We start from the raw sequence: 120,984 nt of genomic DNA on the forward strand, positions 1-120,984 counted from the left end.
CCCCCGAGCCCCCGGCCCGGCACCGGGCCCCCCCGAGCACCGCCGGCCGAGCCCCCGGCCCGGCACCGCATGTCCGATTTTCCCGGACATGTCCGGCTTTTTGGGATTTCCCCCCGGACGGGGATTTGGAGCCCAAAAAGCCGGACATGTCCGGGAAAATCCGGACGTATGGTAACCCTACATAAGCCAACCTCTAACTGAGGTTACAAAGAAACTTCCACTATGGGCAGGTTGTTCTGTAGTTGCCTTCTTGAGGTTTCTTGCACTTTCCTCTGCAGCATCTGGTACTGGTCACTGTCAGAGGCAGTATACATGGACCCTCAGGTCTGATCCAATCTGGAAATGTCTATGTACCTAATTATATGTTTTTTCAGTACATGAGCAGTTCTCTGCTGTGTTTGCAGCCCCAACATATTAACTCAAACTTTGTAGCCTTTGGTTAGGGGATGAGATCCAGAAAGTCAAAATAATTAGATGTGAAACAGACCAGTCTATTCTCATGCCCAAGCTGAGTGAAATGCAAAAAACAAATGGCAAAAATAAGGAAAATGATCTTGATTATTGAAAACTGCTCCACTTTATAGTGTTAGGAACTTTGTTTAAAAAAAAAAAAAACTTTTAACTAATGACTCAGGATCTCATTCCAGTCCCCCATTAGGGATGACAGGGCCATGTGCTGTAGCTCTAGGCTAGATGCAGTGAGATTGTCATAGAGAGCAGAGGGCTGGTAACAGAGAAAAAACCAAATCTACTCTCCTCCCTGGTTAGTGGGTAGTTCTCTGGGAAAATAGGCACCAAGGAATCAATATTGGGTTCATTAGGGCTCAATCCAAAGAGATCTCGTCCAAGATGCTTGTTGAGTTAATTTTGAAGCCTAAAGCAGGTCTGCTCCGGACTTTGCTGGTTTCCCCCCTCCACTCAGTTTCCAGGCTCCATTGATAGGAGATTGAAGGTGCCCTTTCCTCCTATGCTGTACCTCAGATGCAGGATCCATTTTGCTGAGTGATTCAGACTCAGCTGGGTCTAAGTGCTCTTTTGGGAAACTGAACTTACTTGAATTGTTCTTTGGGTCTGTGACTTCTTTGAGGTTTTGTTTAAAATAACATTAACTAAGGGAGGGTAAGGAAGAAAGTTGACAGTTGAGATTTCTTTCATAACTCTGGTCTGAGTAAATGGACACACTTGATCATTCAGTTCCTCTCTCTCTGCTTCCCTTACTGCTCTGTGCCTCTCTCTCAGCTTCTTTCATTAGCAGCATTCCTCCCTTTGGAGGAGGGGAAGTGCGAGAGAGACTGACAGAAGGAGAGAGCTTCAGGGAGCTGCAGAACTCAATTCTGTGCTGGGAACAGCCACACACCAGTCTCCCTACAGCTCGTTTGGCTGCAGAACCATCGCTGTTGTGTCACGCTCTGAACATTCTAACCCAGCGATTCTCACTCTCTGATCCACGCATCCCTGGCCATTGGTGCTGTGACGTGCTGCTGTCTCTTTCTTGTTTCATCTGTTTTTTAAAAGTAACTAGGGTCACTTGTTCTTCTTTTAAAGAGAAAAGGAGATCTTGGCCACATGCAAGCAAAAGGAAACAAGGAACAGTCAGCATAGCTTCTCCATTAGGTATTTTCACAGCCCTGACTGAGTCTACTGGCTGGGTGGCCACTAAACTGCGTTAGTTGTCACCATCCTTTGGATCCCACGTGCTATCAAGCCAGCTGACTCTGGGCAGCATCCAGTCACTGGTTCTACCTCTGCATCTCCAAGGCCTGCTCCTGGGTGCAGAACTCGCTACCTGGCTCCTTTCCTTGGGATGTGGCCTTAGTCCCTGAAACCAGTGATGATCCTCCCAAATCTCCTCAGTCATTTTGTTCACTCTCCCACACTCCATCCCTGTGGGTGCTCTGATTTACAGTTTAATTCTTTGGGAACAGTAATGGGGCTTACAAATGCTATACTGAGCATAGACAGAGAGAAAGGAGAGTCTTTCCCGTTTACAAGCAAGCAGCTTGATCACAGCCCCATGCAGCTGCCAGTCATGGAGGCAGGCACCCACAGCTGCAGCCAATAGAGGAAACAAGGCCTGCTAGAAAGGGGAGAGTAGAGAGAAAGAAAGGGAGGCAGAAAGGCTTGAGATAGCAAAGGGGTGTGACAGCCCTGCACCAGGCTGCCTCCAGGAAAACAGACAGGAGATTGCAAGCTCATAAAGCGAAGGACTAACAGGCTTAATTGGAGGTGAGAGTTCAGGAACTGGGCTGACTGAGAACAAACTAAGGAAGGTCAGTCAGGAGCAGCTGAGGCCCCTCCAGAGACCAACCAAGAAGTGGTGACTGGGACACGTGGCAGGTAAAATAAGGAACATAAGCTCTGCAAAGGAACTATACTCGTCAATAGGGTTACCATTTTTTAAAATAACAAAAAGAGGACACTCCAAGGGGCCCCGCGCCTGCTCCAACTCCACCCCCTTCCCCACCCCGGCCCCACCCCAACTCCGCCCCCTGCCCTGAATGCTTCACCCCCCTGCTCCTCCCCTTCCCTGCTTCCCGCGAATCAGATGTTCGCGGGAAGCCTGAAACAGGGAGGCAGGCAGCAGGTAAGCTGGGGCAGGGGGGCGCGAGGAGGCGCGGCCCAGTCCGGCCCCCTGGCCGAGCGGCTCGGGCCCGGCTCAGCTCGGGCCCTGGGGCACCAGCCCCAGTTCCAGCCGAGCGCGCCAGCCCCGGTCCGCCCCGGCGGTTCCAGCTCGGCTCGGGCCCCGGGGCACCGGCACCGGCCAAGCGGCTCCAGCCCCAGCGGCTCCGGCCTGGCTCAGCTCGGCTTGGGCCCTGGGGCGCTGGCCCTGGCCCACCCTGGTCCCGGCAGCTCCAGCTCAGCTCGGGACACAAGCACCGGTGCCGGCCGAGCGGCTCCGGCCCCGGCAGCTCCAGCTCGGATCGGGCCCCGGGGCACGGGCACCGGCCCCAGCCGAGTGGCTTCGGCCCCGGGGCACTGGCCGAGTGGCTCCGGCCCCGGCGACTACAGCTCGGATCGGGCACTGGCCCGGCCGCCGGCCCCAGTGCGGATCCAAGCCCCATGACCCCTTCCTATTTTCCCTGACGTGTCCGGCTTTTTGGAATTTTCCCCCGGACGGGGATTTGATGACCAAAAAGCCGGACATGTCCGGGAAAATCCGGACGTATGGTAACGCTACTTGTCAACAGCGCAGAGTTGCAGATGAAGGCAAAACAATAAATGCCTGAACATAATTTTAAATCTTCCCTGCTCTCTTGCCATTCCTGAGAGTCATTGGGAAGGTTGGTCAGTGTCTTTATGGGGGAAGCAGAGCCCCTCCATTCCTCCTGCTGTGTCTTCTGTTTCTTATGGTGGACTAGCTGTTTTGCTTGCTCACAGAGCTTGTTGTTGTTAAAAGCAGGCTCCCTCTGACACTATTTCTGTGTCTCTGTTTCCACTGAGGGTTTTCCATGCTCCAATCCCCCTGTGGGATTAGTGGGAAAAGAGTCATTAAAATAGGGTTACCATATTTCAGCAAGCACAAAAGAAGACGGGAGGAGACCCGCCCCTGTCCTGCCTTAGCCCCACCTCTGCCCCTTCCACTCCCTCCCACTTCCCGCCCTCCTCAGAACCTCCTACCCTCCCCCTGCTCCTTGTCCCCTGACTACCGTTCCTGGGACCCCTGCTCCTAATTGCCCTCCAGAACCCCACCCCCTACCTAAGCCTCCCTGTTCCTTGTCCCCTAACTGCCCCCTCCTGAGACCCCCCCCACCCTAACTGCCCCCCTACCTGTACCCTGACTGCCCAAAACCTTATCCACACCCCCCCAAACTCCCGACACCCCCCGCTCCCTGTCTCTTGACTGCTCTCTCCAGAACCTCCCTGCCCCTTCTCCGACCCCCTGGCCCCCTTACCCTGCCACTCAGACCAGCGTGCCGGGGAGGAGGAGCAGGGGGAGGAGCTCCAGACTGCCGGTGCAACTGCTGGCTGGTGATTTGCGAATGCAGGGAGGGAGGAAGTGATCTCAGCTGAAGGGGAGAGGAGGAGGGGCTCTCTCTGGCTGTCGGAGTCCCATGTAAGTGGCACCATCCGGCCGGCTGCCCTGTCAGCCGCGCGCGCTCTGCATGGAGGGGAGAGGGGGGAGTTCAGACATTTACAGATTCCCCCTGGACGCTATTTTTAACTCTAAAAGCCGGACATGTCCGGGGGAATCTGGACGAATGGTAACCCTACATTAAAAGTCAATGGGTCTGTCAGTAGCAATCGGGGTAAAACAGTGCACTTTTGATGGCTCTGTTTCAGCTGCCCAGACACAGTCATTCCTGCTACAAAATGGGGTTCTAATCCACGCTGATGGTTACAAGTACAAATAGTGTTCATAAAACCAAATGGAATTCATAACTGGCCACGGCCATATCCCCTAAACTGCCACATGGATCACTACTGTTTAGCCACAGAAGAATCAGGGATATGTCTCAGTTTACAGAAAACCGGAAATGAGAACTCCGAGACCTGTGAACTGACTCATAATTCCCTATGAGGTGTTAACTCCAAGACATGCTACACTGGGACACTTCCTAACACCATGCCAGTCATGGACTCTGTGTACAGCAGGCCTGGCTCAGCCAAGCAGATGCACCCCAGATGCTGGGGTATAGACTGGGGCTCCCCTGCTGCCACCCCATCCTCTTTGTGGAGAGGGGGGATCTCTGCTGCTGCTCCTTGAGGTGGAACTGGGAGCCCCATGCTGTTGTTGCTACGTCTGTGGGAGGAGAGGGGGCCCTCACACTGTGGGTACACACATGGGGCAAGGCTATAGTGGAACTACCATTGACCCGATGTCATGGGTGCACTTAGGGCCCCCAATAACTTTAATTCAGAGGCAAAAAGTTCATGAGGCTGCTTCCATTTGGCAAAGAAGTTGGCCTGATCTTGCCTCTATTTAATTCTTTCGTGCAAGAGGGGATTTCAGTGAAGAATTTTCATTTCATAAGCCACTGGGCTTATTTCTAGCTAGAGTGCTCCTCTGTGAACTTCTGTGTGATATCTGCTACCATCCAGTGTCTGTATAGAGCAGGGGTCAGCGACCTTTGGCATGCGGCTCACCAGAGTAAGCACCCTGGCGGGCCAGGCCGGTTTGTTTACCTGCCGCATCCGCAGGTTCGGCCGATCAAAGCTCCCACTGGCTCCGGTTCACCGCTGCAGGCCAATGGGGGCTGCGGGAAGTGACGCAGGCTAGCCGTGGCTTCTCGCAGCCCACATTGGCCTGGAGTGGCAAACTGTGGCTAGTGGGAGCCACGATTGGCCAAACTGTGGACGCAGCAGGTAAACAAACTGGTCCGGCCTGCCAGGGTGCTTACCTTGGCGAGCCGCATGCCAAAGGTTGCCGACCCCGGTATAGAGTCTTTTCAGCTTACTCCTTTGTCATTTGCAAATGGGGACGTCTGGAACGCTGACAGAAAAAAAGACTAGGGACATGCTGAAAAGCTGTGTGTTCTAGAAGGCTATTTACTGGCTTCTTCTCCGTCTATTACTTGCATAAATCAAGGATCAGACATAGCACCGTCAAGAGCCTATGGGTGCAACCTTATGACCTTGGGCTGTATTAATATTTCTCTTCCCCCTCCCCTCTCCCATTACCCATACACCACACCACCAGGAACTGTATAACACAGTTCACGATGTAACACACACATGGCCTAGGCACCTAGAGTTGTCCATGCTGTGTAACACATTCACACCACAGAGTTCTTAGTCCTGGGATTGTGTAAAACACACATACTTACGGCCTGGCATTCCAGGGCTGTTGCAGAGATTTCCTGCCTGGACATTCCATTCTCCCTCAATGTGATCCTTCTATTGGGTTTGGTTCCAGGTTTCAGCGCCTAGTGTGATGGGTTGGACCCCCCTTTTCGGATGCCACCTGATGTACTGGGGTTTCACTGAGCCCCTCCTGTTCCACAAGCCTGGATTCCCTCTCCCTGTTTTGCTGAATTAGGCTCTCTGGCCTCTTGAAGCACACACACACACAGGTAGGGCCACACCCAGCTGCAGACACAGACTGAAGTCAGCTCTGTGTGAGAGGATTCGCCCAGCACTCACGTGCACACCCCCTTTGGGGAATAAACCCAAAATTATACTGTCTTGCACTGTATAGAAAGATTTGCCCAGCGTAAGCTCATAAAAATTCACCCTGTCCCTCAACGTGAAGAGGGATATGCACAACTTCTTGCCCACCCGCTCCCAAGTTAGAAATTGCACAAACTGGATTTAATTAAATCTTGCATAAAATAAATTTTAACTAAAAAAGGCAGATTTTAAGTGATCATAAGGGACAGCAAACAGAACAAAGCAGATTACTGAGCAAATAAAACAAAACACAGATACTAAGCCTAAGGTCTTTAAGAGACTGGTTTCAAGAAGTAATTTCTCACCCTAAATGTTATTTCAGGCAAGTTGCAGAGTTTCTATAGCTTAGAGTTCCCGTTATTTCTTCTTACAGACTGGACCTCTGTCTCAGTCTGGTCTCACCCCTGCCTTTCCACTCAGGTTGGTTCCTTTGTCCCTTCAGGTACTTTCAGCAGTCTTTCTTCTTGGGTAGGCAATGGAGGAGAGTCCAGATTAATCCCCTCCCCAGCCTTAAAAAGAATTTACCTGAAGAGGGAAACCTTTGTTTGATTCCCCATCTCCCTATAAAGGAAAAATACCAGCAGTGTCCAAGGTGGTATATTGTATCAGGTGATCTTATCACCTGTCTTAGTAGTGTCACAGCTACCTCAGGAAAGGAGAGAGATTAGTGTGGAAACAGGGTTAAAGGATTTCAATATAGGCCTCTCAGTTGTAAGAAACAGAGCAATTGTTATGCTAAGTCTTAGCTGATATCGCGGAATCTGTAGAAGCAGGGCTCACGTCAGAAGCAGGTGGGAAGACAGCAGAGTAGAGTCAGCGTGACCCAGCCTTGAGATAGCGATGTTTTGAGAACAGAAGTGAGAAAATATAGGAATGGGCAGGACATAACCTAAACAAACTGCAGATGTTTTTAATTAATGCATGCCATTAAAATGTATAACTGCTTGTGTGATATTGCTTGTACTTTGAAGAAACTGAGGCAGAGATGCTCTCTGTCAGCTGTATTCTTCCCTTGCAATTGCATGTCCTGAATTAAGCTGTCTTTGATTTTGTTGCTTCCAACCTGAGAGTGGAGTTCGTTTCTTCCACATTAGTATCTTCACATTGTTTCTTCCTAATGGCCCATCAAGGCTGTAATGGCTGGTTGTCTGGTGTGTCTCCCCCATCCCCTCCCCCCCCCCCCACACACACAGTTGTAATTGTTACATAGTCAATATTCCTAACTTTAGATACAACAATGATACATGCATACAATTTGGATAATCTCATTCAGTAAATCATATCATTTCCAATGATACCTTACAAGACCCATCTTGCATAAAATATATCTTAGGCCATATTCATATCATAACCATATTTCTATGAATAATATGGAGTGTAACGTCACACCTAGGTGAAGATGTGACCCTGAAATGTAACTATATGCTTTCTTTTACAGGTAATCTATCAGAAGGTCAAAGGATCTTTTAATACACAGCATAGCTACCTACAGCAAGTTATATGGAATCAAAATCCTGGAACCACTCAGGAGAAAGTGCATTTCAGTGACACAAGGTTGAATGCATCATCCATTGCTGTCCATGGGATGAAATGGGAAAATGAGGCATTATAACAGGGCCTCATCCATTCCTTTCTTCATGACACGTTGGAAAAAGAAATATGCATCTCTGTACAAAGTAAGTTTTAAACCTGCCTTGTATTATTTTTATTTATTTGTTTGTTTGTTTATATTACTGAAAACCTAGTCATGGACCAGGACCTCATTGTGCCCCAAGGAGTAAACTAACATATGGTACAGTGTCTTCTGATAGAAGAAACCAGGCACCTGAGAGTTTCGTTACTGTGAATAGCTTATATGAGAAATTACTGCTATTAATTCACATTGTGGTAATGCCTCGGAGGTCCCAATGAGTCCTAGACCCATGTTGTGCTAGGCACTGTATAAAAGGCCCAAAGAACCTGTAAGCTAAGATATAAATATTTGAAACAATCTTTACACAAATACTCATTTTAGATGTGGGCTGTCACCGAAATAGTTGACAATGGTGCCCGTTAAGAAACTCATCCCAGTTAGTCAAAATATCGAACATTGGGAATATGTAAATAAACTTGAAAATATTGAGTATGTATGAAGAATATATCGGGGCCCAGCAAGGAAATAAAATAGAAATTTGATCAAGATACATGTCTGCTTGGTTTATCTTTCCCTTCCCCCACCCAATCCAATCAACCTTCACTTGACAAGGTTCTTAAAGTAGGTGTGACTTACCATTATACTAGATACAAAACTTACCTATGTTGATGATAATGACATAGAGTCTACCCTCTCATGCGGAAAAAATTGTAAGAGGCCATGGTGAGGAACAAAGGTTGGTGCGGTTTCCCTTATTGGAGTTCCCCCAAATTAATTTGCTGGGGAAACAGGGTTTGCCCACCCATGGAGACCCTGTGCCTTCCTGCTGCCTTCAGGTCCTCTGCTACTTGTTGAAAATGTTCTAGTGCAACCTTGCTGACAGGGTCTCCTTTGCCAAAAACTGCTCCTGGAGTCCTTCTGGACAGGGTGGATTTGATTTAAATCAAATTGATTTAAATTGCTAGTCAGGACGACTCGATTTAATCATGGATTTCTACGTAAAAGTGCATTCTTGTTGGTTGTTATAACCCTAATACATATTCTTCACAACTCCGAGATAAATGTAGGTTTCATTTTTAGAAGGTACACACTATACATTTTTTAAAGTGATTTATTTTGAAAACTTTTCAGATTAGTTTTACAGCTATATCAGAAAATGAATGATTATTTGGTTATTTCATTTACCAAAGGTAATTGAAGCAGATATTTAGGAAGTCATTGGGAGGTGAACTATCTCCAATTCAAAAAAAATTCAACAGGTTAATCATTAATATTTGGAGGATTTTTTTTTTTTGCCATGCTGTATTAGGAGGAAAACATCACCAGACAGACATTTAAGTTGTTTTAGTTAACTAAAACAACGTTATGTATTCTATTTTTTTTCTTCAACAGCAAACATATAATATTTTAACAAAACAAACATGAATTTTTGAATTTAGTTAAACATTCAAGTTTTTTAAAATTGTTTAACTAAAATAGTTAAATGAAATATTAATAAAAAAAAAGACTGTCAGCCAGGTCAACATGAGAAACTTAAAATATTGGCTTCTGCAGCTAACTCAGTCGTCTTCACCTTCATTTTCCTGTTTGTTCATAATCTGGAAAAGAAAAACAAGCTTTCCTGCTTTTTCAGGTCCCAAACAATTTCTCTATTTGGAATGAATTAGTCCAAAGGAAGAAAATATTCTTTCTACACCAACAGAAGAAGCTACTGCTGTTAAAATTGAGGTTATCACTTCAACAGTTGAATCTAAGTGCTTAAGTGACGTCCACCAGTTCACTGGTGTGACTTTCTTTAAAACGTCATCAGCAAACATATATTTCTTGAATGGTTCTTATTCCCAAACTGGGTCTCTTTTACAGCCTGCTACCATTATAGGTTTTCCTTTTTAGTGAGAGAATGGTATGGTAGATCTCAAATCAATGAAGGTTACACTCAGAAAGACCTCAAGACTTCTGGAATATGCTGCTCAAACAGTTTCACTTTTGTTTCTACTGCCTGTCCCTCCCTTCTCACATTTATCTCCAGACTTCTTTTTTCTCTTTGGCCAGATCTATTCCACCCCCAACAATCTTCTATTCATTGAACTTTTTGAAACTTTGCACTTTTAGAGAGAGGTAAGGGATTGACTCTGTGTACACAAATTTGCAGCGGGACAATAGGGTTGAGGTCTGTTATTTCTCACCTCTATATATTATTTATTTATTTATTTAAAAACATTTTTGCTATTAGCAAGCATATTATCTCTGGACACACAAATCCACAGTTTGAGAACCGCAAATCTAAGCATCTATGATGATATCTTCTAGACTGAGCACTGAGTCCCATTGCGTAGCTAGAAAGATTAACCTTAAGAATCTATACAGAAGCCCCTGAAACACCATAAAATTGGGTCCCTAATCCATGAACTATTGAAACTCATTTACAAAACTTTTCTTAAACATTACATGAATATATTGTCTCATACTATAGAATTGGAATTTATAATCCCTATTCCATGATGACATACATTGTAGCTCAGATATCTATCTTTAGATAGGTTTTTTCCTCAAAAAGCATTTTATCAAAAAAATCTGATTTAAATAAAAACTTTTTTTATTATTATTTTTTAAATCCTTGATTTTTATCCACCCTGCTGCTGGAGGGATACTCCTAAGCGTGAAGGGACTCCTCTCACTTGGTGTATATATCCCAGGTTGTATAAACTTCTGAGCAGATTTCCCCCCATGGGGCTGATAGGTGGAATGAAATCATAGAAGCGTAGGAATGGAAGGACCTCAATAGGTCATCTAGTCCATTGGTTCTCAACCAAGGGTACTCATACCCGGGGGTACACAGAGATCTTCCAGGAGGTACATCAACTCATCTAGATATTTTCCTAGTTTTACAACAGGCTACATAAGCACTAATGAAGTCAGTACAAAGTAAAATTTCACATAGTGACTTGTATATAGAGCAATATAAACTATACACTGAAATGTTTGTCGCCGTCATCATGTTCCTATTACACCTCTGGCATTTAGGGCAGTGACGAAGCTCCTCCACTCCTGTCTGTTTCTGGCAAGTCTTTCAATGGTTCCCCAGCTGTGCCCCAGGTTTTTCAGCTCAGTTTCCACAGCTCTTCGCCATGTTGTTTTCGGGCAGCCTCGTTTTGGCTTGCCTTTAGATGTCCATCTTATTGCTACTCTGGTGATGGAATCCATCCAAAGCATATGATTGATCCATCTCCAATGCCTCCTGGCAACGATGGTGCTCAGATCCTCTTGGGTGCACTGTGTCAATAGAACTTGGTTTGAGATTGTTCTGGGCCAAAAGATACAACCAGCTTTGGAAAAATCCTCCGTATGGAATGAAGACAGTTTGGACATGTCATACTTTCTCATTCCGCAGCATTCTAGATCTATAAAGTAGTGTTGAAAGTACACAGTTCTGATAAATCTTGAGTTTGATTTTGGTGTCGTATTTTGATGATTTCCAGACTGTATTTAAGCTCCTGAAGGTGTTCCTGGCTTTATTGATTTTGTTCCGGATGTCCTGGCTTGTTCCACCATCCTGGCTGATGGTGCTGCCCAAGTATGTGAATGTTTCTACATTGGTGAGAACATAATCCTCTATCCATACTGGTGCTGGTGAGGCAATATTAAAGGTCATGATATCAGTCTTATTGTGGTTGATTTTCAGTCCAGTTTGCTGTCTGAATGCGTTGAGTCGAGTTGGTTTTTTCTTGTATTTGTTACACTTGGATATGTGATAGGAAAGCGACATCATCTGCAAAGTCCAGGGATGAGAAGAGTGTCCATTTAATGCCTCTTGGCATGTCTTCTGTTGTATACTGTATTACCCAGTCGAAGGCAATGTTGAAGAGGATTGCAGACATGACACACCCCTGACGTACTCCTGTTTTGACTTCAAAACTGAGTTCACTGTGATCGACACTGCTTGTAAAGTTGAAATGGAATCTTTTGATGATGTTGATTATACGGAAAGGAATTCCATATTCCTGCAGCATGCGCCATATGCTGGTCCTCTGAATGCTATCAAAAGCCTTCTCAAAGTCTATGAAATTTATGTAGCGTTTCCGTTGCCACTCTAAGTCCTGTTCTATTATGTTTCGTAGAGTGAAGATCTGGTCTGTGCATCCATGCCCTTTCCGAAAACCAGCTTGCTCTTTTATGAGAACGCTATATATGCCTCTTACTATGATCTTACACCATACTTTGCTTGGCACAGATAAAAGTGTGATACCACATCAGTTATTACAATCACTGAGAGTTCCTTTCTTTGGCATCCTGACTATAACCCCATTGGTCCACTCGTCTGGCACTTTTTCCCTTTCCCAGACTGCCGTAAATAGAGGGGCCAGGATAGATGCTGCTAATTTAGGATTTCCCTTGAACAATTCTGCATTCAAGTTATCCTTGCCAGGAGCTTTCCCATTTTTTAAGGATTTGATGGTTTGAATGATCTCTTCCTTAGTTGGGGTGTCTGTGTTGATATCAAGATCTTATGCCTCCTGGATGTTTGCTTCCTCTTTAGGTGGCTCCCTGTTCAACAATTTTTGAAATGGTCTGTCCAGCACATTTCTTGTTCTTTTTCGGTTGTTAGTAGGAGTCCTTGTTTGTTCCTGATGACAGTGTTTGTTGATGTCTGCCATTTACCACTGATAAGCCGTGTCATTTTGTAGACGGTTCCTTGTTCACCATAAGCAGCTGCATCCTCTGCTTGTGATGCCAGATTATCAATATAATGCTGTTTGTCCACTCTCACAAGGCATTTGACCTCCTGGTGTGACTTGCTACACTGCTTGTGGTATTTGTCCTTTAGCTTCTGGGATTTTGTGTCTAAAACTTTTTTCTTCTGGGCTCGTCTGGTTTCTATGGTGTTCCAGGTGTTGGGTGTAATCCACTTCTTCCTTCCTTTTCTGCCTGTAGCCTACACAGGCTTCACTGCTCTGTTTGTAAATTGCTGTTACGTTGTCCCACTTCTTGTTGATCTCCTCATCTGCATTCCGCTCCTCTTCATCAAGGTCTGCAAGTGCTTGAAACCCGTTCTTTAACTGCAAAACAAAGGCTTTCTGTATTTCAAGGGACTTTAGCTTGTCAATATCATAACATATATGTCCCTTGTTTGGTGAACTCACACTTCTGTTTTAGCTTGATGGAGGCTGTCATAAGGTGGTAGTCACTTCCACCATCTGCACCCCTTCTCACTTTCACATCTGTCAGTGAGCGTCGCCATTTGCCATTGATCATGATATGGTAAATCTGGTTCTTAGCTCTGCCATTTAGAGAACACCATGTCAGCTTGTGAATTTCATGATGTTCCAGTAGGGTTCCATCAATGACTAGGTCATTCATATTACAGAAATCAACAAGCCTCTCTCTGTTTTCATTCATGGTGCCACACCAATGTCTTCCTATTGCTCTGTCGTTGTTTGTGTTGCCCTTAATGACCTTGGCATTCAGGTCGCCCATGACGATAGTTAGGTTGTGGCATGGTACTCTCTCTCTAACTCTGCCTGTAGTGTAAGGTAGAATTTGTCCTTTACTACTTCATCACTATTTGTCGGAGCATAGCACTGAATCAGGGTGATATTATGATGTTTCCCTTTCAGTCGGGCTCTCATAAGTCTGCTGCTGATGGATTTCCATTCAAGCAGGGAATGCTCCACTCCCTTCTTCAAAAGGATGGCAACATCCTCATGGTGTTGTCCATCATCACGTCCAGAAAACAACAACGTTTCTCCAGAGGCTGTTGTTAATCTTCCTGATCCCATCCATCTAGTCTCGCTGACACCCAGGACGTGTAAGCTGTAGCGTCTCATCTCTGCTGTGACCTGAGCTAGCTTTCCTGTTTTGTACATTGTCCGTATGTTCCAAAAAACAAGTTTGGTTTTTGTCTTGGTGTTGAGCACTTTAGTCTTCATGCCAGTGGCTTCCTTTCGGCTTTCACCACTGGCAGTCATACGAGTCATTGACTCCTGATGGCCATCATACACAGTAATGGTCGATTTCTCTGTTGCTGTTTCCGTAAAATATGTTGTTTTTTATGGGACAGGGTTGTTAGCCCCATGCCTAACCCCCAACCTGGAGAACCAGGGTGCAAGGCATCCCCAGCTATTCTGGGGCCCTACGCAGACCTCCGTGGGGAGGGCAGGGGCTGGCCCCAGGCCTCTGCGCAGGGATGGGGTGGGGCTGGCTTGGGAGGATGGGGGGAAACCGACCCCCAGCACTCACCAGCGGCGTGGCTGGGGCCAGGTTGCTGCACTTCTCAGCGCCGGTGAGTGCAGGCCTGGCCCTGCTACAGTCCTCAGGAGAGTGGGGGGGGGGGGGGGGCGGGGGGGGGCCGGGGGCGGGAGAAGGGGGGGGGGGGGAGAGCAGGGGTGGGGGCCATGGGGAAGATGCGGGGTTAGGGGCTGGAGCAATATGCAGCTACGCTGGGCACCCAGAAATTTTTGTGCCTCAAATTTCCTGGTGCCCTACGCAGCTGCGTACTTTGCATATGGGTAGGGATGGGTTCTGCCAGGGTGTCTGCTTTGTCTGGCCCCTCCCCCACAGACCAATCTGGCACGGTTGAACCTACCAGGAGCAAAAAGCCCCCACCGACACAAACTCCGGGGATCATTAGAACACGCAAGCTGTCCCGCCACGACAAGGCACTGACACCAGAGGACAGAGAAATGTAAGTACAATATTTATATTCCCATAGATTTATTTTATAATTATATGGTAACAATGAGAAAGTAAACATTTTTTTTTTTGGAAATAGTTTGCAGTGACACTTCTGTATTTTTATGTCTGATTTTATAAGCAAGTAGTTTTGAAGTGAGGTGAAACTTGGGGTATGCAAGACAAATCAGACTCCTGAAAGGGGTACAGTAGTCTGGACAGGTTGAGAGCCACTGATCTAGTACAGTCCTCAGCACTGAGGCAGGACTAAGTATTATCTAGACATGTGTGCCAAAGGTGGCACGCGAGCTTATTTTCAGTGGCACTAACACTGCCTGGGTCCTGGCCACCGGTCCTGGGGGCTTCTCTGATGGCCTGGGGTACCGGCCCCCTGCCAGCAGGGGTTCTGTACACCGGCCCCGCTCAGACCGCTACCGGCCCTGGGTCCTGGCCACCGGTCTGAGGACTCTGCTGCCAGCCTGGGGTCCCGGCTGCCGGCCTGGGCCTCTGCAGCTGCCCCCAGCTGTGGCCCACTGGCCCCAGCGTGGGCAGTGAGGGGGTGCAGACAGGGGCAAGAGGGGGTGCTGAGCTTAAAAATTGTTCCAGCACCACTGTACTGGGATATTTTAAGTCCTGACTTGCTGCTTACATCACTATCACGCCACGTGGAACAGCACACTGTGTTTGACGTTGAGATTAGAATGTACATGCAAGAACTGGAATCAGAATTTTCTGACAGATTTCAAGATTTCCAGTGACTTGGCCCAATGCTTTCTTTTCTAATTAAACCTGAAAAGTTCAACGAAAGCGACTTGGATTTGTCTGTATTTCTGTGGCTGGGTGTTGAAGATTTTGAAATGCAGCTCATTCAGTTAAAAAGCTCAGAATTATGGGCATCAAAGTTTGGAGATCTGCGGAGTGCACGAGAGAGATCATGGGGCCTCTATTCTGACCTATTGGACATCACTGCCAGTGAAATTTAAGTGTTCGAAGAAAATTGTGTTTGCAATGGTTTCAGCAATTGGATCCACATACCTGTGTGAACAGGTATCTTCACACATTAAATCTGTCCTCTGTCCCTCTCAGAGCCGGTTAACAACTGATCATTCAGAAGCCTGTGTGCAGCTTAAAATATCCAAATATGTGTCAGATATTGCAAAACTCAGCAAGGAAAATCAAGGGAAAGGATCACACTAAACTGATAAGATCTGCATTTTAATTTAATTTTAAATCAAATTTCTTAAACATATTAAAAACCTTATTGACTTTACATACAACAATAGTTTAGTTATATCGGGGTCGGCAACGTTCGACACGCAGCTCGCCAGGGTAAGCACCCTAGCGGGCCGGGCCAGTTTATTTACCTGCTGACGTGGCAGGTTCGGCCGATCGCGACCCCCACCGGCCGTGGTTCGCCATCCCTGGCCAATAGGGGCGGTGGGAAGCCGCGGCCAGCACATCCCTCGGCCCGCGCCGCTTCCCGACGCCCCCATTGGATCGGGATGGCGAACCGCGGCCAGTGGGGGCGATGGCCGAACCTGCCACGTCAGCAGGTAAATAAACTGGCCCGGCCCGCTAGGGTGCTTACCCTGGCGAGCTGCGTGCCGAACATTGCCAACCCCTGAGTTATATATTATAGACTTCTAGAAAGAGACCTTCTAAAACCATATTACTGGCACGCAAAACCTTAAATTAGAGTGAATAAATGAAGACTCTGCACACCACTTCTGAAAGGTTGCCAACCCCTGATCTAGACCATCCCTGACAGGCGTTTGTCTAACCTCTTCCTAAAAATCTCAAATGACAGAGATTCCACAACCTCAATAGATAATATGTTCCAGTGCTTAACTATCCTTACAGTTAGGAAGTTTTCCTAATGTCCACCCTAAATCTACCTAGCTCAAATTTAAGCCCATTACTTCTTTTTCTGTCCTTAATGGATAAGGTGAACAATTTATTACTCTCCTCTTTACGACAACCTTTTACGTACTTGAAGACTGTATCATGTCCCCCATCAGTCTTCTCTTCTCCAGACTAAACAAATCAATTTTTCTTTCAATTTTTGCTAGTCATAGCAGTAGCGTAGCTGGGGGGGGAGCAGAGCAGCGGCCACTCCCCCACTGAGCACAAGTGGCACCTTGTCAATTTCTTGATGCCTTTTTAATTTTTACTCATCCAGAGGGAACAGGGGGAGCGATCAAAAAAAAAAAAAAGGTGCCACCTGCTGCGGCACTTTTACTCACCCGGCGGCGCTCCGGGTCTTCAGCGGCACTTCGGCGGCGGGTCCTTCAGTGCCGCCGAAGACACCCAGAGTGAGTGGCCGCCGAAGACCTGGAGTGCTGCTGGGTGAGTAAAAGTGCCACCAGGTGAGTAAAAGCGTCGCAACGGGTGGTGCCTTTTTTTGATCGCTCCCCCTGTTCCCTCCACCTGGCTACACCACTGAGTCACAGGTCATGTTTTCTAGACCTTTAATCATTTTTTGTGTTGCTCTCCTCTGGACTTTCTTCAGTTTGTCCACATCTTTTGTAAAGAGCAATGCCGAGAACAGGACAGCGCTTGAAAAGAAATTAGTGTCTCAAATGCTTTACCTTTGTCAGCCACAGTCAATCGCTCCTTTTAGCTAGCAGCATTTCAGTTATTTGGTTTATAGTTGATTTGCTCTCCTCACTTTCTGTGGTCCGACAGGAAATCTGTGTAGGCTGCATTCAAAGTATTGATGGGTTTTGAGATGAGAATATAAAATATTAATTTCCCATGGATTTCTGTTGGCTCTGTAGGCCACTATCTTTTCCCCATAAGCCCAGCTGAGTCACTTCAGGATCTGTAAATCTTCATCTCTCTGATCATCTCCCTTTGTTCTCTCTCTGAGACCAAATTCCAATTTAAAGGGGTTAGCTTAATAGCAAAATGTAAATTCAAGAGCTGGCCAGCAGAATTTCCCTCCTGTGAAAAATTTCACCATTTTGAAAAAAATAGTTTGCCCCAAATTGGACAAAAGGTTTAAATATATATATATATATATATATATATATATATATATACAAGGGAGAACTGGAATGGGCCTTTTCAGGTTGTTCCCAGGGCTTCCCAAGCAGCTTCCTCCCCTGACTTGCTCACAACTTCCCATGATCCCTGGCAAGTGGCTCACCAACCTGTCAGCTCCCAACTTTCTGGGCAACTGCCCTTCCAGACTGCCTGAGTCTTCCCTGTCATCTTCACAACAGATCATGTTCTGCACTGATACAGCCCAGAGATCATTTCTCTAATATTCCAGGACCTCAGGGGACATTTCAGATTTTTTGGGAGGGGGGGGGGCAACTTTAACTGTGATTCCAGAAGCTACTTAGGCACCTGAAAACTCTAGGTTTTTTGGCATATAACTTAGAAATTAGCTGACAGAAGCACTGTATCTAATTCTTCTATAAAGAAAAAAAATATATATATACAAACACCAGTTAAAGCCATATTTTAATTTTATATGTAAATTTTAGAACAACCAGGAGATAATACAGCAGGATATTCCCAATTCCAAGCCTTGAAGGAACATAAGAACAGCCATACTGGTTCAGATCAAAGGTCCATCTAACCCAGTATCCTGTCTTCTGACCGTAGCCAATGCCAAGTGCTTCAGAGAGATTGAACAGAACAGGTAATCATCAAGTGATCCACCTCCCTGTTGTCCACTCCCAGCTTCTGGCAAACAGAGGCTAGTAGGGACACTGTCACACTCAGACCATTGGGTTGTATCCCTGCCCATCCTGGCTAATAGCCATTGATGAACCTATCCTCTGTGAACTTATCTAGTTCTTTTTTAATGCTATTATAGTTTTGTTCTTCACAACATCCCCTGGCAATGAGTTCCACTGTGAAGAAGTACTTCCTTTTGTTTGTTTTAGACCTGCTACCTATTAATTTCTTCCCCTAGTTATTGTGTTATGTGAAGAAGTAAATAACATTTCCTTATTCACTTTCTCCATGCCAGCCAATATTTGATAGACTTCGATCAAATCCCCCCTTAGTCACCTCTCCAAGCTGAACAGTCTGTCTTTTTAATCTCTCCTCATATGGAAGCTGTTCCATACCCTTAATCATTCTTGTTGCCCATCTCTGTACCTTTTCCAATTCCAATATTATTATTTTTTTTAGTTGGGGTGGCCAGATCTACACACAGTATTCAAGATGTGGGCGTACCATGGATTTATATAGCGGCATTATGATTTTCTGTCTTATCTATCCCTTTCCTAATGGTTCCTAACGTTCTGTCAGCTTTTTGACTGCTGCTTCACATTAAGCAGATGTTTTCAGAGAACTATCCACAGTGACTCCAAGATCTCTTTCTTAAGTGATAACAGTTAATTTAGACCCCATCATTTTGTATGTATAGCTGGGATTATATTTTCCAATATACATTACTTTGCATTTAATTTCCTATATCAGTTTGAGCCTTAATGCAAGAACTAATAACTTTTACTGGTAAATAAAATTCATGCAGAATATTTGCTCACTATCATTGTCCTTCCCAAATCACACCAATCACTTTCAAACACCCACATATAAATTAAAATAAAAAAGTATTACTGTGACCAGGGTCCCAATGGGGAGCCAGCTGTGGTCACTCAATTAGGGTGAACTGCAAAGACTGGGGCAGACAATCCCCATAAAGCTGGTGGATATTCCAATGCTTAGATGTACCAAGCCAGCATAAAACAGCTTCTTTATTACTTTATTGGTTACTCGGAAGTCCAAATAATACTGTTTCCTTAAAGTGATCCAGTCTTAGGCCTCCATCTAGGTACCCACGTCAAATATGATGAAAATTTCTGTAAATCTTATTTCATCACATAAAAGAATAGGTTCTACCAATCCCAAAGGATCGGACACATTACCTCCCAGGTTTATGAATGTTTCAGATCTTACCCAAATACATGCTACAGCCAATTCTTATTTAATAAATTTTAGTTTAGTTTAAAAACAAAAGAGAGACTATGGTTAGAAGATCATTATACACACAGACATGAGTTCAATTCATTGAGGTTCAGATTCATAACAGAGATGCTGAGCTTTGTAGTTGCAAAAAGTTCCTTTAGAATTCAGTTCATAGGTCACAGTCCAATGTCCAAATCTCATATTCAGGGCGCACCAGCATAACTGGGACCTCAGGCTTGCGACTCAAACTTCCCCTGATGAAGTCTAAGCAGATCTGAGATGACAGAATCAGGACCCAAGGATTTTTTATACAATTTCATGTCATCTTTGACAAGTTGGGATTTCCTCAGGGAACAAAAGGTAATTAGGATGACTTTGAAGGAGGTCCATCACTGGTACTTAGTTATACGAATTAACAGAAGGCCATTTGCTTGTTCCACCACCATTCAGAGTACATTTCAAAGAGAGATGAATACCAAGATGTCCTGTGTCTACAATTCATTTAAATGATTTGGACCTCTGAATGATCAGAATACAGAATAGACAGGGACTGTTGATTACATTGTTGAACCTACTCATACATATGTAAATACACAAACATTATCTCCCCACATGTCTTTTGAGGTTATTTATTTTGCAGGATGTGTAACCCTTTCTAGCCATGCATCACAATTATATTTTGGAAAATATAAGCAAGCAAGTATAGGCCATCTTAATTTGTATAATCCATTAAAAAGTTACGAAGTCTTAAAGTAGTTGAGTTCCCCCTCAGACGTTCTTCTAAAACATGGACTAACTAACAAACTAGAGAAGGAATTTGTTTTCGCACTAGCTTTAAAAAAAGGAAAGACCAAATGCTTTTAAAGTAATAATTGGAAAGAAAATATTACAATAAATTGGCCAACATGGGTTTCCTATCATCTCTAAGACACCTGAAGGTGTATTTCCAGTAGATAAAAATGTTTTTTTTTTTCCTATGGCAATGTGTTTTCTTTTCCTATTAAGTTACTCGGTAATTAGAAATGAAGTCTTAAACATTATAATCTATTTATATAGTGCATTTGATATTTCTTCAGCACAAATGAAAACACGCTCCAGTTCAAGGTACTAAAGGTATAAAGATTCAAAAGATAAAAATTAATTTAAAAATGGAACTTGTATTTACAAATGACTAATCTAAAAGCCTGTTTTAGCCTCTGGAAACTGGAAGGGAGGAAAAGTGTGTTGGGTCACTACAAAAACTAATTTCCCCCTACTGTTACTCACACCTTCTTGTCAACTGTTTGAAATGGGCCACCCTGATCACATTGGCCTCATTACCAGTACAAAAGCGATTTCTCCTAGCTTGGTATTCTACTGTTGAGAATATCCCACCTCCACTTTAATTGAATTGTCTTGTTAGCACTGACCCCCCACTTGGTAAGGCAACTCCCATCTTTTCATGTACTGTGTGTATATACCTGCCTACTGAATTTTCCACTCCATGCAGCTGATGAAGTGGGTTTTAGTCCACGAAAGCTTATGCCCAAATACATTTGTTAGTCTCAAATATTAAGGACGTTAGTAAAGAGACCTGTTCTAAGGTTGTAACAACCTGGTAGGATGAAGAGCACTCCAGGAATTATGTGTTTGTTTTTTAAAAAGGCCCAGGCCAAGGGTACATTGACTAGATCAAGAAAGAAAACATGTTTATTTTCTGATTGAAAAGTTATTCTCCAACAGCAGAGATATGTACAATAACTTCCTCTGATTTCCATCAGGAGCAACTGAAATGTATAAAGGAAACACTGACTGTTACACTGAAAGTAAAACTGATCAGCTTTGTGAGAGAGACTTAAGGAGATCAGCAGTCCTCAGGTTTCTTCTCTCCACAAAGGCGAGCCAGAAACTGCTCTCATCCTGTCAGCTGGGTAAGGAGGAGTTATTTACTCACATGGAGTGCTTTGAGTGCACCTCTGTTCCCCGCAGAGGCGGATTTACAGTAAAACACAGGGTGCCCTGGCATGGGGCCCCTCAACGACGGGGGACCCAGGGCCAGGCAGCTGCGGGGGCAGAAGCTTGGTCCTGCCGGCTCCTGCTGCAGGCTCTGCCCCCACCGGCATCCAAGCTCCCCACTCCCTCGCCTCATCCCCCGAGTGTTACGTATTCCTGCCCCTCCCGCTCCCTCCCAGTGCTGCCCCCACGACCGAACAGCTGTTTGCCGGCACTTAACTTGCTCCAGGAGGGAGGGGGAGGAGCAGGGCCCCAGCGCACTCAGGGGAGGAGGTGGAGAAGAGGCGGGGGTGGAGCCTTGAGAAAGAGGGTGGAATCGGGGTAGGACAGAGCAAAGGCAGGGCCCCTGCACTCCCCCTACACATACCCCCCCTGCTGTGAGCCTCTCAGGGCAGGGGGCTGGGGTGGAGCAGGGAGCACCCCCACAATCCCAGTCCACACCCCCTGCCCTGACTCCTGCACCCCCTTCACACACCCTCAGCCCCCTGTCCTCCCTGACTCCTGCACCCCCCCCCACACACAGCCCCCCTACACCCCATGCCCTGACTCCTGCATGCACACACACATCCCCACCCTGAGCACCAAACGGGAGCTCCTGCACACCCTTCCCACATTCCCACCTGCACCCCTTACACCAAACGGGAGCTGCCCCAGGTAAGCGCTCCACACCCCAACCCTGAGCCCCTCCTGCATCCTAACTCCCTCCCAGACTCTGCACCCCCAGCCCTGAGCCCTCTCGCGTACCCTAAACCCCAGCCAGACCCTGCACCCTCAGCCCTAAGCCCCCTCCTACACCCTAAGTCCTGGTCAGACCCCGCACCCCAACATTTTTTTACATTTTTTTTTTATAAAGCGCTCTTATCCAATAGTTAGTTAATGGTACAAACAATATTTGGAAAGATCGTTAAGTGGTCCGCCGAGACCCTCAGCGATTTTCAAGTGATCTGTGGAAAAATAAGTTAGACTACAAAAACAATCAAGGTACCTCACTTTATTTTCATTTACTTCCTATTACTTATAGGAGGAGAATGAAGGGAAAAAAAGAAAGAAAAACGGGGGTGGGGGGAGATAAGAGAGACTGTTCTTTTTCTTAGCTGGGTCCCAAGGAGGGGCCCCCAAAATGAAGCTGAGCACAGAACCCCACTAACTCTAAATCCGCCACTGGTTCCCTGGCCTGCTAGCACTGCTTCTGGCTGGGAGGGCTGGCAGGGGGGTTTTTAATGGGGCACAGGCTCTCAGCTGCCCAGCTGGTGGGGGCATTGGGACCCTCACTAGACTCACTCTGCAGACAGCAATGCAGACAGCTCTCTCTCTCCTTCTCCCAGCCACAGAGCAGCAGCCCACACAGCTGGAAAACTTACATTTCTCACAGCCTGGAGCCCAGAGGAAGGCGCGGAGGGAGGGGGAAGCGGGGGAGATCTGTTGTTCCAGCTCCGTAGGGACAGTCCTGTCGGCCTTCGAGGTCCTCCTGCGAGACCGTGGAGCAGCAGTTAATTTTCTTGTGTACACTCTCGGCTGGCAGAGACTCACGCTGTGGACCTGGAAGTTTCGTTTCCAAAGCCCTGTTCTTCCCAAGGAGGAGGAAAACCAAGGAGCAGTAAACAGGTATAGATTCTCCTCAAAGAAGGGCTAATCTGCGCCTGGTATTTCCTCAAAGAGCACTAATAATATTATAGTCTGCACATGTCCTTTTGCATCTGTGGCTTGGGTGGAGAGGGGAGGGGAAGCCGGTGACTGATGTGTATGAAAAACATAAGGTTAAAAAGGTGTTTGACAACTGTTTAAAAACAGCCTATGGTGGTCTAAGCATCCTGGATGAAAACCAGTCTAGCTAGCAGGATATAGATATGAAACGGAGCAACTCATACAGTTTTTAGAGGTAGACAATATAAAGTATCTGTGTAATTTTATTTGTATCAGACATTAAATGGAAGCATCTGATTCTTGCAGGGTAAGGTCTGGTGAGTTGTTAGCACCCTTCAGAGTATTCATTTGAGCAACCTATCTGGCACTCTTAGAACAGCTACCTAGATAGTCCTTTAAAACGGCTCTCTTTGCTTTTGATTTGTTGTAAATGTAACACAGCGCACATCCAATTTATGAGAACTGCGTGGTAATACTAGTATAGATTTTTTTTTCTTAATTAACAGAAGGCCAGCTCCTCAGCTGATATATTTTGACATTTACTCTATTGAAGTCAAGGGTGTTACACCCACTTATACCAGCTGTGGGTCTGTCCCATTTTTTTCCTCTGGGGGTTGATTAAAGGTGGTCGATTTGATTGCATCATATTTAGCTCACAAAGAGAAAATACCAGGGGTACTTAGCCTAAGGGAGAAAGCAATAACAAGAACCAAAGGCTGGATGCTGAAGCCAGACACATTCAAATAAAGCACAGGTTTTAAACCAGGTTTTTAACCACTGGAACAAGCTACCAAGGGCAGTGGTAGATTCTTTGTCTTCAAATCAAGACCAGATACGTTACTACAAGATAAGTTTGAGCCAAACACAAGTTATTGGGTTCAATACAGGGGTAACTGGCAGAAATTTACTAGCCTGTGATATACAGGCAGTCAGACTAGAGCAGGGGTAGGCAACCTATGGCACGCGTGCCGAAGGCAGCACATGAGCTGATTTTCAGTGGCACTCACACTGCCTGGGTCCTGGCCACCGGTCCGGGGGACTCTGCATTTTAATTTAATTTTAAATGAAGCTTCTTAAACATTTTAAAAACCTTATTTACTTTACATACAACAATAGTTTAGTTTTATATTATAGACTTCTAGAAAGAGACCTTCTAAAAGCATTAAAATGTATGACTGGCACGCGAAACCTTAAATTAGAGTGAATAAATGAAGACTCGGCACGCCGCTTCTGAAAGGTTGCTGACCCCGTGGACTAGAATGATGTGATGGTCCCTTCTGGCCTTAAACTCTTTAAATCTATAATTGATTATTAAAATAAATAAATAAATATAAAAAAATCCCACAAATAACACAACTGGCTGTGCATTTTTTTTAATAATGATCTTTCAAAGAACAATAGATTTTATTTTAACTTCAGTTAATGACACACCAATTTGCATGCTTCTGAAAATTGGTGGGATTGAAATCAGTTACAATTGTAATTTGTACATGTTGTGATAATTCCATCTGTCCATCAGAATTTGTTACTAGAAGAGGTAGGGGGATGGGAAGAAGCTGTTGTAAGCCAATATATGTATCCATATCTAGCAAGTATATATTTGTATAATGATCTTTTATTTAATGGTGACCTAAATGGGGAAAGGAAAAGCATTTGCTGCTTTTTGATGTAAAGAAGACATGGAGAATGAGAGAGTGGATGCGGGCTAGGGAAAGCTGAGCTTCTGTTTGCTTTATTTTTTAATTTTGGAAGTGTCGGGAATAGAAAGTCTGGCTTTGCTGCAAGACTTGTCAGAGGTCTCAGAATCATTTCAGTGGGAGGTAATCAGTCTAGAACAAATAAGTTCAGAGAAGTGTTTCTCAGTTCGTCAGGTTAAATGGATGTTTTCAAGAAAAAACAACAAACAAGAATTTTAAACGTACTGAATGATTTAATAGAAATGTTTATGATCAGATTTCTTCCTCTCTGTACTTGTGAAGTCATAATTATGCCAATTTCTCAGTTGCCATAGTGTCTTCTAGGACACAAGACCAGAAGTTTCTAATATAGAAAGCTATACAGCAGGGAAAAAAGCCACCCAAACTTGTTTTTGAGAAGAATAGGAAATCACCAACGTCAATTTTATATATCAAACAAGGTTAAATCCATTTTTTTACACTTTTCATGTCCTCTATTAAACAAGGACCCAAATTATGTAGAGCAGTGGTTTGCAACCTTTTTTCATTTGCAGATCCCAAAAATTTTTTGAATGGAGGTGCAGACTCCTTTGGAAAACTTAGACATAGTTTACGGAACTCCAGGGGTCCACGGACCACCAGGTTGAAAACCACTGTTCTATGGTAAGGACATTCTTTCACAGACCCGTTACAAACAGTCTGTGGACCCCCCAGGGTCCCTGGACCACAGGTTGAAAACCACGGAAGTAGAGAGATCATAAGCTACTAGCAGGAGTCCTAGGGTGGGCCAAAAACAGGACATACCAGGCACTGGAACACAGCGGGGAGCAGCAGTAAGATTTAGAGATTGGAGTACTAGAACCACAGCACTATCCCCCAGCTGCATGGAGCAAGAGCTCTAGGGATGACTTCCTCCCAGGGTAACGTCCAAAAGCACCCCCACTTCCAATCTGTTGGGAGGACCAGGAATTGTGCTTCACTCATCTCAGCTGCCTGCTGACATCAGCAGAACCTTTATTCCTGAGTGAACTGGAGTAACCATCACTAACCCTGTGCATTTCCTCTCTGTATCAAACGGCACATAGTGACTAGTTCCTGTGCAAATACATAAGCAGGAGACAGCGCTAGAAATTTCTTTACCCCACACTACCCCCATTCCTCTTGCAGAGGAGCAGAGACCAGTCACAACCGCAACCCCTACAATCCCATGATTAACACCATTAGTAACATTACCAGCCACAGAAAAGACGGCATGACATTAAAACACAATCACTAGTACTTTATTCTGACCACAACTTTATTGGCATGCTTACATGTCTATGTGACATCATATATCTAAGGCTCTTATCTCTGTCGTACAGAAATACTCACACAATATGCAATTCTTCCTCTAGCCATTACCCTCAACACGGTTGGATGTGCACTCTTTCAAATATCCATCAGTTGATTATGGCTGAATTATGGTCGGATTATGATCCACTAGTTGAATGTGGATGGTATTTGCTGTTTGGCAAATTCCTTATTCAGTTGTGTCATTGCTGGTAGATTCTAGTTTTATGGTTTTATTCCATGTGATGGAAAACCTTGGTCTAAGTTCAACCCTGGTATAACTGTTCTTCTCCATAGAGTTACATCAGGGATGAATTTAGCCCATTTGAAGCATAAAGACAGATTGTTCAAATCTGTATCCATCTGACTTAGCTGTGTTTATTTTAAAACTTGTATTTATTTTATATTGTGAGCTACAGCCTATGGCTAAAAGGCTATATTAATTAACCAGTTACTGATAGATTGTTCATTACTGTGTGTGGCTGTGCGCTACCATTTCCTCTAAAGATTTATTTGGGAAATGGAAAGAAGTTCTGTTTTTAAATTGCAGTCGCCTCCCCAAGAACAGAAGTGATAACAGGACACAGGAAATAACTTACAATTAACTCTGTTTTCCAGTGCTTTCCTTGAATCTTGCTGAAAGCTCATAACTCTGAGTATTTACTTTCTTCACAGAAATTGTTCTCAGAAACAGTCAGTCGGTTTGGCTGATGTTGGTAATCCTTGTTGCACACTAGGAATATTGAAAAAGCAGTTTGGTTACTCTTGATTTCAGTTTAAATAACTAAAAGACACCTAACCTGGGCTCTAGGCACCATAACATACCACTTCATACAATTAAATCTCAGCAGCACTTGTACAGGAAGCCAGCCAGCCTACTAGCCACACACACAAAAACTTCTTTTCTGCCCCTTCATCATTCTAGGAAGTGTACCTTCAGCCCTCTTCATGTCTGGTGAAAGAAATATCTTTTGGAATGCTTGGAAGGTTACCAAATTTCAATCTATTTTGGGCAGAGGAATGAAGCAAGTTCCAGAATCCTAGCACCCTCATAGAGAATGTCCTGCTAGCTGGCACCTCCATTTTTTAGTGAAGGGAATCCAGTTCGAGTGCCGTTGCGGCATAGGAGCTGATTTTTTTTTATTTTTCTCCACTGCCCTGAGGCCCCATCCCCACTCTGCCCCCTCCCATGAAACCCCACCCTCACTCCGCCTTTTCCCACCCCTCTTCTGCCCTCCACTTGCTGCTCTCTATGCTCCCCCAAGCCCCTCCAGGCACCAAACAGCTGATTGGCAGCCCCACCAAACAACTGATCTGTGATGCTGGTGCAGTGCTGCTGAACATCTGTGGTTGGTGAGTGCTGAGTACCCACTGTTTTTTTTTTTTCAGTGGGTGCTTCAGCCCCGGAGCACCCATAGGTTGGCACCTATGCCCTGCGAGAGAACGGATGTGGCAGTATGATTCAGGGTGCAAGAGGTGATCCTTCAGCTAGTCCAGGTCCAGGCCATTTAGGTCTTTGGTGGTCATAACCAACACCTTAAATTCCACCCAGAAACCAACAGGCAGCCAATGCAGATCCCAGAGACCTGGTGACATATGTTCTCAGTGAAATAACTGCCTTAATAAAAAAGCAGCGACATTCTGCACCAGCTTCAGCATCTGAATGGTTTTAAGGTGTAGCCCCACAGAGTGCTTAGCACCAGTCTAATCTTGAGGTAACAAAAGCATGGGTACAGTGGTACGGCCCACATCCATTGGGAAAGGTTGCAACTGTCTAGCCAGATGCAGATGATAAAAATCTGACTGAATTATTACTGTAATATAATCATAACACAGAAGTTGGAAGTGTCTAAAATCACCCCCAAGTTGTGAATCTCACTAGCTAGGGCTGGTCAAAAATTTTATATCAACAGTGATTTTCACTGGAAAATTGCGATTTTGACAAAATAAAATTGTTTCACAAAAAGTGGTTGTTTCCTGTGGAAAACTTCCATTTTTTTATGAAATATTGAACACATGAAAACAAAAATGTTCCAATTTAAAGTTGCACCACCATGCTTTATGGGAGTGCTGATTTGGGTGCTTTATGCTTCTCTCTTTTCTATTGCCAGGGCTATCAGGATGCACCTTGATCAACTATGTTGTACCCTCTCCCTTCACCAAGAGGTAGCAAGTGGTGCATCATGGAAAATGTAGTCCAACCACAGAGGCCAGCCCCTAGAAGAGAACAGGAGCATAAGTCACCCAAACTACAATTCCTATAAGGCACTGCAATGCTATTTTTTTCAATAGAAATGTTTGTTTCAGCTGAAATACTTCATTTTTTAGTATTTTGCCAAAATGTTGAAATTTTTCCCAAGGGCTGGGCTGGGGGGGAAAGCTATTTTCTCACCAGCTCTTCTGGTAACTACTACTAGTTATTCCTAGCAGCTAACTGGAGTGCTATTACCTCCACCATTTCCTCTGATTCCCCTAACTGAGCAGCCTCACTTCAGTATTGTTTGGGTTGAGCTTCAGCCAGCTCACTCTCATATATACCCCAGTCTCATTTAGACACTGGCTGAAGTACCGAGTTGCATCATCTGGGTCTGACGAGGTGGAGTCATAGAGCTGGGTGCTTTCAGTATACTGAAAACACTGTACCCCATGCCTTCTTGCTGACCTCCTTAACACCCCCCTATACATTTCGAACAGGGGGGATGATGGAATGGCACCATGCGACACCCCATTTCTGACTCTCCGAGAAGAGGAATGATTGCCCACATCTATCCATTGTGAACTCTGAGAGAAAAGAACAAAGACATTGAAGAGCAACCCCTTCCACTCCTGTTGGGGCCACTAGGTGAGTTGTCAACCCTTGTGATCAATCAGGCAGCTGATGTATCTAATAATACTAGTGTGGACACCTGATCTTCATCCATTGCTAGGAAGAGATCATCCACCAGCACAGTCTCTGTGCCAAAGCAAGGTCCACATCAGATTGACAAGAGTCAAAGAGATCTAGGGCATCTAGTTACTGAGAGGTTTTTTTTTCCCACAACCTTCTCCACAATCTACCCAAAAAGAGGTGATACGATCCTGATAGATGATTGGCAAGATAGTCAACATCAAATTATGACTTCTTGAGCAAAGGTTGCACTTATGTTTCCTTCAAAGCAATCAACTCCCTGCCCCCTCTCTCTGAGAGGCATTGACAATCTCCACAAGCAACAGATCCAGCGTTTCTCCACTGGTCTTCACCAGCCAGGAAGCACATGGATCTAAAACACAGGTTGTGGGATAAAGCTCTTTCAACATTTCAGTCAGTACCTCAGTGTTACGTTCCCCTGGTGTTATCTGGACCAGTGATCTGCTAGGTCACTCCAATCCTTGACTCTGGGAGCCAGCCTTACCCTGCTCTGCTGTGAGAACCCCCACTCCTGGGCTGTTCACGCACAGCCTCTAGCATGTAAGCTGCTTGGATTGTGCAACTGAATGACACTAGCCAATATCTCCAGTGCCAGACACAACCCTAGGAACCTCCATCTTGCGGTGTCCAGTTATGCCCGCTGGACGCTGCAAGCTTATATGAGTTTGTCAATTTAACAAAGAAATTGATATATACCAGGCTTGTTATCCCAAGGGGAGTCTCTGACATGCTTCAAACCAAATGAACTGCTTTGGGTGGAATAAACAAATAAATGTATTAACCTACAAAAGATAGAGTTTAAGTGATTATAAGTCAAAGCACCACAAGTCAGATTTGGTCAAATGAAATAAAAGCAAAACATATTCTAAGCTAATCTTAACACTTTTAGTGCCCTTACAAACTTAGGTGCTTCTCACCACAGACTGGCTGGTTGCCCTTCAGCCAGGTTCTCCCCTTTGATCAGCGCTTAAGTCCGTTGGTGGTGGTGTCTGTACATGGAGGTGGAAGAGAGAGGAAGAGCATCACAAACATCTTTCCCTTTTATCATGTCCTTTCTTCCCTCTTGGCTTTGTCCCCACACTTCCAGGCCAGGTGAGCATTACTTCATCGTAGACCCTAACTGACCAAGGGAAGGGGGGTGACTCACTCGAGAGTCCAACAGATCCTTTGTTGCTGCCTAGGCCAGTGTCCTTTGTTCCTGTGAGGTGGGGATGGTTTGTCCCATACGTGCCCTGATAAGGTGTGAACTGTGCCCCTCTGTTCCTGGAGAGTTTTGCCTGGGCTTGTTTTAAGCCATGAGGACACATTTTCAGCCTCATAACTATATGCATGAAATTACAACCTATAACATTACTATAACAACAATGCTCAGTGCATCATGAGCCTTCCGAAGACACCCGACATGACAAACTTTGCATTGGATACAACACAATCAGATTATAAGGATAAACATGGGGGTGCAGGGTGTTCCCCCGAGATACAGAGTGTCACACTTAGTGAGCATTACCAGCTGAAGATCTAGCAAACAAGACTAGGACTTTATTCCCTCGAGACCTTGCTTGGTCACCATGGAAACAGAGAGCCCATCTCTAAGTTGACCAATCTTGTCCATATAATAACAAATAGTTTTCTCACAGTAAGAGGAACCCAGCTAGCTACTAAGATGAGACCATTAGAATTTATCAGACATTCTGTCGTCCAAAACAAATGTGCTGTCTGAGATTTTGAAGATGCTATGTTGGAGGAAAATACAAAGGATTTTGTTTTCTTTCTCTTCTGAATGTGGCAGATTATTTGTCAACCGAAGTGATCTGTGAGAAACAAGACAGTGAAGAGCGTGCCTAGGGATGGAGGATAAAAAGTATTATAGGATATGTCAATACTCTAATAAGGGGTCCCAGAGCCCAAACTCCAGCCCAAGCCCAGATCTCTACACTGCAATTTTATAGCCCCACAACCCTAGCCCTGTGAGTCTGAGTCAGGTGACACAAGCCAGCCACAGGTGTTTTATTGCAGTGTAGACATACCCTTAATGTTCTACTAAACCACCCAGGCAGTGGTCTGTCTGTGGAATAAAATTCTCACTCAGAGTGTTCTGGAATATTTCTGGCTACATTAATTTCTGAGGGCAGACCTGCCTGATCCGTCAAAGGCCATGGTCCTCTTGGCACCCAGGAAACCCTAAACTGCCTTAGAAGATTTAAAATCTGCATGCAGATTGAAGTCACTGAGAACAACTGAATCAAATGCCACCATAGTGAGGAATGTTATTACTAAGTGACTTGGCAGTGCATCAAGGCAAGCTGAATTTAACCAGGAACTAGATGTTTTACATCATCTCCTTACAAATGCATCATTGACTATATGCATTACATGATTTATTAAATAGAATGCATGTGTTTGGAGAGTACCCTGATGGGCAGGTATTATTATTATTTATTATTAACAATAATAAGAAATAGTGGCTTATGGGTTTTTTTGTTGTTAAGCCCTAAGGGCTGATTGCATGGCAGCAGGACTCTGGGTTCAAGGAGAGATTTTTTTCAGTGATCAGGTGTCCTGGGAAACAGCTATTTTCTTAGGTACCTTTCCTCTCATTCTCTGTCTGTCTGTCAGTCTTTATCTTTTTCCTACTATCTCACTGGAGGGCACTTCTTATTTTTACTATGTCTCTTGTGTTTCCATGGACAATGCAAGAATTTTGTTTTTCTCCTGAGTAATGCTCCACTTCTTATTGTTCTTGTCACATCTGTTTCCTTCTCTGCTCCTGAAACGCAAACCCTTGCCTTGGGTGAGGTCACTCTCCAGAAAAGTGTTTTTCTTTATCGTTGTCAAGTGTTCCCCACCCCACATTAATTTAATGTCCCTTTGTGAGCCAAGGAGGCTGAGAGGGGGTAGCTGTCACAGTGACAGTAAATGAATTAGAAGCTGTGTGCATAAGATGAAAGGCCCAGGACACAGTAGTATTTTGTTGGGATTCAGAGATGGAATGTTACTAATGAGGATGTCGTAATAAAATGTCTTCTGTTTATGTTGAATGCCTTTTCTTGGGAGCTTGGTGGTGGCATAGCAGGTCCACATAGCAAGAAGAAGGTGAAAAACTTTCACAGTACATATGCCGTCTGGTGAAACTACTACATAAGGCACTGGTAAAGAAGGGAATGATCAGGTGAGGATGGAGCAAGTACTGAAGGGTGCTTTGTCCTGGCAACCTGATAGCCCTGAAGCTGCAGCTTTCTGATTCACTTTGGAATCCCCCCTCCTTCTCCAGACTGGTACGGGATATCAGGGAAGAGGAGGATCAACTGGCTGCTCGGGAAGCTGGCCGCATACCTGCAGCTTCTGTATGCACTCTTACCGCTGTGGCTCCTCATGATGAAATAGCTGACCTAAAGAAGGGCCTGCTGTGTCTAACTGAGCAAGTTAATCAGCTACTCCAGCTGAATACTCTAGTGGAAAACCTGACAGATTCCGTCAGTTACAAAGGAGGGATGCCCTTCTGAGAACCAATGATGCAGTGGCTGATATTACCACCCGTCGTTCAAGAGGCTATGTGGAAACTACTTGTAGAAGTGACTTCTTCTGCTACAAGTGTGGGGAGAATGGTCACACAAAACAAGACTGTGAAGCGGAAGAAGATTTACAGAAAGTCGCCCGCAAGCTTATCCAAGCCAGAAAGAATTCGGAAAACTTCAGAGAAGCCCAGTGAAGGAGTGAACTGGGGCATCAAGGAAGGTACGCTCCACTAGGTGTCACCAACAGATTGCTAGTAGCTGAAGGGATTTGCCCCTAGGACTGGTCAGTCCAGCTCCCATTGTCCCTGTTCAAGTAGAAGGCATTTATGCTCATGCCCCTCTGGACACTGGTTCGCCGGTCACCATGCTATATAAAATATTTTGCGACACCCACCTTCGTCACTTGCCTATCCAGCCCTGAGATAATTTGGAAATCTGGTGGTTGAGTAATCAAAAATACCCATATGAGGGATACTTGTCCATTCAAATTGAATTCCCACAGTCCATTCTGGGAGTTCCCGAGAAGCTGGACACTTTAGTCCTAGTATGCCCAGACCCCTGTGTCAAGAGTAATGTCTCAATCTTGGTTGGAACCAACACCAGTCTGCTCCGGTGATTTTTCAAAGTATGCAAGGAAACCATGGGGGAACAATACATCAATACCTTCCCTATCACCCTAACATACGTGAAGCCTATAAATGCTTCCAAGGAGAATCTCTTTGTTTCTGATGAGGATGCCAATAGGTACGGCAGTGTGTGGTACTCACAGAAAAGAACTGTCCACATACCACCCGGTGGCACCCCTCAAGTGACTAAGATCCCTAAGTTTCCTGTTCAGCCTACAGGTCAGTTGTTGTTATTGGAAACACCAGAGGTAATGTCTCTACCTGGAGGATTTGTGGTCAGGCCTGAGGTGCAAGCGGCTACGGTAGTGTCTACTAGAAGGATCACAGTTACTGTTAGAAATGTATCTGTTCACAAAGTGATCATTCGGCGTGGGACAGTGATTGCCCAGTTGTTCCCAGTTGATGTACTACCTCAGATGCATATTGTAGCAGTCAAGAGCAACACTTATGACTTGACACCTGATTGTTTTGATTTTGGAGATTCCCCTATCCGTCTAACTGACTCTCAACCTTTTCGAGAATGATCCCGTTGCCTGGCCCCAGCTGATGTGGAAGTTGTTCAGAAACACTTACGTGATTTGATGGCCACTGGAATAATTTCTTAGTCACGAAGCCCGTATGCCTCTCCAATTGTTGTAGTGAGGAAGAAGAATGGATCTGACAGAATGTGTGTAGCTTATAGAACTCTAAATAAGCTCACTGTACCAGACCAATTTTCAATGCCAAGGATTGAGGATGTCCTTAACTGCTTAGATGGAAGTAAATGGTTTACTGTATTAGATCTTCTCAGTGGATATTCTCAAATACCTGTGAATAAGGTGGATAAAGAGGGAACTGCTTTTATGTGTCCACTTGGATGTTACCAATTTGAGAGGATGCCCCCACAGCATTTGTGGGGCTCCTGCTACCTTTCAAAGATTAATGGTGTGAACAGTTGGAGACATGAATCTCCTGGAGGTCCCTGTCTACTTGGATGACCTAATTGTTTTCCATGTATATAGGTGCTGGGTGCACAAACATGATTTACACGAGAAAATGCCTATTTTACATACAGTGCATGTGCAAAGGTTTTTGTGGCGCAATTGGCGGGTAGTATCGAACCAGGGATCTCTGGAGCTTAGTGCATGAGCCTCTACCACATGAGCTGTTAGCTAAGGCTGTAGAGCGGACTTACTAATTGCTCTCTCTTTAAGTGGTCTCAGTGCCACTAGATGGGACAGAACATCACACCCAGAAGGTGTGTGAGTTACACATCCTTAGAGCTTGTTTGAAATTCTAGCTCTAAATGTGGAACTTTGGGGGTGGGCGGGAGGAAAGAGATTTAACTTCAGGTAACTTTCCAGCTCCTACACCACAATCACATTTGGTAGTGTAATGGAGCCTTTAGAATGGACTTTCTCTGCAGTTTGCAAATGTGTTCCTGTCACATCCAAGAGCGGTCTTGTCATGGCTCCAAAAATGGGAGCATTATCATTGGAAATATATCTACTGTTAAGCCCATAACTTCATGTATCAAATTTCTCTTGCATCTCCAGATGAAAGAACAGCTCAGTTCTCAGATGACTTACCAAGGTCTGATGTTGAGTGTGGTCTTTATCATGCTCTGCAGGACAGAAGGTAAGGCCAATGGAATTTCCTCTCAGATTTCTACAAGGAGTGTGGGGGCTGGTCTCTGATTCCTGAGGCTCCATCAGTGAAGTGAAGTGACACCTCGCTGGGTCCTCTAAGACAGAGATTCTTAAACTGGGGGACACGGAATGTATTCTGGGAGCTGGCTGCCTTCAGAGCTGGGCTGCCGGAGAGCAGTGGCTGCTGGTCGGGCACCCAGCTCTGAAGGCAGCAACGCCAACGCTAGCAGCACAGAAGTAAGCATGCCATGGCATGGTATTTCCAACCCAAGATGGAATGGCTCTTCTCCAAAAAAAAACAAACAAACAGGTGCAGCCATCACACCAGTAACAACAGTGTGATGCCAGTAAGCAGTATCTCACTTAAAATTTGCATTACTATATACTTAAATGGCTCTGTTTGAATCAATGCCTTAATGTTTTTACTATTTAGTGAGAGTTGCATGTGGATTTTTTTTATCAGTATGTGTACTTGTGTGGCAGGGGTGGGGCATAAACTACTACAGACAGAAGGAAGGGGGACACAAGCAAATAACTTTGTGAACCACTGGTCTCAGAAACCAGTTAATCTAAGTCTCCCTCTTTTTCTGTGTGCATAGATAATTTAATGGATTCTTTCTCCATCTGATTCTGTGGGAATGGCTTTGGGTCTCTCTTGCTATCCAGTCTTCCTCGCTATCCAGTCTTCCTCTAACCTCTTATTAGAAAAAAAAATCTGTTGGGAGAACAGAAGCCGTATGTGGATTTAATCAAGTGGAGGTAGGTGTTTAGAGGGGTTGGTAAGGAGGTGCAGTAAGTGGCTTTCCCTTTTTGATGGTCTAATAAAGATGGAGGCCAAGGACCTCAGCTGGTGTAAACCAACAATGCTCCATTGAGGTCAATAGAATAGCCCCATTTTACACCTGCCAGTTATCTGGCCCAGAAAGTCAGCAAGAGATTTCTAAGCATGAGCGAAGGTGATATTTGTCTATTTCATATATTGTTTTATATCACTACAGCAGACACAGTGACACAGAAAAACGTGGTGAAGGTGGGTGGCAACGGGACCTTGAGCTGCTTCCTGAAGGAGTCACATGACGTTCTGCAAGTTACATGGCAGAAGAAAAATACTGGAGTGAATGAAAATTTGGCCACATACAGTGTATCTAAAGGAGTAAATATTGTTGAAAAATATCGAGGTCGATTAAATTTCACACGCCTGTCACTAAATGATACGACCATTACCCTCTGGAGAGTTAGAATCCAGGATGACGGATGTTACGCATGCATCTTTAATACCTTTCCCACAGGAGCCATCGTACAAGACTCCTGCTTGACTGTCTATGGTGAGGTTCTCTGTGGGGCAAAATCTCTAAAGGGAAGGGAAGGTGTTTTCTATCAGCAGCATTAGCTCGCAGCATTCACTGGTCAGTTGCATCAAGGACTCCAGCACTGGGAACTTCCCAACAGCAGTACCAGGTCTGTATTAGCTGGAACTGCGTTAGAAGAATACCCTAGCTATCACTGCTAGAGGGACTCCAGCAATGTGAGCTGCCTCTCTGCAGGCCCATGTTACTGCATGTGGAGACTCTCACTGTGAGCATTCTTACTTTAAGAACAGAGCGTCCTCTGAGTGCCAGCTAAAACTCATGGAGGGAGAACTTCCTCCCTGCAGGGTCTTCCCAGACATGGCTAGGACTCGGGCTGCGTGAGCCTCCTCACTGCACATCACTATTGGTAGCAGCTAGGAGAACATTGTCAAGCGGCCACATGATTTATCTCTTGGTAGAAACCCTCAATTCTGGGGTCATAAAAGAAGTTAACGCCTCCATGATAGTTCCCTTCAATATAAGGGAACAAGGGAATAGGGAATGAATCATTGCAAGGGCCTGGGGTGGGGGACTTGTTTGTATTCCTTCCCTCAGGTTGCCTCAGAATGCAATGAGGTACATTGGTTTCGATGCTATTCCATTTGGTCAAAAGCTCCTTGTGTTTATGTGTTTCAGAGCAGCTGAGAGGATCTCTCCATTATGTCGTCTCTGAAGGTAACCTGACAGCCACTTGTTCTGCTAATGCCTGGCCTCGTCCTGTGATCTCCTGGATTGTGCCAAAAGCTGAGAGTGAAAAGACAGAAGAGGTGGTCACGCACCCCAATGGAACAGTGTCCGTCATCAGCAAACTCTATGTCAACAGTTCTACAAGCCTGGCAGGCCAATTGCTGATCTGCAGAGTACGGCACATGGAGGAAGACAGAGATTACAGCGTGAAAGTGAAAGAGGGTCAGTGAGTGATATATACGACCAGTGTTAATGTCCTCTTGGCTGCAAGATTTTGTACTAGCATATCTTCAGCCCCATTTTTGGATGGGGGAGATAACGAGAAACAGACTTCCAAGAAAGAGGAGAGGAAAGTGTTTGTGTTGTGGGGAGGGAGAAAGAGAGAGGATCCTATTCTGAGTTCAGCACTGCATTGGGGTTTGGTGCAGGGGACAGCAGTCTATCACTATGTGCTCTGAGGATTGGGAGTGGGGTCGGAATTAGAGACGTCTGTATGCTTTCTGGGACAAGGCCCCATGGTTCCTGTGGCAAACCCATGCCTCGGGCTGAAAATTCTATGTAGGGTTTTTATTGACTTAAATATGAGAATGAATAATTCAGTCAGTATGATATCACTTGTTGTTTATTTTAATAATGAATTCAGTTAAGTGCTCTCTGCCCTAAAATTTTCAGTGTAACACCAACTTTTTTTTTTTTACTATCAACACAACAATGTAAAAGTTATCAGTAGAGACTGGTGTTTTGGGTAGCCGGGAGGGGGACACTTGAGGCTCAATTTTTATAGGTATTTTTAGATTTATCACTTTACTATTTAAGCACATCACAATGCTAATTAATTTGTCCTGCCACCATCCTGATGACGTAGATAAATATTATTAGCCCAGTTGTTAGAGAGAGGATACGGAAGCATTAAAAAATTAAGGGCTGAATACTCAAAAGGAGCGAGGCTCCTTCCATTGATTAATTTCCACTGATTTAAATAGAAATTAGGAGCCTGATTCCTTTTGAGCACTCGTCTTCAGTTACTTGTCCAGATCACACAAGAATCCTGTAACAGAAATAGTAATGAAACCCACATGGCCCGAATTACAGTATATTTGGTGCCTTGACTGTTAGACAATCATTCCGGTTTTATAGCACCTGGGAAGGCATGCAAGGCAGTTTGGGACTGTGGATCGAATCCATTAGGCTGTATGATTTTTAATGATCTTTTTAGCACAAATGGTTAACAAACAGGACTGGTCAAAATTTTCCACCAAAAATTGGATTTTTAATATTTTTATTGAAAAAATGAAAATTTTAATTTCATCTGGAATTGAACCATTGGTTTCTGTTTTTGAAAAGTGGTGAAAATTTCAGTTTTGAAAAGAAAACAATGTTAGTTTGGTTTTTTAATTGTTTTTGTTGAAAAATCAAAAAGGTTCTTGAAATCGAACTGTTTTTGTAAAATGTGTCAATTTGGACAAACCTGCAATTTTTCAAAGAAAAACAATTTCCGATGAAAAAATTCAACCAGCTCTTATTGACACTACGGACATTTTTGGCTTGATCCAATTCTCATTTAAGTCAGTGAGAGTCTTTCCATTAACTTAGATGAGAATTGGATCAAGCCCTTAAATTGTCGTCATTGGGGTTCTGGTGCTAATTCCACCTTGAGATGAAGGAAAGCAGTTTACATGTCTTTGAACTATTGTTTAAGCCTGCTTGCAAGCATCATTACATGCACTCAATTCATATTTTGAAGGTTAATTTAATCTTTGCAACTACAATAGAAATTTTAAATAAGAAATGCATGTTTCTTTTATAAATGAAAACTTGGAATCTGGAATACAGTTTGCAGTAAGGGGGACTTGTTGGGTAGGATTCTTCAAAAAATATTGTGGCTTCTGAATACACAAGGCCCTGCTTATTTATCTACCAATCATCATGACAGAGATGGAGAGACAGTAAGTTTTCTTTGCTGAGAATGATTCTGGTTACACCTTGTTAGCTTGACGAAATGTTTTCTGATTTCCCAGAGGATGTGGAAACAGAATAGGGGGGAAATAAGTGGTGAAGATGGGCACCACAGGTATTTTGACAAGTGTGTTGTCAAAGATAAATTTACTCAGCCAATTTCTGCTCTGAAGAACTCTAGTGATGACCTAAATAGAAATTGGAAAGAGCTCACCATCGCCCGGTTCCCTATTACGCCCTCTACACTTTCTCAGGTTATGTCTACACTACGAAATTAGGTCGAATTTATAGAAGCAGGTTTTATAGAAATCGTTTTTATACAGTCGATTGTGTGTGTCCCCACATAAAATGCTCTAAGTGCATTAAGTCGGCGGACCGCGTCCACAGTACCGAGGCTAGCGTCGACTTCCGGAGAGTTGCACTGTGGGTAGCTATCCCACAGTTCCTGCAGTCTCCGCCGCCTGCTGGAATTCTGGGTTGAGATCCCAATGCCTGATGATGCAAAAACAGTGTCGTGGGGGGTTCTGGGTACATGTCATCAGGCCCCTCCCCCTCTATCAGAGCAACGGCAGACAATCGATTTGTGCCTTTTTACCTGGGTTACCTGTACAGACGACGTACCACGGCAAGCATGGAGCCCACTCAGCTCAGCTCACCATCACCATATGTCATCTGGGTGCCAGCAGACATGGTATTGCATTGCTACACAGCAGCAGCTCCTTGCCTTTTGGCAGCAGATACTGTATTACGACTGGTATCCATCATCGTCATACTCCTCAGTGAGTTCGGTCAGAGGCGCCTGGGCTGACATGTTCTGTCTCCTGGAGACTCAGTCTTGCCGGCAGTCCTATTGCACCATCTTGACGATGATGGCTAGCAGTCGTAATGCACCATTTTCTGCCAAGCACCCAGAAGATGTCGATGGCTATCAGTCATGCTGCACTGTCTGCTGCCAGCTTAAGATGTAAAAGATAGATGGACCAGATTTGTTCTGTATTAATTTGCTTCCCGCTCCCTCCGTGAAATCAACGGCCTGCTAAACCCAGGGTTTTGAGTTCAATCTTTGGGGGGAGCATTCTGTGTGACAGTTGTTTGTGTTTCTCCCTGATGCACAGCCACCTTTGCTGATTTTAATTCCCTGTAAGCCATGTCACCACTCGCCCCTCCCTCCCTCCGTCAGACAATAGTTTTGTGCCTTTTTTCAGCCCAGTCGCCATAGCACTAAGATCATGGAGCCCGCTCAGATCACCGTGGCAATTATGAGCACTATGAACACCACGCGCATTGTCCTGGAGTATTTGCAGAGCCAGAACATGCCAAAGCAAAAACAGGCGAGGAGGCGATTGCAGCACGGTGACGAGAGTGATGAAGAAATTGACATGGACATAGACCTCTCCCGAAGTACGGGCCCCAGCAATGTGCAAATCATGGTGTTACTGGGGCAGATTCATGCCATGGAATGCCGATTCTGGGCCCAGGAAACAAGCACAGACTGGTGGGACCATATCGTGTTGTGGGTGTGGGACGATTCCCAGTGGCTGCGAAACTTTAGCATGTGTAAGGGCACTTTCATGGAACTTTATGACTTGCTTTCCCCTGCCCTGAAGCACCAGAATACCAGGATGAGAGCAGCCCTCACAGTTGAGAAGCGAGTGGCGATAGCCCTGTGGAAGCTTGCAATGCCAGACAGCTACCGGTCAGTCGGGAATCAATTTGGAGTGGGCAAATCTACTGTGGGGGCTGCTGTGATCCAAGTAGCCAACGCAATCAAAAACCTGCTGATATCAAGGGTAGTGACTCTGGGAAACGTGCAGGTCATAGTGGATGGCTTTGCTGCAATGGGATTCCCTAACTGTGGTGGGGCGATAGACGGAACCCATATCCCTATCTTCTCACCGGAGCACCAAGCCACCGAGTACATAAACCGAAAAGGGTACTTTTCAATGCTGCTGCAAGCCCTGGTGGATCACAAGGGACGTTTCACTAACATCAACGTGGGATGGCCGGGAAAGGTACATGATGCTCGCGTCTTCAGGAACTCTGGTCTGTTTCAAAAGCTGGAGGAAGGGACTTTCTTCCTGGATCAGAAAATAACTGTTGGGGATGTTGAAATGCCTATAGTTATCCTTGGGGACCCAGCCTACCCCTTAATGCCATGGCTCATGAAGCCATACACAGGCAGCCTGGACAGGAGTCAGGAGCTGTTCAACTACAGGGTGAGCAAGTGCAGAATGGTGGTAGAATGTGCATTTGGCCGTTTAAAAGGTCGCTGGCGATCGTTACTGACTCGCTCAGACCTCAGCCAAACCAATCTCCCCATTGTTATTTCTGCTTGCTTTGTGCTCCACAATCTCTGTGAAAGTAAGGGGGAGACCTTTATGGCGAGGTGGGAGGCTGAGGCAAATCGCCTGGCTGCTGATTACACGCAGCCAGAGACCAGGGCAGTTAGAAGAGTACAGCAGGGCGCGGTGCACATCAGAGAAGCTTTGAAAACCAGTTTTGTGACTGGCCAGGCTACGGTGTGAAAGTTCTACTAGTTTCTCCTTGATGAACCCGTCCCCCCTGCCCCCCGGTTCACTCTACTTCCCTGTAAGCTAACCACCCTACCCTCCCCCCTTCGAGCACCGCTTGCAGAGGCAATAAAGTCATCGTTACTTCACATTCATGCATTCTTTATTAATTCATCACACAACTAGGGGGATAACTGCCAAGGTAGCCGGGAGGGGTGGGGGAGGAGGGAAGGACAAGGACACACTGCAGTTTAAAACTTTAACTCTTATTGGAGGCCAGCCTTCTGATGCTTGGGCAATCATCTGGGGTGGAGTGGCTGGGTGGCCGGAGGCCCTCCCCCCACTGAGTTCTTGGGCATCTGGGTGAAGAGGCTATAGAACTTGGGGAGGAGGGCTGTTGGTTACACAGGGGCTGTAGAGGCGGTCTCTGCTTCTGCTGCCTTTCCTGCAGCTCAACCATACACTGGAGCATATCAGTTTGATGCTCCAGCAGCCGGAGCATTGACTCTTGCCTTCTGTCAGCAAGCTGATGCCACGTATCCTCTTCAGCCCGCCACTTGCTCTCTTCAGCCCGTGATTCAGCCCGCCACCTCTCCTCTTTCATATTGTGCTTTTCTGCACTCTGACATTGACTGCCTCCATGCATTCTGCTGTGCTCTGTCAGCGTGGGAGGACATCTGGCGCTCCGAGAACATATCATCCCGAGTCTGCCGTTTTCTCCTTCTAATCTTCACTAGCCTCTGCGAAGGAGAAACATTTGCAGCTGGTGGAGGAGAAGGGAGAGGTGGTTAAAAAAGACACATTTTAGAGAACAACGGGTACACTCTTTCACGTTAAATTTTGCTGTTCACATTACACAGCACATGTGCTTTTGTTACAAGGTCGCGTTTTTCCTCTTATATTGAGGGCCTGCCGGTTTGGTGTGAGAGATCACTCACGCAGTGCCAGGCAACAGAATTCGGCTTGCAGGCAGCCATGGTAAGCCACAGTCTTTTGGATTTTTTAACCTTCGTAACATGTGGGAATGGTTTCAAACAGCAGCGCCCTCATTTCCCATACCAAGCACCCGTTGGGTTGGCCATTTAAAATGGGTTTGCAATGTAAAAGGAGGGGCTGCAGTTTCCGGGTTAACATGCAGCACAAACCCAACTAACCCCCTTCCCCCCCCACACACCCAATTCTCTGGGATGATCACTTCACCCCTCCCCACCACCGCGTGGCTAACAGCGGGGAATATTTCTGTTCAGCCAAGCAGAAACGGGCACCTCTGAATGTCCCCTTAATAAAATCACCCGATTTCAACCAGGTGACCGTGAATGATATCACTCTCCTGAGGATAACAAAGAGAAATAAGGAATGGATGTTGTCTGCATGCCAGCAAACACCGGGACCATACACTGCCATGCTTTGTTATGCAATGATTCCAGACTATGTGCTACTGGCCTGGCATGGTAAAGTGTCCTACCATGGCGGACGGGATAAGGCAGCCCTCCCCAGAAACCTTTTGCAAAGGCTTTGGGAGTACATCAAGGAGAGCTTTCTGGAGATGTCCCTGGAGGATTTCCGCTCCATCCCCATACACGTTAACAGACTTTTCCAATAGCTGTACTCGCCGCAATTGCCCGGACAAATTAATCATTAAACATGCTTGCTTTTAAACCATGTGTAATATTTACAAAGGTACACTCAACAGAGGTCCCTTGTGAGCCCTCAGGGTCTGGGAGCACGCCTTGGGTGAGTTCGGGGGTTACTGGTTCCAGGTCCAGGGTGATAAACATATCCTGGCTGTTGGGGAAACTGGTTTCTCCGCTTCCTTGCTGTGAGCTATCTTCATTGTCGTCTTCATCATCTTCCTCGTACCCCGAACCCGCTTCACTGTTGCGTGATTCTCCATTGATGGAGTCAAAGCACAGGGTTGGGGTAGTGGTGGCTGCACCCCCTAGCAGGGTAGGCTTTAGGCCAATTCCACCAATTCCCCCGAATTGGGCCCCGCACCTAATAGGGCCCCATGCCCAGTGGCAGGGCTGCCCAGAGTGGGGGGAAAGTGGCAGAGAATCCCTTCCCTGGCTAGAGGCGCCTTTTTAATCTTTACTCACCCGGCGGCGCTCCGGGTCTTTGGCGGCACTTTGGCGGTGGGTCTTTCAGTGCCGCCGAAGACCCGGAGCGAGTGAAGGACCCGCCACCAAAGACTAGGATCATGGCCCGGGGAGTACAAGCCCCACTTGTTTTTTTTTTTTTTTTTTTTTTTAGTCATCCCTGTCGGGGCCCCGTCGAAACTGTTCGAATCGGGCCCTGCACTTCCTAAAGCCGGCCCTGCCCCCTAGCATGGCATGCAGCTCCATGTAGAAGTGGCCTGTCTGCGGCTCTGCCCCGGACCTTCCGTTTGCCTCTCTGGCTTTGTGGTAGGCTTGCCTTAGCTCCTTAATTTTCATGCGGCACTGCTGTGCGTCCCTGTTATGGCCCCTGTCCTTCATGGCCTTTGAGACTTTTTCTAATATTTTGCCATTTTGTTTACTGCTACAGAGTTCAGCTAGCACTGATTCATCTCCCCGTATGGCAAGCAGATCCCGTACCTCCCGTTCGGTCCATGCTGGAGCTCTTTTGCGATCCTGGGACTCCATCATGGTTACCTGTGCTGATGAGCTCTGCCTGGTCACAGATGCTCTCCACGCTGGGCAAACAGGAAATTAAATTCAAAAGTTCGCAGGGCTTTTCCTGTCTACCTGGTCAGTGCATCTGAGTTGAGAGTGCTGTCCAGAGCGGTCACAATGAAGCACTCTGGGATAGCTCCTGGAGGCCAATACCGTCAAATTCCATCCACACTACCCCAAATCCAACCCAGAAAGGCCGGTTTCAGTGCTAATCCCCTCGTCGGAGGTGGAGTAAAGAAACCGGTTTAAAAGGCCCTTTAAGTAGAAAAAAAGGCTTCGTCATGTGGATGTGTCCAGGCTTCATTCGATTTAACGCTGCTAAATTCGACCTAAACTCATAGTGTAGACCAGGCCTCATGTATCTGAAGTTCCTTTGTTTGATTTTATTTCCCACAGGCAGGTGGTTTTCAGTTCCTTGGTTGCTGACCTCAGTGACCCTACTCGTAGTGTTCGTTGGGTTGGTTCTGACTGTGGTGTGCTGCAGAAGACGCAGGAAAAAGCAAAGCGGTGAGTCACTCTTTCAAGTGGAAACCAATAGCTGATTGATTGTGTGGATTCCATACAGGTGGTATTAAGCACTTGTAAAATGGCAGTTGCACAGGAGAAATTTTGCCTGCTGAGGTGTATGTGGTAGTACCATATGAGACAGGTACATTTGCTAGTGTTATTTCCAAGTTTATTAGAGGTTGCTTCAGTTTCTTATAATTTTGGAAGCTATTTGTCTGAGATTCTTTTGGAGAGGATAATACACTACTGCATATCATTTCAGTTAACTCCAGATTAGCAGTTAGGTTAAAGTCACAGCAAAGCATAATGTCTAATCTCACTTTCAGAGTTATGACTGCGCAGATCAGGTACCCTTCCCGTCTCTATTGGCTTTACAGGGTTTCACACAGGAGTCCAATCAAAGTCTCCTCAGGGAGGATTTTCAGGAAGGAAACAGCTGACTTTTTCACCCATTTGTAAACAATGACCCCACTCACAGACCCCATCAGAAGAAGGGATCTCACCTGATCACAGTGCTTTTTTGCATTTTAAAGAGACAGCAGTAGGATAGGATGGAAGAGTTACTGAGTGTCTTTGTAGGTGGATTAAGGAGGAGCTGGCCTACAAGGCTGCTCCCTAAAGCTGATACAGAGAGAAATGGACCATCCCAGTTACCTCATGCATGTGATAACCTGACAAGGGATTGGTAGCAGGTCAACAGGCCTTAATTAACTCTAGTCCAGGTAAGCAAATAGCACAGAAGAGGCAGGGAGGGTGGGGAAGGGAGAGGTAGAACCTTTTAAGGGAGAGAGCTGTGCATGGAGGGAGCATCACACTGAGCTCTCGGAATCATGGGGAGAAATTCTTAGGACTTGGTTGTAGAAGAGGTCAGACTAGTTGATGATAATTATGTTTCTGGCCTTAAAACCCATTAATTTGTTAATGCACTTCCAAACTTTTCCATGCTTTCAAACCAAACACACATGCTGAATATTCAGAGGCTTGTTTTGCACTGATATTTTGACTTATCATCATGAAGAACTTTCCTGGAACCAAGACTCCATAATATTTACTTTGAGTGATTCTATAATTGCTGCTGGTACATTGGCTGCATAAATCACAACCATCTGGATGAGTACTTCACTGAGGAGAAAGTTTTCAAAAATGAAACCAGTTGGATTTTAACTACTGATCAGATTCCCTAATATAGTCTTTTCACTGATGCAGAACACACACAATCTTGTTATGGTCCCATAAAGAATGAAAAGCAAAGAAACTCCCCTACCCAATTTAAACTGTATCATTCTCTAAATCCCAGCCCTTTGCAACAAGATGGACAAGAGGGAGTCTTGGTGAGAGATGATTCTGGCGTCCATTGTTCTGTTCAGGTTTTGTACATTATCTCTCGTGCAAAGAATTCACAAGCAAAATCTATTTCTGTTTGATAAGTGCAGGCAAGTGCTATGTTGTGGTGGCTATGGGCATTCCCTCCTAAGGTTAAATTCCCTCTGCTTCACACTCTAATCAATTAATTTAATCTCCCAAATAAACACAATAATACTTCAAAGGAAAATTCAATTTTTCTTCTCCCCCTCTGCCAGTAAAACATGGACAGACTTTGCCAGGGGAAACATTTTTAAATGCTGCTTTTGTAAAACTTTTATTGAAAATCTCACTTTCTTGGAATCTCTCTGGCTAAAGACCCGTAGTCACCACAAACTTCTCATGCCCTGGTGTTATCATAACGTCACAAACAGGACATTTTTCAGATTAAACACAGGAGTTATTCCATTGTTAGTCATAATCTAATTTAAATCTGCAAAGAAAAGCCAGGAGAACTGCCAAGTTTCTGGCTGCTCTGCTCACGTTACACTCCCACTCCAGACCAGGGCGAGACCGAACATTCCCTTCTTCCTTGGGTAACACAGAAACTTTACCACTTCTGGGTGTTACAGGGAATGGAGGGCGGACGTGATGCTGGGTGTGGCAGACAAGAGGTTAGGGAGATTGTGATGTGGAGAAGGAGGGCCAGAGAGGAGCGGTGCTCTGGTGAATCCCATGGCTCATCAGAGAGGATTTAAACTACTTTCGACGTCTCCGACTCAAATAATATTTCCAACACCCCTCTGAACAACATACTAACCCACAGAATCCTTCCTACCAGCACTACAAAAAGAAGGATTCTGCTTGGACTCATCCTGAAGGTTGAAACAACAGACTGGACTTCTACATAGATTGCTTCCATCGATGTGCACGGGCTGAAATTGTAGAAAAGCAGCATCACTTGCCCCATGACCTCAGCCGTGCTGAACATAATGCCATCAAAAGCCTCAGGAACAACTCTTACATCATAATCAAAAAGGCTGACAAAGGAGGTGCTGTCATCATCATGAATAAGTTGGCATATGACACAAGAGGCTGCTAGGCAGCTCCCCAACTCCACATTCTACAGGCCATTATCCTCTGATCCCAGTGAGGATTACCAAAAGAAACTACACCATCTGCTCCAGAAACTCCCTGAAAAAGCACAGGAACAGATCTGTACAGACACATGCCTAGAGCCCCAACCAGGGGTATTCTATTTGCTACCCAAGATCCATAAACCTGGAAATCCTGGATGCCCCATCATCTCGGGCATTGGCACCCTAACAGTAGGATTGTCTGGCTATGTGGATTCTCTCCTCACCAGCACTCCCAGCTATCTTCGAGACACCACTGACTTCTTGAGGATGCTACAGTCCATCAGTGAACTTCCAGAAAACACCATCCTGGCCACTATGGATGTAGAAGCCCTGTACACCAACATTCCACACAAAGATGGACTACAAGCTATCAGGAACAGTATCCCCAATAATGTCACGGCAAACCTGGTGGCTGAACTTTGTGACTTTGTCCTCACTATTTCACATTTGGGGACAATATATACGTTCAAGTCAGCAGCACTGCTATGGGTATCTGCATGGCCCCACAGAATGCCAACATTTTTATGGCTGACTTAGAACAACGCTTCCTTAGCTCTCGCCCCTTAACATTCCTACTCTGCTTTCGCTACATTGATGACATCTTCATCATCTGGACCCATGGAAAAGAAGTCCTTGAGGAATTCCACCATGATTTCAGCAATTTCCATATTACCATCAACTTCAGCCTGGACCAATCCACACAAGCGGTCAATTTCCTGGACACTACTGTGCTAATAAGCGATGGTCACATAAACACCACCCTATACCAGAAACCTAATGACCGCTTGTCAAGGTTCCTTCCCCATTCTGAACTTTAGGGTACAGAGGTGGAGACCTGCATGAAAACCTCTAAACTGAATTACCAGCTTAGATCTGGTTTTGCTGCCACCACTCCCAAATATTAACTCCCTTCCCTGGGTAGTCTTGAGAGACTTCTCCACCAATTTCCTGGTGAACACCGATCCAGACCCTTGGATCTTAAAACAAGGAGAAATTAACCATTCCCCCTCCTTTCCCCCACCAATTCCTAGTGAGTCCAGATCCAATCCCCTTGGATCTTAAAACAAGGACAAATCAATCAGGTTCTTAAAAAGAAGGCTTTTAATTAAAGAAAGAAAGAGGTTAAAAATCATCTCTGTAAAATCAGGATGGAAAATAACTTTACAGGGTAATCAGATTCAAAGAGCCCAGAGGAACCCCCTCTAGCCTTAAGTTCAAAGTTACAGCAAACAGAGGTAAACCCTATAGCAAAAAGGAACATTTACAAGTTGAGAAAACAAAGATAAACCTAACACACCTTGCCTGGCTGTTACTTACAAGTTTGAAATATGAGAGACTTGTTCAGAAAGATTTGGAGAGCATGGATTGATGTCCGGTCCCTCTTAGTTCCAAGAGCAAACAACCCCCAAAACAAAGAGCACAAACAAAAGCCTTCCCCCCACCAAGTTTTGAAAGTATCTTGTCCCCTTATTGGTCCTTTGGGTCAGGTGTCAGCCAGGTTACCTGAGCTTCTTAACCCTTTACAGGTAAAAGGATTTTGATGTCTCTGGCCAGGAGGGATTTTATAGTATTGTATACAGGAGGGCTGTTACCCTTCCCTTTATAGTTATGACACCGCTATACTTACCACGTGCCTCCAGCATCCATCCAGGACACACCACACGATCCATTGTCTACAGCCAAGCTCTAAAATACAACCGCATTTGCTCCAATCCCTCAGACACAGACAAACACCTACAAGATCTCTATCAAGTATTCTTAAAACTATAATACCCACCTGCTGAAGTGAAAAAACAGATTGACAGAGCCAGAAGAGGACCCAGAAGTCACCTACTACAGGACAGGCCCAACAAAGAAAATAACAGAACGCCACTAGCCATTACCTTCAGCCCCCAACTGAAACCTCTCCTGCGCATCATCAGAGATCTACAACCTATCCTGAAAGACAATCTCTCACTCTCACAGATCTTGGGAGACAGACCAGTCCTCACTTACCGACAGCCCCCCAACCTGAAGCAAATACTCACCAGCAACCACACACCACAAAACAAAAACACTAACCCAGGAACCTATCCTTGCAACAAAGCCCGATGCCAACTCTGTCCACATATCTATTCAAGTGACACCATCATAGGACCTAATCACATCAGCCACGCCATCAGGGGCTCATTCATCTGCACATCTACCAATGTGATATGTGCCAGCAATGCCCCTCTGCCATGTACATTGGCCAAACCGGACAGTCTCTACACAAAAGAATAAATGGACTCAAATCTGACATCAGGAATTTTGATTCAAAAACCAGTAGGAAAACACTTCAACCTCTCTGGTCACACAGTAACAGACTTAAAGGTGGCAATTTTGCAACAGAAAAGCTTCAAAAACACTCCAATGAGAAACTGCTGAACTGGAATTCATTTGCAAACTAGATACCATTAACTTGGGCTTGAATAGAGACTGGGAGTGGCTGGGTCATTACACCTATTTAATCTATTTCCCCATGTTAAGTATCCTCACACCTTCTTGTCAACTGTCCGAAATGGGTCATCTTGATTATCACTACAAAAGTTTTTTTTTTCTCCTGCTGATAATAGCTCATCTTAATTAATTAGCCTCTTAGGGTATGTCTACACTACAAAATTAGGTCAATTTAACAGAAGTCAATTTTTTTAGAAATCGATTTGATAGTTGATTGTGTGTGTCCCCACTAAGCGCATTAAGTCGGCGGTGTGCGTCCAAAGTACCGAGGCTAGCGTCAATTTTGGAGTGTTGCACTGTGGTAGCTATCCCACAGTTCCCGCAGTCTCCGCCGCCCATTGGAATTCTGGATTGAGCTCCCAATGCCTGATGGGGCAAAAACATTGTCATGGGTGGTTTTGGGTACATGTTGTCAGGCCCCCCTCCCTTTCCCTCTCCCTCCGTGAAAGCAACGGCAAAAAATTGTTTCTTGCCTTTTTTCCTGGGTTACCCATGCAGACGACATACCACAGCAAGCATGGAGCCCGCTCAGCTCACTGTCACCGTATGTCTCCTGGGTGCTGCTGGCAGACACAGTACTGCAGTGCTACACAGCAGCATCCCCTTGCCTTGCCTTGTGGATGGCAGACGGTACAATACAACTGCTAGCCATTGTTGTCGTCCCGTGGGTGCTCCTGGCCAACCTCGATTAGGTTGGTCGGGGGCGCCTGGGCAGACATAGGTGCTCCTGGCTGGCCTCGGTGAGGTCGGTCGGGGGTGCCTGGACAAAAATGGGAATGACTCCAGATCATTCTCTTCTTTAAGTTTTGTCTAATGCAGATTCAGTCCTGCCTGAAATATCATGCCAGCTGGAGGCTTCTGCCTCGGGCTGCTCTCCCAGTCGGCAGCACCGTGCGGTCACGCCTACCCCTTGCTCTCATGGCTCATGAAGCCTGGACAGTAGTAAGGAGCAGTTCAACTATAGACTGAGCAAGTGCATAATGGTGGTAGAATGTGCCTTTGGACATTTAAAAGCTCGCTGGCTAACTCACTCGGTTAAACCTCAGCAAAACCAATATTCCCATCATTATTACTGCTTGCTGAGTGCTCCAGAATATCTGTGAGAGTAAGGGGGAGATGTTTATGGTGGGGAGGGAGGTTGAGGCAAATCGCCTGGCCCCTGATTATGCACAGCCAGACACCAGGGCGGTTAGAAGAACACAGCTGGGCGCGCTGTACATCAGAGAAGCTTTGAAAACCAGTTTCATGACTGGCCAGGCTACGGTGTGAAAGTTTTACTTGTTTCTCCTTGATGAAAACCCGCCCCCTTGGTTCATTCTACTTCCCTGTAAGCCAACCGCCCTTCCCTCCCCCTTTTGATCTCCGCTTGCAGAGGCAATAAAGTCATTGTTGTTTCAAATTCATGCCTCTTTATTAATTCGTCACACAAATGGGGGGATAACTGCCAACGTAGCTTGGGAGGGGTGGGAGAAGAGGGAAGCACAGGGGTGGGGTAGTTGTAGAGGTACCCCCTAGAATGGCATGCAGCTCATCATAGAAGCGGCATGTCTGGGGCTCTGACCCGGAGCGGCCGTTTGCCTCTCTGGTTCTTTGGTAGGCTTCACGCGGCACTGCTGCGGGTCCCTGTTATAACCTCTGTCCTTCATGCCCTTGGAGATTTTTTCAAATATTCTGGCATTTTGTCTTTTGGAATGGAGTTTGGATAGCACAGATTCATTTCCCCATACAGCGATCAGATGTAGTACCTCCCAGTCGGTCCATGCTGGAGCTCTTTTGCAATTCTGGGACTCCATGGTCATCTGTGCTGATCAGCTCGCCACGCTGGCCAAACAGGAAATGAAATTCAAAAGTTTGCGGGGCTTTTCCTGTCTACCTGGCCAGTGCATCTAAGTTGAGAGTGCTGTCCAGAGGGGTCACAATGGAGCACTTTGGGATAGCTCCCAGAGGCAAATACCGTCAAATTGCGTCCACACTACCCCAAATTCGACCCAGCAGGGTTGATTTCAGCGCTAATCCCCTCGTCAGGGAGGAGTACAGAAATCGATTTTAAGAGCCCTTTAAGTCGACAAAAATGGCTTTGTTGTGTGTACGGGTGCAGGGTTAAATCGATCTAACACTGCTAAATTCAACCTAAACTCATAGTGTAGACCAGGTCTTAGAATTGGTATGGCAACTTCCACCTTTTCATGTTCTCTGTATGTATGTATATATATCTTCTTACTATATGTTCCATTCTATGCATCTAATGAAGTGGGCTGTAGCCCATGAAAGCTTATGCTCAAATAAATTTGTTAGTCTCTAAAGTGCAACAAGTACTCCTGTTCTTTTTGAGGATACAGACTAACACGGCTGCTACTCTGAAACCTTAAACTAAGGCAGAGCACAGAGTTTGTCAGAGCACAGATCCTATTTAACCTTGCTTTTCTCCCCTTTTCACGTGTGCAGGAGGGGCAGTGGTTGGCAGGAGAAGAGGTAGGCTCCAGAACTGGGAGACCAGGCCTCCCCACTGAACAGCTGTGCGCAACCCCACTGCCTCGCCTAATTTCCCAGGCCTAATACTTGGTCAAGCTGCCTGGTTTCAAGGTCTCATTGTTTCCATCCCTCCCCCCCCCGCCCCCATACACACTTGCTCCTCTCAACCCATACCTTATATGTAGTCATTTTTATTAGCTCCTGAATATTTTAAATTACAGAAAGGCATGCATTCCTTATGTTGCTATAAAATGTAAGAGCCCAGTCCCAGTTTGTAATGTAGCTAATTCTAACAACATCTGAATCAGTGCAAAAGTGTATAGTTAATTAATATAAATGAATTTATAAACTAATAGAAGAGAAGATGTAGTTTCTGAAAAGATTTGATGGGCAAGCTGTAGAATTGGGAAGTTGACTTTTTCCCAGGAAAAAAAAAAAATCTTCCTGGCAAGGAAAGAGAAATATCCTCCTCCACGCAAACAACACTAAGCAGCCAAAATATTTTTCCTTCTTGAAAAAAAGATTTGATGAAACAAACATAAGATTATATTTTTTCCAATAAAAATATATCAGAATGAATCTTTAGGTCAAAATATCCCAATTGCATAAATTAGTGCAACTCCTCTGAAACTAGCAGAGTTGTGTCCTCTTACAACAGTGGTGAAGTGGATGGTGAAAAACGCACCCAGAGAGAGGCTGAGAGCAGAATGCAATTGCTTTTGAATAGTCCGAGATTTGGGTATATGGACAACTTGCACTTGTCTCTGGAGACACTGCTTGAAATGCAAAGGCCTGCAAGTGAGCTTTGCAAATATGGCTTCTGAAATAGTTATCAGCTGGAGCTTAGTGCTCTCCTGAGGTGAATATCACTCTCTTCACCCAAATGTTTGCTCAACTCTGTGAAAATTTGGTTTGACAGACCTCCCTTTCACACTCACCATGTTTGCACCACTGTGTTGTTATGTTGTGTCCTGACAGAAATAACACAGAATACTTTTTATGCTGCTAGCCCAGAAAAGGCTTGTGTGTGCCAGAAGCTCACTGTTGGAGTTTGGGGTAAAAGAGTGGAAGACAGAGAAGCATAGAGTCACATACTCCAGTGTTTGTCGGCAACTTCATCCCAATAACATTAACCAATCAAAGTACATTTTGATGGTTTCAAATGTATACATTTCCTCCCATTTCTAAAATCTGTCAGCTCATTGTTATGCCAGTATGTGACGTTATAGAAGTCTGGAAGGACCCTTTACCTCAGTTCTTTTAACTTACTCAGTCCAGTCTAGGCCAGTCTATTAATTTCTCACTTTTCTTTACATACAAACAATTTTATATAACACGTTGAATTGTACTTTTGTTAGTTCGGAAAAGTTAGAGTAAAGTCCTCTGCACAACAGTACTTTGTCTAAAGTCATTGTAAATCATCCTGTAGTATTCGTTGCTGTGAGGGACAAAGTGAGGAAACATGTGTTTCCCATCCTTTTAATAAACATCAGATTCGTTGAAGGCCTCACTGTTTAGTTTATGCTGCAAAATAATCTCCAAAACTCGCTCACTCTAATCACTCTTTTTCACTTTCCAGCATTTGGTTTTCTACTTGTTTTTATCTATTTACTGATAACTGCTGAGAGACTCTTTCTCTTGTGTATGATTTTTTTCCCCTGAGAGTTATTTGGTAGACAATTTTCTTAAATTAATTCCCATTTGAGTTGGAGGTCAGTCACACAAGATGGTATACAATAGGTCTGCATTGTATTGGTTGCTTTTTGCTTACCCCAAATTGATAAAAATGCAGATGTAATCAGAAAAATAGTTAATAACAGCACATTGTCACTCCCCAGGCCAGCTCCCTGAGTGTCATGAAGTCACATCTACTAACTCAATTGGCGCAAAGCCAGTTTGCACTGCCATGAGCCCTGCAGAGCCAATACTGCAGAGGGCGCATGAGCAGGATTCTGTTTAGCCTCTTCTATCATCAAGAGACATGTCAGCTAAGTCCTGATTGCAGAATCTGTATTGCTACTGATGGTGGGACAGGCAGAAATGGCTAGGGTGACCAGAGAGCAAGTGTGAAAAATCAGGACAGGGGATGGGGGGGTAATAGGAGCCTATATAAGAAAAAGACCCAAAAATCGGGACTGTCCCTATAAAATCGGGACATCTGATCACCCTAGAAATGGCACTGGGAGATTTTTTTGAAATCTCAGGCTGTTTGCAGCACAGGCCATTTGGGAGGGTGGGTGATGGGGGAATCATTGCTCTGTTTAGTTAAGAGAGCAAGTTTGAGCTCATATAATGTCAAGAAGAACTATGGAACCACCCACAGTAATCTTTTATGTTCAGACTATAATCATATTTCAAAGTGAATGCAGTTTTGTAAGGAGCCCTCCCCTTCAGATTTCACTCCAGCCTTTCCCCTCATTTCTTCTTCGTTTACTCCCACCAAAAACTGTTACCTCTGGACTTGGTGTTGCAGACACTGATGTTCTCTTGGCTGCCTTTGCAATCTGTTAATGCTTCTACAAGTGCTGGCCAGAGCAGGTTAGTAAGGAGAGACACAACATCCTGCGTGGGCAGTTTATATTGCCAGACCCTGCTGGAACAGAGAACAAATTGTACATATGTCACTTTGATCCCACTTGCTTGGAAGAGAAACAAGGAGCTAAGAGACCACAGGTTAGGCCAGAAAAAGCTAGTGTCTCATCAGTACCCTCAGGTAGAGCTGACTGGAGGACAATTCTGTTTCACAGCAACTTGCAAGGTTTTAAAATTTGTTTTTGTTTCACATGGACAAAGCATTTCAAATGTTTTTTTTAGTGAAAACAGAAGTGTGTGTGTGTGTGTGTGTGTGTGTGTCTACCTACCTATTTTCCTATCTAGGATTGAAACCTGAGCTCCCCAAGTGTCTTTCCATTTGTCCTGGAGGACAGGGCACTGACCTGGGATACCGGAGAACCAAGTTCAAGTTACTCTGTCTCATTCAGATGAGAATTTTCCATTGCAGTTCACTCTGAACCAGGCAGAGCGGGACTTAAAGCGGGATCTACACATCCCAGGCCAGTGCCCTAGCTTCCAGGCTGCAGAGTGCCAAAGAGGTTGTGTGCATGTCTCTCAAAATATCTTCCCAACAAAACTTCATTGAACCAGATGTGTCTCTGCAAAATGTTTCAGCTTCAATGAAATAGCATTGTCATGAGGCACACTCTCCACCAGAGCTCCCCCTTGGGTTAGGATGCAGGCAGCATTGTAGGAACTCTTGCCGTTCTAGTGCTACGTTTGTCAGCCAACCTGGTTCCGCAGACCATCTGCACAGGCCACACTTAAAGTTCAGTCCCGTTCCAGGGTATCTAAGTCCTGCTGTTACCTGGCTGACCACTTCAAAGTCCCTTTACCCAGCTCCCCTTGGGTGTGCAGCGAAGTTCTTCTAAAATCAAACAGAACTTAACAGAATCACACTTGTCTTCTGCAGAACAGCAGATCCCAGAACTTAGCCCTGGGCCTTTCAGTAGAGCTCGGAACTACAAACAAAATTAAACACTACAGTAGTATCTTTCATCCCTCTCCAGGCTTTCCACCCCTCTTGGGCTCCTCTTCAGCTCCCAGTTTCTATTATAGAGCACCAGCCCCAGGACTGCCTCCCTCATTCCAGTGGCTCCACACAGGAGTTAGTGCCACTCCTGGGGCTCAGCTCTCCAGCCACAACCCAGCTCAACTGCTCTTCTCCACAGCCAGCCCCTAACTTTGTCTTTGTCTTGTGTTTTGATGCAGCAGCCTCATCATGTGAAGTTATGACTGCCACTTTTCTTTATTCATTTTTAGCCATTTTAAAAAAAATATCCTTTCACTCAGTCTAATATCCTTAAGGAAACACAGCAAGGCTGCTTTTCTGTTCGTTGTTCCATTTACCTGACATTTTCCCTAGTCTCTTTAGAGAAAAAGGATTTGATTCCGAGCCAGCTCTTTTTTTTTTGATAAAGAACCTTTCTTTCCATAGACTATTGTCCACAATGCCGTAGAGGATTATCAACCGTTTCACTGGTTTTGCATGCTTTACCTAACCCATCTTTATGTCTTTTTAATAAGTTTAATGTATCATTTAAGGCACAAAGACCTGCTAACACTCTCAAAATAACTACTTCACTTTTTTCTATGATGAATGTGGAGTATAGTATTATCTTTGATTTTTGAGCATACATCATTCTTCATCCTTTTGTTTCCTTAGTCCATAGCTCTTGCCATTCCTTTGCAAGCTCCTTCATGACTGTTCTTGTACATTCTTGTCTACTTAATGGTATCTTAATATCTACCTCCTCATTTTTCAAGCTTGTTTTGCTGCTCTGTCAGCCCTCTCAAATCCAGATATTCCAATATGTGCCATGCAACTGTTACACAGATACCTCTTTGCATCATTTCTGATGTTAGGAACATTATTTCACTTATTATGTCATGTCTGCTTTCCAAAGTCCCTGTTCTGATTGTCATAATGCCTGACAAGGAATAAGATAAAATTAAACCTGCAACTGGTTGCACACCTCTTATGCAGATTAGTGCCAACATTATTCCCATTAGTTCAGCCATCAAAACGGTCACATATTTGATAACCTTTTAGATTTCTGGATTCCAAGACTGGGAACATAGAAGGCTGTTCCCACTCTCTGTTCTATTATCTTTTGATCCATCTGTATGGACTTGGCAAATCTGGCCACATGTTTCATAAAGTCAGAAATTTCATTACCCATAACGTGTGATGGTTTTTCTTCCCTCAGTTTTTTCATACAATTCCAAAACCACTAATGGGGGGATAACTTTCTAGCTGTAATTTGATTTCCCATGACTAAAAATTTTTAGTTCTCTCAATTTTTCTTTTTTTTACATATCTCCTGATAGTCTGAAGAAATCGGTGGCAATCCATATAATTTTGTCTACTAAGCTCCCAGCAATTCTCATAAATCTGTTGTGCACTTCTGTTTTCATGGTTCCTTTTTACCTTTGTCCAAAAGCTTAGAGCTAATAGTTCCATCCTTAGATTTATAGGTGCGTCTCCAGTGGGTATCTGCAGTGGTGGGTCTCATTGCACAACATGCCAATCACAGAGCTTGGGCCCGGAACAGTTCAAAGTTTCTGAGCCCAGGTCTACACTAGCGGGGGGGGGGGAGGGGTCAACCTAAGATATGCAACTTCAGCTACGCAAATAGCATAGCTGAAGTCGGCATATCTTAGGTCAACTTACCTGGCTGTGAGGACGGCAGTGAGTCAACTGCTGCCGCTCCCCTGTCGACTCCACTTCTGCCTCTCAAAAGCTGGAGTTCCCCGATCACACTCCCCATTGACTCCAGATAGATTTTATTACGTCTACACTAGACACGATAAATCGACCCCTGATAAATCAATCACTACCCACCAATCCTCATTTGCCTTTTCCTTGGCTACTTTGTGTTATAGGATCTAAGCATAAAACATAGACATGTGCAAAAAGGAAAACACCTATTTCCGTCTGCACACTTTCTGGGAGGTCATTTATCATAATGGAATACAAAATAGAGCTAATAATAGTCTCTTGTAGAGTTCCATTTGGAAGCTTGTAGATTTTTTATAAAGCTGTCCCCACTTTGACTTGTATAGTTCTGTCACTTAAAAAGGCCTGTATCCACCAATTTTTTTCTCTTTTTATTTCAATTTTGGCTATTTTATAGGAGGCCTTTTAGCCATAGCATGTCATATGCTTTTTCAGTGTCCGAGAAGACTGTTATCCTAAAGTTCTTAGTCCTTATGCTTATTTTCATCCTTCATTTCTAATCTTACTATATGGTCAACTGCACATCTTCCTTTACTGAAACCTCTTTGTACCTCAGTTATAATATCATTTTTCTCCAAGTATACCACTCATCTTACATGTATATTTTTTTTCCATGATTTTCCCCACACATGATGGCTATAGGCTTCAGGTGTTGTATGTACCTCACCTGGTTTCCTAATTGGTATTACCAATGCTTGTTTCCATTCTATTGGCAGCAATTCTTTTTCCATATATTATTATAGAATGCAATAGAATCTTTAGACTCCCTTCTGACAAGTGTTGGAGCATTTCATTACTTTATCTTATCTCTACTGGGAACTGTATTTTTTTCCTTTTTCTAATTGCTGCAATACTGCATACTAAAATTTTTGTTTAACACATCATCAGTATATTCTCTCCAGCCATTTAATTGTTCACAGTTTTCCTCCTTTTTTTCTTATGAAACTTATTGCTTTGATTCATATCACTACTGACCTTTTGGAATTTTTTGGCTAAAATGTCTGCCTTTCCTAGGCTGGAGACCTCAGTTTCGTTGTTTACAATAAGACCAAGTATACATTTACTTTTACTTCAAATCCCATTCATTCATAGAATTTCTGAAAGCGTTAAATCTTTATTCCATTTCCCACAGAAATTTCTCCAACTTTCTTTTTTTTTTGTCTTTTTGATAATCCTTTGTGCCACCACCTTACATCTTTTGTATTAATTACGTCTTCACTATTCATTGTGTGTTTTGCTTGATGCCTTATGTATTTACTTGACTGATAATTTGCAATCCTCATTCCACCAGGGCACCAGATTTCTAAGTCTAGGGCAGGGGTAATCAATTATTTTTTGTCAACATCCAAATTTCTTGGTCCAGACTCCAGAGAAAATAATATAGAAATAACAACACTGATAAAAAGGAAATAAAAAGATTCCGTGGTCCATTCAAAAGTGTCTGGTGGTCCGGATTTGGCCCCCAGTCTGACTATTGACTACCCCAGGTCTAGGGCAATTTGATGTTTTGTAGATGGACGGATCAGCTGCTGCTGTAATTCCTTTTATTACATTGTTATAGAATTATCCTAGGTTGTCACCTGTACAGTTACTACATAAATATTTATCACATTTACTCTAGGAAAGGTCCTGGTCAGCTTTTAGAAAATTCCAGCTAGGACTCTTTGGTAATTTCAATATTTTCTCAGCCTTGGCACTCAGTAAGTGTAGGGAAGTGATCACTTCCCATTATCTTCTCTCTAAATTTCTGAGCTGCATTTACTAGCTATATAATTTGACCTTTTCCGTCAGAAAACTGTTCCATTGACAATTTTTCATCATCTTTTGTACTATCCTGTCACTGAGAGTGGTCAGTGCTGGATTCTCCAGAGAGAGGTGTTAAAAATCCATATTGTAACATTGGGGAGGCGGGGAGAAATCCTCTTGACTCAAGCTGCTGATCAGTTTATGTCCTGAAATGACATGAAACTTTATAGCCCTTGTAATTTTTATCCTATCTGTGCTACTCACAGAAAGAGAAATTGAGCAAGATGTTTCAAATTGTCATAAGTAACATAGCCTGAGGTTTTCCAGCTCTCTTATTCTGCAGATCATTCCTCTTCTAATACTACAGGTGTGTATTTATCAAAAAGTTGAATGCTGTGGTCCACCAGCCAAGGCTCCACAATTTGAGAACTGCAGCTTTTGAACGATATTCAGTGCTCATACATATTCTCTCTCATGTACAGACAAAAATCAAAAGCAAGTTACTGAGACATACAGATGGTCAGAAAATGGAGGGTTCTTTCAATGGAAAATTTAGAGTTTTCAGTGAAAACTGAAATGTTCTGGCCAAAGAACAAAATATTTAATTTGCCAACCTCAAGTCTCATAGAAATTGTAGTTCAGGTGTTTCATGCTCCCGTTCTCTCTACAGGCTTGGTTCCCTGACTGGACTACATTTCCCATTAGGCACCACAGTCTCCCCTCTTAGTAAAGGGAGGCAGTGCTTCATGCAGTTGCATGGCTCCAATGCATCATGGGAAATGAAGGCCAGTTCGGGAGCCTGGCCCATCCAAGAGAACAGAAGCAGGAGGGAACCAAACTGCAACTCACATAATGCATCACACTGGCATTTCAGAACTGATTTTTTTTTCAGATTTTAGACCTCCAATTTTTCTACTAAAAAAATCCCCAACATTTTCAGCAGAAAGCAGACACTTTTTTGCAAAAAAAATCATTTAATTGAAAACTCAATTTTCCATCACAGAACAGTTTTGCTGGAAAATTTTCCACCAACCCTATTGAGATTATTGTATAGCCAGGCTTGGTTCTAAAGTAGCAGGTAGTGATGTGATTACTTTTATTTTGCATGTCTAGTTAACCATTTAAACCTCACTGAATGGAACACACTGTCTTGATTAACTTCTTACTCATGTAAATGTCTAGTACTTATTTTCAGAATTACTCCTCTGTTGTCTCAAAGCTGTTTTGCAGCATTGTGATTAAAAGTGGTGAGGATTTAGTGTTTTAGGCTAGGGTTACCACATTTCAATCCTGTAAAAAGAGGACACTCCAGAGGACACTCCGCCCCCCGCCCCAACTCCATCCCTTCTCTGCCCTGGCCCCGCCCCAACTCCACCCCCCAGGGTGACCAGAGCGCCCCCCCCCCAAAAAAAAACAGTGGCAGAGGGAGGCCCGGGAGACGCAGGGGGAGCGCGGGGCAGGGGTGCGTGAGTCTGGCCTGGCCCCGAGCGCAGGCAGAACTCGGGCGCAGTACCTGGATGGGGGGCCGCCCCCAGGGCCAGACAGCGGCTGTTCCTTCCCCCCCACCTGGGCAGCCAGACTCGGGAGCAGCCGCTGCTGCAGCTCCCACTGCCGCGGGGGGAGAAAGCAGCCAAGCACATGGCGCTCGGCAGCTGTGGCTCTGGCGCCCGAGCCTGAACCCCCCGAGCCCGGGCCTGCTGCGGGGACCCAGCAGCGCGCACGCTGTGCCCAGCCCCTGGCCAGTCGCATCTGGGCTGCTGCCCAGCTGGTGCTATCCCGTGGGCGGCCCCGGGGCGAGGCATTGGCAGCCCCGTTTGTTCCCCTGTGGGACGCGAGCCGGACAGGAGGGGGGCTGGGGCCTGCTGCCCCCACTCCGGGGCCGCCCACAGGATTGCACCAGCTGGGTCCCCGCAGCAGGCCCGGGCTCAGGGGGTTCACGCCCCGGGCGCCAGAGCCGCAGCCGCCGAGCGCCACATGCTTGGCTGCTTCCCCCCGCAGCAGTGGGAGCTGCAGCAGCGGCTGCTCCCAAGTCCAGCTGCCCGAGTGGGGAGAACAAACAACCACCGCCTGGCCCCGGAAAGTTGGAGCCCGGGGAGGAGGCGGTTCCCTTACCATGCCTCCCTATTTTCCCGGACATGTCCTGCTTTTTGTAAATTCCTCCCGGACAGGGATTTGAGCACCAAAAAGCTGGACCTGTCTGGGAAAATCCGGACGTATGGTAACTCTATTTTAGGCAGAAATGGATTGTGAAATCTGTGCAGAACTGTCTGATGTGACACTACTGCTGGTACGTAGTAATTGCCCTGACTGGAAGGTTTAGCCTGGGTTTCTAGTTTGAGAATGACCCAGCATGTCTGATCTGACACTGAAAATTCACCTGAAAGGAGAACCCACTGTATTAAGTCAATGTTCAGTTGTAAACTTTTGAAATACAATGATAACGTTTTGTTCAGAGTTATGAATATTTCAGAGTTACAAACAACATCCATTCCTGAGGTGTTCATAACTTTGAAGTTCTACTGTATTTTCCAAGGTGGCAGAATATCCCAGTCAGAATGTCTCATTGCCACTAGAGTCCTGACCCTGGAGTCTTGTTTTAGAATTGCCGTTGTATAGTCTGGTGTGGCTTTCTTGTAAAGGGGAGAGTATTTTGGTTGTGGACAGATGAATATTCTGCAATTCCAGAAATGCATTTTGCCACAGTCAGTTGTTTTGGCTCCATGTGGAAAATAATCTTACAAACAACAAAGAAAGCCATGACAACAATCCTCACAGTGACCTATGGTGTAATTAAGTTAGTCAAATCCCCCCCGCCCTGTCCAAAGATAAACATTGCACAACACAAAAGTAAGAGTATTTGTGGACTGTTCTTGGTTTAATAATACACTATACCCATACTGCTCTCTACTTGTACTTAGAGTTATTTTTAAAAGAAGAATTACGAATGTAGGATTACTCATGCATCTGCCAGTATCAGCTAGTAGCCCTCGGTTTGTCTGTCTGCATCATACAAGGAAAGGTTTGCAGCCATTCTTTCAGTGCATTCATTCATAATTTTATATGGCTTCTCTCCCATGGAATTGTTCCCTCTGTTCACTCAGTTTTTCATGGTATAACATCTCTGTCCTGCATAGCACTACCTCTTCATTCCTATTTTCTTTTTCCTTTCAGCGCTGATAGGTACTCCAGAGAACTAGTAGCTGTTGAGGTTATACCTTAAAGGGGAGAGCATGTGAGTAGTGTTAGCTGTGCTGTAGGGCTTCTGGAAAGTGGGGGTGGGAAGGAAAGTAGCAGAAGCAGTGTGGGAGGCAGGAGACAGGGCTGTGTGAAGAACTGAATATTCAGTTTGGGTGCAGGTCCAAAAGCTACAAAAAATAGTTTCAGGTGTATCTGAAACAAAATGTTTCAATTTTTCAAGAGTTTTTAAAAAAACTTTTAAATGCTTTAAAAGTAAGAGAAATTCTGAAATGGAGAAATTGAAAGGTTGAAATTGAAAGGTTTGCCAAAATCAACCCAAATTGATGAATTGTTTCAGTCCATCTAAAAAAAGGTTTTGCATGGGAAAAAAAAACACCATCCAGCTCTAGCCAGGAGAGCAACAGCAATGTGGAAAATCCAGGTTTGTTGGGGTATCCCAGAGCGGCAGGGGAAAGTGACGGGGTAGGTAGTCCCAAAACCCTGGATAGGTCTAGCAGCAAGACAAGATAGCACAGTAGCCAATAGTCAAAGGTTACGTAATGTATCCGCCCATGGTTTCAGGTTAACATTTAATTAGTATTTTAATAAAATGTATTAGTATAAAATATATATATATTGAATTCTGATTTGGGGTCCATAGGAATGAAGTGGCTCCTCTGATTGTCCAACTGGTACATACCTAGGGGTTAAAGCTAAGAAACAGTGAAAGTATATGGCAATAAAGATTGTCTTTCAAGTTGCTCATTTTAAGGCAGGCATTGGTCCCTGGGAAAGGGAGGTGGGAGAAGGCCATATCTTATGCTGACATGCTTGAACCTTTCATAAACTCAAGGTTGGCGTGTGGGAAGAACATTTCCCTACAGAAGAAACAAACACAACAGAAACAGGGCTTCTTTGTTCTGTTTTTGCAACTTTGAATAAGACACAATTATTGCTCCAACATCTGGCAATTTTGCTGACCAGGCTTATCTTAGCAAAAGCAAGGTTATCTTTTGTTTATTCTGCTTTCTCTTAGCTAATCACGATTTGCTAGAACTCTGGTCTCTTGACCAAACTCTGGACTTTTGGGGCCTGTAAAAGAGCTGACACAATCCATATACCAGGATGTTATATAAGTAGCACATGGATTTTGACTCTTCACCTGCCCAGCAATTAATCCTGTGCCCCAGCCCCCTCCAAAAGTTCAGTCCGCACCCAGCCCACATTCCCCATCAGTTCATCCCAGCCTCACTTCAGTCCCACCTAGGGTTCTTGACCCTACTTCTTCCAGATGTAGGCCAACAGCAGAGGGGTTCCCTCTCCCCTTTCCAGGGTGAGGGGCGCAGCTCCAGTGGCGCTTCACCCCCCTCTACCTCTTCCCAGGCTGGAGGTGGCAGGGGGAGGGCAAGGAGCACGGGCACAGTTCTGTCTGTGTTGCTCACAGGAGGGGAGGAGGGAGTGAAGCCTCGCTGAGCTAATGGGCTCTTTGCATCCTCTCCCCTCCTGTGAGAATGGTGAGTGGAGTGGAGAGACTTTGCCGGATTCTGGCAGGGCAAAAATTTGTAAGGTGCCTGCACGTTGATTTAACCATCTATGTAAGCCATCCTTCAGAAATTAAGAATCTGAATATTCTTTCTATATTTCGATTCTTAATTACTCCATTTTTTTCATTGTTAGAAAATGTGTTTCTTATTTATCAGGTAACTTTTTACCCATGATTTCTATCAAGCTGCTTTTGGATGGAAATTGGAATTGAATTAAAAATGCACAAATCAGTCAGCATTTAAAAATTGTTTTAATTAGTTAAATAAAACTATTTTAAGTGTGTAGATTACATAAGAAAAAAAGTGAAACTAAAAGTGTTTCTGCAGATCTTTTGTGCACAACAGATTGAAACTACTAACAACTGGAAATAAGTAAATTACCAGAGTTCACTCCCTTCTAAAGACTGAAAATAATATAAAAACTTAATGCAGTACATGGCATGTTGTGCCATATTTATACAACTGGCATTCAAAAATTTGTTAAAGATGTCTTGCCCTCTAAATTAATTCTGTATATAAAACAAAATCTTGGACTCGGTCCTCACGGTATATAAGGAGGGCTCATTGGTTCAGCATATATCTTTTTTAAATTATTTTAGTAGATTCTAGTATGTTTCAGCCTTGAAAGGTGTGGCTTGCCTGTTATGGGCTGGAGGGCCTGGGGTGAGCACACTCTGATTACTGAATGAGCCACAGCTGAGAAATCATGTGATTTCCCCATAAAAAGCTGTTGGGGGTAGGGTGGATCAGGAAACTGCAGGAAGTGAAAGGGTCTGCAGGAAATGCCTGACATCAGGGGAGTTGGGAGCCTTCTGTGGGAAACCCTGATTGGGTCTGGGCTTGGAGGCTAGAACCGGAAGGCTGAGCAGGGCGGGGAGAACAGATTGGGACAGAAGAAGAGCTCTGGTGGTGATAGAACATGCCACAGCTAAGTATAAACTTTTCTGTTCGGTTGATGAATGTCATTTGGGGACTCTGATTGTTGTGAACTGTTTCAATTAAAGCGGGCATGGTTGGTGGTAACTCAGAGAAACCCATGTGCTGCTTTTAAGGGGCCTCAAAGAGAGGAGAAACGGGGTGTTGCAGAATGACCTCCAGCCATGAGGAGGCACTCAGGAGGCAGCTGGCCTTGTTACAGGCCTTAACATAGCCTATCATAAATTCAAATTTAATTTTAAACATATTTTGTTTTCAAAAAGAAAACTCCGATTTAAATTTTAGAAATATGTTTTTTGTTTTATTTTATTTTATTTTTATTCTAATTTTTATTCATGCTCCTGGAGAGCCATCAGTTGGTAACTACCACTGGTAACTACTCACTACTGATCTGAGGTGGATTTGATTCACTGATCTATTGTACAGGTGAAATGCTCCATCAAGTTAAACCAGCAACCCTACCATCACCACCGTTATGAATCTCCAGGAACAGGGCCGGTGCAACCACTAGGCGAACTAGGCAGCCGCCTAGGGCACCAAGTGGTTGGGGACGCCAAAAAGCACACTCAGGGGAGGCGGTGGAGTGGAGGTGAGCTGGGGCAGAGGAACGCGGGGAGGGCTGCCCCGCCTGCAGCAAGTAACGGCGGGGGGAGGGCGATGTGCAGGTCACCTCCGCTCCACCTTCTCCCCTAAGCACGCCGCCCCTGCTCTAATTCTCCTCCCCTCCCAGGCTTGCCGCACCAAACAGCTGATTGGCGCCGCAAGCCTGGAAGGCGGGAGAAGTGGAGCGGCGCCGGCGTGCTCAGGGTAGAAGGCGGAGCGGAGGTGAGCTGGGGCGGGGAAGGCTGCCCGGGCAGAGGGGGCGCCATAGGGTGGAGCAGGGAGCTGCCGTGGGGGGGCTCCCCGGGCGGAGAGGGGGTGGGGAGCTGCCGCAGGGGGGGCGCCCCGCCCCCACTCCCCTGAAGATTGCAGCCAGGCCGGACCCTGCACTCACCGCATGGTAAGTGATCCGGCCCCAGCCTGCTTCGCTCCCCTGGNGTGAAAGTCTGGGGCCCCACACAGCCCCCCCCACGGAGGCCTGGGGGCTGCGTAGGGCTCCAAAATAGTTAGGGCAGCCCTGGCTCCCCAGGCCAGAAGGGGGTGCAAGCTGGAGTTTCTCCTAGGGTGTGAAATATCCTTGCACCGGCCCTGTCCAGGAAAGGACTGTGTTCCATCGGGACAGCTTGTGCCAAAAGAGAAATAACTGGCACAAAGTATGCTGTAGTCATTAACTTTTGAATAATCTCTGTTGAACTTCTTTCAGAAACAGATTCTCAAGGCACATTCTCTAGTTAGAAAACAAAAAAACAAAGCTTCCAAAAGGCTTTCAGTTTAAGAATCCTCTTCCTTGGGGGAAAATAGTAAACCTGGCATTGAGGAGACTGATGTCAGAAGTATACTGAAGCCCAAACAGGGGAACCTGATAACAGATAAGCAATTGCTGCATAGGGACCTACCTGCCAAGCATGAATAGATGTAGTTGTAACTGCTTAAGGTGCTCTGTCTGCCTTTAGTGGCTGGACCACATAGAGGTTTGAGTCTGTACAGTCTTTGAGCTAACAGACCGGAGCTCCTGTTGTTAGGTCAATAGGTCCTGGGTTAAAACCCTAAAGATTACATGTTACATAATTATATATTTACTGTCAGTTGTGAAATTCATTCACAAGATGTCTCTCTGTGCTACAGAGATTTCCAGATGAAGAATGCTTCCTGGTAAGCAAGGGAAATAAAGGTGGAACTCAAGCTACAGGGTAGCCTGTCTGTGTATAAGAAATCCAACACTCAATATAACGTGACATGGGGAACCTTTAGTTACAGCTGCTGCTGTATTTTAAGCAGTTGGTCAGTCCACTTTTCTTGTTTTCAACAATCAACAAGATTTTCTTCCTTTTTTTTTTTCTAGAATCTAAAGCATCTTAACCCATCTACTGGATCATTCCTTGGCAAACCTGATTCAGCATTAGGCGCAGTGACCTGGCGTGGCCTGAAAGTAACATCAATAAAAGGGAAGTGTGATCCAACCTAGACTCTGTAGCTGGAAGATAGGAAGTAAAACAGTGACACCAGATTCAGACATGTAAGGGATAGACCTAATGTCATCTATCTCAGTCCCACTGGACAGCAACTATCCACCTGCTTCTTTCCTCCTATCTAGCTGATAAGGTTCTTCTTCACAGGGCCGGCTCCAGGCACCAGCTTCTCAAGCAGGTGCTTGGGGCGGCACGTCCAGGTATTCGGCGGCAATTCAGCGGATGGTCCCTCACTCCGCCTGGGAGTGAAGGACCTCCCGCCGAATTGCCGCTGCAGATCGCGATCACGGCTTTTTTTAGATCGCGATCTCGGCTTTTTTGTTTTGTTTTGGCTGCTTGGGGCGGCCAAAACCCTGGAGCCGGCCCTGCTTCTTCAGCAGTGAATGACTGATGGATCTGGATCATCTGTCCAGGGAATTCATTCACAAGACTTGTTGCTTCCCTTCCTTACATTCCTCCTCTTGCTGTTGATCTTCAACATGGCTCCAGCCACACTGCATTTACCTGGCACTACTGGTGAAAGAGCTATAGGATTTCAAGACAGGCCGTTAACCAGACAGAGCAGTAGTGGCAATGCTAATGAATAAAAGCTAATAGCTTAAGGATTAAAAAAGCCAGAATAAATTATTTTTAAAGGTTGAAAATGAGGAGAGGAAAGGAGGAGTTAAAATAAAATCCAAAAATAGGAATACTGGCATTCCTCATTGCTCCTTTTCCATTCCATTTTCACCCATCATACCTCTTGTGTTTTCTGAAGTAACAAATTCCAGCTAGTGCCCCAGCTAACTCCCTGCTCGATTGCCAGAATGTTTGGACTAGTCCGCACAATGCCCTCCCTGAACTTTTACGTGACATTGGACTAGCTCTCTCTACTCTGCATTTGATAACTTATTTATACAGAATAACCAAATGCTTTTGCACAGGGCAGCAATTATCCTCCACCTAGAGATAACATCCTACTTCTCAATGTTACATCAGATGGTACACTCTGACCTGCCTAATTGGTGTGCTTGTGTGACTTCAACAGCATTTATGTAAAAGTTTGCATAAAATAGATTTACCATGTGTGATAAATGCAGGGCAGAGCCACCCCAAGCAGCCAGCCAGTAGCTATAAAATCCCTCTTAGTAGCTGTTCTCTAATTGCTTTACCTGTAAAGGGTTAAAAAGTCTCACTGCTATGCATAGGTAAAAAGAAGTGAGTGAACACCTGGCCAAAAGAGCCAATGAGAAGGCTAGAACTATTTAAAATTGAAAAATGACTCCTCTTTTGTCTGTCTGTTGTTGTTCTCCCAGGGAGAGGCAGACAGGACAGAGCTATGATTTAAGAAGCTTGGGCCAGGTATGAAAAAATCATCAGTATCATACCTAGAAACTACTCATTTAAAATCCCAGATATGCAAGTAGATTAGGAAATGTCTAGGAAGACGCAATTAGGTTTATCCATTTTATTTCTTTATGGCTTGTGGATTCCTCTGTGCTAACCCCAAGTGCTTTTGTTTTGCCTATAACTCTTAAGCAGGACCGCAAGAAAACTATTCTTGGTGCTTAATCCTTGTAGTTGCTCTTTTAAATTCTAGCAATAGTCTGAGTTCCCAGATGTATTTTCTTCCCTTGTTTTAAAATAAAATTTACCTTTTATAAGAATAGAATTGGATTTTTGTGTCTTAAGAGGTTAGTGCACAGGTTGTTTAATTAGCTGATGGCAACAGCTGATTTCCTTTTTTTTTCTTTCTCAGCTCTTCCCCGGAGTGGCGGGGGTGGGGGGGTGAAAGGACTTGAGGAAGGAATTCCCAAGTGCACCTGGGCTCTCAAAGGGATTCTACACTTGGATGGTGGCAGTATCTACCAATCCAAGGTCAGAGAAAAGCTGTGACCTTGGGAGTTTAATACAAGCCTGGAGTGGCCAGTATTAGTTTTTAGAATCCTTGTGGGCCCCCACCTTCTGCACTCGAAGTGCCAGAGTGGGGAATCAGCCTTGACACCATGTCATGTTCTTATATAAGGGCAGCACGCACCATCACTACAAGCTGAGATCAAGCATTCATTCCAATACCCTTTTTTTTTTTCAATTGTCTTAACTTTTTCACACATTCCATATGATCTTAAAGTTTCTAGTGTTGGTCTCAGCCCAATCTTTGTTTCTTCTTAGTTCAAACAATCACTTTGGTCATTCTTGAGTTGTACAAATGAGAAAAATACACTTCTGCTCATAATTTATTATCAGAAATTTTGTGCTGGGGCTAACTCAGACAGCTGAAGCTAGAAACCATGGATGTGGCTTGTTTTGTAAGCCTAGCTGAGTCTTAAAAATCTAAGCAACGCTGGAAGAAAAATTGACTTCATCTAAAGTTATAGCTATTTAAAGTTGACCACCTCATGCATCATCAACATTAGGATTTTTCTGACTTTAATGCATTTGGGGATTTTTTTTTAAGGTTATCCTGGTTTGGCATGTTCCAGACTGGTCACTTTAATTTGGTTAAGGATGGGTGGGTTTAGCAGGGGCTTGGTTAAAGAAAACCAGCATATCCTAAACTTTTCTCTCTAAAGAGGTCAAGTTAAAGAAAAGGTCAAGCTCTGGAGAAACTGAGCAGCTCAAAATGTTTTATCTGAAGATATCTGTGGTGCTTTTTTGTTGTTCTTGCTTTGGGTTTTGTGCATGTGTGTGCACATGGTGGCCCTAATCCATCAAAATTCTTAAGCATATACTTAATTTTAAGCATGCAAATAATCCCACTGAACCTATAGCAATAATCACAGGCCAACGGCAGCTGTCACCCATGACAGGCATGGCTTCCTGTTCCTATAGAAACAGTAGCCCTTTGTAGTCTATTGAGAGGATGTTAGAGAGACAAGGTGGGTGAGATAATATCTTTTATTGAATCACCTTCTGTTGGTGAAAGAGACAAGCTTTTGAGCATATACACAGCTCTTCTTCAGGTCCTGAAGATCTTTGTATATGCTTGAAAGCTTCTCTCTCCACCCGACCTACAGAAGTTGGTCCCATAAAAGGTATTACCTCACCCACCTTGTCTCTCTAATATCCTGTCCCAACATGGTTATAACCACATAATAGGTATCACTAATGCATCTGCTAGCACTGTGTACGCTTTCTAATCCATTACCCTGCAGCTGGGCTCCTCTGACTCCGTGGACAGTTCTCATGCATTATTGCGGGAATTAAGTGGCTGAGCTGACCCTCTGTTTACTGTCATTCCTATGCATGTTTCACTATGAATGAATATTGCAGCTGCTACTTCTCTTCTGTCATTTCTAAGACATCTAAATCTCCTGTGGATATAAGGTTTAAGCCTTGTATCCCATCTAGAGCACTGTTCAAACCTTCCTGTGAGGCATTTGGCTATTCTAGTCCATTAGCTTTTGTTCTAGCATCAGTCATGTTCCACGTTATTTAACTTTTTGTAAGACATGCTGGGTTACAGTTTTATGTAAATGCTATATGCATAGTTATTAAGGCAACAGGGAACATTTAGCAGCTGAGTTTCTTGAGACTAAAGTAACTTTCAGATTCAAAGTTCAAATCCATTCCTGTGAGGAAAGACAGATTTCTTCAATTTCCCAGAACTGCAACTGTTTCAATACCCCAGTGTGATACAAGCATTTGTATGTGTATTAATGTGTATTCATCTATGTGTTTGTAAGGACATTAGAGATAGTTGCTGACAGTTACTGTTGTGCTAGGGACTTTGTTATTGCTACTTAATGCTTCTCTTATCTGAAGCTACCTCTCTTACTAATGCATTGACTCTATTATTTATCATTGTGTTCTAACTATGCTGAAAAAAGACCCAAATAAAGCTATTTTGAAAATTAAAGGCTCCGTGCATTTGTTCTCTGAGTAGACTGCACATCACTTTATACTGTGATTCCATTTCCTCCATCTGAGCAAAGCAGAATCAAGCCAAGCAAGTTGGTACCTGGCCAAGAGACACCCAAAGCTGCTGCAGGGAGTTGTGTTAATGACTCAGTAGGTGGTACTTTTCCACAAGTTAGCACATTGCTAAATGACCCAAAGCCCCAGCATGGTTTTAAGGTGTTGCTGGAGGTACAGTCCTTTGGATGACTTGTAAAACTATGGTTATTTGTACAGCCATAATGGCTACTGACTTTCATTTAAAAAGAGATTAAGTTTAGATTCTGGCACCCGCCACATAAATATGCTGCTGCACCAAACTGCTGTGAGCTGACCCCCATTCAATTCCTAGTTCAAAAGGATAGAAGGCAGTTTTGGGAGAGGGAAAAATCCAACTCTGAGAAGATGTTTCCGTGATGATGAAAATTCAGATATAGGGTAGAATACTGTCATTTTTCCTTTAAAAAACTATGTGGAGATGGTGGGATTTTGTCCTGGGCCCTATCTGAAAATATTAATGAAGGGGGGAAATTGTTTCCTTGTCTGAGCCCTGTGCTGACAGAGTATGGAGAGTTAGTAGAGAGGGACAGAGGGTGACTCCTGGAGAATTCTGAGCTTACAGCACCCCAACCCACTTACTGACCTTTCAAAAAACTCCCACAGCTGTTAATGGCTTCAGCAAAATGTCCCTGTGGTGCTGACAGCTAGTTAGCTTAGGGCATGACCTCAAAGAAATGTTAATTCACTGTGTGGGGGTAACAAAGGTACATAAATAGGTTAGCAGACACAAGCCCATTCACTTGTGTTGATAAAAATCAAGAATAGATTGTAATTGTATTTACCTACATTCTGTTAATTTGGTTACCCTGATATACATTTAACCTGTAGTTGCTAAATCCTTTTCATGTCTTGTAACTCCATATTACTTTTGCATTATGTATGCAACTATACTCAATTGTCATTACATCAAAAGGCCTGCATTTAGATGAAGTTTACTAGAAGGACAATGAGGAGTCTGGTGGCACCTTAAAGACAGATTTATTTGGGCATAAGCTTTCGTGGGTAAAAAAAACCCACTTCTTCAGATGCATCTGAAGAAGTGGGGTATTTTACTCATGAAAGCATATGCCCAAATAAATCTGTTTGTCTTTAAGGTGCCACCAGACTCCTTGTTGTTTTTGTGGATACAGACTAACACGGCTACCCCTCTGATACTTAAAAGGATAATAGTATCGTCTTAGGCCTTGTCTACACTACAGAGTTTTGTCACCACAAATTATGCTGACATACAGCTACCACTTTAATTAAGCCGCTGTTGCATGTCCACACTATGCTCCTTGTATCAGCAGAGCACATCCACACTAGCAGCTCTTGCATAAACATAGGGAGCAGTGCACTGTGGGTAGCTATCCCACTGTGCAACTGGCTGCAGGGTGCTTTGGGAAGGGTTTGCGATGCCTCATGGGGCAGGCACAACATCACATGATGCAGGTTTCTCAATTTCATCATTCCATGGGCATCCTACTAGATTGCCAGCTGCTTTTTAACGGAAGTGAGGGGGGTGTAAGGGGAGTAGTGTGTGTGACAGGGAGTGTGTGGGGGGGAGGGAGACAGTGTGTGTGAGAGAGAGTGTGCGTTTGAAGAAAGTGAGTGTGTCAACATGCTGTCTCTTTAGAATTGCCAACCCCCCTGGTTTTGCTGGGAGTCTCCCAGAATCAGGCTCTATCTCCCAGAGGCTACTGAAGCCAACCAGGGAGATTTTAGGTGCTGAAAGTCCGGCATGCAGCAGGGCTAAAGCAGGCTCCCTGCCTGCCCCTGCGCTCCTCCCAGAAGCAACTGCCACATCCCTGCGGCCCCTGGGTGGGTGGGGGTGGCAGGGGTCTCCGCGCACTGCCCTCACCCCGAGCACCGATTCCACAGCTCCCATTCGCCGGGAACTGTGGCCAATGGGAGCTGCAGGGGTGATCCCTGCAGGTAAGGGCAGTGTGCAGTGCCTCCTAGCCCCCCTTCAGGGCTGCAAGGATGTGCTGGCCACTTCTGGGAGCGGCGCACGGAGCCCCCTGGCTCTGCTTACCTCGGCTGGCTCCCGGTCAGCAGCACAGCGTGGCTAAGGCAGGCTCCACTCCTGCAACTCCTATTGGCCACAGTTCCTGGCCAAGGGGAGCTTCAGAGTCGGCGTTCGAGCCTCCATGGCTGCCCAGGTGCCTAGGGGCTGCAGAGACCTGAAGACCACTTCCGGGAGTGGCCCAGGACCAGGGTAAGCAGGCAGCCTGTCTTAGCCCCGCTGCGCCGCCGACTGGGAGCCACCCAATGTAAGCACTGCCTGGCCGGATCCCGCACCCCGAACTCTCTGATCCATCCCTGAGCTCCCTCCTGCACCCAAACTCCCTTTCAGAGCCTGCACCCCTGCCCTAGGCTCAACCCTGAGCCCCCTCCTGGAGCCTGCACCCTGACCTCTGCCCAGGCTCAGCCCTGGGCCCCCTCCTGGAGCCTGCACCCCGCAACCCCCTCCCATACCCAACCCCCTACCCTAGCCCAAAGCCCCCTCCAACACCCAAACTCCCTCCCAGAGCCTGCACCCCACACTACCTCCTACACCCCAACTCCCTGCCCCATCCCGGTGAAAGTGAGTGAGGGTGGGGGAGAGTGAGCAATGGAGGGAGGGGGGAATGGAGTAAGTGGGGCGGGGCCTTGTGGAAGTGGCAGGGCCTTGGAGAAGGGGCGGAGAAAGGGTGTTTAGGTTTGTGTGATTAGACAGTTGGCAACCCTATGTCTCTTTACGTTCAGACAGGAGACTGAAGCAACCAATCCTGGGGGAGGGGAACACTGCCCCCCGCGGGCCCCCCCCCCCGGTCATCAGCCTCAGGCTCCCTCGCTGGCTCTGCACTGCATGGCAGAGTCTCTTCCCCCATCTCCCAGCAGCAGCCCACCCGGCCTGCTTGCGGCTGTGTTCCTAGTGCCGGGGAGAGCAGGATTCCACATTAATGATTCTGTGATTTCCTCTGAGTTCTCCCACAGCCTCCCCTCAGAACAGACCAAGATGATCCACTCCTCCCCTGTAGTCCAGGCAGCAGTGCATTTGCTGCTGTCATGCTCAGCAGGGCAGTAGCTAGGTGAACTCTGCACCGTGAGGAATTTTCATAGTTCCTGGGGGCTTGAAAGGGGAGGAGTACATGCCTGTGTAGCTGGGTGCAGGGCAGTGGAGTTCAAAATAGTGAGCAGAGCAGAACAGTGAGTGGAGGCCAGTTATGGCGACGTAACAAATGCAATGTTTACACTGATGCTTTGTCGCTCTAATTTTTCCACAAAAAGCTCCATGCCTCTCGTTGAGGTGGTTTTATTTTGTCGGCAAAACAGGACAGTTTTGTCACCAGAGTAGCGTAGTAGTGTATACGCCTCCACTGTTTTGTCGACAAAAGCTGTCTTTTGCCGACAAAACTGCTTAATGTAGACAAGGCCTAAGTCTATCTGAAACTTGTTAACTTATAATGTAAACCTCCTGCAGACCAGTGGTTCTCAGCCTATTTACCATTGTGGGCCACATCCAATACTACCTGTTTGGTCCTGAGGATGTCACATTGGCCGTGAGAACCATTGGTGTAGACCATCATATTAGGTTGAAGGGCAGTTACTAAATGCATTATCTTTGACTGGCCTGGCAACCAGAGTGAAGTCTTAAATCTTTAAAGGAAAGGGTGGTTGACTTTAAAGCAAGGGTCATTGGTTAACAATGGGACATTCACAGCCTTGATCACCTATTATTCATCAGAGGAACACATAAGCTGTGACTGTTTTTTTTCTGTCTGGACACCTATCGACGTGTTCTTTGTGTGAAAGAGCTATAAAAATGGACCTTGGGCACAATCCTGCCACCTCTGATCTGCTGAACTCTAAACAGGGGGAGTTTGACCCATTGGACTGAGATCCCCCAAATACTATTTTGGGACACCCTGAAAGATTCTAAGAGACTTATGGAGAATTAGCAGACATTATATCTCTGCTAACAACTGGACTCATGTATTCTGATTCAACAGTAGTGCATTTTATCTCCTTTGACCTTTTAACAACTAATTTCTTCTCTTAGCTAATAAATTTTAGTTTTAGATACTAAAGAAATTGGCTACCAGCATTGTATTTGGGGAGATCTGGAGCATATTTTGACCTGGGCTAAGTGACTAGTCCTTTGGGACTGGAAGAACCTAATGTGTGGCGAGTTTTGGTTTTAATAACCTTTCATCATAAAGTTCAGTTTGGCTGGATGGTAGTAAGAGGCTGGAATGCCAAGGGGACTGTCTATATTCCAGGGAAAATATAGTCCAGAAGTACATTTTTATTGCTGGTTTGGTGAAATCTAATGATAGAGTATACCACCAGTTTGGAGTATCTGCCCTATTTTCTGACAGTCTGTCCTGAGTTTGGCGTTCTCAATTGAAAGTCACTCCAGGCACTATGAGAGTCCCATTAGGTGGTGCGGAAAAGCTAAAATCCTCTTCCCCACATGAATAAGCTGGAGTGCCTGGAGTAACTTTTTACTTTGAGGCCTGTGAGGTTGTACCTATGTGCTCAAAGGAAAGTAGCAGACTGGCACAACATCTACCTTGTATGCAATAATACTTGCAACCTCAATGGATGACAGGAGAAGTCCTGGAACACTGGCAAAGGGCTAACATAGTGCCCACCTTTCAAAAGGGGAAAAAGGAGGAGTCCTGGAACTATAGATCAGTCAACCTAACTTTGATACCTGGGTAGCTACTAGAGCAATGTAGAAAACATTCCATTTATGAATACCTGGTGGATGAGGAGGTAATCACTAGCAGCCAGCATAGATTTACCAAGAACAAATCATATTGCCCAACCAGCTTGATTTCCTTCTTTGACAGGGTAACTGGTTGTGTGGAGGGGGGATGCAGTTGACATAATATTCCCATGACATACTGATAAGTAAGCTGGAGAAATGTGGGCTTGGCAGAACTACCATTAAGCGGATGCATAATTGGTTAAACAACCACAAACAAGGAGTAACTATTAATGGAATGATGTCAGATTGGTGGAAGGTCTCGTGTGAAGTTCCACAGGGATCTGCTCTGGGTCCAGTGTTATTTAACATCTTTGACCTGGATGTAGGAGTAGAGAGCATACTGGTCAAATCTGCAGCTGACTCAAAGCTAGTGGGAGTTACCAACACTTTGGAGGATAGAGCTAAAATTCAGTGGGATCTTGATAAATTGGAGAACTTGATTATAGACAACAAATGAAATTCAGCAAAGACAAATGTAAGGTGCTACACTTAGGGAAGAAAACCCCAATGCACAAATACACAATGGGGGATAACTGCGGTGGCAGCAGCACTGCTGAGGAGGATCTGGGAGTAGTGGTGGATCACAACTGCAAAATGAGTCAGCAATGTGATGCTGTTGCAAAAAAGCAAACGGAATTTTAGGTTGCATTAACAGAGGCATAGCATGCAAGTCACAGGAGGTGATAGAACTGCTCTATTCGGCATTGGTTAGGCCTCAGCTGGAGTACGGTGTCCAATTTTGATCACCATGTATAGAAAGGATGTAAAAAAACTGGAAAGGATCCAGAGGTGAATGACACAGATGATCAAAGGGATGGAATGCAAGCCATACGAGCAAAAGCTGAAGGACCAGAGTATGTTTAGTTTGGAAAATAAGATATTAAAGAAAGACATGATAGTGGTCTTCAAATACTTGAAAGTCTGCCATAAAAAAGATGGAGAAAAGTTGTTCTCTCTTGCTACAGCGGGGAAGAACAAGAGGAAATGGGTTCAAACTACAGCATAGCAGATTCAGATTAAATCTCAGGAAAAACTTGCTAATTGTAAGAACAGTAGGATAATGGAACAGACGCCTAGGGAAGTTGTGGAAGCTCCTTCACTAGAGGTTTTTCCAAAGGAGGCTGGATAGCCATCTGTCTTGGATGGTTTACCCATAACAAATCCTGCATCTTGGCACGGTGTTAGACTAGATGACCCTACTGGTTCCTTCTAGCCCTGTGACTCTATACAGTTACTCATGAGTGTATATTTTTTCTTTCCCTTGTCTTCTATTATTACAGTTTTTTTTTTTATTTTTCTTCTCTAGTTTAGAAGAGCAGAGGGTGATACGGATTAGGGTTGAAGTGTATCTGTCAGAGCTGCGTAGGGCTCAGAGCCAGAACAACATCTATACTATGATGATTTGCACTGGCAGAGGAGGGTAGGAATGAAACAGCAAGAGGTACTGCTGATTGGTAACTGAAGGGCATTGTGCAATAAATAGCAAGCACAAGTGACCTGGGAGAAGTTTGCTTGACCACTCCTCCTTTCCTTATACATACATATGTCCTTTACAAGAACATAACCAATCAGAGCATCCCCCTCCCCCATGTGCTTCCCCAGTATCCCTTAAGAAACTGCTCCACCCCTCCTTTGTGAGTGACAATATGTTTACTGCTCAGAAGCATTAGATCAGTCTGTTCATTGTCTGTTTTCCCCTCAGTAGCTTATTTCAATTACAGTAAATGTACTATTCAGAGGCATTGGTGTCTGCCCACAATATTTCCCCTCTCAGTTCTTCAGGCTTTGTGACTGACATCCATTCAGGGATGCTTTTACTCTGAGGTTTGAGAATTCACTTCCGTTTCAGTGGCACAATAAAGGCAGGAAGGTGAGGTCAGGGCTGGAGATAACAATTTCCATTTCCACATATGCCACTGGTGATTAAAAAGGGTTGTCAGAGAAACTCCAGCAGGCAAGGGCAAAGCTAAATTTGCAGGGGGAAAAAAACAACCATATCACCAGCTCAAAACAAAGACCCATTTTTCTTTTTGTAAATGTGCTGCTTTCACATTGTCAGACCCTCTCATGAGGCACAAATCAGCATCTCTTTCAGCTTCAGAGAAAAAACAAGCATGGGCTCTTACTATACCTCCTCTTGGCCTCTGCATAACCGCACAATACCCTTTCCATCTGCCCCTAAATGACTTTTTCGCCATCTCCTTGACTTTCTCTGCTTTCCTGTCTTCACCTGCCCTGGCATGGACATTCCATGTTACTGCCATGATGCTTTGCTCCTCTGACTGACCCACCCCCTTCACCCACCCACTGAAATACTGTCAGGGTTAGAATGGGACACAGCAGCCACTCTTCATCAGCTTCACTACACAATAAGATGAAAGAGAGTAAGTGAGGAGTTAGCTTTAAAAACGACAACAGGATGTGTATTTTTAAAGACAGGCAGAACTTAATTACCTAAGTTGGCGTTTAGCCAGGACAGCAGGGTTAGCATAGCTATTCTTGACAAAAACACGCAGGATATTTACTGACCGGGAGCAGTCAGTTGCTTGGTTTTACAGTTCACCAGAAAAATAGTCCACTGCTGATGTAACCACATCAATCCCCAAAGGGCCATTGAGAGCTTCTAACGACAAAAGACAGAGAGGTGCATCACTGTTGCTCCCAAGTAGCCATCAGCATTCACTCAGATTAGCGCTTTCTGTGTTCACACCGCAACCCACATGCCAGTTCGTTCTCAGGAGAAGGCCATTTTAGCATGGGTCAAGTACACTTTCCAAAGTCCTAACCTAATGACCTATGGCTGGAAACCATCCCCAATCCCCTGTACATGTGCATCCCTTAACTGCATCTTTACAGACAAATTTCTAATCAAACCACAGTCACTTTTTTTCTGTGCGGGAACAGGGATATCTAGTTCTACATTTATTTTTTTGAAGGACCCTCTGAAGTTTCACCAGGACAAGTCCATAGATTGTTGGCATGCTGACCCCTGCTAGGTAGTCTTCACAAAAGTCTTAGCTGTGTTCAGCAGGTTGGAAGGTGGCTTGTTCAGAGTCATGGCTGGACTGTTTGCTCTGTGGGGAAACCTAAATTGAAGTAATAAGGATCTTGAATTCTCCATGCAGGCCAAGGAGGATGGTTCTGTTCCCCGTGGTCAGTTGTTGAGCTGCAATTAAAGAATGAAAGTGAGGTAGCTCCTGCCGCTGCCCCATGTCCGTCATTCTTTATCTGTCGCTTCATACTCTAAACATCTGCTGTCTAGCTTCTTGTAATTCCATTGCAATGCCTCAAAGGAGATACAGTAATAGAGCTCTGGCACATGTGATTCATGGAGGAGCCTTTTAAAAATTCAGGATTAGTGAAAAAGGAAGAGGTGGGGAAGGAAATCCACCTCCGCTCACAAGCCTACATCCAGTTTCCGGGGTTGGCAACAACAGGGTAGAGTCCGGTCATAGCCTCAAGCATTAGAATTTCTTTCAAAAGCAAGGATCGGATTTCCTAGCAGGCACTATGTAGCTGGGGGGCAGCAGGTGCTATGAGTTCTGCAGGAGATAGCAGGTTAACCCTGGGATAGGAGGGGACAGAGTGTTTCATATTACATTAGTGCCTAGCATGGGGTTTGGAACACATTTAGAACCGGCCTTCTATCACTCTTTTTCAGAGTTTGGACCACATCTTAGTTGAGGGATTGCCTCCTGGACACCTCACTCTGCTACTTAGGATTATGTGAATCATTGCCCAGTCTCGATTGTATGGACCATGTCTCCTCCCATTCATGATCACGTCATATCTCTGGGGTGAATGTGGCAGTGGCTTGCATTGGAAAGTAATACAAGGGAAGTAGTTAATGTGTTTCAGCTCTGTGTATGAAGGGTGTTTGTCCTTTTTGGGGGAAAAAATGAATCACATTGTCTCCTTGTGGTCCTCATTTCACCTCTTCCCTTTCCATCTGTTCTGTTCCTCTCTCCCCTGCTCATGCTGCCCTATCACCTCGTCTCTTTCTGCTCCTTTTCATGAACCTGTTTTCCTGTTGCATGTTCTCTGACCTTCCACATAATTTCCCTGATTCCTGGCACCCTTGCATACTGCCCTGCTGCTTTGTCCCCTTTCCCCTGGCACATTCCCTTTCTGTGTGTGCCTGGGAAGTCTATTCCTAATGATAGCTCCATTCTCTGAAGGCATCTTCTTTCTCCTCCGTAGCAACAGCCACTAGTAGGGGCAGCTAGGCTGGCAGCTCCTCCTTGTTTCCAGATGCTTTTTCAGAGCACAAGGTTCTGCTTTAAAACAAATTGCCTGGACAGCAGCAGAATGAACTGGGGAAAAGGACAGAGCCACCTCCTTGCTCTACCGACCATCACTGAGTGTACTGCAGACTACAGTAAGCATAGAGTTGGGGATGGTTTGGCATCCAAAGTTCTGGAGCCTGTCCTTCCCTGGGACTCACTACTTACCACCAGCTGCTCCTGTCTCCTTCCCTTAACCTATATGACCCTTCAGCCAAGGCCTACTGGAATCTCTCAGGAACGAAAGAGACAATCATGCTTACATGTCAAAATGGGTTTGTGCTGTGGTCAGTTGTTCACTAGGGAAGAAATGTAGGAGGATGTCACCAAACTCATTTGACCCAAGTAAAAATGAGACATCTTGAAGGATTTGCTTGGGGTTTTCAAATACCTGGGGCCTTCTTTTGACACTGACAAATATTTGATGTTCTGCCTTACTCATAAGTGGCCCAGGCTTGTTGGGAAGCTAGAAAACAGAAACACCTTTGTTACCCACACACTCTAGGGTGCCCCACCTTTACCCTTCCATGGGCTCAAGGCATAACTCAGTTAATTTAGCACCCACACACACCCTTTCCATTTTCTCTAGGGCTCAGGGTGAAAGGCACCTACCCTTACCCAGTTCCTACAGCTCAGGGCATAATCTTCTATGGGTTTGCGAGACTTATTCCCAGTGAAAGAGTCTTACACAGTAATATCCTTAACCTCTATTTATTAACAATTACCAAGCAGAATACACCCACTAAACATGCAATGCTCTGCTCACCAAGCCTGATCACACAGGCAGACATTCCCTGTTGGCCAGGCTAGGTCGGTCTCGTCTAGGTTCTGGTTGCTGCACGTCATGGTCCTGCAGAGGATTCTAGCAGCTCCGATCTTGGGCTGTGGATTGCAGGTGAGTTCTTCTTTCAGGTCTTTCCTTATTCTTCTCTCCCCCCCCCCCCCGTCTCCTTCATGGACCCAAGTTTATATAGTGAAACTTGAGTCCTGATTAGCTCTATTTTAACCAATCATTTTACTAAAGTATTATGAAACAATTCTTTGACCAATCATACCCCACCACGTAGTTGATTTAAATCTTGCAAAATCAGTTATTCAACAGACAGAAACAATCAAAGAATCAGACAGAGACCATACAGAAGTAGGGGCCATAAAGGCAAAAACAATAGAAAAGTATAGATTTCACCATCACAACTGCTGCTAAGTGATTTCATGCCAGACAGAATACCATCAAACAAACTTTTCTTTAAACATTTTAAGATTTGTTTCTTTCTCTAGTGATGATGAGTACTATTAAGACAGGAGCTTAGACAGTACTTCTTAACAGCCCAATATTATATTGTTTTGGTGCAATTTAGATGGAAAGTGAAGATGTGACTCTCTGCAACTTAGCTCATGGCTGCTGTCTCTCAATCTGGCTGCTGTTTTTACTGAAGAAGAAGGCCTCACACCTTCATAAAACACACCTCACACATTCACACACCTTCACACCTCACACATTCATAAAACAATTTGTAATGTCAGACTTATCACTATGGTGCTGCAGAGGAAGGCAATGCTGCTGGCGAGGGATGTAACAAGCACTGGAATTGTAGACAGTGGTAGGAAAAGTGTTTAAAATATTTTCTCTTAAGTGAAAAGAAGGCACAGAAATGGGGCCTGCATCACAGTGAAAGGTAAGCATATTTTATTCATAGCATCCCTGATGCTATAAAAACTTATATATGTGCATAACTTTTTGTATATGAATATTCCCATTGAATTCAGTGATTACAGGCCCGTAGTCTGTATTGTGCAATGCTCCAAAGCAAAGCCGTCCCTTGGATATGCTGAATCGGGGCGACCGCTCTGGGCCCCGCGCTTTGGGTGGCCCCACGGGCCACTGGTACAGTTGGTCTGCGCTGGGAACAGTTGGTCCCAGAAGTGCCGATGCGATTGGCCGTCGCTGGGCACAGTCGGTCCCGGAAGTGATGGTTCGGTCCCAGAAATGACAGATTCATCATTTCAGCCTCGGACCCCGCACCCTCATAGAGTCAGCCCTGCTCCAAAAGAATGTCTGCTGCGCACTAACACCCACACAATTGTAAAAGGCTGGTATTTCATTCTCTTCTTTAGCATTCAAGGGCTCAGGGTTCTTAATGGACAATTGCATTCTGCCTCCTTACATTCTTCATGCCATTTCAATGGAAAAAGAATTCCCCTTTACTGCTTGCCCTGAGGTGTTACTGTGCACCATGATACGCTTGTCTTCAGTGCATACCCGTAGGTAGTTGCACTTACCTTTAGTGGGAGATGAAGTGACTCCAGTTTGTAGTCACACCAAGAAAAACTTGGTTAAAATCCAGTTAAGGTGGCTAAAGGGTAAAACCCATCCACAAAAAGCTTTAATAATGGAAATGACTGGTGAGGGAAATGACTTTCCTATCATTTAGTACCCAAAGTTCACATTAAAACACTCACTGCCAGACTGCATCTGCACATAGTACTCCCTTCCACCTCTGGTGGATACAGGAAAACCCTGCCCGCGAATTATTTTAATTTACACAGTAATTCAAAATCGTAATGCTGATTTCAGCAACACAAACATGTTTATTATGGCTATACGTGCACTAGGTGAGTGTATAATATCTTCTCTGTACAGGGGGTGAGCTCATGACTGTGAGTGCCAACTTCAGGCAGACTGCCAAGAAACAGAGCAGAGACCCCAATTAGATTTCACCAGCCCAGTAACAAGCGTGAACTCCTAAAACACTATAACAATCTTACCATGGAGTCACAGACAGTCCCCTTGGGCATTCCAGTCTGTCTTGCCACCTACACAAGCTGGACTTTGTGATAGATGGTTGCTATACACCAAAGACCACAAAATAGTCATGTCGCTCCCAGTCCCAAGAGACCAGTCAAGGTCAATTTGTACCACCCATCTCACCCCAAAGACAACACTTGTAGTTAATCCTATAGGAAAATATCTAAGACAAGAAATGAGAGAGTTATTACAAGGAAAAGGCAGGCAAACAAATACACACAAGTAAGTTACCATCTGTGGTTTCAAAAGGTGACAGAGTTGTCATAATCTGTCAGTTCTGAATGTCTTTTAGGGCTAACCCAGGAAACTGGGGAGATCTCTGCTTCCGCTTCAGAGCTCCAGCCCTGTGAGTCCAAACAGCAAAAGATGAACAATTTTCTTGTCAGCTATTTTTATTTCCTTCCAGAATTCAAGCTGATGGGAGAAGCCCTTTTGCACATAGCCTCTTCATGGGTGTGAGGGGGCAGTTAACAAAGTCATTGTATTTTAATGTCCCACAAAGGCCAATTTAGTTGGATAGGCCTACTTAATGGGCAGGAGATAGTCCCTCCTGAGTGGGTTCCCAGTTTCAGAGCAAACATTTTTTACTGTTACAAAACAAAAACTTAAATATTACCTTATAGCATGTGATAAACTATTATAGGTGAGATTAATACGTGCAGCAGCTTACAAATATTTCATAAAGTCTAAAACTAAATGCATTTTTATAAGTCCAATATTCATCTTAACCATACTAACACACAGGTGAAAACCACTGGTTTCCAGCAATGAAGACTTGGCAAGAGCTGGCATTTGGTCTGCCAGTGTCACACCTTATTTACTTCTTATATGTAAACTGATGTGAACACACATTCCTTTGTTTAAGACAGACATGCTTAACCACTCCTGCCTAATCGGTGCTCTGTGGGTTTGAACATATGCTACTAACTTCTCACAGGGGAAATTCATAACTTTATGTTGCTACATACACTATGATATTATTGACCAGCGAGTTATTACTTTTCAAATGATACTTCACAAGATATATATTGTACAAAGATTATTAGAGCGCCGGATGTGAATTCAGGGGTGCAGGCAGTCATACTAACATAGTTCCAATTTTTAGAGTAGATGGCACTAATCTATCTACCTGGATGACAAACTCTGAAGGTGAGCTTTTCACCCCTGCCACTCTGGCCCCTGTACACCATGTGAGAGGTCCAAAGCAGCATAAAGTGACTCTAAAAGCCCTGGTTCTACCTAAGGGAGAAGTCCCCTAGCACTAGAATTAGGGAAGACAGCCATGAAGTTGCCTTCTGAGGACCCCTTTGCAAGTGCTGGCATAGGAGTGTGCAGGGGGTGTTCTGGGGATGTGAGGATCATATTGGAGGCAGGGTGATAGCATGCAGCCCAATAGGATGTGATAAATCAGACTGAGGAGGTTACTGTAATTTAGACAGGCCCCAGACACAGCAAACTAGGATTAGGAGGGTGCAAAGTGCATTATGTGCTGTGCCTCTTAGAGGTGTAGCATTTTGTATTGCTGTTTGCACCTGTGCAAAGCAGATGTAAAATGCTTCCATTCAGCCATAGTGAGGGTTTGTATCACCTTTGTATGCACTGTGCACAGGTGGTAATGATCACACAAGGTACACAAAGAATCAGGCCACAAAAATCTGAATGTTTCAACTGACCTCAGCTGTGAAAGCTTATCGGAGAGTTGCACCCTCATAGGGTAGCTCCTTCAGACACACCTCTGTTAATGTTGGCAAAAGAAATTAGGGTAAGAAATGTTAAACTGGTTTTAAAACCTAAAAAGGGGCTAAACTGTCTGTAATGGAGAAAATGGCTCCTAAAAATCAATATAAGGGATTCTCTGTTTTTTTATTACAATCTCTATTTTTAGAATGTTAGTCATATCATCGGAAAAATTCTCTCAGCAGTTGCAAAAGAATGAACATGTCTTTGCTAACTAAAAAAGGGATATTTTTTTCTCACTGACAGTGAAGTGTACTGTCAGGGGATTAGACATTATTTTATTCAATAGCGTGTCTCATTATAATTGTAGATGGCTTGCTATACTGCAGCAAAATAATTTAAACTAAAAAAAAAACTACAAGGGGCTCCTAGTGACAAACTGACTAAAAATGCAATCGATGCAGTCAAAATAACAAAAAGAGTTTGCAATATTGGTTTTACTACATTATTTTAAATGTTTGTATTTTAGCACCAGTCTGTACATCCATTGCTTTTTTTCTAGTGCAAATACTATAGCTTTTGCTTCTGCCACACTATTAACTGTAAAGAAACTAGAGGTAAAATGATTATAGATGGCAAGAGCATGAGGATTGCTGCTCCCAAAAGCCAGGGCCAGATTAACCCTCCTGTGCACCCAGGGTTATTAGATTTTGTGGGGCCCCTGTATACAAGTCTTTTTCCTAATTTAAAACACAATGATCACAATTATGGCATCGAAGCTATTAACACTATACTAAACTTGCCTTTTAATTAACATAAAGCTGTTCTGTGATTACATTTCAGTTTTAAAACATGTAGAATATAGTTAAATTAATTCAAAATAGCCTACTCTTACCTTAGAACAGCTGTTATATTTGTTTGTTTCTGGGAGAGAGTTTGGGTGCAGGAGGGGGCTCCAGGATGGGGCAGAGTGTTGGGGTGCAGGAGTGGGTGAGGGTATGGGCTCTGGGAGGGGGTTTGGTGCAGGATGGTATTCTGACCTGGGACAGGGGGATGGGGTGCAGGAAGGGGTGCGAGGTGCAGGCTCTGGCTGGGAGGCACTTATCACAGATGGCTCCTGGTTGGTGGTGTAGCAGGGCTCAGGCAGGCTGCATGCTGCAACCACTGTGCCCAGAAACAGCTGGCTGCTGGCACCTCTCTGCGCGCCCCTGGGGAGAGGGGGACAGCGTGTCTCCGTGCGCTGCCCACGCCCGGTTCCTGGCCAATGGGAGCTGTGGGGACAGTGCTGGGGACGGGGCCAGCATGTAGAGCCACCGCCTCCTCCCCGACAAGGGCCGCAGATATGTGCCAGAAGCTGGCTGCTTCCAGGAGCCGTGTGAGGCCATGGCATGCAGGCAGCCTGCCTGAGCCCTGCTGCACTGGGACCCCCTCAGCCCGGGGCCCTGGACTGCAGCCTCTAAAGCCTCTGGGTTAATCTGGCCCTGCCAGCAGCTAGACTACACTACAATATCTGTTCCATTGAAACACAAATGTTGTTTGGATTTAAGAAATGTTTAATCCCATGTCACAGTGAAATGAATTGAAACTATTATTGTTCAGTGATGCTGCTGTCAATTATAGCTGCAGGGCAATATCTACACTCGCTTAGGAGATGGCCTAACTGGCCTGAATAATGTTTTCTGTCTTAATAAATATAAGACTGCATGATTGCTGTCCTGCAGGGGCTGTCTCAGCTCATGCAAATCACCTTAGCTTCATTGACTTCAACAGTGCTCCAATTATACCAAACAAGGATTTGGCCCCAAATATATATCTCAACCTGTTTAACATGGACTAGCTATTGTCTTCTTGTGGGCTGGAATTTCTTGTCTCTGTTGGCTGAAAGCTCAGTAGATTCGTTTAGGAAATGTAAATGGAGATTTATTTTTTGGTCATGCCTAACATACATTTGCACAAATGCTGGGTCTGGATTTTGTTAATTCTCTTTTTATCGTTTTAAAGTGAGGCAATGGATACGGAGGCTATTGACAAGCGATGTAGGTTTCTTAAAGCTGACCTAACCCTGACTCCTTAGATTTTCCTCCTCTATTTGAGGTGATGGTAGAGAGAGGCAGATTTTACTGTCTTGGCTTCCTTTGTTTGCTCACATAATAGTCATAAAATGCACAATTGTTACAACCATTTTGGATATAAAAGTTCACTTAGGGCATAGCAGATGCCCAAATAAATTTATTAGTCTATAAGGTGCCACAAGGACTCCTTGTTGTTTTTGCTGATACAGTCTAACACTGCTACCCCTCTGAAACCTGTCAGAAAGAAAAGGGTATCTGTTCTATGGACAACGCACAATGCAGATTGAAGATAGTCTAAAATCCCGTAGCAACACTTCTACTGTAGAACACTGTAGCATTTTTAATAAAGGTGGAACAAATCCTACCTCTATGTATAACTGGTAAAACAGGTTACAGAGCACTTTGGAATCTGTGGACTAAAGGGGTCATATAAATGCCAGTCAGTTTTAAAGAGACAAGGTGGGTGGAGTAATAATTTTTATTGGACCAAGTTCTGTTGGTGAGAGAGACAAGCTTTGGAGCTTCCATGGAGCTCTTCTTCAAGTCATTAACGTGTATTATTACAGGTCTGTGAAAGATACTGTTTCTTTTCACAACCCTCATCCAGGCTAGCTCTTGTACCCTGAGAGAAGAGCTAGTATTTCTCATAGGTGCTATGGGCCCTTTCTTACTGATATTCTGAAGGGGGTTTTATATGAAAATGTAAATAAAATCAATAACTCACAAAAGATCTAGCATCACTTTGTCTAGAACTGAGCCTGAGCTAGCTCCCTGATCTGAACACCCCTGAACTTTGAAGAAGTTTACATCAAGACCCAGATTCTGTGTGGATATAAAATAAGCCAGTGAGAAGCAAGCACTGTATCCAAGTATGGTGGGAGGTTGAGGGGAGAAATGTGTGCAATGTTTATGGGAGCTAATACTGACCCAACTGAAGTGTTCTAGGTTCTCTTCTTGGCATATGGATAAGAACTCCATGCTGCTCTTCCAGGTGACCCAGGTACTACGCCAGTGGTGCATATAAAGAAGACATATAATGTTTGTCCACTTTGTGGTGTGGCTATTTTGCAAACCTGAGAATAGTACAGTACTTTCTTGCTGCTTTTTCAAGCTTCTATCATTGATTTTGTTGCTCTCATAAGGATGCCTGCTGTCTCTTGGTTCCCACCGGAAATGGAAATGCTGAAATACCGTGACAGAAGTGCACAATTTGTTTGTTTGTTGTTCCAGCCTGACTGGAAGCAGTAATATTGCATGCTGTGGAATGTCTAATCTAATTTTGCAGACTCTGTCAGGTTCAGATCAGCATCTGGATGCTTAACTTCCAAAAAGTTTCTGGCTGCTGAATACCCAAACTCAACTTCTTGAGGATCACCCACCACTAGTTATCATGTTATGGGGATTGTTTCCATATAATTCTCACATGGTTAATGTAGTTGCATCTATTATGTAAAATGTCTCTTTTTCTCTACTATACAGTGATGGGATTAACATGCAACCAATAGCATGTTGGATGGTTGCAATATAAACACAAATAAGAAATTATTTCAGTATATCAAAATAAGAAAACCTGTGAGAGAATCAGTTTGTTGGTGAGACTACTAAAGCAAATAAAGGCGCAATAAAGGAAAATAAGGTTATTGCGGAGATGCTAAATGATATCTTTGTATCGCTCTTAGTTTACCTACTCCTTTTTGGGTGATGCAGATTAAGATACTGTTAGAGACTGAGAGCACGTTAGACAAACACCTGTCAGGGATGGTCTAGATAATTTTTAGTCCTACCTTGAGTGCAAGGGACTGGATTAGAAAACCTTTTGAGGTCCCTTCCAGTCCTACACCTCTATGCTTCTATGTCAAAAGATGCTGGAAGAAAGTGACACATTAAAGAGCAATATATTACTTCAGCCAGATGATGTACATCCAAGAATTCTGAAAGAATTCAAGACAGAAGTAGGTGAGTTGCTGACAAAAATATGCATTTTTCTCAGTAAAATCAATTACTGCAGGAGAGAATGGCAGAAGTTGTTCCTATCTTTACTAAATGAGTTCGTGGTGATCCTCCTGGGTATTACTGACAAGTAAACTTTCATTTCATACCAGGTAATGTGGTAGAAATGATAATTAATAGAACTGCAAAACACCTAGCTGAACAGGAACTGATAGGGATAAAGAAAAATCATACTTCTCTAACCTATTAGAATTCTTTAAACATCTCAGTAGAACAGGGAAAAAAGAGAACATGGCTGACAACCAATGTGGCTTTTCAAAAGCTATTGACAAAGTCCCCTACAAGGGACTATTAAGGAAATTTGGTAGCAATAGGATAAGAGAATGCAGAAATGGACCCAAAACTGGCGAAGAGTAGGAATGAGTGGTACATTTTCAGCATGACAAAAGGTTATCAATGAGTACACTAATGTTCTGTACTACAACCAGTGTGGTTTTGCACGTTTGTTGATTATCTGAATATTATCTTGATGAACTTCATCATATCACCATTTTTTAATGAACACACAAACTATTTCTCATCTGCACATGTCCCATTTATTATATATATAAAAACATGCTGAAGTCTAACCGACAGGCCACAGCAAGATCTACATGTACAACACTGGCACAGCATTGTCTTCCAGGAACAAAGGAACTGGCATCACTGCCATAAAAAGTCTCCCTTCTCCCCACCGCTACCCCATCTCTCAGCAGCACATCCCAGATGTAGTATGAATTTCAGCCTGTAGATGGTAAAAATCCAAAGGTATTGCCACTCTCCTAATTACAGAGGGAGAGGGGGCTCTGACCAGGAAGAGGGAGACAAGTTGGGGAGGATGTGCTTGTACAGAATGATGAGATGGCGGGCAAACTCCCTCAACTTGGCCAGATATCCCGGAAGGGTGGATAACATGGAGACCTTGCTTCGCCTCCCTCTTTGGCATGCATATATATATATAATGTTATATTTAGTGTGGTGGACAGCAAAGAATAGCCTCCGTAACCATTGCCAAAAGACACAACTTAGTGAAACATTTCCATTTGTGTTCAAGTCAGGAATCCTGTTTTCCTTCTGTTCCTTAACCCAGAGGGAAGTACTCCAAGCAACCACTGCCCTTTTAGTCATACCCCAATAAAGCATATGAGAAAGTCTATGCCGTTCTATCTCCACGCTCTAACTCATTCCTTCCCAAATTATCACACAGGAAGAGGTCAGACACTAGACTACAGTCTCGGCTGCTCCCGGTGAGCAATTCTTTCTTTTTTTTTTTTTTGATCATGTGATCCAGCCAACTAGGTTCAAGACAATGGTGGAAATACTCCAGGCTGTATGTGTTAGAGCACCACTGTGAGCTGGTTTCCTTTATGGTGTGATTTAATTTCCTGAAGACAGGTCTTTGTGGGGAGGGGGTTTGGAGTGGGCCCATACTAGGCACAGAGTTGTTCTCCTTATTTTGTGGCCCATTACCTCTCAGGTCAGGGTGTGTGTGAGGATCACCAAGAAGGAACAATAACATCAGGTTGGGATTTTAGATCAGAAAACAGGACACTTTTGTTGGTGAGGGGGGATTGTATGGAATGGTGTTGGGTAAGGTCAGGGAGATGAGCATAGAAGAATTTTGATAGCTGTGGGGAAGGGGAGGGAAAGGTCCCCACTCTTTCTTTATATTTTTGTGCTTCTATCTCTTTTTCCTTTATCTCACTTTATTTTTGTTCATTTCTTTAATTCCCCCAGACTTTAGTCTTCTCCACCTATCTTCTTATTGCCATTCTTATCTCCCTGCTCACTCTCCCCATGCATAATCACTCTTTTCTCTCATAGTCTGTCTGTCCTTTGTCTCTCCACTTCCCTAAGCCCTTGTATCCCACCACAATTCAGTGCTCACAGTGGATGCAGTGGAGATGGGTAGATGCCAGCCCAGGTTGGATATACCAGCTTGCTGCATATATAACGGCAATGCAACAGAGCTGCCATGGGAATCGTGACCATTCACAGAAATATCTGGGATGTGACTTCCACGTGGATATATTTATCTATGGGAACACTTGCTAGGGGTGGGGAGAATGCCCAGAGGGAGTCATCATACAGGTCATGGTCAGCAGAGGACAAACCTAGTGCGAAGGGATGGACCTTGAAGTGCATATGTGTTTAGATGGCCAACAGATCCTTCAGGTGAGGTTTACATAAATTAGGTAAAAATATTGTTTTTTGTGTAACTGGAAGGGACATGTACAGAAAGCAGTGAAAGCATTTTTCAGGGAGGCATGCCCTAAACATGATCAAAAGATGTCTACAAAGGAAATTGTTGAAGAATGCGCCATCAGTGACATTTCACTATTAAGTCTTATCTGAGTGACTCATATTCTGTCACCAAGAAAAACAGGCTAACCCTTTCTAGATAACAACTGTGGAAAGAGTAATTAAAAGAACTGGGGAATTTCTTTTTTGTTATAAAATATACAAATGAGTTTTCAGCTTAATAGATGTTTTTTTTCCTGCTGAGACAGCTCCGTTTTTCCAGTGTGTTTTTGATATGCTATGATATATGTAGACACATATATCTTTTCCTAGTAGAGAGATAGATCCAACTGATGTGAGATTAGTAGAGGAAAGTTCTGTGAGAAAATTCACTTTCAGTATGATCTAATCAAAAACATTTAATGTGTTTTCTCTCTTAAAAAAAAAAAAAAAAAAGCCAATTTAGAAGAAGATCCATTAAGTCTCATAAAGATGCGGTAATAGTGAAGTGTTTCCTGAGGCCAGAGTATCTACTGTCAAATTCTCCTCTCAGTTACAACAGTACAACTCTATTGGAGTCAATGGGATTGATAGAGAATTTGGCCTGTAGTTTGTGTGATAGGTTTTACAACCCCTCTTGGTCCTATTGGGTTCCGGGGAGGTGGGCAGGCACAAACTGGCCCATGGCTAAAGGACCCTCGCCCAGTCTATGATTATGGGGGACAACAGAAAATATAACAAGGGCAAGTGTGAAGGTCAAAGGGTCAAAACAAGGGAACCTGAAGGGGACACTGAACAGAGAACCCTGGACAACGTCTACAGTTCTTGGTCTTGAGGGGGGTATGGGGCCTGAACAGTGGTCCCATAGCTGGAGACAAGACCAAAACACCTTTAATTCTGTCAGGCCTGGAACCAGATGAGGCTATGTAGCTTGGGGCAAATGCAGCTGGGACTCATTATCCTCTCAGACCCAGGTGACATGCATAAAAGGAGAAAGAGGAAGGAAGTGGCTAGTTCTTGGGAAAGATTAGAATCAAAGGAAGAAGGGTCTTTATCACCACATTGTGCTTGGACCATAAAGCATGCTGGTTTTTATTTTGGGATCTTCCCATAAAAGGGAAGACTTTGATTTGGACTTCTATATCTTGGAAGGAGGACAATTAGGTGCCTTATTTAGGATTGGATTCATTGTACCATTGGAGGGAGACAGAGAAAGAAAGAGAGCATGTCCTGTGATAGTTTGTAAGACATTTCAGGATGTGCCTGGATGGAAAGGAGCTATGAAAACCTAAGAGATTGCTTAAGCAAAGAGTCTCACTAGAAATAAGTTAGCCGTTATACTGCTCATATAGAATAAACAAGCAATGGTGAGTTTGTGGAATCCTACATGTGAAATACTCGTTTAGTAAAGTATTGCAGACTTTCATTATTTTTTAAGAAAAAAAAAATGAAACAAATCCCATCTTCAGCCTCCACTCCCTGCTTTTGCGACAGAGGCTGTGAGTACTGTTCTGAGCGTCCCTCTGGCTGGAGTCGTCAGCAATGGAGAGGCATTTGCTGTCATAAAAATCTACCTCAAAAGAGAGACTGAAAAGCCTGAGCTTTTCCTTTGGGGTGAATGCCTCCTCTTCCTCAGCTTCCTTTCTGCCATTTTGGGGAAGATATTTTCATATAAATCTTCCATAATATAAGAACTGATCTGCTTTATGAGAAACAGTGGGTCTCAGTAAATCCATAGCCTGTCTCCAAACTGGACAGGAACCAGCTTTCAGTTCTTACTCTGTTTGCTTTATTATAACTTCCACAGTTGTGCTGTTTGTGCCTGTGGCACTTGAGGCACTGTTGGCTGTGATACCACGAACTGTCCTTAGGGTCTGAGAAATCCTACATACCCTACTGCCCCCTCAAAACAAAATGTGTGGCTCTCAATCTTCTTTAACCAATTTCCTCATTCTTGCAAAAATCCTGAGGTTAAGGCCAGAGCTGGATTTACACCTTATGTGCCCCTACACACAGCATCTTTAACATCCTGTCTGCCCCCCCCCCCCCGCCTACAGCTGACCTTCATGTTTTCTGTAAAAAATGAAACTTTTAACCCACTTTTAACTTTTAGGTGCCCCTAGAATGCTGGTGCCCCTAAGCATGTGCCTACTGTGCCTAATTAGAAATCCAGCCCTCATTAAGATGTTTTCTCATATCCCATATCTCACTCCTTCCCTCCTACACACACACACCACTTCTCTGTGGAGCTAGCTCTGGGAGCCAGAGCATATTCTGAGTGGGGAGTGTGCTAAACAGCATGGTGCTACGGTGCCACAAGTCCAGAAGGGAAGCAAGTGGCATGGGGCTATTCAGGGTGCTGGCTGCTTCTAATGAACTATATTGTAGAGAGAGGTAGATGTCTTCACTAGAGTGTGTCTTCTCACTCCCAAGAGCTGCCACCTTCCCCCCCCCCCCCGGTAGGATAGCTGTTAGCATCTTTAATCTTAACTTTGCTTATGCTATTGTATTTTATTTCCAGAGGAGCCCCTGTGACTTCCTGTTGCTGCTTTGTTTTCACAGAACCATACAGAAGTCCTTGTGGTTTTCTCAAGGTACAGTAATTTTTCTTGCTATGCTTCACTGAACTGTGTCAGCAGGAGCTCCTTAGCCTGTTCTCATAGCCAGGATCCAGAGCTCTCAAATCTAGTGAATTTTGCAGGACATTACACACATTAGCTGACTCAGGCTTGTGGGCTCCTAACCCCCAATGTTCTACTGCTGTCTAACAAATAGCTGTGTAACCCACAAGCAAAGTGTGTGTCGCATCCCCCTCTCATGCCGAGTGTACAGAGAAGATAAATTAATCCTTAGCTCAAGTGTACTGTGTTTAAAGTCTATGACCTTGTTGGTGACCCATGTTGGGCTGGGGCTTATTGTTGCACATGATAGAACTAGTTTATTTAATTCACACAGTAAGAAAATATAATTGAAAACATGTTTTATAGTTAAATATAATCTGTAAATAGAGTGGCATGCAGAACCCCCTCAGATGTTCCACATCTCATTGTCACGCATTTCAAGTGCTTGTGTCACACGCTGGCAGGTTCAGCGGTTGACAGAGGAATGCTTTGCTCAGGGGAATATTTTAATTTGGTTGTAGTGGGGTGGGTTATGGTTCAGGTTTGATCTGGATTGGGAGGCGCTGTAATTTAATGAAGCAATCTCATGAGACTTTGATCCTGAATGGCAAAAAACCCCGAGATACATTCAGGTGAATAGGTTTTCATTGTTTTAGCTGAAATCTTAGCGGAACAGCTGTTTGAGATCTCTGTCAGAAGAGTTGTCACCAAAAAATCGATACAGTCACAACCAAAACTGTAGTGGGAAGGCATCCAGATACTGAAGGTTAAACATCCCACAAAGTCCAAAAGGGTTTGACTCTGTGGTCCTTATTTGGCTCCTTTCCATTTAGTATCCAGTCAAAAATTATTGCACCGAATTTTTCTTTACTGTATGTTATGTTTTGCTGCTCAAACTGAAAGTTGTTTAAATATTTTTTTCTAAATGTGGATTATCTCTCTAACTGTAACAAAGTACCAAAAATAGTGATTAATTTTGACACTAAGAATAGAAGTCATGGGGCCTGTTACAAAGAATTTCTTTTAAAAAATAACCCTTCAAAAATTTGAACTAAGTCAATTTGTCCCATAAAATGTGCTTCTCATCCAACGGTTATGCAAGATTTGGCTAGCAGTCATGGGAATCTGCAGAGATTATTTTAGAATAAAAACATATTAAAAATTACAAGGGGAAAAATTGTTTATCAGGGTACAGAGTTCAAATGAAGCATGTTTCCACATTCAGATGTGTATGCATGAATGCAAAATAATAAGCAAAAAAGATGTATCTATTGCGTGTCTTGCTCAATTAAAGTGATAACAAAGAATAAGAATTTTCCTACTTGTTCGCTATAAATCTCTCCATAAATAGGGCACTTACTGTATTAAAATACCTTGCATGTGATGTTAGCATAAGGTCTGTATGAAAAGAGTAAAATTCCAGTTCTCATATGGTCATGTTGATAGCCAAAGTCTTAGATTCAGTTCGGTACCATGCAGATTACTATTTTATTTGTCTAACACTAGCACCTAGGTGCTGTACAATCACATAGGAAGAGAAAATCCTTGCCCTGAAGAGCTTACATCCTCAGTAGATCAAACCAACAAAAGGTGGGAGAAAGGAGGTATTATAGTTTTCTTTATATTATGACTTTCTTAAATATTGTAGTAACACAAATGCATTTGACAGCACTTTGGAACACAGTTTTTAACAGCCCCCTAGCCTTTGTGCTATTTTTTCTCTATGCATTCCAGGATCCAACTTTCTTATAGCTTAAGGATAAAAGGTAATACTTTCAAAAGCAACTGAGGTGCTTTTGAAAATAGGACTTAGGATCCTATGTCACTGAGATGCTTTTGAAATTTTTACACAAAATATCCAAACTGGAGTGCCTAAATTTAGGCATCCGAATCTGTATTTAGGCATCTAAATAAAAGCGCCTTGGTTTTCAGAGTTATAGAGTATTTTGAGTTCCCATTGACTTCAGTGGAATTTGTGGATGCTAAGTACCTTTGACAATCAGGCCACCTTCATGTAGGTGTCTAAATATAGATTCAGGACCCTAAATTTAGACATCCAGGTTTTGAGACTTCTGGGCTGGCATATTTAACAAACCATATAACAGGGAGTCGGAGATCTTGTATCTGAAGGTAGTGTTTGTAGTAGATAATGTAGACACAACATTATTGAGATTCAGTTCAGAGAAGATTGTGAAGAACTTCAGAGGGACTCACATGAATGGGCAATATGATAGATGAAGTTCAATGTTGATAAATGTAAAACAATGCAGATTTGAAGAAAAAATTTAAACTACTCATACATATTGCAGTGTATTAAATTAACTTTATCAACTCAACTCAATAAAGACCTCTGGTCAATGTGCAACTGACGTAAAAAAAAAGCAACAAAAAACAAGGTGTTAGGATATGCAAGAAATGGGAATCAATGGTGTTGTCTCATGTGCAGCACTGGTCACCCCATCTCAAAAAGGACATTGCAGAATTAAGGGGAGTTGAAAATGATTAGAGGTATGAAAATACTTTGATACGAAGAGAGATCGAAAAGATTGGGATTGTTCACCTAAGAGGGGGCATGATAAAAATATATAAAATAATAAATGGTCTACCGAAGGTAGAAAGTAGATCCTATTCTCTCTGTATTAGCCAAGGGATGTTACATGAAAATAAAGTGTGATAAATTCAAAACTGATTGAGAGATACTTTTTCAGACAACACATAATTAGACTGTGGAACATATTGCAACATGATAATATTGAGACCAAGAATGCAGTAAGATTGAAAGAGGGATAGGACATTTATATCAGCCAGAGCTGTTATAGTTCATGCTAACAAATAATTGTGGAAAGGAGAAAGAACTTCATGCTTCAGGGTTGAAACCAATTTCTACTGTAGTTTAGGATGAGACCTTCATGGTGTCAGATTATCCCATGTCTGCCTACTGTAGTGTTCCTCTGAATCACCTGATCCTGTATGGAGTCTATGCCTCATTTTGACTGTGGTGCTTTTCTCTGTGCTCTTGCCATAAGATCAAGAGCATCAAGAACAAGTGATGGCTGCAGAGAGGGAAAACACAAGGAGGTTTTAAAAAATAAATGAGTGATTTCTGTTTAACATGTATCACACACACACAAACTACATTAAAAGAACACTATTAAGATTGCAAAGTCAAGCACTCTGAAGTTAGGAAATGGCAGAATTAAGGGTGCCTGTGCAATCTTAATTTGGCTTCCTTGTGCCAATAGAGGAAAATGGGAGATGGGGGCACTCATAACATCACAAGCAAACATAGATTAATGTTGAACCGACCCAAAATGTTGTGTATCAACATTTCCAAATCAACATTTTTTTTAATTCTCCATCCTGCAAAAAATGTCAATAGTTCAGCTTTTCATCCCGATTTGAGATGGAAAACAAATGTTAAAATATCAGAATTCCTCGTAGAATAGAATTTTTTTGACCAGCTCTGTTCCCAAACTCTTATCCTTGGTCCACAGGGAGCAGGCTTACTCACATGGTGCTAGCTGGGACTACAGCGGCTAAACTGTATTAAAAGATTAAATGCTTTCCATGTAAGCAGTTGCTGTAATTACCACGAGGGTGTTACATGATCATGAATGGGAGGAAAGGAATGGGAGGAGTCAGTCAAGGCATCTTCGATCCTAAGGACATTAAAATGTGCTGCATGCTATGAGCAAGTCTGAAAACCACTGCCTTGACACCATGCGAAGCCATTGTTTAACACTGAATGAGAGGAACAAGCCTGCCTTTGTGAGTCAACGCCACCATTTCTAGCATCCTCTGGGTTTGTAAGTGAAGGTCTTCCATCTGACCAAGACTGATGACTAAACGTGGGAAATCTGATGCTGGAAATGGTGGTGTTGACTCATAAAAGCATGCCAGTTGGAAAACTGGCAAAAAGAAACCACCACAGGAAGGAAGAAATCGGAGAGACAAACAACTTGAGAATGAGGCACCTCAAAGACCAGGCTAAGAAAAGGCTTTCATTGCAATAGTTCTCATTTCGATGGGTTCTGATTCAAGCTTTCCTCATCCCATCTGGTTTCTTCTTTCCTTCAGGGTTTCTGGGTTTACAGACCATAGGGTCTTAGCCCAGATCCCTAGCTGGTGTAAATTAGCATCGCTCCTTTTGTCTTCAGTGGAGCTGCACCAATTTATGCCAGCTCAGCATCTGGCTCTCTTGGTTTAAATGGATCATGCTGCAGAGGATCTATGGAGAAAGAAGGCTCGTTGGGCTTAGAAAAATATTTTTAAATAAGCATTCCTAATCTAATTCACCTAATGGATCCCAGGCAGTTTAGATAGGGATAGATAATAAGACAGAAAATATCATATTCGCTCTATATAAATCCATGATATGCCCACATCTTGAATACTGTGTGCAGATCTGGTCACCCCATCTCTCTCTCAAAAAAAGTTGGAATTGGAAAAGGTTCGGAAAAGAGCAACAAAAATGATTAGGGGGACGGAACAGTGTCAGAGATTAATAGAACTGTGACTTTCAGCTTGGAAAAAAGATGACTTGAGGGGGAATATGATAGAGGTCTATAAAATCATGACAGGTGTAGAGAAAGTAAATAAGGAAGTATTATTTACTCCTTCACATAACACAAGAATTAGGGGTCACCAGATGAAATGAATAGGCAACCATTTTAAAACAAACAAAAGGAAGTATTTCTTCACAAAATGCACAGTTAACCTGTGGAACTCTTAGCCAGAGGATGTTGTAAAGTTCAAGACTATAACAGGGTTAAAAAAAGAACTAGGTAAGTTCATGAAGGACAGGGTCATCAAAAGCTATTAGCCAGGATGGGCAGGGATGCAAAACCATGCTCTGAAGTGTCCCTAGCCTCTGTTTCCCAGAAGCTGGGGAGGATGAACAGATGGGCAGGATCCCCTGGGAGAATAACATGAAGGGCAAAGGGGTCCAGGAGACCTGGCTGTATTTTAAAGAATCCTTATTGCGGTTGCAGGAACAAACCATCCCGATGTGTAGAAAGAATAGTAAATATGGCAGGCGACCAGCTTGGCTAAACAGTGAAATCCTTGCTGATCTTAAACGCAAAAAAGAAGCTTACAAGAAGTGGAAGATTGGACAAATGACCAGGGAGGAATATAAAAATATTGCTCAGGCATGCAGGAGTGAAATCAGGAAGGCCAAATCGCACTTGGAGTTGCAGCTAGCAAGAGATGTTAAGAGTAACAGGAAGGGTTTCTTCAGGTATGTTAGCAACAAGAAGAAAGTCAAGGAAAGTGTGGGCCCCTTACTGAATGAGGGAGGCAACCTAGTGACCGAGGATGTGGAAAAAGCTAATGTACTCAATGCTTTTTTTGCCTCTGTCTTCACGAACAAGGTCAGCTCCCAGACTGCTGCACTGGGCAGCACAATATGGGGAGAAGGTGACCAGCCCTCTGTGGAGAAAGAAGTGGTTCGGGACTATTTAGAAAAACTGGACGTGCACAAGTCCATGGGGCCGGATGCGCTGCATCCGAGGGTGCTATAGGAGTTGGCGGATGAGATTGCAGAGCCATTAGCCATTATTTTTGAAAACTCATGGCGATCGGGGGAGGTCCCGGAAAAAGTCTAATGTAGTGCCCATCTTTAAAAAAGGGAAGAAGGAGGATCCAGGGAACTACAGGCCAGTCAGCCTCACCTCAGTCCCTGGAAAAGTCATGGAGCAGGTCCTCAAGGAATCAATTATGAAACACTTAGAGGAGAGGAAAGTGATCAGGAACAGTCAGCATGGATTCACCCAGGGGAAGTCGTGCCTGACAAACCTAATTGCCTTCTATGATGAGATAACTAGCTCTGTGGATGAGGGGAAAGCAGTGGATGTGTTATTCCTTGACTTTAGCAAAGCTTTTGATACGGTCTCCCACAGTATTCTTGCCGCCAAGTTAAAGAAGTATGGGCTGGATGAATGGACTGTAAGGTGGATAGAAAGCTGGCTAGATCGTCAGGCTCAACGGGTAGGGATCAATGGCTCCATGTCTAGTTGGTAGCCGGTTTCAAGCGGAGTGCCCCAAGGATTGGTCCTGGGGCGGGTTTTGTTTAATATCTTTATTAATGATCTGGAGGATGGTGTGGACTGCACTCTCAGCAAGTTTGCAGATGACACTAAACTAGGAGGCGTGGTAGATACACTAGAAGGTAGGGATCAGATACAGAGGGACCTAGACAAATTAGAGGATTGGGCCAAAAAAAACCTGATGAGGTTCAACAAGGACAAGTGCAGAGTCCTGCACTTAGGACGGAAGAATCCCATGCACTGCTACAGACTAGGGACCGAATGGCTAGGTAGCAGTTCTGCTGAAAAGGACCTAGGGGTCACAGTGGACGAGAAGCTGGATATGAGTCAACAGTGTGCTCTTGTTGCCAAGAAGGCTAACGGCATTTTGGGCTGTATAAGTAGGGGCATTGCCAGCAGATCGAGGAACGTGATCGTTCCCCTTTATTCGACATTGGTGAGGCCTCATCTGGAATACTGTGTCCAGTTTTGGGCCCCACACTACAAGAAGGATGTGGAAAAATTGGAAAGAGTCCAGCGGAGGGCAACAAAAATGATTAGGGGTCTGGAGCACATGACTTATGAGGAGAGGCTGAGGGAACTGGGATTGTTTAGTCTCCAGAAGAGAAGAATGAGGGGGGATTTGATAGCAGCCTTCAACTACCTGAAGGGGGGTTCCAAAGAGGATGGAGCTCGGCTGTTCTCAGTGGTGGCAGATGACAGAACAAGGAGCAATGGTCTCAAGTTGCAGTGGGGGAGGATTAGGAAACACTATTTCACTAGGAGGGTGGTGAAGCATTGGAATGCGTTACCTAGGGAGGTGGTGGAGTCTCCTTCTTTGGAGGTTTTTAAGGCCCGGCTTGACAAAGCCCTGGCTGGGTTGATTTAGTTGGGAATTGGTCCTGCTTTGAGCAGGGGTTGGACTAGATGACCTCTTGAGGTCCCTTCCAACCCTGATATTCTATGATTCTATGATGGATCACTTGATGATTACCTGTATTGTTCATTCCCTCTGAAGCACCTGGTATTGGCCACTGTCAGAAGACAGGATATTGGGCAAGATGACCTTTGGTCTGACCCCGTATGGCTGTTCTCTAGACCTCAGTTTTCCCATATGTAAAATGGGGAGAATGATACTGACCGCCTTTGTAAAGCACTTTGAGGTCTATTGATGAAAAGTGCTATATAACAGCTAAGTGGTATTATTCTCTCGCAGGGATTCTTCCACTGACTCTGTCTTTAATTAGGAGAGGCATGTAGAGCTGGGAAGAAGTCTCTTAGTTACCATACTCCTTACACTTACTTTTATTCCTTACACTAATTGGGCCAAATTCTGCCAGAGATTCTCATGTGCAACCCCAATGACTGTGATAGGCTTGTACTGACTGTAAATCATGGCAGAGTTTGGCCCTTAGGGTGTAAACTCCCTCATGACCCAGTCAAATAGGAGGTAACTTTGTCTTTCTTACGATCAGAATTAAGTTGACTGGAGCCCTAGCACGCTGAAGAGAAACATCAGCTTCTACTCTCAGACAGAGAGCAAGTGCCAGCAATTCCCGGGAGTGTTCTGTGTTTTGGGGGGGGGGGGGGGGGGGACCTTTTTTAAAACTGACAAAAAAATATGATTTCATTTTGGCTTTTTGACTCCCCAGCTCCAATTCCTTGGCCCACGTAAGTCTGGCAGTTTTTACAGCAGGTTATCTCAGATATTGGGGAAGTAGAGAAATGCTTGGAAAGTCCCTTTTTAAAGAATGTACTGTTATGGTTTTATTTAATTGTTTATATTTTGTGTTAATCTTTCTGACCGGCAGAGATAAGGCTACAATTTAACATCTTTCCGCAACTGTGCTTCCTTGCAAGCTCTGACCTGCTGTGCAAGCTATTGTATCAGACCATTACCAATGTTATGTAACCAAGGAATTTCCCACTTCTAGCCAGGTTGCACAGTCTCTCCTAAAAATGTTCTGGGGGTGGGGGCTAAGGGCTGGAGTCAAGAAATATTGTTTTGCATGATGCATCTTAAATTTTACCCTGATCCTCCCCCTTCCTCCACTCTTGTTCCTTTTTGAAAATAAAGACCATGTTACTCATACATCATAATTTCCTGTTCCTCCACCCCGACAATAACCCCCTTCCTTTGTAAATCAATATAGGGAATGTCTCTGACTTTTTAAGAGGGATTTATAATACAAGTTTTTCCATCCCCTTGTTAGACTACCCTGGGTAGTGCTACTGTAAACCACATGGATGAAGGGAGTGACTATCCACTTACAAGTTAATTAACTGCGGAGCATCTGCCAACTGATGGCCACAAACTAAAATGGCTTAACCAATTAGAGAGGTCTTCCACTCTGAGTCTGGACTTGCTGTACCAAATTCAGACCTGTGTAAAGCAGGTGCAGGTCAACAAAAGTCAGCGTTGCATCACTCTCTGATGCCTGTCTGAATTTAGCCAGGTGTATGTGCGCCTGACATATTACTATAGCTGGACTGGGACCTTGGTAGTCCCTAAAAAGCAGGCATACTAGCTGAGGCAAAAGCGTGCTTCTCCTTGGTTAAACCACTAGTAACCTTGCTATAGATTCATCGATTCTAGGACTGGAAGGGACCTTGAGAGGTCATCAAGTCCAGTCCCCTGCCCTCATGGCAGGACCAAATACTGTCTAGACCAACCCTGATAGACATTTATCTAACCTACTCATAAATATCTCAGAGATGGAGATTCCACAACCTCCCTAGGCAATTTATTCTAGTGTTTAACTACCCTGACAGTTAGGAACTTTTTCCTCATGTCCAACCTAAACCTCCCTTGCTGCAGTTTAAGCCCATTGCTTCTTGTTCTATCCTTAGAGGCTAAGGTGAACAAGTTTTCTCCCTCCTCCTTATGACATCCTTTTAGATACCTGAAAACTGCTATCATCTCCCCTCTCAGTCTTCTCTTTTCCAAACTAAACAAACCCAATGCTTTCAGCCTTCCTTCATAGGTCATGTTCTCAAGACCTTTAATCATTCTTGTTGCTCTTCTCTGGACCCTCTTCCAATTTCTCCACATCTTTCTGGAAATGCGGTGCCCAGAACTGGATACAATACTCCAGTTGAGGCCTAACCAGTGCAGAGTAGAGTGGAAGAATGACTTCTCGTGTCTTGCTCACAACACACCTGTTAATACATCCCAGAATCATGTTTGCTTTTTTTGAAACAGCATCACACTATTGACTCATATTTAGCTTGTGGTCCACTATAACCCCTAGATCCCTTTCTGCTATACTCCTTCCTAGACAGTCTCTTCCCATTCTGTATGTGTGAAACCGATTTTTCCTTCCTAAGTGGAGCACTTTGCATTTGTCTTTGTTAAACTTCATCCTGTTTAACTCAGACCATTTCTCCAATTTGTCCAGATCATTTTGAATTATGACCCTGTCCTCCAAAGCAGTTGCAATCCCTCCCAGTTTGGTATCATCAGCAAACTTAATAAGCGTACTTTCTATGCCAATATCTAAGTTGTTAATGAAGATATTGAACAGAGCCAGTCCCAAAACAGACCCCTGCGGAACCCCACTCGTTATGCCTTTCCAGCAGGATTGGGAACCATTAATAACAACTCTCTGAGTACGGTTATCCAGCCAGTTATGCACCCACCTTATAGTAGCCCCATCTAAATTATATTTGCCTAGTTTATTGATAAGAATATCATGTGAGACCGTATCAAATGCCTTACTAAAGTCTAGGTATGCCACATCCACCGCTTCTCCCTTATCCACAAGACTTGTTATCCTATCAAAGAAAGCTATCAGATTGGTTTGACACGATTTGTTCTTTACAAATACATGCTGGCTATTCCCTATCACCTTACCACTTTCCATGTGATTGCAGATGAGTTCCTTAATTACTTGCTCCATTATCTTCCCTGGCACAGAAGTTAAACTAACTGGTCTGTAATTTCCTGGGTTGTTTTTATTTCCCTTTTTATAGATGGGCACTATATTTGCCCTTTTCCAGGCTTCTGGAATCTCTCACGTCTCCCATGACTTTCCAAAGATAATAGCTAGAGGCTCCAGTGCTCAGATAGATATGAGCTATCTGAGCACTGGAAGTCTGGATGTAATAGGAACAGGCAGGATTTCTTACTGGCAAGGCTCCACTTAAGTTAGTCATAATGGCCCGACCATTTCATTCTCTCCTCCCACTTAAAAAAAAAAAAAAAAAGACTCACTCTTTCCTACCTACCTCCTTTTTCCTTTTCCCTTTCTTCTGCTTAATCTTACTTTCCATTCTTTCCCATGGGAGGCTATTCCATGCTCTGCTGAAGAGACCTTTTCTTTTCCTGCTCCCACTATGGAGTAAGACAGGGAGGCAAGAATACTGCAGCCTCAGGAACAAGAAGGGTGCTGCAGCCTCTGCCACTTCGTAGGGCAGAGGCAGGTCTGCACCAGAACTCAAGCTATTTGAGGAAACCTTTTCCTAGAGATTTGTAAAGGAAAGGCTTTTGGTTATTAAATCACATGGGGCACTGAGGCCATGGAAGGCAGAGGCAGCTGAGAGCTGTGGAAATTGCAGTAGCAATAGGAAAATGGGAGAGTGGGTCATAACTGAGTGTTTGAAGGGGCAAGAGTGATCCTAGAAAAAGGAGATGCTGGAATGTCATGTGGGGACAATAAGCTTGAGGTGTCCAGATTGCCGCTGTTGGGTTATTTGTTCCCCAGGTCTTGGGGGAGAAAAATATTGATCCCAGGGAGAATGGAGATGGAGGTGTAGATCTTTCAGGAATGAGATAGTAGAAGACTTGGATGTGCCTGTGAGACAGACATCAGCTATAGCCGAAGGCTGCAGCAGATGGTTTGGGATCAAGAGAACCCCACCACTTTCTCACCATCTCTAAGATTTTTAGATCACTACACAAACAGGTCGAATACAATCCTGGAACTAGAAGGAGAATGAAACACCATAAAAAGATCATCAAGGCTCAAAAACGTGTAGAGAAGTGTTTTACACTTTTATAAAATAGTTGACCAGATTGAACTAAGACAGATGCTCATGGAGGGACACATTGGTAAAAGGGGCTGAGAAGCCCAGCAGCTAGAGCCAGGGCCGGCTCTGGCTTTTTTGCCACCCTAGGCAAAAAAGCCAGCTGCCGCCACCCCTCCCCCCCCCAGCGCGACAGGGGAGGGCGCCGAGCCCGGCTGTGGGCCCGCAATCCCCGACCGGCCGGAGCGCCGCAGGGAGGGCGGCAAGCCCAGTCGCAGCCCCGCTCTTGGCCCGGAGCGCCCCGCCGCGCCGCCCCCCTCCAGGCACCGCCCCAAGCACATGCTTGGTGGGCTGGTGCCTGGAGCCGGCCCTGGCTAGAGCATAGCCTACTCTGAGGGAAAGGCTCTTAAAGTTGGTCTCAAGTATCACCAGGGCACCCGTTATTATACATTCACTTTAGTGGTAGTTTGTAAAATGCAATAAATCTGAGGTTTAAACAATCTGAACTTTTTTCTGGTATTGTTAAGAATGTTATTGCTGTATCCGTGTTGTATGTCTTGACCTTCTTTAGTTATGCCCATATGCAAGGGATTGAGTTCTGGATGGTTGACTTTTTTTTTTTTTAAAGAATTTCTTGATATTCTCCCGCTTCCGTCCTTCTGTTTAATTTATTTATAACCTAACAGAAACTTGGAGGAAAGAGACTTCAGTGTCGAAATACTTGGCTTTGTTTCTGACAAGTTGTGCTGGATCAGAGAAGTCTGAATCCTGATAGGAGAAAGACACACAGCTCTACTTATCATCAGTGATGAGCTCCCAAAATCCTAAGAACCGGTTCCCTATCGGGTCCACTCGCTCCGGGTTTTCGGCGGCAGGTCCTACACCGGGAGCAAGTGAAGAACCTGCCGCTGAAGTGCCGTGGAAGACCCGGTAGGGAACCACAGGGTGAGTACAAGCCCCATGTGCCTGTCTCCCTCCGCACCCCATCTGACCCCAACCCACATCCTGCCCCCGACTGCCCCCCCCAACCTGCAAGTTTCTCCTCCCCCCTCCACCACCGGGGTAGCAGCAGCAGCCCGGGGCTCTGGGGCCTATATAAAGGGCCTGCTTCTACCGCCCCATTCTTTAAATAACCGCCGGAGCCCTGGGGAAGCGGCAAGGCTCCAGTGGCTATTTAAAGGACCGGAGCGGCAGAGGCAGCTGGAGCCCCGACCCTTTAAATAGCTGCCAGGCCCCTCGCTACCCCAAGGCTCTGGGGGCTATTTAAAGGGCCCATGGCTCCCCTGCTTCTACCGCCCCGGCCCTTAAATAACCGCCGGAGCCCTGGGGAAGCGGCAAGGCTCCAGTGGCTATTTAAAGGACCAGCGCAGCAGAGGCAACTGGAGCCCCGGCCCTTTAAATAGCCGCCGGAGCCCCCCACTACCGCAGGGCTCTGGGGGCTATTTAAAGGGTCGGGGCTTCCCTGCTTCTACCGCCCCATCCTTTAAATAGCTGCCGGAGTCCTGGAGTAGTAGCAGGGCTCTGGCAGCTATTTAAAGAGCCAGGGCAGTAGAAGCAGCGGGAGCCCCGGACTTTTTAAATAGCTCCCAGAGCCCCACAGCCCTACCCCAGGGCTCCAGCAGTGGGGTTCTGGTGGCAATTTAAAGGGCCTGGGGCTCCAGCCCCTTCTGGGAGCCCCAGGCCCTTTAAATTGCCCCCTGGGGAAGCCGGGCCACCACTGTACGGTGCACTGGCTCTCCCCTTTAACAGCCTGTTCTACACCGGCTTCTAAATTTAACAACCGGTTCTTGCGAACCAGTGGGAACTGCTTATCATCTCAAGCTCACCACTGTTTATCATCTCATGAGAAAATCTATAGTTAAAACTGTCCAAGTTTACAAGGGAATCAACAATAAAGTGTCCACAGAGGAGGATGAGCAGAGGCACAGACAGCAAAGAGACAAAGTAATCAATAGGCTTTCCCTAACAGGTGACTTATTGAGAGGATTTTTGGGACAGAATTTGCATTTTCTTTTAAATCACAAACATTTGCTTTTAAAAAGTCTTCATGTGTTTTTCATTGGAAACTTGACCATGTTGGGATGGAGTAGCTAGGAATTGTGAATGGTCTTTCATCTTCACAGTTCTTTTTTAATCTCAAGATAATTAATGACAAATTAATTTGAAGTTGCTGACACGTTTGTATAGGCTAGTTTGGACACTCTCTGAGGACTTGTTAACATATGGAGCTATTTAGGAATAGCTGTTGAGGAACAGATATTCCTGAATAATTCCAAATGTGAACACTCTTATTCTGGAATGTGAGTGCCTGGTTCCTGTTTAGTTCATTGGTTCAAGTTAAACAGGATGAGGCACTCCTATTCCAGCATAAAAGTGTTCAAACTTGGAATTATTCAGACATAACTATTATGCTTTAAATATATACATCTGTTTCAGGTACAGCACCCTGGATAATAACATGCAAGGACTCCATGCTTGCACTGGCGGCATTAGGCACCTATTCATAGATTCATAGATTCATAGATTCTAGGACTGGAAGGGACCTCGAGAGGTCATCGAGTCCAGTCCTCTGCCCGCATGGCAGGACCAAATACTGTCTAGACCATCCCTGATAGACATTTATCTAACCTATCACCCAAACAATTGCAGGGGGCCCTGAGGCAGCAAGAGAGTCCCCTAAAAGCCAGATCAGGCCCATGAGGGTCTTCCGTTTGGCCCACTATGGGTCTGCAGTTCCATCTCCTCCCTGCTGGGGGTTCCGCTGTAAGGACTGCCCCTCTCCCCAGCTCGGGCTTCCGGCAGCTCTGGCACCTGCTTGGTCCTAGCTTCAGCATCCCCAGTCTGACCCACCTTTAAGTGCCACTCCCCAGCCCTGCCCACCAGCTTGGTGGATGCTCTGCAGCCAGAAAGCACAAGAATTGGAGCTCCCACTGCCTGGTGGTAAAATTCAATTGGCAATTGATTAACAGAACTATTTACAGAGATTCTGCAACTTTATTAAGCCCTGTGCACACCGTCTGGCTTCCTGATGCCTTCTCCTTACTCTTCCCTCTTGCAACCCTGCTCCTCCCTCCAGGTTCCGTGCAGGTTGCTACAATACCAAACCTTAATCCTAATTCTCTTTTCAAGTGTAGACTAGTCTTAAAGCTGCGCCTTCACTGCCCCAAAAAAAGGGTATGTTTACAGCAACATAACTCATGCACATGGGCTATCTCGCTGTAAAATCTTAGTGAATTTAAGTCACTGTAGTCATCTTCATGGTGTAGCTAGGCAAGCTCAACCATGGATAGGGGTTAAAGCATCGACTTCACCTAGCTACAGCAGTAAAAATTACCCGTGCCTTGTCTCCACTGTAACTAGGGTTTTACAGTAAGATAACTAACCTGCATTAGTTACGTGAATGAAGGGGGGAAAAAACTCGTGATTTTTGGCTGGGAATAGACTAAATGCTTTTGCAGGGCTACAGCTATCTGCAGTTTCCCCTAGCTGATGAACCACAAACATTTGAGGAGTGTCCAGACCAGCCTTTACAAATACATTAACTACCTCCAGTTAACTGGCAATCAGTTAAGTGAAAGTAAAATCTTGAGTGTAGACATAATGTGTTTTGAATATGGCCATATCAGTAGACAGTAGTGACTGAAAGCTGTCGTCATGTGAGAGCTATTGAATGACCTAACCAAAATATATCCATTACCTCAGGTTGGTAATTGGATCTTAGGGATGCAGGGTCCACAGCATAACTTGCTCTAGCAGCGAGGGCAAGGATAGAACAGGCTGTAAAATGGAGCTTTGGAACGGGGTTCCCCTAAGTGAGGAACGAGGCATGTGGGGAGGGGAGCAGTGTAAGGGGATTTGTAGTGCTTCTGCCTATGCTGTATCTCTTCCTTGGCTAAAAAGAAGGCTATTAAGTCTGCTAGACTGGCACCTTCCACCAACCCTAAAATCACTTCAAAATTCAGAAGACAAGAGAAGATTTCTAAACCGAACACACTTGGCGGAATTAACCAAGTGTGCTATGTGTGGGGATTCCTGTGTAAACCAATAAAACCCCAAGTGAAAATTGTAGGCTTAAAAAAAAAAGGGTGCTATCTTTGCAGCATTTGAAAACTGCTGGTTAAAAGGATCCATATAACTTGGATCCTTACACATTTGCTGTGAGCTTCTCTCTGGAAACACAGCCCTGAAGGACAAAGCAGTGAGGGAGGTGAGCAAGTGTGACTTTTCATATAACTCAAGGAAAGCAGTTCTTTAAGCACCATTTAAAAAAAATAGGGGTGTTGATTAATTGCAGTTGACTCATGCAGTTAACTCAAAAATTAATCGTGATTAAAAAATTAATCACAGCTTTAATCTCACTTCTAAACAATAGAATACGAATTGAAATTTATTAAATATTTTTTGATGTTTTTCTATATTTTCAAATATATTGATTTCAATTACAACAAAGAATACTAAGTGTATATTTTATATTTTTAATTGCAAATGTTTGCACTATAAAAATGATAAAAGAAATAGTATTTTTCAATTCACCTCGTACAAGTACTGTAGTGATTCTCTTTATCATGAAAGTGCAACTTACAAATGTAGATTTTTTTTGTTACATAACTGCACTCAAAAACAAAACAAAAACATGTAAAAATTTAGCGCCTACAAGTCCACTCAGTCCTACTTCTCGTTTAGCCAATTGCTAAGACAAACAAGTTTGTTTACATTTACGGGAGATAATGCTGCCTGCTTCTTATTTATAATGTCATCTGAAAGTGAGAGCAGATGTTCACATGGCACTGTTGTAGCCGGCATTGCAAGGTATTTATGTGCCAGATATGCTAAACAGTCGTATGCCCCTTCATGCTTCGGCCACCATTCCAGAGGTCATGCTTCCACAATGATGATGCTCGTTAAAAAAAAAAAAAAAGCATTAATTAAATTTGTGACTGAACTCCTTGGGGGAGAATTGTATGTCCCCTGTTCTGTTCTACCCATATTCTGACATATATTTTATGTTATAGCAGTCTTGGATGATGATCTAGCACATGTTGTTCATTTTAAGAACACTTTCACTGCAGATTTCACAATACGCAAAGAAGGTACCAATGTGAGATTTCTAAAGATAGCTACAGCACTTGACCCAAGGTTTAAGAATCTGACGTGCCGTCCAAAATCTGAAAGGGACGAGGTGTGGAGCATGCTTTCAGAAGTCTAAAAAGACCAACACTCCGATGCGGAAACTGCAGAACCCGAACCACCAAAAAAGAAAACCAGCTATCTGCTGGTGGCATCTGACTCAGATGATGAAAATGAACTGCTTTGGATTGTTATCATGCAGAATCCGTGATCAGCATGGGCGCATGTCCCCTGGAATGGTGGTTGAAGCATGAAGGAACATATGAATCTTTAGCGCATCTGGCACATAAATACCTTGCGATGCCGGCTGCAACAATGCCATGTGAACGCTTGCTCTGACTTTCATGTGACATTGTAAACAAGAAGTGGGCAGCATTATCTCCCGCAAATGTGAATACGCTTGTTTGTCTGATCGATTGGCTGAACAAGAAGTAGGACTGTGTGGACTTGTAGCCTCTAAAGTTTTACATTGTTTTGTTTTTGAATGCAGTTATTTTTATACATAATTCTACATTTGTAAGTTCAACTTTCATGACAAAGAGATTGCACTACAGTACTTGTATTAGATTAATTAAAAATACTACTTCTTTTGTTTTTTACAGTGCAAAGATTTGTAATAAAAAATAAATATAAAGTGAGCACTGTTCACTTTGTATTCTGTGTTGTAATGAATATCAATATATTTGAAAATGTAGAAAACATCCACAAAAATTTAACTGGTATTCTATTATTGTTTAACAGCCTGATTAATCGTGCAATTAATTGCAATTACTTTGTTTAATCACTTGACAGCCCTAAAAAAAAAAAGGCTCCTAGTATCTGAGCTCGTATTTGTTCCCCTCCCTCCCACCGCAACTCAGAAACAGACAACTCCCTGTAACTGGAACCCATACTAAAGGGGCTTCCAGCTGATCACATGGCCAAATGCAGCACATCCTTTTCTTTTTCTAAAGAACTGCTGAAAAACACCTATCTTTCTCAGAAAGGAAACCAGTTGTCAGTTGCATTTTGCATCTGTGCACTATAGTATAGTAACACATTAATAGGTGAAATGTTTTTTAAAATAACAATAGTAAAAAATCTTAACATCACAGAAAGGGGAACTTGTCAGGGTGCTTCCAGTAAATAAGCCTTAGGGGTCATTATGACTTGGATTTAATTTTAGACCCTACTGCTGCAAACAGGCCCAGGCAGGTGCCCCACTATGCTTTTGCAGAGTCCCACTGAATTCACCAAACCTCTGATCAGGTTTAAGGGTCTGACCGTGAATTCCTCTGCTGGAGCAGGGCACTTAGGCTAGGTCTACACTACGGGGGGGGGAGGGTGTTGACCTAAGATACGCAACTTCAGCTACGTGAACAGCGTAGTTGAAGTTGCGTATTTTAGGTCGACTTACCTGGCTGTGAGGATGGTGGGAGCTGACCGCTGCCACGCCGCCGTCGACTCCGCTTCCACCTCTTGCCGCGGTGGATTTCTGGAGTCGACGGCAGAGCCATCAGGGATCGATTTTGTCGCGTCTTCACTAGACGCGATAAGTCGATCCCCAATAGATGGATTGCTACCCGCCGATCCGGCGGGTAGTGAAGACATGCCCTCAGTGTAGAAAGAAACTAGAGCTTGTCCCTGAGCTCTGACTGTATGCTCTTTCCTGCCATCTGGTGGGTGCAGCAGAAAAGCCAACCTTTCACTTATTCTAGAGTTGGGCAAAACCCACCACACAAAACATGTAACTTCTGTTGCATGCCTCAGTCATATTTAAAGGCTAGAGTCAGGTGAGAAAATAATATTCCCTTGCTTATTGTTACCTGAGGTCTACCATGTGTGCCCCCCGCCCCTTACTGGCTCTTGTCTTTGAGTACTCAAGCTGGTACTTTTCTCCCCACTTAACCTCTTCTAGTGTTGATTAAGTTTCTTTCTCTCAGGAATGCCCCAAGTGGTTGTCCTCTAGTAACTACCACCAGTACCACTGGACTTAAATAAAGCAAGAGTTATGTGACATAGGAAACAGAATTCAACAAGAATGAAATATGCTATGAAAAAAACTGGTTAGGATATATGCTGCAATTTACCGTTTCTTAACTGAGTAAGGTTAGAACTCCTACACCTGAATGTCTGCTTGCCTCTCTCCTATCACCCACGGTGCTAAGTTTAATCAGACAATGATTCATCTCTCCACTTGTACCATCTTCAACTCAGTCAGCCTCCTGGCAACTCCTTTTGGCTTTGTCTATACTGGAGAAATATTTGGAAATGTTACGCATCAGTGTTTACCCCTCACACTGTGGGGATCATTCCTAAATAAATAAAATGGCTTGAGAGCCCACTTCAAGACACTTACCCAAAAGTTCTGAGCTTAAAAAAAATGAAATAAAGGAGCCTGGTCTACAATTCTGGCACTCCTCAACTTAGCCACGACGGACACTGAGTTAGCTGTGCTTTGTAATTAAACCTGAGAATGTGACTTTTCTGAATAAGTTTAATGCGAACCAAAGTAACCAGCAATATCAGCAGGTAATTAGAGGTGACAATACATGCGTTGCAATGGAAACTCCGCAAACTGGCTGTCAAAAGGTACCAGTGTCTGGAGCAAAGGAACAAGTGATATCTAACACTGTCGTGAGAGAGATGGGGTATAAAACACACCTTAGTTAAGCAACTACTTAAATGATTACCTGTACCACATTTCTTAGGGTTCTTTTCACTTTGATGACTTAACTAAAGAAATGGACTCAAGAGCTGAATTTAGTTTTATTAAATATCCTTAACAGCAGCAACTAATCTAAAAGCTGCCAGAAAAGCATTGGAGTATGATTTGGCTAACAAATTAGAAAACTGGACGATTTAGCCATTCAGGTTTTCAGAATCAAATCACATAACCACAATAGAAAATAACACTTGTGCTCTGTTTCTATCTTGGGAAGGTGATTTTGTTTAGAGTTTTGACTGAATCCCTCAGAACAGGGCCTCACTTGTGCCAGTTAGGTATCTCTTCCAGCATTGCTAAATGTCCAACCAAAATGCAAGTCATGCTCTCTCACCATTCAATCAGGGAATGAGACATCAGATTTTGAGTTCGTGTTGCTAGAACTGGAATTTTCCAGTCTCTTTGTGTCAGGGCCGGCTCCAGGCACCAGCTGAGCAAGCTGGTGATTGGGGCAGCAGATTGTTGGAGGCAGCATTCTGCCCAATCCTAGGGCAGCACGGCCCCTTTTTTTTTTGTTCTGCTCCGGCCACCCGGTAGGGGGCGGCTGCGCGGAGAATCAGAGCGCCCTGCAGGGCAGTCCTCTTCCTTCCCTCCCCGCCCACCGGAGCGGAGCCCTCGCGGCAGGAGGCGGCGCAGAGGGAGGGGCTGCGTGGCAGCGCCCCTGCTGTAGCCCTGGCCGCCCCCTTCTCTCTCTCTCCCGCCCGCTCCATCGGCTCCCCCCCCAGCCAGTCCCCCTGCACCCGCGCTCCAGCCGCGCCACTTTTTTTTTTTTTTTGCTTTGCCGTTCTGCCCACCCCATTTTTTTTTTTTGCTTGGGGCGGCCAAAAAGCCAGAGCCAGCCCTGCTTTGTGTAACACATCTTGTCACACCAGTTTGTGTTAGGCAAGTTAGGCCCAACCATCTTGAGACATACCTTTAACACAGGCTGCTTTGCTGTGGTTAGCAGATTACCTCTGCAAGTCACTTTGCATGGGCCCCTTTGCAGTGCATCTCTTGGCCAGCCTTGCAGCTATGCTTGCTCAAGTTGCAGTTTCTCCATCAACTCTGCTTGCTGCTGAAATGTCCAATTTAAAGTTCATATAATTTACACCAAGCCCCTCCATAGTCTTTGATTCTCTTTAAACTTCTTTTTAACAGTCCATGATAGAATGCAAAGTCACTTCAAGAACTGTTGTTCTCCAGCAGCCTGGGGCATCTGTATAAATTTTCCATTTCTGTTCCCCTTGCTTTAACAATAATGGTGGAACTTTAGTATGTATGGCTGAGCTGGGTCTCTGCCTTATTAACCAAACAGTTACATTTCTTTTTATTCCACTCAGTGGTCAAGTGTCCTTATAAACACAGTATTTGGCTTCAGTTCCTTCTGTTTACTGCTTCTTTCAACACAGCACATTATCCTTACTTCATTTAACCTAAAATAAATCAACATGAATGCACCCTCTTTCTTTTCTAACAGGATTGACCATGAGGTAAATCTTGTCATTAAATATCAGAGGGGTAGCCGTGTTAGTCTGGATCTGTAAAAAGCAACAAAGAGTCCTGTGGCACCTTTAAGACTAACAGATGTATTGGAGCATAAGCTTTCCTGGGTGAATACCCACTTCGTCTTGTTGTGAAAGTTTACAATATTTTGTGCAAAGCTATATCCCTTGTAGTTGACTTCCCTTTATACACATTTTATTTATAATATTAAATTCAATCAGTTTCCCTGTTTTACTACTATATCTGGTACATCACATACTATCAGTGTTTGATATCAATTTAAAATATTTTTTAAAATTTTAATTCATTCACAGAAAGGGAAAAAGCAGAAGTCTCTTTAGCTGTACCAGCAGCACACTCTTGTAAAAGTCTGTAGTAACTCTGAGTTTTTCTCAGACTGTTGAAGAAATCTAGCCATTAGACACTGGGTTTTCATTCTCTTAGCCCTCTGTTCTATCTGTCCAAAAAGCCTTGATACTTGGGCAGTTTTTAAATAGTAATAACTCATAATTTGGGGGCCTTAGTCACTACATTGTGCTGATGCAGCACGTGATAAGTAATCTGACTTGCATTGGGTCTTTCTGTTTAGAGTGGAGATGTTGCTGTAATATCCACTAGCTGTCAACCTAACTACCTCTAACTAAAATAACAGGAAAGTCTATTACTATCCAATACATAGATGGGAAGTGGTGTGCAGTGACTGGAAATGGGGTTTGCTGGCTGGCAGCAAGTTGTTCTGATAGGTTAGATGCTGTCCTCCCTGTTGCCTCTCTCATTCTCTCTCTGCAGCGATGCTCAGGCAGGATAACATCCCATATGAGTCCTCTTGTGAAGATGATGAGTTCCTCTTTCTCTAGCTGTCTCAGCAGAAAACAGGGCCTGTTTCCCTCTGATCACGCCTTCAGCCAGTTCAATGGGTAGCTTTAGCAGTTGTGGGGAGAAAGGGTAAGTGAGTACTTGTCTGCAATGATAAGTGCGCTTGCGGTATATTATTCGGCCACTAGATGTCTCTGTGTTGTATAGAGTAGATGTGCTCTCTGGTATATCAAGGAAACTAAGCTGAAACCCAAGCTGCATGGCGGCTTGTCTGTCCATGTGGCTCAGAGGCCCACTTGTTGACGCAGTAGCCCGACAGTAGCTATGCATTTCAGTTGGGCTACTCATGTTACATAGGGTCAGGTTTGCAAGAAGGTTCAGAGGCTTCAGTGAATGTAGGCAAGTTTCCAGTAGCGCTAGGATCATTTGTTTCCACTTGGCAGTGTCCATAGAGTTTCTGAGTTTGTTCAAACACAGTGTGAGCGCAACTCAGAAACACGAGCTGCTGCATGATCTGAACTCAGGTTTGGGGTTTGCAGGAATTCCTGAGAATTGAAATGCACAGTTCTGCAGCACTCCATCACAGACCAAGGAATTAAGTTACACCAGTAATTTGTGTCTGTACATCCCCTGCGGTAAGGCAATGGACTGATATACTTATGGCTTGTTCCTGAAGTGACGGAGTGTTTTCACAGCTCACTGTATGGCAATAGGGGGTTTTGGGAGGTGGTAGCAGTTCCTCTTTTCTTTCCACAGTCTTTACAGCAGGTGTTACCAGCTGAGTCAGGTCCAAGGCTGATGCATATGGCGCTTGCATAAATGCATTCAGTTCAGGAACAGATTTTCAAGCTGTGCACATCTGTTTTATAGAACAACTGCTCTCTTGATATGATGCCCTTAACACCTTGTAATGTCACAGTAAATGGGTTTTTTATTGCACAGATGGGCCAAACCAAAACACCTGCAAACTACATATATTTGGCTTTAAAGTTGAAATGTACAGCTTTTAAGAAGGCAGTGCAGTCTAGTGATTAGCATACAGAAATGGGAGCCAGAAGACCAGAGTTCTAGGCCTGCCATGTACTTGCTCTTAAAGAAGTTCCTAACATATCTGTGCTTCAGATTCCTCATCTGTAACATTGGGGTAATGATACATTTCATGATGTCTTAATTTATTATTAATAACTTTTTTTAGTGTGTTGGGGGGAAATTTCAGTGAATTTTGTGCTGTTGAAAGGTGGAGGACTGAAAGCCTTGGTGACAGGAGTACACCTCCAGAATGCAGACCCAGCAGAAATACCCATCTGAGAGAGAGTATTATATCAAGCCCCTCATCCCCCATAAACAAATAACACAAGTATGTGGGGGGGGGGAGGGGAATTAGACCAAGGCACAAAACGAGATCAAACTAGCTAGAGACATAAAGTGTAACAGGAAAACACTCTACAAATACATTAGAAGCAAGAGGAACACCAAGGACAGGGTAGGCCTGTTACTCAATGGGAGGCGGGAAATAATAACAGAAAATGTGGAAATGGCAGAGATGCTTAATGACTTATTTGTTTTGGTTTTCACCAGAAGGTTGGTGGTGATTGGACATCTAATGTACTGAATGTCAATGAAAATGAGGTAGGATCGGAGGCTAAAATAGGAAAAGAACAAGTTAAAAATTACTTAGACAAGTTAGATGTCTTCAAGTCACCGGGGCCTGATGAAATGCATCCTAGAATACTCAAGGAGCTGACTGAAGAGATATCTGAGTCATTAGCGATTATCTTTGAACAGTCATGGAAAATAGGAGAGATTCCAGAGGACTGGAAAAGTGCAAATATAGTGCCAATCTATAAAAAGGGAAATAAGGACAACCGGGGAATTACAGACGAGTCAGCTTAACTTCTGTATCCAGAAAGATAATGGAGCAAATAATTAAGCAATCAATTTGCAAACATCTAGAAGATAATAAGGTGATAAGTAACAGTCAGCATGGATTTGTCAAGAACAAATCGTGTCAAACCAACCGAATAGCTTTCTTTGACAGGGTAATAAACCTTGTGGATGGGGAAAGCAATAGATGTGGTATATCTTGACTTTAGTAAGGCTTTTGATACTGTCTTGCATGACCTTCTCATAAACAAACTAGGGAAATACAACCTAGTTGGAACTACTATAAGGTGGGTGCAAAACTGGTTGGAAAACCATTCCCAGAGAGTAGTTATCAGTGGTTCACAGTCATGCTGGAAGGGCATAACCAGTGGGGTCCCGCAGGGATCAGTTCTGGGTCTGGTTCTGTTCAATATCTTCATCAATGATTTATATAATGGCATAGAGAATACACTTATAAAGTTTGTGGATAATACCAATCTGGGAGGGGTTGCAAGTGCTTTGGAGGATAGGATTAAAATTCAAAATGATCTGGACAAACTTGAGAAATGGTCTGAAGTAAATAGGATGAAATTCAACAAGGACAAATACAAAGTGCTCCATTTAGGAAAGAGCAATCCGTTGCACACATACAAAATGGGAAATGACTGCCGAGGAAGGAGTACTGCAAAAAGAGATCTGGGGGTCATTGTGGACCATAAGCTAAATATGAGTCAACAGTGTAACACTGATGCAAGAACATCATTCTGGGATGTATTAGAAGGAGTGTTGTAAGCAAGACATGAGGAATAATTCTTCCGCTCTACTCTGCACTGATTAGGCCTCAACTGGAGTATTGTGTCCAGTTCTGGGTACCACATTTCAGGAAAGATGTGGACAAATTGGAGAAAGTCCAGAGAAAAGCAACAAAAATTAGTAAAGGTCTAGAAAACATGACCTATGAGGAAAGATTGAAAAAATTAGGTTTATTTAGTCTGGAAAAGAGAAGACTGAGAGGGGACATGATAACAGTTTTCAAGTACATAGAAGATTGTTATACAAGGAGGAGGGAGAAGAATTGTTCTTAACCTCTGAGGATAGGAGAAGAAGCAATGGGCTTAAATTGTAGCAAAGGAGATTTAGGTTGGACATTGGGAAAAACTTCCTAACTGTCAGGGTGATTAAGCACTGGAATAAATTGCCTAGGGAGGTTGTGGAATCTCCATCATTGGGAATTTTTAAGAGCAAGTTGGACAAACACCTGTCAGGGATGGTCTAGATCAGATGTGGGCAAACTACGGTGGCCCACGGGACCGTCCTGCCTGGCCCCTGAGCTCCCAGACGGGGAGCCTAGTCCCCAGGCCCTCCCCCACTATCCCTCTTCCCCCATAGCCACGCCACTGCGCAGGCCGAGCTCTGGCCCACCCGCTGGGCAGCGTGGGGAGCACAACTGGCTCTTGCCGGGTATCGCAGCTGTGAGCTCCTGCTGCTGGTAAGAGGGTGGGGACCGGGGGGGTTGGGTAGGGGAGCGAGGAGTCCTGGGGGGCAGTCAGGGAGGAGGGGATGGTTGCATGGAGTGGAGGTTCTGGGGGGGATGGTCAGGGGATGGGGAACAGGGAGGGTTGGGAGTGGGAGTCTCGGGGGGCCTGTCAAGGGGTGGGGGTGTGGATGGGGTTGGGAGGGCAGTCAGGGGACAGGGAGCAGGGAGGGTTGGATAAAGGGGTGGGATCCCAGGGGACAGTTAGGGGCGGGGGTCCCGGGACGGGGTGGTCAGGGGACGAGGAGCAGGGGCGGTTGGATGGATTGGAAGTTCTGAGGGGGGCAGTCAGGGGGCAGGAGCCAGGCTGTTTGGGGAGGCACAGCCTTCCCTACCCGGCCCTCCATACAGTTGCGCAACCCCGATGTGGCCCTCAGGCCAAAAAGTTTGCCCACCCCTGGTCTAGATAATACTTAGTCCTGCCTTGAGTGCAGGGGGCTGGACTACATGACCTCTTGAGGTCCCTTCCCGTCCTATGATTTTATTAATTTAAATTTTCTCTCTCTCTCTCTTCATCAGGTCATCCAGTTTTGTGGTATTCTGCATTCTGACAGAGGCTTCTCTCAATAGCTGCTGCTCCTCACAATGTGGTATTAAAAAGAGCAGCAGGTGGTTATCAGCATCTTGCCAGCCAGGCTCCTGGTGTCACTGGGTTTGTGGGGTTGAGGGTGTGGAGTGTGGCTCTCCACTCACTCTCTCTCTCTCTCTCTCATAAATGGGGGAGCTGCAGTATTTTAATATTTGTGACTCAGCTTTTCTTTATGCTTAGATTTAAAAGATAGAGCTGTGCAGAGAGAGTGGAAACCATGCTGGTGGGTGAGAGACCGGGGGGCGAGGGGAGAGGTGGAAACCATTCTGCTCAGCCTTCAGTCTACCATGTGCCAGTAGCTTTCTAAAATTAAACCTCCCATCTGTCAACTGCTTCCTTCCCCCGTTTGCAGCCTCACAGCTCTCTCTCTTATCAGGGTCTCTAATGTTGATAAAAGGTTAATGGTTAAAATGGGAAGGTGTGGGCATAGCCAACCTTGCAGAGAAGTGTGATGAGCTAGGGGTGAGAGGCGATGGGGAGGCATAAAGAACCACTGTCATCACTTCATTAGTAAAAGTCTGACCCTTCTTGACCGTGGCGAAGAGGAAATTGATAGGTGACACCAAGGATTTTACAGCCACATGCATTAGATAACAAACAATTGCATGTCCTTTATGAGGCCGTGGGCTGAGGCTAGATATCATCACCATAACCACAGTTACATAAGGTTACTTTACATTTTACTTTCCTTTTATGACTGAGGTTGTTGCAACAGTTAACCTAAGAAGTCTGGCTTCCTCAAGAAAAGTCATGGCTCTGCTGTAGTCAGCCGCTTCTTCCAGACAACACTGATAGCAATGACCAGCACCTGGACCAAGGCAGGCACTAAATATATATTCGCCTATATTGAAAGTACATCTCAAATGGCTTTAGAGTCTAGAGCAGACTTATTTAAACATCTTTACTAAGGGTAAATCCCCAGTACAAATGACTTGGCTTATTAATGAACAGATTGGAAAAAAAGCTGTAAATTGCAATAGTACAGTAAAAATGATGCTTCTTTAACCAGCCTTTTAAAATTCTAGAAAATAGATAAGGCTTGTAGCATACTCTGAGGGTCAACAAATCCCATCTCTAATGTCTTCACTATAGAGTTAGCCTGGGCAGGACATCTCCACTAAAAAGCCCTTGCCATGCCAGACCTGTGTAACTGCATCCACAATGGTTCTGTCCTAAGCTGTGCTGGCATGGATTTCTGGTGGGATGTCCATTGTCTGTGGTGGTGCATTAAGCTGGGTTCCTCTAGGAATTCAGTAGCAGGGTACTCTCACTGTCTCTCGCCTAGCATGGAGCTGCTGTCTGTGAGAGTGACAGCAGAACCATGCTTTATGTGACTAATTTCCAAGTGGAGCTACTCCTTATTAACGCAGACAGTTCCAAAGGCGAAAGCAGAATATTTGGCAGCAGGAACTTTAAATGAGAATGTTGTTAAGGAATTCAATCTGCAAAATCAGCGTGATTTGTAGAGCACCTGACTGACTGCTGGGCCTCTCTGTTTTTTCATGTCCACTTAACATAAAAATGACATTGTGGATCCATTTCCCCAAATTATGGGTCTTACTGATATCACATCACAGCTTTACAAGAAGGCTGGTGTCAATGTCTGGCCAACTGGCAGCGTGGGAGAAGGATTTCTTGGATGAAATGCTGTGGAAGTGCAGCAGAAATAGAGAGCCACTGTAGGTGATAAAGGAGGAGCTAGACAAGAAAGTACAACCCAGATAGAATTGTGGGATAGTCTTGTAGGACTAACAGCACCTGGACTTGATTAGCCTGCATTCTCATGGCAAAATAGGTGAGTCGCCAGCCTGGGTTGAAGCAAAGCCTGAGCTCAGCCATGACTGCTAGCACAGGCTCAAAGCACTTCCAAACCCGCATTAGAGGTTTTTCTGTGTGGACAAAGAGGCAGTTTGGGGCAACACCCCAGCTAACTCTGCAGTGAAGACTTGACTTATCAGATCAAGAGAGACAATGTTCCAGAGCACCAGACGGGAGCTGCAAGAAAGGAAGGAAATGAGCCCACTTGAACTATGCAGACCGCAAATACCAATCTATGGGAAATGATACAGTACTCAGTTAAAACAATGTTTGTCAATAGAATTTAAACATCTAGAGTCACGTCATCAGCTAGTGTGAAATAGACTAGCTCCATTGATTTCAGTGGAGCTACACCCATTTACATCAGCTGAGGATCTGGCCCTTAATGAATGGTGACTGAACATACAAAGACTTCGTAAAATACGATGACAAAAATCCCAGGTATGGAACAGAATAAACATGTCCATAGGGCTGGCTTTGTGGACAAAATGCTGTATAAATTATGAGAGTTCTAACAAAACTTAGCATTTTCAAGGTACTCTGTGTGCATTAACTAATACTATCCCCACTAGTAAGCAAGTCCTGCACAGCAAGTAATAGTATCCACATTTCGAGATGAGAAAACCAGGGCCGCCCGGGGGGGTGGGGGGCGGGGGCAAGTGGGGCAATTTGCCCCAGGCCCTGGGCCCCGCAGGGGCCCCCACGAGTATGTCAGAGGCTCCCCCACTTCCGTCTTCCCCCATCCCCTGGCATCTCAGCTGGTAAGGGGGTGGTGCTGCGAGCTGTGGCCGAGCGGCAGGAACTCAGGCCCCGCTGGAGACACCACGCCGCTGCAGCGCTGTCCAGAGCTGCTCCTGGACACGGAGCGCTGAGGCTCTGGGAGAGGGGGTAAGCGGCATGGTAAGGGGCCAGGTACCCCCCCGACCCCATCCCCCTCACAGCCCTGACCCCCAGCTCCAAGCCCAACCCCTCTGAGCCGGGCACCCCCCCCGACCCCATCCCCCTCACAGCCCTGACCCTCAGCTCCGAGCCCAGACCCTCTGAGCCAGGCACCCCCCCGACCCCATCCCTCCACAGCTCTGACCCCTAGCTCTGAGCCCAGCCCCTCTGAGCCGGGCACCTCCCTGACCCCATCTCACCACAGCCTTGAGCCCAGCCCCTGTGAGCCGGACACCCCCCTGACCCCATCTCCCCCACAGCCCTGACCCTCAGCACCAAGCCCAGCCC

The 120,984-nt window shown here is 44.5% G+C and overlaps 1 protein-coding gene and 1 long non-coding RNA gene across 3 annotated transcripts; one reads left to right on the plus strand and one right to left on the minus strand.

Annotated features, from left to right (window-relative positions):
* The first annotated feature begins 7,551 nt into the window (after window positions 1–7,551).
* Window positions 7,552–66,715, plus strand: LOC117888079 (OX-2 membrane glycoprotein-like). Of its 2 annotated transcripts, XM_034791157.1 has the most exons (10): window positions 7,552–7,784; window positions 9,375–9,524; window positions 14,300–14,423; window positions 21,097–21,246; window positions 22,851–22,933; window positions 34,562–34,643; window positions 35,653–35,979; window positions 36,640–36,912; window positions 44,204–44,314; window positions 66,344–66,715. In XM_034791157.1, exons 4-10 carry the CDS (start codon window positions 21,108–21,110, stop codon window positions 66,358–66,360), a joined length of 1,032 nt encoding a protein of 343 aa, XP_034647048.1. In that variant the 5' UTR covers window positions 7,552–7,784; window positions 9,375–9,524; window positions 14,300–14,423; window positions 21,097–21,107; the 3' UTR covers window positions 66,361–66,715. The 2 variants fall into 2 exon arrangements, with proteins under 2 accessions (XP_034647048.1, XP_034647058.1); XM_034791167.1 differs by lacking the exons at window positions 7,552–7,784; window positions 9,375–9,524 and having other exon boundaries at window positions 14,170–14,423.
* On the minus strand, window positions 15,355–23,093 carry LOC117888112. The gene is made up of 3 exons (XR_004648270.1): window positions 22,690–23,093; window positions 16,999–17,109; window positions 15,355–15,535 (listed from the first exon to the last, which is right to left on the minus strand). It is a non-coding gene; the product is annotated as an uncharacterized LOC117888112 (long non-coding RNA).
* Window positions 66,716–120,984: the final 54,269 nt, after the last annotated feature.

Source organism: Trachemys scripta, chromosome 1, assembly GCF_013100865.1.
Source record: "Trachemys scripta elegans isolate TJP31775 chromosome 1, CAS_Tse_1.0, whole genome shotgun sequence".
Lineage (NCBI taxonomy): Eukaryota > Metazoa > Chordata > Testudines > Emydidae > Trachemys > Trachemys scripta.

Excerpts from the sequence above, each read along its gene's own strand:
- LOC117888079 (XM_034791157.1), top strand. The coding sequence starts at position 21,108 with ATGTATAAAGGAAACACTGACTGTTACACTGAAAGTAAAACTGATCAG. Across the intron at positions 22,934-34,561 it reads AACCAAGGAGCAGTAAACAG|ATGAAAGAACAGCTCAGTTC; the intron begins GTATAGATTCTC and ends TTGCATCTCCAG. Across the intron at positions 34,644-35,652 it reads CATGCTCTGCAGGACAGAAG|CAGACACAGTGACACAGAAA; the intron begins GTAAGGCCAATG and ends ATATCACTACAG.